The sequence below is a fragment of the Anabrus simplex genome, chromosome 1, assembly GCF_040414725.1.
Source record: "Anabrus simplex isolate iqAnaSimp1 chromosome 1, ASM4041472v1, whole genome shotgun sequence".
Lineage (NCBI taxonomy): Eukaryota > Metazoa > Arthropoda > Insecta > Orthoptera > Tettigoniidae > Anabrus > Anabrus simplex.
In genome coordinates this window covers 1,216,297,346-1,216,441,524 of record NC_090265.1, presented here as the reverse complement: position 1 = coordinate 1,216,441,524, position 144,179 = coordinate 1,216,297,346, and the positions used below count along the sequence as shown (strand labels likewise).

At 39.6% G+C, this 144,179-nt stretch overlaps 1 long non-coding RNA gene across 1 annotated transcript; it reads right to left on the bottom strand.

The window, feature by feature from the left end:
- Positions 1–22,683: 22,683 nt before the first annotated feature.
- On the bottom strand, positions 22,684–24,182 carry LOC137501549 (uncharacterized). Its single transcript, XR_011018610.1, has 3 exons — positions 23,846–24,182; positions 23,371–23,529; positions 22,684–23,083 (listed from the first exon to the last, which is right to left on the bottom strand). It is a non-coding gene; the product is annotated as an uncharacterized lncRNA (long non-coding RNA).
- Between the last annotated feature and the right edge of the window lie 119,997 nt (positions 24,183–144,179).

The window sequence follows — 144,179 nt, the reverse complement described above, 5'->3', positions numbered from 1 at the left end:
GGAAAACAATACAGCCTGCCTCACACAGCCTGTTCCTAAATACTTCCTCTACAAAAATACAGCTTGTCTCAACACTCTTTCTCCTCGCTTTCCAGCGGTATTACTTCCATCTATCTCGTCTCCACATACATATCAATTCATCGCTCTCAATTCCTTTTCCTTCAAGATCCTTTTTCATACATCGATCCCCTGGTGAAAACGACAACCATTATTAAACACATCTCTTACCTTACTATTATTAAGACTTTCGGACCTCAAGAATCCAAGAGCACACATCGACCTTTCGCAATTCAAGTATACACGATGTCTCAAAATTTCCTTCCCATTAATGACTGTGACTCTAACAAATTTTATTGACATTATCTAAATATGCTCACGATCCTTGTAAAAATAACTGGTTAAATGTAATTTAACAGAGAGGAATTTCCTTATCCCGCGGTAAACATTATTATTATTATTATTATTATTGACCAACATTTCTGAATGCAACTGACACCTGAAATTACGATATTCGCCACGACAAATTTACACTTATAACGTTCACAAATCCGCACTTTGAATGATATCTCATCTCAACACAAAATTTTAAGCGTCGCATGTACCGTTCTTGACATGAAATTTACACACTGAAATTTTCACACGCTGACCAAAATTTACAACGCCTTTCGCCTGATTTACGAATATCACCCGACAATCATCTGGAAATTTTGTTTAGGACAGACAGTAACTAACTAACTAACTACAACATAATATAAAATAGACAGACCTGCACATTGGTGACATTCTCAGCATTCTGATTACATCATCACCAGCAACTTCGTACTTAGCCACTCATTTTCACAGATAACATTTTCATTTTCAAAAACTCACTCATCCAAACACTACCCTTCACACACACGAGATTAAAATTACCATATAAATAATGCACTTTCTCTGTAACTTGCACCACGAACTTCCCTCGTTCTGCAGTCGACTATAACTGTCTGATGCGTTTCCCAGAGTGGTTTCTCTCCCCGTTGTTTCAATAAGAACAGGTGTTCGGCCGATAAGGGAGTAGAACTATTTTGAATCGCTTCCCCCAGACCTTCTTCACTTACAAGAGTACACGAAATGATAAAAATAAAATCTGCTGTGTATTTTTCAACCAGCCTACACCTTCCCAGTTCGTCTGCAAACGTTCAGGACTCCTCCAATCACTTTTTCTTCTTAACTAAATATATGGACCTTAGCCACGAACATGTATTGAATTATTGTCGGTCAATCTGGCGCGAATTTCTAATGACGACGGGCACAAGCTCCCGCGGCTTCAAGTTCCAGATCGACACTGGAAAATCTACGGTGGGGGGTTTCTTTTATAATTTCCGGCAGGACGCTATCCCCTCTATGAGGCTTGGTTGTGAAATCTGCCAAATTTGCTTCTAATAGACCAATTTTGATAAGACTTGTCCCAGAACTCCGGACAGACTTGCACTTATGTTCGATGTTAATTTTATAATTTTTCTACACTCACAACAGGAGAAATAAATTGTTTCTGCCCGTGCGTTTCGCGCGTTTTCTTCTGCCCATGACCTTGGCACGTGTAACTAGCTCGCTGATCTCACGCTACCATGTACTTGGGCTTAACTGCACTTAAAATTTTCCCTGGTGTCTCTACCTTCACAGAGGGTGTATGAATAATTTTGCTTATTTATTTCATTATTTACTATATTATCAAAATCCCTCATTGTGCATAATTCCATTAATTTAAAGAATTGTCGGGCACTCGAGCCCCGCCGAGGTGTCCCGGCAATTCACGAGCTCGCCGGGAAGGAAGAACCTCCCCACGCAACATCGGGCTCTTGGGAGCGCAAAATGGCTGCCCTCAAACATACAGTAGTTCCTGAATGCCAAATAAATATTTGAGAGAAAAAAACAATTTTTCTCACCGTAGAATTATGGGTTCAATACGTCATGGAATGGTCAAGTATTCGAGTAAAACGGACAGTGGACGGTCTACAGTATTGTTTTCAAAAAAAAAAGAAAAAACATTATTATTAAAAAATCTTCATCTTGAATTTTCACGACAACGAGAGCGGACGCAATCATCGTCAGCGGAATAATTCTTTAGCAGAAGCAAAGGAATCGCGCATAAGAAAAGAAATATTTCAACGATTGATAGGAATAAAGAATAAGCTATCGTCAAGATTCAAAAGCAGTTCAGACGAAAATAGACGTACTGAAGTCGTTACATACGAAATTGCAGATACGTCGAAGAGCTACGAAGAAAAATAAAAATAAATAAAATTAAGGATTAAAGACGTCAGAGAAGAATAGCATAAATGGCTGTATACTGCAATATAATCTTCAACTTTGAGACTGACAAGAAGATGATCAAGATGATGTGCTAAATTCACATGATGGACCGACCTGGGAACAATTCATCTTACCTTACGACCAGGCAATGACGAGGAAGGCGACGGGTAACCATCCGACCGATCCATGACGAAGCAAGGCAACGGGAATCTAGATAGTACTTCCAGAACGAAGGAGCGGATGACGTACCAGATGTCTAACCCGTGACCGAACTGAAGACCCAACTACATCCAATGGGAACGGAACAGCTGGACCAGGGACAACCATTAGCGAGCTAAGTCATTCATAATATTTTGTTGCATAATTTTGGTTTGCCTACACATGTACCTTAGGTATGTGCCGATGGGCTAATTGTAGACCGATAAATATGGAAACGCAAGTGAGGATTACCAACGATGTGTGAGATAATTAAGTTCGTAGTTACGATTTAGTAATATAGCAATAGTTTATGCTATATCGACCAGAATACTTGTAGGAAGCTTGAGGTTTGAAGAGAAATGTGAAACAGCTGATTGAAATGACATACTGGGAGATTATAGAGATTTCATTGAAGTAATACTTAAAGTTGACGTCACGAATGGTTGTGCGCGGTGTAGAAAGAAACAAATGGACTTACGCATAGTTTGGTTCATAGAAAGGGCAATGAACTCGTCCGTAGGTTATGAGAATCTGCGATTTGTAAATGTTATTAAGAAACAGTGTGGTATTTAGACGTAGTCGTGATGTTGGGAACGCGATATATTATTATGAAGGCTACGGTGTTAATATTAAATGGATGTTGTAATAAGAATATGATTATGGTAATTGGATGGAAGATTCGAGTTATGTATAGTGATTTGAGATGGTTTTACGCGATGCAGGACCATCGTGTACCTGCAAGTTAAGTCATGCCACACTACAAGTTTATTTTATGATTTATTTGCGTAAGAGTGCCCACACCGCTGGAGCTACACAAGCCAAGGTACGAACTGGATTTACTATTATAGATGTATGCTCGTGACGTAATCGTATGTCAGTGTAGATGATTATAATGAACATTAGAATACTACGATTCTTTGAATAGCTGTAGTTAACCAGATGCATTACGACACCGATATACATGAGATTATGTTTTCTAAACCTCGCGGCATAGCACTTCATAGTAACTGCATGAGAGAAAGGTAGCTTGCATTGTAGTTGAATGTTATTGAAATATAACTAAAGAAAGGGACATTGAACCTAAAAGGACATGTGTAAGACAGTCAAAGATTATGTTGAAAATTAGTTAGATAGCTAGATCGATTGATATTCTCCGTTTTGAACGTATATTTCTTTAACGAACTTCAGCTAGGGAAAGGCTAGAGTAGGAGCCGTATTTACCAGGCACTAGGAAAGAATGCCTTAGTTCGTAAGCAGTTTTCCATGCATAACGAGATCGATGCAACAAAATCATGACTTCGGATTTTCACTCGAACTTAATATACTCAGATCTATTTTTCGTTTTCCTTTAATTTATTCATAACTACTTAAATGTATTCCAAGTTATTCAGACTTAACTTATTAGTGTATTTGAGATGCATTTCGGTTGGATATGGTATCCAAGTGAGACTGGTTTAATCAGACTAAAGAAAGTGAACTATCGGAACTTGTAATTGTGTCGATGTTGTACTTACATTCCAATTGCGAGGTGGACCTCAAATGTGTCCAGTGATCTATTGAAGTGTGTAATATTTAATTTCTACTTCACAAAGGAACTGATATGTTCCGAGCTGTCAGCGGAGAGATGGCGTGGAATGACATTAGTAGACGAATAGGTTTGAATGGCGTCTATAAAAGTAGGAAAGATCACAATATGAAGATAAAGTTGGAATTCAAGAGGACAAACTGGGGCAAATATTCATTTATAGGAAGGGGAGTTAGGGATTGGAATAACTTACAAAGGGAGATGTTCAATAAATTTCCAATTTCTTTGAAATCATTTAGGAAAAGGCTAGGGTGCAACAGATAGGGAATCTGCCACCTGGGCGACTGCCCTAAATGCAGATCAGTATGATTGATTGATCTTAATAATTTTAAAATACTGAATATTATTTTTCATTTTATTTTGCGAGCCAGCGCTGACTCATTCTCCATACGTATTTTCAGTTAATTCTAAATAATGCGTTGCATAATATGGAAATTTAATAACTTAATATTTTATTAATAAATATCTTGTTATTTTTCTATAATTTCTGGTGTCATGAATTCTTTAATTACTGTCTAGTTTGTAAGTTAATTAATGGCTAAGAAAGGTACCGTGTAATTAAGTGTTCATTAAACCATGGTAAGTTCTCTCGAAGTCAATACTCTGATAAGGTTGTCGGCGATGGTTATTATTATGTCGTGAGTATCGATAGGTGTCACCCGTGAGTTGGGATTCTCTTGAACTCACGTAAAGCGAATTCTACAGTAAGATTACATGTCTTACTTGCCACAAGAAAACCCTGAGGTATCCGCTGAGCGACTCCATTACGTCAAACTAGGCTGCCCAACGACGGGTAAAAATGGAGGTATCGGGTAAAGAATGTTAATCCGTCTAGCGGTTACAATGTTATGAGATGAACAGTAGGCAATCGTGTGATGATAAATGGGATTAAAGGTCAGGTTGTGAGTTTCACGAATCGGAAAAGTCCTCTCAGTTTTAATTACTGCATTGATGGGGAGAAAGTTCCTTTTGGGGATCATTGTAAGTTCCTAGGTGTTAATATAAGGAAATATCATCATTGGGGTAATCACATAAATGGGATTGTAAGTAAAGGGTACAGATTTCTGCACAAGGTTATGAGGGCCTTTCGGGGTTGTAGTAAGGATGTAAGGGAGAGGGCTTATAAGTCACTGGTAAGACCCCATCTAGTGTATCGTTCCATCGTGTGAGACTCTCACTGGGATTACTTTACTCAAGAACCAAAAAAAAAAAAAAAATATAAAGCAGCTCGATTTGTTCTGGGTGATCTCCGACAAAAGAGTAGCGTTATAAAAAATGTTACAAAGTTTGGGTTGGGGACGACTTGGGAGAAAGGAGACGAGCTGTTATACTTAGTGCTATGTTCCGAGGTGTCAGTGGAGAGATGGCGTGGAGTGACATTAGTTGACGGATATATTTGAGTGGTGCCTTTGAAAGTAGGATCTGGTTTTCCGTGGTTTCCCATTTTCACACCAGGCAAATGCTGGGGCTGTACCTTAATTAAGGCCACGGCCGCTTCCTTCCAACTCCTAGGCCTTTCCTATCCCATCGTCGCCATAAGACCTATCTGTGTCGGCGCGACGTAAAGCCCCTAGCAAAAAAAAAAAAAGTAGGATCGATCACAATATAAAGATTAAGTTGGAATTCAAGAGGACAAATTGGGTCAAATATTCGATTATAGGAAGGGGAGCTAGGGACTGGAATAACTTACCAAGGGAGATGTTGAATAAATTTACAATTTCTGTGCAATCATTTAAGAAAAGGCTAGGGAAACAACAGATAGGGAACCTGCCACCTGGGTGCCCTAAATGCAGATCAGTAGTGATTGATTGATTGATTGATTGATTGATTGATTGATTGTTTGATTGTAATGCGTATTCCACTACGTCAGTGACATCAGGCAGGTTCCAAAATTATAACGGATAAATCGTGTACAAATAGCTCCACATTAATAACTACTGTTCGTTTAGATCTGGTATTGATCCTGTATTTTTTTCCGAATTTAAAACTTGGATCATGATGGGACCACTAGGGAAACTGGCGTATTTACTGCAAGCAAACGTAAGGCCAGTGAACTTCTCGCCAAATATGTCTGCGGATATAGCTTAAGTGATGGAAATAAATTTTGAGGGAATGGGTGAAATCAGTTTCAAAGAATGAAATAAATCTCACCGTGGAGGTGATGGCGAATATTGTTTTAAGAAGAAATACAACTAGGTAACCATCATCTACTGGCATTAATTAGAGTGAGAAAAATGGAAGGGGCCGGACGCTTCGAAAAATGAACGTATCGTCCAGAGAAAGACAATGGTCATCAAGGGCAAGGAAATGAAAAACTTCCTAGGCTTCCTCAGGTAAAACCGCCGGGGCCGGATAAGAACAAGACTTGACCAAGGGAGGTCATATAGGGCAGATGAAATCGAGGATCCTGGTAGAAGGAAATGGAAACAGTGCCAGTACTCAGCTAAGGGCCCTGTGGGCGCCACCTCACATCCTCAAGTTACGAGCCCTTGGGGCGCCGTTTAGTCGCCTATTACGACAGGCTGGGGATACTGTGAGTGTTATTCTCACATAGATAGATATATAGATGGATTCCTTAACTGACTGAGTGACACATGTCTCTATCGTACGCTTAAACACTGAATACTTGAGTAAAATAGGTAAAAAAACCTCTGAAATTTCTCTGCTACTGTGCTATCGTTCTGTATATAAAATATCTAATATACTACACGATATAAAATGGACGTTTTGGTTCCTAAATACAATAATACAATACCTACGAAGAAATTAAAATACAATGAATTACAAGAATAACAAGGTAGATAATTATACCATTATTTACAGCTTAATGTTGATTCGGAAATTTCTCACCTTAACGATTTTACAACTGTGGGCGAAAAATATTACAAAATAGTTTTCGGGAGAAGGATATATAACCTGGGACCCACAGCTGATTACTACTGCTGCTCTTTTGTTTACTTTTAGTAACAGGGTCGACGATTATACGATGATGATGATAATAATAATAATAATAATAATAATAATAATAATAATAGAGAAGTGGAGGAGGAGAAAAAGAAGAAGTAGAACTGCTGTCGCTCTACGAACTCATCCCATGGAGATATTTTGAGCACACTCTTTTAGAGCTTTCGTGGTTTGAAATCCCTCTGGCCTATATCTCTCGAATGTGGAGCATCAAGGCCAGCCAAAGGCAACTCCGCTTGGTATTTCTTATTATCCTTACAGTCCCGAAAGGAACTTCCAAGAATTGATGTAATTTATTGCCAAAATTTTTGGTGTGGTGTCGTAGTAAAGTGAAAAGAGCCTTGGTTCTAATTTAAACTCCACAAGTCATAATATTGTGAGTACGGCATATTTTATGGGTCACTTGCAACAACATATTCTTTCTAACGAATCCATATTAATTTAGCTGAGTAACAAAACATATTTTCGACATAAAATATGATCAGTGCACTCGATGGACTTTATTCAGGATCATGAATATTTGCAATTCAAATTCCTTAAAGGTTCAGTTACATTGGCTTTACGTCGAACCGACACATATTGCGATAGGAAAGGGCTAGGAGTGGGAAGGAAGTGACCGTTTTCTTAATTAAGGTACAGCCCCAGATTTGCCTGGTGTGAACAATGAAAACCACTGAAATCTATCTTCAGGGCTACCGACAGTGGGGTTCGAACCCACTAGATCCCGAGTGTAAGTTCGCAGCTGCACGCTCCTAACCGCACGGCCAACTCGCTTGGTCCGTAAAGGTTCAAATGTTTTTTTTATGCAGATGGGGATGTCCTGAAAGCTTACGGACAGGTGTCTCACAAGTAGTAGAAGTTTTTTCAGGGCCGGGGGTTGGTGTTCATTTTTATGTAATTTTTTGATAGGAGTAGCTTAGTTGACTCACGAAGTTGAACACTATTTAATCTTTAAATTACATTTCAGATGCGAGATTTTTCTTTACGATATCTTTCCATACATTGACTTGCCAATAAGGCCGCACCATCGTTGAAAAGAAAGTCGCGCAGTTTCAGTCACGTAACAATACTTCTTGTCTCATTTTAGGAGGACTCCAGATATGTTAGAGGCCTGTTGGCCACATCGTGGCCCTAACCTAGGGGATTATACCTCCTAGAATCCTTTGCTTGCCCCCAGACCAATGTTCTTGTCCAGGCCGTTTGCTAAGTTATCCAGACCTGGCTTCTCTCCTCTTCATTCTCCGACATAGGCGACGCTTGGTTTTTAACAGGGAGTGTAGAATACGGGGTGTTGCCTTGGAGCGCCCAGAGTGAAGTTCAGTGACAGTGAAGTACATAGGGGGCGTGGTAAAAATGAAATGGCGTATGGCTTTTAGTGCCGGGAAATCCCAGTACGGGTTCGGCTCGCCAGGTGAAGGTCTTTTGATTTTGACACCCGTAGGCGACCTGCGCGTCGTGATGAGGATGAAATTATAATGAACACAACACATACACCCAGCCTCCGTGCCAGGGAAATTAACCAATGATGGTTAAAATTCCCGACCCTGCCGGGAATCGAACCCGGGACTCCTGTGACTAGAGGCCAGCACGCTAACCATTTAGCCATGGAGCCGGACGGGGGCGTGGTGAAAGGAAGGCACAAGAAGGCGAGTTATTTTTAACTACATATCTTTATTTCTTTTGCTAGTGGCTTTACGTCGCACAGACACAGATAGATCTTATGACGGCGATGGGATAGGAAAGGCCTAGGAATGGCTAGGAAGCGGCCATGGCCTTAATTAAGGCACAGCCCCAGCATTTGCCTGGTGTGAAAATGGGAAACCACGGAAAACCATCTTCAGGGTTGCCGACAGTGGGATTCGAACCCAGTATCTCTCGGATGTAAGCTCATAGCTGCGCGCCCCTAACCGCACGGCCAACTCGCCCGGTAAACTACATATCATCCTTGTTCTTGACAGTCATATACATCATTGCTCATTGAAATGAATGTATCGAAGAAGGAGATGTGCGAAGGTGAGAGGGCTGGCAGCCGTGGCCTAAACTAAGAACTGTCCCAGTGTTCGCCTTAGTGCAGGAGAAGGGAAAACCACGGAAAACCTTTCTCAAGATAGCCGACGGTGGGGACTATTCCCTACCCGTATCCCGAATGTAGACGCGTAGAGACACGATGGTCGGAGTGCAGAGCTTTAGCTGGGTAGCTCAGGCGTTAGAGTGCTGGCTTTCTGAGCTCAAGTTGGCGGGTTCGATTCCGGCTCAACCCGGTTGTATTTGAAGTTGCCTCGTGTCGGTAGGTTTATTGGAACGTTAAAGAACTCATACGGGGCAAAATTCCGTCACCTCTGAGAAAACTATCAAAGTAGTTAGTGCGACTAAAAACCAATAACATTATTACAAATTATAAATAACGAAGAACGATGGAATGCAGGAAATTACTTTTCTTTTTCGTGGCCTTTGACTAATTTCTTAGAGTCAGTACTTTTTGTGGATTTGGCCCAGTTGAACATCCGGACGACTTCCCATTTCCCAAGCCTGAGGAATGGTTAAAACCCCGGCAATCGAACCTGGGGTTCTCTAAACTGAAGGTCACTACGCTGAACATTCATCTTAGGAGCCGGACAATCTTTCTTTAGTCTATCGCAGGCATTTCTGGGGTCGCTAGATCAACCCAAGCTTATTTTCGTTTTGGCCAGGAGTTGCACTTCCTGAAGCCACGTGATTTTTCAGATGAAAATATCAACTCGGGATCAGCTGAGATTCGAATTTGAGTCATCCGGTAGGAAAGCAAGTAGCTAATATGTAAGCTACTGTGATAATCACGCTCTAATACGAAATTCAAAAATACACATTTACAATTTGTTGAAACCGTACAAGAAGTTCAAATCAGATTTTCTTACTCTCTTTCCTGAAATAATTGATAACATGGAGTTAATACTGGCTTGCTACAAATGTTCTAGTTCCCATTAAAAAAAAATCTGTAGAGTAATTTTCCACCAATTCTCTCTTTAACTACAGGTGAATGCTTTCAATATTACCTAATACACAACACGCGGATTTTGATTTGCTCCTGACTCCAACTGATAACAGATACAGTCAACACACAGTCATACATATTATTATCAGACTGACAATACTCGCACTGAGCTCATGAGAGGATCGATTATGCTGACCTAAGCTTCTAAAATCGATCAACAGCAAGAAATGCATCATATGAGCCTCATGAAAACCGTGTTAACAAAATACTTCCCTGTTGACAGAGCAAAATACGTTAACATTTGCATTTACAGCCGCAGAATACGTGTTAGAAACACTGACCGACAATAACATAGCATACATGTCAACCAGCAAATTGGATTCATTTATAAGTTGTAAAACCATTGCACCCATCACTCCCATTCTTCATGAATCCACATGACGTTATTTAACTCGCTGGCAAATGAATGCGGATTTTTGGTCTGACATATAGCTTTGACGACAGGGTTAGTGCACTGTAAAGTGCCACATGTCTCTTTTACTGTGTGCTGATAGGTTACTACACAAAATAACTGAATCGAGTATTGTATTGTTGTGATATACTCCTTTATTCCAGCTTTTGCTATTATTTTTCACATGGAGCTGTGACCGTATGGATTGAGATATACGAGAAGTACATTCAGAGCACATTAAGTGCGTCTGAATATTTTTCTCATAGGATTATTCTTGTTAAATAGTACGCCCTGACCTAGTAAAGAAAGCAATGGCAAACCACCTCGTTGCTCATATTGTCTGGTACCCTTCATTATGACGTCATCATTGCTTTCTCCATAACTGCATAACATTTCGTGGTGCTAATTGAGGACCCGATCAGCCTCCGAGCTGGTGTAACAGACATCAGTAAGATTCGACTAAAAGGGGCTCTTAACTTGTGAGGGTGAGTCGGCGACTATGGGGTCCTTAGCCGAGCCCTGCCATTGCATCCACTTACTTGTGCCAGGCTTCTCACTTTCAACTATTCTATCCGACCTCCCTTGATCAACTCTTGTTCTTTTGTGACCCCGGCAGTATTAGAGCACTCGGGGCCTAGGAAGTTTTTAATTTTAATTTTAATTTTCACGCCGTTCGTGCCCCTTGCCTTTCTTTGGCCGACACCGTTATTTTTCGAAGTGTCGGATCCCTTCAATTTTGTGTGTGCTCTGATTAGTGTTAACAGAGGACGCTTACACAGCTGCATTTTCCCTTAAAACAATAGTCACCACCACCATAATATACATCATACTGATTAATACTCTTTGCAGAAGTCATAGCTCTACAAATTCGTGCAAATTTTAATTATTTGACTATTCATTAAATGATTTATTCCCTTACGCATCGACAGAAATTTAAACCTCGCCTGTGGAGATGAGAAACGAAGGTGGTACCATCTGTTTTCACTCCTGCTTTGTCTGGCTCCATGGCTAAATGGTTAGTATGCTGGCCTTTGGTTCAAGGGATCCAGGGCTCCATTCCCGGTAGGGTCGGAGATTTTAACTTTCAACTTCTTCTGGCTCCGGGGCTGGGTGTTTGTACCACCTTCATTAGAATTCATCCAAGGTAGGGGCCTCATCCTCACAGAGGAGCAGGTCGCCTGTACGGAATTCACTCAAAAACATGCAACAGCCTCTGTTATATTCATCTTCCTTGAGTTATCAAATGTCATGTTTCCCCTTCTTCGACGAATTAGATGATGAATTTCATTGTAGTGAAATTAGTTTGACATCTCTCAGTGCTGAAGAGCAGATTTTTCGGCTTGAGATCGCTAGAGAGAAAACCGGTGCGCTAATTCATTCGGAATATATTATTTCTCCTGTCACCCAAAATTCATTATTATCTTCATCAGCATCTTGATCTTTAATATGCGACTTCAACTGGTAATAAAGAGGAAGCTCGAAGAGCATTCTTAATGTACTGTATTGTACTTACGTACGATATGACACCTTCTATCGTTACAAACTTGGAACTTTTGATATTTCATTATTTTGAAAGTAATGTAACCAGTTATGATCTATTGCATGGCATTTTCATAATCAGATCATCCTGATAATTCGAATGCTAATTCATTGTTTCATTTGTAGTATCATTTAAAATAACTGTAATATGAGTAGTTATCTGCGTCTAAACGTTGCCTATATCAGCATATATGATCTAACAATGATTGCTATTGGGTACAGAAATTGTTCGGCCTTGAATAAATTCGATTGTGAATGAATGATTCCTATTGAAACAAAGAAAAACGGATATTAGCAACGGATAGAATTTGTTAAGGTCAAACTGATTGCAATCGTTCGAAACAACTTATTTATTTATGCAATGTGTAATATTACTAATCATCATGTCTGTAACTTAACCCTTTAAAATATATTTTATTTCACGAAGGTGAAAAATACTCTTTTATTAAACTTCTCCTGAAGGGAAAAAAAATCAGAACAATCCTCAAAGAAAGTATTTTCTTACGTTTTATTTAAGTTCAGTGGGTTGTCTCAAAATTCACAAGTCACAAAACTCACGAGGTAAAATTCGTAGAAAATAATATCAACATTTTCGACTACAAACTCGTAGATAAATCACATTTTAATAAATCTCAAAATGCACAATCTGGAGAGCAGATACCTGTGATGATCGCAGGAGCGATCAGTTCCGCGCTGACTCACTTTGCCCTAAAATTCGTGTTTGTCCACTCACATTTAGAATTGGATTTTTCATGTACTGTTAATACGAATTAGAGGCTGCCTGGCCGAGGCGGTTCGCCTGGAAGGACGTGGGTTCGAATCCCCGTCAGGAAGTCGTAACATTTAAGAAACGAGATTTCCACTTCCGGAGGTGCATATGGCCCTGAGGTTCACTCAGCCTACACCAAAAATGAGTACCAGGTTAATTCCTGGGGGCAAAGGCGTCCGGGCGCAGAGCTAACCACTGTACCCCATCACGTGCCGCTGTTAACAAGGGTGGAAGCCTTTACCTTCTACTCCTCCAAGGGCCTTCATGCCCTGTATGGAGGTGTCTTTGTCTTTTTTTATTAATACGGATTATCACCCTACCACACATGAAATTATCCAAATAAAGCACTGATCTTTACTCATTTATTTTACTTGTTGCCTCGAGCAGTGTACAACGTGGAATTTATTATTTCGCAAAAGGTAAACTAAATTTAGCGTACAACGGTTGCAGGTTTTATAAGCAGCCAGGGAACGAGGTATGCTATACAGACCCCAAAATAAAGCCCACGGAGTCCAAAACGAACCAACACATCGAAAAGATATTTAGACGAAGGCACTCTACTCTTCTTCGAAGCAACAACGATGGAGAAAGAGTATTAGATTTTTCAAGCGCAAAAGGAAGAGAATGTCTCAAAATGCATCGGACGTTTCTAACTTCTAAAAGTTCCAGCAGGCAATTTTAACTCCTATATACGATACGCGGTTACCTTGGAACCATCAATGAGGAAAAACGGAATGGCGTATGGCTTTTAGTGGCGGGATATCCCAGGGCGGGTTCGGCTCGCCAGGTGCAGGTCTTTCTATTTGACGCTCTTAGGCGTCGTGATGAGGATGAAATGATTATGAAGACAACACATACACCCAGCTTCCGTACCATTGGAATTAACCAATTAAGGTTAAAATCCCCGTCCCGGCCAGGAATCGAACCTGGGACCCTCTGAACCCAAGGCCAGTACGCTGACCGTTCAACCAACGAGTCGGACATCAATGAGGAAACAAATATAAATACAAATACATATAAATACAAGTAAATACAAATATGAATTTGCCCTTCTTCCTAATAAGGCAACAGAAATGTACACTAGTTTACAATATATTATAAATTTGAGATTTCATAATGGAACCTACATGAAATAAACGTAGACTTTGAGGCAGCTGCTATCAAACCAATAAAATAACTATTTCCTTGTCAAAATTCAAGGGTGCTACTTCCAGTTATGTCAAAGTCTCTGGTGAAAAGTTCAGTAAGGCGGGCCTCACTGAAACCTTCAAAACGAATCAGGTAATCCAACAAACAATGACAGTGTGTGATAGCACAATGCAGCCTAATGACGTAGACGACGGGTAGATTTATTGTACATTCACAGTAACGCGCCAAAAGACCGGGTGTTGATGGTGTTTCTGACCCTTTTGTAGAGCAATGGTTACAGAATGTCCCTGGAAATGTGGAACTTGCACAACATATGACACAGAATAAATAATTCTGTGGAAGGGTTGAATCACAATTCAACTATGTTCTGAACTTAACCGTAAGCTAACATCTTTAGTCGCACCAGCTCTTGATGCAATAGCCGTTACTCGTTTCTTACAGATTCCAGGGGACGAGGCTGCACGTATGTTGTGGGTTACGTGCTAGCGTTAGCCCGATTCACTTGTATTTCACACATCATAATGGATGTGGCAAGAGTCTTATGTCCAATTGGCCTTCCTACTGCCAATTATCTTCCTTTACCGGCTCAGGGACTGGCACTAGGACCTTCAGTGGAATGAATTCAAAACGATTTTGTACTGTAGCCATGAGAATATATGATGTGCAAAAATATGTGAGATTAAACAGTTCAGGCCACATCGTTAATTGTTTTCATGAAATGACCAAGAAATAGAAACAAAGTTATATTTCTCCAGATATTCATGTTGGTAAAACCATGCGGTGCATTAAGTTAAGCGTATTTCTAATTCTCTATGTCTCCTAGAAGGATATGTAAATGATTTAACTGAATTTAAGTCAATTTTTGAGCTCTTTTATACAGAAAGAATGACCTCTCTGAATAATTATTCCACTGAAATGAAATGTCGTATGGCTTTTAGCGCCGGTATATCCCAGGACGGGTTCGGCTCGCCAGGTGCAGGTCTTTTGATTTGACTCCCGTAGGCGACCTGCGCCTCTTGATGATGAAGACAACACATACACCCAGACCCCGAACCATTGGAATTAGGTAATTAAGGTAAAAATCCCCGACCCGGCCGGGAATCGAACCTGGGATGCTCTGAACCGAAGGCCAGTACGCTGACCGTTCAGCCAACGAGTCGGACAATTATTCCACTATTTGTGTAGTATAGCAAGGATTAAGCGTTTCCACCTTGGGAGTCGGAGATTTGATGATTGGAAACTTTGTTCTTTCGAAGAGGGTTTCTATCTATATTTTGCTTAAAATAAATACTTGTAAAATATCTTACGGTGGAATGAATAAACGCGGGAGAAGCCGCGGTACATGCAAGTACATAGATATTAGGTTGAGTAACACACCTATACTTACAATATTTCAGTGCTTGGTTTAAGAACTGAGCGGTATTGTCTCGATATTTGACCCTTAAAACATCATTACAACAGCCTCAGATCACCGAAGCGTGCATATGAAATAAAAGAAGGGAAGCACGCGCAGGATAGTAGAAGAATAAGCGTTATTACGGCGAAGTTTCAGAATAGAGGGAAGGGACGTACTGTAGTGGAAGACCTTCTTGGTTTAACCTGGAACTGGGAGACTTCGGTCACGTCGAATTCAAGAAACACTTCACAAACCTGCTCATGCAGTCTCTCAGAATTCGAGTACAATCAGTACTATAACATTACATTTGTATGAATGTTACATGTTTTCGATATAGCTAAAACACATTTCTCATGTTTATTATCATCATCATCATCATCTGTTTACCCTCCAGGTTCGGTTTTTCCCTCGGACTTAGCGAGGGATCCCACCTCTACCGCCTCAAGGGCAGTGTCCTGGAGCTTCAGACTCTTGGTCGGGGATACAACTGGGGAGTATGACCAGTACCTCGCCCAGGCGGCCTCACCTGCTGTGCTGAACAGGGGCCTTGTGGAGGGATGGGAAGATTGGAAGGGATAGGCAAGGAAGAGGGAAGGAAGCAGCCGTGGCCTTAAGTTAGGTACCATCCCGGCATTCGCCTGGAGGAGAAGTGGGAAACCACGGAAAACCACTTCCAGGATGGCTGAGGTGGGAATCGAACCCACCTCTACTCAGTTGACCTCCCGAGGCTGAGCTCATGTTTATTAATCATGAATTATTTTGGGACGAAGCGACATGGCAGTATGAAGTGAGACACTAATGGGGATGGAGTAAACTGGATCATTGAAACTGTGGCTTACCGGTCATGAGAATGATCACCTCAAAGCCAGATGCTCCGGACAATGCATTTTCGATTAACACTGGAGCGAATAATGGGGAATTATCGACACAACCTGTTGGAATCATAACACTACGATCGATCCCATTACCATCACTCACCAACTGTTTCACATTATTATAACACCTTCTAATAATGCATATAAACATGATATGGGCCGAAAAGGATTACAAATTTCGGATTGGGACCGTAATTTTCTGCTCACTTAGACTTACATGACTTATATGACGTTAAATGGATATAAGAAATCAGCTCAACATTTCTCCCATTTTGGTAGGGTATGGGTTTCATCCACGGTATATTCTGCCTGTCGTACAAGGCAACTGAAAGGGGTGATCATCCAGGTGTTTTCAACTGGCGAGCTTTGGCTGGTGGCTGCGACCCTCAAATAATCTAAGCATTTTGCTTGTCCAGATCTATGTAAAAAAAAAGTCAACAAATGGTCTAAAAAAGTAAAATTAGCGCATGTGCAAAGTGATTTTCCAGCCGAAGATGGAAAATAACTAACGTACAAAACAAAGGAAAGTTAAAAGAGTATGGCCGGGCTGAGTGGGTCAGATGGTTGAGGTGCTGGCCTTCTGATCCCAACGTGGCAGTTTCGATCCTGGCTCAATTCGGTGGTATTTGAAGGTGCTCAAATACGTCAGCCTCATGTCGGTAGATTTACTGGTACGTAAAGTAACTCCAGCGGGACAAAATTCCGGCACCTCGGTGTCTCGGAAAACCGTAAAAGTAGTTAGTTGGACGTAAAGTAAATACATTTATTATTATATTGAAAGAGCGGATCAGGTAGGCTATATGTTCCATTCGCACACACATAATTGTGCGTATACGCTGTCCATTGACAAGCTAAGGAAGGAGTTTTTGGTCAGAAGTTCACACGAACCGTTGCCTAACATGATGATATGTCATTCTATATGTTTAACATGATCAAGACGGACTGAGTAACTCAGACGGTAGAGCGCCGGCCTTCGGAAGCCAACTTGGCAGATTCAAACCTGGATCAGTCTGAAGGTATTTGAAGGTGCTCAAATACGTCAGCCTCGTGTAGGTAGATTTACCGGTACGTAAAAGAACTCCTGAGGGACAAAATTTCGGGATATCGGCGTCTCCGAAAGCGATAAAAATATAGTTAGTGGAACATAAAACAAATAACTTCTTTCCTGGCCGTGTATGTACCCATAAAACGGGCACTCCCGAGCTCACTCAGGGTTGGCTTGTCTGACTCGGAGGGAGTTTGCCACGTTCTTGCACCAGATCTAATGACACTTCACTTTTCCTTAAAGCATCTTCAGCAGTTTGTTTCCATGTTGCCATGTTGTTGGCAAGAGCTTTTCGTACTAAATGGTGTTCATTTCTTCTTCTGACGTGACGTATCAGCTGAGCTGTTTCTCCTCTATCTTGTCGCTGCAATGCCGTTCTTTTGCCTCCGACAGGACATACATTTCTTCATGCAGTTGTAAGGAAAACTTGCAAAGGAGCTTTACGATGCACAGTGGTTAAAGGACCATGCTTTTCTAACCGAGTTAATTAAAGCAAACAAACCCCATTGCGCTACAGCCTTGACGAAGCTTGGCCTACCAAACGACCACTGCTCATCCCGGACGTCTGAAGATTATGAGGTGACGCATGGTCAATGCGACGAATCATCTCAGCCGATCCGGTTTGAGCACGTCCTTGGTACCACCTATATGTGAAAAAGTGTTTTTTCCATAATGAAGCTGACGATTCCCGGCTTCAAGGGGGCTTCGCAGACAAAGCGCTCCCTTGATAAACTGCAACTCAATACACAAGATATCATCATCATCATCATCATCTGTTTACCCTCCAGGTTCGGTTTTTCCCTCGGACCTAGCGAGGGATCCCACCTCTACCGCCTCAAGGGCAGTGTCCTGGAGCTTCAGACTCTTGGTCGGGGGATACAACTGGGGAGTATGACCAGTACCTCGCCCAGGCGGCCTCACCTGCTATGCTGAACAGGGGCCTTGTGGAGGGATGGGAAGATTGGAAGGGATAGGCAAGGAAGAGGGAAGGAAGCGGCCGTGGCCTTATGTTAGGTACCATCCCGGCATTCGCCTGGAGGAGAAGTGGGAAACCACGGAAAACCACTTCCAGGATGGTTGAGGTGGGAATCGAACCCACCTCTACTCAGTTGACCTCCGGAGGCTGAGTGGACCCCGTTCCAGCCCTCATACCACTTTTCAAATTTCGTGGCAGAGCCGGGAATCGAACCCGGGCCTCCGGGGGTGGCAGCTAATCACGCTAACCACTACACCACAGAGGCGGACACACAAGATATCGACAAGTTATTTTTGAAAGATATGAACATCAGTCCCAACCCTAAACAAATAATAATTGCTCACTATTACTTGTGATGTGTCCGACTCGTTGGCTGAACGGTCAGCATACTGGCCTTCGGTTCAGAGGGTCCCGGGTTCGATTCCCGGCCGGGTGGGGGATTTTAACCTTAATTGGTTAATTACAATGGCACGGGGGCTAGGTGTATGTGTTGTCTTCATCATCATTTCATCCTCATCATGACGCGCAGGTCGACTACGTGCGTCAAATAGAAAGACCTGCACCTGGCGAGCCGAACCCGTCCTGGGATATCCCGGCACTAAAAGCCATACGACATTTCATTTTTTTTTACTTGTGATGTACTATTTATTGTCTTTATTGTTTTGATAGGTGAATATTAAGTTACTGTAATAGCTGAATGTTTCGGACTTACTTTTATTACATTTCAAAGTGCAGTAGTCAGTGCAAGCAATTTTTACAAATTAAAATCGCATACTTCTCACATAACCGGAAAATCAGATCACATAAATTGACATTGTAAAGGGTTGGTAGGTCTGCTTCTGTGGTCTAGTGTTTAGTATGATTAGCTGCCTTTCCCGGAGGCCCAGGTTCGATTGCCGGCTCTGCCACGAAATATGAAAAGTGTACGGCCGTGGCTATGATCGCGATATTAAGCCCGCTGTCACACAGGGCATCGAACGATCAAGAGCGACCAACTGGCATCGAGTACTAACGACTAAATTAATTTACCTTGTCACACTGCTCATCGATCGAGAGGGATCGACTGCACGGAAACAGCTGATATTCCCGCCCAGTACCGTACAGGCTACAGACGTATTCATATTCACGAGAGAAAAAGAATGTGTTGTGAAAGCGATAATTCGGGTGGAAATATGATTCTAACCTATGAATATATTAGGAGAAAGGAAAGAACCAGACGATCGCAGTAGACAAGGTAAAGAGCCATGGAGAATTCCACCAACGTGTGCCTTCGTTGTGGAATGACGAAGAAAAATTCAGGAACTAGTACCGAATGCTCATCAATAATTACGGTATAAGGAATTAGAGGAAAAAATGTAGTCACTAATAAATATCAGGCAAACAAATTACAGGAAAAGTATAAGTTCTGAGGAAAGGCTGACACTATCGTTAAATTCAATATTCACAACGATTTTTTTAGGTTTACAGTCAGAAGTGATGTTCACCTCCGAAACAACTACTGTATGTCCGTGGCAAAATATATCAAATAAAAGATTAGTGGCAGGTACATTTCTTTGCATTCTGTAGGATTCTAATAAAGTATTGATAAAAAAGGACTGAAAACTGTTATGTAGCCTACATCAATTTGAATTCATAATTTGAAGGTGCTACAATGACCAGTGGAAATATATTTATTTAGGCCTACAGGTTTCTGGACATTGGTGACTCATACAGATTTAGGATTGCTCACAATACATCAGTGGATTTGTTCCTATTATATGTGATGCCATTCATAGAGCACCTACAGCCAGAATTCTTGACAGGGTGAAAGTTCCAACAAATGCATCACAACAGTGGCTCATTGTACTTCAAATATAAGACTAATACCATTTATGCTTATTTGTTTTAATGATGCTGTATCTTGGAGCATAATTACTGTTTTTAAAATGATATTTTGAGGTGTTTATTAGATGGAGGTTAACAGCTTTTTTTTTCCATACCACTTGGTGAGATCCCACCTACCAAAACAATAGACATATCAAGAAATGCTTCCAGTCAAAATTTACATTACCTAATGTAGAAATAATGTGTCAAGTTTCATTACAATCCTGTAAATAATTTTGAAAGAAAGAAAAATGCACATATGCTCTGAATATTGTGAAAATGATAAAAGTATTGGAGTTCCTTACACTGTTTCTCTCCCTCATGATCCTCTTCAAATCTCTTGTTGCCTCTCCTCTTCTTTGTTATTGTGCCATGTTCAGAATAGTATCATATTGCTTTCATGACAAAGATGTTGCTGAATTTCTGTAAGGCCTACTGTGTTTTGTGCAAAGAATCCAGGTCCATATCCAAACTTTGCAAGAATGACAATCCTGTCTTAATTTATATCATTGAAGACTACAGCAGCTTCAAAAGCAGCTAATTTTACCAAATGGCTGTGAAGAAAGGTTGTCTATGGACATCTCTTCCAAAGTAAATTCTCTTTGGGGTTCTGTGTATTCACATATGTGTACATTTCTTGAGGAGTTCAGGTGAGGCTAGTGCTCTACACTAGCTTAATAACTATAGGAAAAGCTTCTGGAATATTGTTCTAATTAGTTGGCAGTGTAATAGACTGATACTTGTCACAACTACATGTAAATTACACACAAGGTCTTGTTCATTACCCTCATCACTAAGCATAAAGTACTGTCCCCCCAAACTTCGCACTGGCAAGCTGCTCTAATTGCTCACTTGACAATAATAAACCAATTAATATAAATCCTGCACTTCCATCCAAGTTACTGGTAAACTCCTTGGTACAGAGTAACAACTTTTTCTGCAAAGGTCTGGTAGGACTCTCTTTCTTACCTCAATGTTGATTTTGCCTTTCTGTGTATTGTTCATATGTAACTTCTTTACTGATATGAACACTACCAAGCCTATCTATCCATCCTGAAATACTTTCCTTATGAATCAGTTCAAGGAAAATGAAAACTTGGCCTTCAATTTAACCCAAAATGAGAACCAAACACTGCAAAAAATAATAGGTGCTAATAACAAGCACCTTGCCTTCTATTTTTAGAAGTGAAGAGTGTGCCTTTCTAACAACTAAATACTATTGCCATCTACAGTAAAATGTTATTTAGGCCTGTTGCTCAGGTGGTAAATGATTTAATTTTGCTATATCTTACATTGCCTGTCAAAACTGTTTGTAAATACCAATTATATAAATTAATGTTTGACAGAGTAGGGTGTATGGGTCTTTTAAGATCTTGGATTGACTTACAGGGTAATTAATCTACTCAACCTTTTATTACAAGCATGTAACTGTCATATGGATATATTTTTTATAAATATGTACATGTTCTGCCATCATATCCCCTTAATATCACATCCCACAAAATACAGTTGTTTTATGTTGTAGATTAAAATCTACAAAACTTTGGTAGAAACAACTGTCAAAATAGTTACAAATGAATTTTTCATCTTTGGTTTTCATTGTTTATATGGATCTACAGCACAAGAAATAAAATAATCGGTCTACCTTGATGCCCCCTGTAGGCCTATATGTTATTAATAAATTATAAGTGCGGTAACAGACATGAAAGTAGCGATTGCTGGTGCCGACAGGTACCAATGGCAGGAGAGTACTTGGAATGAGGAGATAAAGGCTACCTAAGTTACAAAGGTATAAGGTGGCAGGGAGGGATTCCGTCAGGTATAACTCTAGTAAGAATTTTGTCCTATGCAGACGACTTGGTCTATTGAAACTGTGCAATCTAATATCTTGCAACTTCAAAAAGGATGCAATGAATATGACATGAAAATTAGTCGTTTCAATTCTAAAGTGATGGCAGTAGGGAAGAGTAGTAGAACTGAATGTCAGGTTGAGAATACAAAATTGGAACAGGTAGATAATTTCAAATAGGTATTTAGGATGTGTATTCTTTCAGGATGGCAGTATAGTAAGCAACATTGAATATAGATGCAGTAAACCCAATGCAATGAGCTTGCAGTTGTGTTCAACAGTATTCTGTAAGAAGACAGTCAGCTCCTGGACAAAACTACTCATGTCTTTACACTGGTCTGGTTTCAGACCACCTGTGCTGTACATACCTAATGCAATGAGTTTGCAGTTGTGATCAACAGTATAGGTACCAAAAGAAGGAAGTCAGCTCTTGGACAGAACTATCAATACGCCGGTCTGGTTTCAGACCACCTGTGCTGTACAACTGCTTACTACATACACACAGAAGGGACCTACTACATGTATTTCAAAATACTCCTTTCCTTGTAAACCATACATGTTCTACCACATAAAATACACAAATTAAGATGTTGTAATAATGCTAATAATTTTAAAAAATTGGAGTTAAGGTTCTTTCCCATCAGGTGCTAATACACATAACTCACTGAGGATTCAAATAAATATTGATAGATAAGTATAACAAAAACTGATTTAATTAAAAAAGTAGAACATTTCTCAAGAACATAAATTTTATTCGATTTTTTCTTGATCTAACACTGTATACAACAGTTCCTGAATTTTAACTTTGAAAACCCTTCGACCTAGTACACTCATTCTTTCCATGTCATCACAAAGACACTAAAAATAACACTGATTACATTTTCTTTTCAGTTTTCAGTATCTTTTCTAAATATTCACTTAACACATCACTGTCACTGTCACTTTCACATTTCTGTTTCTTTTATTTTTAACTGCTGGCAGAGCTGTTTGTGGAAGCAGAAGCCACTGGACTGGAAGTTGAAGACCCTTCAGTAATTTCTGATCTGTAGGAGTAAGACCCCTCCAACACAAATTATTTCTGCTTCCTCCTCCTCTATTTCAGCTTGGTGAAAAGGCTCTCACACATCAGGTGCCACTTCCATAGATGTGTTTGTTACAGAACTGAAAAAAATGAACAACATATTAATGCAATTCTTCTAAATTGGAGCTATATTTTAGTCTGGACACAAGCCTTCTGCTTAAGAAATTGTTACTTTCAATAATTATTTTAGTAAGATGATTGTTAGGTTGGATTATATTATATTACTTTCAGTTATATCTGATAAATTAATGAACAGATGGGTGGAACTTATGGCCTACAGACTGAATCTTCCCCTCACTCTTTCACAACTAGAACACTGGTCTGTAGTGTAGGCCTACTTTTAAAAATAAATATTACAGAATTGTACCTTTTTCCAGCAATGAAGAGTTCCAGAAAGTTGAGAGCATTGAAGTAGACCCATTTTATGTTTTCTGTACAGCAGAACCTGGGAGGAGAGGGAGGATGTTATCTCTCCAAGTTCGATATCCAGCCTTCAGAATTTGCCTTGTTTTGGCACAACTTTTTCCTGAAACAATGAATCAGAATATTGTGACAAAGAAAATATACATGTAGTAGGCCTACTTATGGCATAGGCCTACACTTATTTGTCATTAAAGCGAACAATGGTAGGCCTATTCATTTCATTAGGTACGAGATGGAGGTTAGGAAAGCACTGCTTATGTTTTCCAAACATTTCTTCAATTAAGTTACAAGAATGATAATTACTAGTTCTCCTAGTGTAACTTTTTTTACCAATCTATTCCGTATAATATATTTTATCAATAAATAATCTAAGATAACACTATTCATAAGATAATCGTAAAAATATAATAATTACTTACCAGTTTTTGTCCCAGTTCTCGACGCTATAGAATGCCATACAAAATTCACGGTCTTCCTATTACTATATCCAGGGAGTCTAGGATTATACACCACTTTGTTTTCATACACTAAGCAAATTAATGTTTCGATTTCATCAACAGATGACTATGTTGCGTCCGCCATCATCGAACGACTGCGACTGAAAAACGGACACGTTTGTTTTCACAAACCAGTCGATCTTCATCGCTCGTAGTTGATCGCTGACGATCGATGCTGTGTGACTGGTGCCACTGCCCTCTGTAGGTTTGTTTTCTTAGTCGGTTGATCGCAGTCGTTCGATCGAGCCTGTGTGACAGCCCCCTAACAGTCACGTAAGACTATGAGCTTGCTTGCTTCTGAAGGAGTTTCCACAGAGTTGATTGAAGCATTCAACCAGTGTAGAAACTGACGACTCAAACATGAACATGAAATAGTAATAAGGAAAGCAAAAGATTGTTTGAGTCAATGAAGAAAATAGGGAATCTGCCACCTGGGCGACTGCCCTGAATGCACATCAGTGATGACTGATTGATCGATCGATTGATTGATTGATTGATTGATTGATTAATTGGAAAGAAGACTCATATTTTATGGATATTTGTCTTGAATAGACGAGAAGAGGCTGACAAAACCGATTTTAAAAACACTTGCCAGTAGACCTAAGGCTTCCTACAAATGGTTCAAGGAAGTAAGAAAGGATCTTGAAGAGTCTGGATTAAATCGGGAAGATATCCTAAACCGAACAATGTATAGATCTGTGATCAACAGCATCAGAGACGTTCATGATGAACAGAAACTTGATAGGGATGGACAGAGGAAAGGAGACAGACTGGGATAGAAAAAATGCAAAGATTTTGGGCTGCAAAGAAGGCTTCCAGTAAAGTGTGGCAGTTCCTTAACGTGGGCCCAGAAATTGCCGTAAACGAATATGATGATGATGATGATAATAATAACAATAATAATATTAACAATAATTCAATAATTTAATTTTCCTAGAAACCTTAATTCTTATTGAGAGGGGTCACTGTACCAAATAATTTCCCCAAGTTAATGGCCAAGTACCTTGGGAGTACTTAAATAGCAAAGCAAAGTCATCTCCATACAGGCAATGAAGGCCCTGGGAAGGGTGGAAAGTGAAGGCTTCCACTATCCGTAACCTCAGTACTTGTGGCAGAGTGTTTTAGGAAGTACTGCGGCTATCACTCACTGATTTAAATCAATAAAATTGAATTAAATGAAGAAATATTAACATATTCATGAAATAAAATAATCGCCGGACTATGAACTCACACTTAGTTCTTACCTGATTACTTACACATACAATATTTGATGGGCGCCAGCTACAACTCAATGCAGCAATAATAGAATGAGGTAATAAGCTTACTTAGACAGCATAACGTTTAGGTTCTAAGAAAAGGAGATTGTCGTTTTGTTTCCCCATTAAATTTGAGGTTATCTAATTATACCAGTGAAATAAAACTATAATTTATTTGATATTGAAAAATAATTCTTTACATTTTGTCTTAAAATAGTAATATTTGCTACGATAAAACAGATGAGAATATAAAATTATGAAATTACAAGTGAAATAAACTAGGCATTAAATTTGAATTCGTCTTGACCAGACATTTAAAAGTTGTACAAGAAATGTTATCCTTCACTGGTTCACATAACAGTACCTTGAACACTTTGAGTGTAGTTACGACGTATTCCTTTGAGTTGGTGTCATCTGTAGCTATCTCAAGCCTGACTTGGTGATGCGGCCTTTTTGTTTCACTGACGAGATATAGCATGGCTTGAAATTAGATTCACACTTCACAATCAACTTTACAAGTAATTCACTGATAACTGTTAGTCTGCATTCAATATTCGGCTTTCATAGCACTGACACAAAAACTAGACCGAACAGATACGAAACACACTCCGAAAATTTAATCCATATGGTGACTGGCGACTAAGTATCCATGTGACTGCTGCTTCACCATCTCACCGACTAACCAACTGTGGCCTTACTCTCCATACGACTGTCCATCGACCAAGGCTCCATCCAAATGACTCCTCACTACCATCTCACTACAACACTCCTTGGCAAGTCTCTCCATCCAAATGACTGACGCTATAATATATGGCAAGCTTATTTAGGCATTAGTTGACACCCATACGTAATCTCCCAAAATAACAATGATGTCACGACCACCCAACTCAAAGTGTTACAGGTTGTGAAAAGGCCAATGGCGACTAGGTGATTCCCTGAATATGAGCTCATCGCTAAATGCACACAGTGACAGAGCGATGACTCGACAGTTACGCTAGCAGTATTGCAACATGTGTAGCAATGTCACTAGTTATTTCACACAATACACACAATACATCCACATCTGATATTATGCAGCAAGTCTCACTTTTCATGTCTTTAATCTACACACACACACACACACACACACACACACACACACATATATATATATATATATATATATATATATATATTATCTAATAAAATAACTACAATCACAGGAGCTTATTTTACTTCTGCCACTATAATTATTGCTGTTCCTACAGGAATTAAAATTTTTAGTTGACTTGCCACACTACATGGGACTCAATTGACGTATAGTACAGCCTTACTTTCAATTACTATATAGCGAAATCGGATTACAGAATTGAATTTAATAATAATAATAATAATACAGATATAATCTTGTGATGGGATTTGAACCGTTACAGTACTTGGCTGCTCTAAACACAGAAAAAGACCATAAATAGAACAGCTACTACAGTAAAAAGAAACATGTGAGCCCTTACTTAAACGTTTCTTCTGAGGAGGGTTGCGATTAGGAATCATTTTCCGCGTTAAAATCAAATTGTGTGAGGAATTATGCAGATGTTCGTAATACATTACAGTACCTAACAAAAGTCTGAGACCACCAGCGAAAATCAGTTAATGAACTTCTGGTCATATATTTATGGTAAGGATTAGTCTGCAAGTATTTGTTTTGCTTATACAACTTATGAAAAAGAACTGTTTGAAAATAGAATGAAATTTATGAATCATATCTTTAAAAATATTTTGAGAACGTATAAAAGAACCTCACCATTGGGTGTAAAGGCCATCATGTTCACTAAACTACAGCAGATATTGTGGGTACTTAGCTTTTTAAAATTATCTATCCAGTAGAGTGTATATTTCCGTAAGAGCCTAAATATTAAAGTATCACAGAGTCGTTTTTATACTTTTTTCACTTCATTCACTTCTCAGTTCGGACGATGACTGTCAGCAATAATTCTCCATCATCATGTATCTACCCCTGCGATATATTGGGCGAAGCCTATACTACTTGAGGAGTGCAAGTTCGGTGACGGTAGTTCATTCCAAAGATTTTTCAAGCAACTCTAAATACGGTGTTAGTGTTCATTATTTAAGTTGGAAATTTTAAAAAGAACATCCCCAGAAAAGAAATCGTTCGACTTTTATTGCAATATACATTCTATTGGATAGTTATTTAGAAAAAATAAAATAGCCATATACCTTCTGTAGTTTAGTGAATGGTCTTTACACCCAAAAGTGGGGTATTTCTATAGGTTTGAACATGTTTGAAAAATTATAACTCTTAAACTTAATTCTATATTTTAACGATTGTGTTTTAAAATCTTTATATTGACATGAATAAGCTAAAAATATTTTTCAGGCCAATTCGTACAATACATATAGGACCAGGTGTTCATTAACTTATTTTTGCTGATGGTCTTTAACTATTGTCAGGCATTGTATTATTTCTTAATAAATATGGTAAACAACAATACAACAGAAACAACTTCAAAAATAAAAACCCATGTATTCAATATTTTTTGTAAGAATCAATGCTATTGTAAGTTCGAAACTGCATTTTTCTTTTGTGAGAAGAGATGCGGTTCTGAGTAATCTCTTCCAGCTCAAGTCAGTGCCTGAGGAGATATGCAGCTGCTCCTGATAAATAGAGGAAAGGCTCCACTCATATTGAGGTCAGACTATGTAGTGCAGCATGCTGTTGAATGGGAATGTGTTGGAATGGAGCACGACGACACAATTACTGGAGATTGTTCTAGTGCATAGAGGATATGAACACCGAAACGGGAACATGCAGGGCCACGAGGAAATTAAATAATAATTTTAATAGCAATTGAGTCACTTAGTCTAGTTTTCAGAGTTGAAGATTAAAACCATCCCTGCTTGCCTCTAGTCATCATCGCCTACTTATACAGTCATAGGGGAGCGAGCTCAAATTAGATTACTTAATTCTCAGAACAGTATTCGCTACATCTAATGGCTTATTTCCACTTAGTATTTTATATGAAATGTCGCGCGAGAAGCACTGAATGTCATTCATGTTAGTGAAGTACTTTCTGTTGTTTATTTGGTACCGGTAGTAGTTTAACTTTGCTATAATATGCAGAGGTTTTAGAAGAGAATGGGATGGGAAAAGGCTAACACTAAGAAGATTTAACCCTTGGTATTAATTCAGGCACAGTACCAACATTTACACAGTAGGAAAATGGGAAAGAATTTAGCTAGGCCTACACGGCCCGTACCCCGTAGTCGATTCTTTCAATCGATCACCTTCGCGGATCTGCATTCAGGGCTGTTACCCATCGTTTGTTTACATACTATTTTACTGAACGATTTCAAAGAAGTTGGAACTTAATCGAACGTCTCCCCCAGTACATTATGCCAATTACTTACTAAATTATTTTCCTAAAACGGATATTTGCCACAATTTCTTCTTTCGAATTCCAACCTACGATCCTTGCTAATTTCAAAAATTTCATTCAAGCTTATTCGTCTAATATTATTATCACACGCCAGTGTACTTCAGCTTAACAGCGGCCATATTTTTCTGGCGAGATGTAGTGTTTACAGTGCACTATGTCTTCTGGTATGGGTTAGAGGTAATTTTGTTAATTTAATTGATCTTGGATTCGACAAGAACTTTGACTATTTTCGGTCCTTTAGTTGGTCAGTATTGTCTAGGTTCATAAAATATACTACGGGTGAAGGTTGATCCGCCCTGTCAATATAATATCAATTTCTAATTTTGAACAATATTTCACTCGTAGATGTTTCGGGAGCCCCAACTCCCATCATCAGCGATTTCTACATCATAAATCAATATTCCCCATATCTTAAGATCTAACATTATTCAGCTTTACATAAGACATCGTCAATATATAACGTTATTTTTAACACATGCATACATAATTACCATTCCTTGATCATGTTTTCTGTAATGGAACACTTTAAAAAATATATACAATGTTCAACTAGTTATTCTTATGTTATATAACACTTTAAAACGCATATTAAAACGTCAGATGGTTTCCTTAGAAAAAACGGCCAAAGATAAAATGTTTCTTGCTACTGTTCGTTCTGCTGTAGCCCACTTAGGCGTAGGCCTATTAAAATCAACTATTATACTACAAGAGTTAAAATCTTCACCTTATTATTGTTAGAACCCTTTTTAGAATGAACTGGTTTACCATTGAATTATTTGTCCGCCTCCGTAGCGTAACGGTTAGTGTTATTAGCTACCGTCCTCGGGGGCTCGGGTTCGATTCCCGATACTGCCAGAAATTTAAAACTGGCAGGGGGGCTGGTACGTGGTTGAAATGGTACATGCAGCTCACCTTCAATGGGGGTGTACCTGTAAAGATCTGCACCACCTCAGGATGAGGACAAGAGTTTACTTACTTAATATCTAAATGTGTAATTGATTATATCAAGTCACATCGAATCGTGCCATGTTGGTGTTGGGCTGGAATTTCGACAGAGCGGATCAAACTTCCCGGCATGCCCTTGAATTTGTGCTAGTATTTGCTCTGAATAAGAAGAAACGGTATTAAACGGACAAAAACAAGTGCGAAAATACTAGGTTTGAAAGCAGCTGCACTTACGTAAATTGTCGAAGCGGAGGAAGCCTACCCGCTCACCAGTCAAACATTTTCTAGTACCTATAGTTGCGGTAACCTGAGGCTACAAGTGGATTAGGGAGGGCTTTAACACTTAACCTTGACCGCCTGAGAGGAGGGGGTGAAGGAGTGTGGACCAAGAAATTAGAGTAGATGTTATCTATTTATCCTCCTCTTTCGTTTTATATATTGGTTGGCTAACTTAAATACGGATTTTCTTCATTGAAATGTTCATTTAAATTAGTATCTATATTTTATTTCCGGGCTAAGTAAATTTCTAATTTCTCAACGATGCCCATATATTTTCCTTTATTTGCCGAATGTATTAATTTCATGTCATGTTCTGTGCTGGTAAATGAATGATTATTTTCGTGCATATGTTCACACATGGCCGAATATCTCGCGTACTTTTTGGCGTTTATATGTTCTTTACATCTAATTGATAATATATTTCTTTCTGATTGTCCAATGTAAATTTGGTTTCAGTTCTGACATTTCAGTGCGTAGACACCTGATTTACTGAATTGATTGTCTGTTAATGTTACTTGAATTAAAAAAAACTTGATTATTATTAGTTCGGTTTGATATTTCAATATTGAATTTCTTGAAAGTGTTAGACAGATCGTACGAATGCCTGTTCCTATATGTGAATACTTCGTGTTTTTCTTCCTTTCTGTTTTTTGAGAAGCGTTTTTGGTTTGTTACTGATTTTGTTCTTTATTTTATCGACGTAATTTCTTGTGTAACCATTACTTTTTGCTATATCGTAAATTCGTTTTCCTTTTTACGTCCTTCTTCTGAAAGTGGTATGTTTCTCGCCCTATTAAACTATAAAATGTGGCCTTCTTGTGCTGTCCTGGGTGATTATAATCGTTTCTAATTATTGTATTGGTTTGTGTTGGCATTCTATATATTTTGTGTTCAAAGTGGTTATTCTGCCTTGAGTTGTTATATCAAAGTAATTTAAGGATTTGTTCTTCTCAGACTCTATCGTGAATTTAGTATGTTTGTCCATGTTGTTTAAAATATCCAGTAGTTTTTTCGGTTTTAGTGTTTGTTCATTATAATCACAAAAACATCGTCCACATATCTCATCCACTGCTCCAACTCTTGTATTTTATCTACTACATTATCTCACTGAACTCCAGGTGATCCAAATAAATATTTACTAGTAAGTGTTTGGCTGGCGAGTGGGTAGGATTCCTCCGCTTCGACAATCTACGTAAGTTCAGTTACTTTCAAACATACATAGTATTTTCGCACTTGTTTTAGCCCGTTTAACATAGTTTCTTTTAGAATAAGAAGAGCAAATACTAGCCACAAATTCAAGGGCACGACGGGAGGTTTGATCCGCTCTGTCGAAATTCCAGCCCAACACCAACATAGCACGATTCCATGAGACTTGATATAATCAATTACACATTTAGATCTTAAGGAGTCAAATAATTCAAAGGTAAACCAGTTCATTCTAGAAAGGGTTCTAACAATAATAAGGTGAAGATTTTAATTCTTGTAGTATAAAAGTTGATTTTAATAGGCCTACGCTTAAGTGGGCTACAATATAACACACAGTAGCAAGACATATCTTATCTTTGGCCGATGTTTCTAAAGAAACCATCTGGCGTTTGAATACGTGTTTTAAAAATATTATATATCATAAGAATAACCAGTTACTTTTTAAAAGTGTTTTAAAGTGTTCCATTAAAACAAACATTATCAAGAAATGGTAATTATGTGTGTATGTGTTAAAAATAATGTTATATTGACGATGTCTTATGTAAAGCTGAATCATATTAGATATTAAGATATGGGAAATATTGATTTATGATGTAAAAATCGCTGATGAAGGGAGTTGGGGCTCGCGAAACATCTACGAGTGAAATATTGTAGAAAATTGGTAAATGATATTATACTGATAGGGCGGACCAAACCATCACCCGTATTATATTATTTAATTTATCTGTCTCAGTCTTATCCTTGGCTTCGACAATACGGAAGTGACTGAGGTTTGAGCCAAATTAGTAGTGACATTCCTTATGCAGCCAGTCCCTGCTATGAATGGTGTGCAAGAGTTGGTCATAGGTTCGATTGTGCCTGCATTTCAGTGGGCTTGGCAACTGATACATAGTAGCAACTTCTGGCTCAGAGAGAAAAAGCAACGGGGAAATTACTTCACTCCTCACTTCCCTAGTACGCCTCTTCAGTGATGCCTAGACCATCTATGACTGCTAATGGTGGAGCTGTTGAGGATCCACACATCCTTCGGGCTGTGGACTTAACATACATACATACATACATACATACATACATACATACATACATACATACATACATACATATACAGCTTTGGCTATCCTTGTAGGTGTACGTTCGGGAAGCGGAGGGGTTGGACCCCATTACCGGCTGTGCTGAGAACGGTTTTCCGTGGTTTTCCATTCCCCTGTACCAAGGCGAATGCCAGGACAGGTCCTATCTTAGGCCAAGGTCGTACTCACCTTAAATTCTTCGAAAATCCCACCACTAGGACAAATCTCCCTGGGATGAGAGACGGCGTTTAGTAATCCCACCGTACCCTGGCCAGGTACAGAATAAAATCTTTTACCCACCAGCCATCCCTTGACAGCTCGAACCCAGTATGATAATACTATGAATAATTAGCAAGTAACAGAGTATGTTTTGTGGGAAGCTAGTGCCGTATTAGCATAGCTCATAAACTGTTGTAGGAAGCGGTGAATGTTAATTTTGGTCTGACCAGATAGAAGACTTGACCCACGTTTTTCCTGACTCTTTGATATCTGTCCTTTCCATTAGTTGTAAGGGAAGAGGCGGTGTTGTATTTGGTCGGGTCGCTGGGACGAACGATATGTTGCCGGCAACAGTAAACTTCTTTGTTATAACATCAGGTGATGATCATCTGAGTGTTTTGTAGGACAGCCTTTTGTAAAGTAGTAAATTGATTCTTTGCAACGACTCGAAACGTTCGTGTGAAAAGTTGTTAGTGGTTGTGGTGGCGTATATGTAAACCTCTGCTAGTGCGTAATTTTAGTATAAGTCGATAAAGAAAACCCAGAGGGAAACTGTGGCAGTGAGCTGTATTTTGGAAACCCCGGTAATTATTACCATGTAGTAAGCTAACGAGGCTGGCTTTGAGATGTGGTTGCGGATAATTTCACGGCAACAAACAAATTCTGTAAGATGACTTCTATTATATGTAATTAGCATGTGTCTGTGGTGTAGTTGTTAGTGTGATTAGCTGCCATCCCTAGAGGACCGGGTTCGATTCCAGGCCATGCCACGAAATTTGAAAAGTATTACGAGAACTGGAACTGGGTCCACTCAACCTTGGGAGGTCAATGGTACCAAACTTAAGGCCCTCTTCCTCGTCTATCCCTTCCAATATTCCCATACCTCTACAGGGCCGCTGTTCACCAGAGCAGATGGGGCCGCCTGGGTGAGGTACTAGTCCTCCACCCCAGTTTCATCCTTGACCCAAAGTCTCACGCTCGAGGACACTGAGTCCGAGGGAAAAACCAAGTCTGGATATCATGAAAGAAGTAATTAGCATGTACAAAGTTGTCTCGTTAATGTTTAAAGGCCAGTGCCGGCATCAGTCTGTTAGGAAGTGTCATAGTGAATTATAATCTAACGTGGCTGTGAGCTTGCATCCGGGAGATTGCGGGTTCGAATCCCACTGTCGGCAGCCCTAAAGATGGTTTTCCGCGGTTTTCCATGTTCACACCAGGCAAATGCTGTGGCTGTACCTTAAATAAGGCCACGGCCGCTTCCTTCCAACTCCCAGACCTTTCCCATCCCATCGTCGCCTTAAGACCTATTTGTGTCGGTGCGACGGAAAGCAACTAGCAAAAAAAAAAAAAAAAAAAAAAAAAAAAAAAGCTGCAAATTCTTCAACAATAGCTTGAACGTTCCCAGTATTCATTTCACGTTGCTCTCAAGATGTCAGTGTTTTCGCTTAGCAAATCCATCATGGCAGTGCAGAATATAACTCGTGCTTTCTTGTCTCTGGGGATAAGTATCTGAACAATTTCCAATTGTCGACTCACGCCTAAAATCGAGACACACCTATCGTCAAGAATTGCGTTGAAAAACATCCCTCACTTTCTGCATGTTCTCGACCGTGCGTCCTGTTCTTAAAGCTGCATGTTTCACATCGTCTTCAAACTTCTTCACCCTACCTGGCAAGTTGGCCGTACGGTTAGGGGCGGGCAGCTGTGAGCTTGCATCCGGGAGATGGAGGTTTCGAACCCCAATGTTGGCAGTTTTCAAGGTTGTTTTCCGTGGTTTCCCCATTTTCATACCATGCAAATGCTGGGGGTGTACCTTAATTAAGGCCACAGCCGCTTCCTTCCCACTCATAGGCCTTTCCTATCCCATCACCGCCATAAAACCTATCTGTGTCGGGGCGACGTAATGCGAATTATAAAAATAAACCATGATAAAAAAAAGAAAGTTATCTAACTCTCCGGCTACTTGCCGCCACTGTTCAAGCAGGCTGTTCTACTGGACACGCAACAGTAATACCATATATCGGAGTCCAGTGGCAGCAGAAGAAACAAAGCCCATTACAACAAACGATAGTTAATGTCATGTTTTTGTCGATCAGTTTTACGGACTTTCGATATTGTAGGCCTTCACACATAGTTTTCTTCTGTGATATAAGGTATATAATGTAAAGGTAGTTTTGTTCCTGTGTTCATGACATTCCTTCACTCTTTCTCATGTCGATGTCAGCGATGCTCGGCGTTGACGTGGACTAGGCAAAATTATGAACATTTCTGTTATCTTGCTGGTATGATAAAAATGCATAAGATATAAGAAATGATCGAAAATTATATTCTATTCAACTTTTGTTATCTAGTATCGGCTAGTATCTAGGGGCTGCCTGGCCGAGGCGGTAAAGGTGTGCTCGGTTCGCCTGGAAGGACGTGGGTTGGAATCCCCGTCAGGAAGTCGTAAAATTTAAGAAACGAGATTTCCAATTCCGGAGGTACACATGGCCCTGAGGTTCACTCAGCCTACACCAAAAATGAGTACCAGGTTAATTCCTGGAGTCAAAGGCGGCGGGGCGTAGAGCTAACCCCTCTAGCCCATAACGTGCCGAGGTTACGGATGGTGGAAGCCTTTACCTTCCACAACTCCAAGGGTCTTCATGGCCTGTACGGAGATGACTTTGATTTGCTTTTGCTAGTATCTGGTACTGGCATTCTTTGTGATTCTAATGTCGTGACCGGGCGAGTTGGCGTGCGGTTAGAGGCGCGTAGCTGTGAGCTTGCATCCGGGAGATAGTGGGTTCGAATCCTACTGTCGGCAGTGCTGAAGATTATTTTCCGTGTTTTCCCAATTTCACATCAGGCAAATCCTAGGGCTGTACTTTAATTAAGTTCACGGCCGATTCCTTCCCGTCCCTGGCCCTTTCCTATCCTATCGTCGCTATAAGTCCTGTCTATGTCGGTGCGACGTAAAACAAATTCTTAAAGAAAACACTTCTTCACCCAAAGAACGTTGCACTTCTGTCAGAAACTTAGTTTCATAATAACTACGAACTTAGGTAACACGACGTTTCATGCTCCAAAATATCGGTGTGTCTGTAATGGTGCACCGGTACGCGTCACCTATTCCAGGAATGAAGCAGTGACAACCTGCTCCAAAAGCTTGTTCGTTACCAACACACTGGCAAAGCGGCTTGCAGTTTGCTGTGCCGGAAGGTATTGTTACTGCTACCCGCAAACGGTCCAGCGACATCGGACCTGTTGGTGCTCGTGTTGTACCGTTAAGGCCGGGCTCAGTGGCTCAGACGGTTAAGGCGCTGGCCTTCTAACCCCAACTTGGCAGGTTCGATCCTGGCTCAGTCCGGTGGTATTTGAAGGTGCTCAAATACGACAGCCCCGTGTCGGTAGATTTACTGGCACGTAAAAGAACTCCTGCGGGACTAAATTCCGGCACCTCGGCGTCTCCGAAGACCTTAAAAGTAGTTAGTGGGACGTAAAGCAAATAACATTATTATTATTATTATGTACCGTTAGGGATTGTGCTACAAGAATAGGGCGGAGACATATCGGTACGGTGCTTATTATTTCATGTGAACTAATGAAAGTCACAGTAACCTAGATCATTTCTGAAAATTCTTATTATTATTAATATTTTTTTATAGTTAAATGCAGTCAGACTTAAACGTCGCTTTTAATATGTTAACTGTACATTTTGTCTGACGAATATGATCATTAAACTTTTTAAATTTTCAAATACTGAGATATTTTAAAAAACTTAGATGTTTCAAAATGTTGAGAGTTGGTCTGTAAACAATTTAATCGGACATTTACATGTCAGAATATTATGGAAGATTTGCACGTAAAAGTCGTTCATATTCATATGATTGCTACAAGACAATAAAACTAGAGACCCAGAACACGCGTAATGGACACAAATAAATCAAATTGTTACAAAAGTATACCAATGTTATAAACGCAATCTCAATTATATATGGGCACGGTACATAAACCAGCAGATTCGATCCTGGCTCAGTCCGATGGTATTTGAAGGTGTTCAGATATGACAGCCTCGTGTCGGCAGATTTACTGAAGCGTTAAATAAATCTTGTGGGACGAAATTCTACCACATCGCCGTCACTGGAAACCGTAGAAATTTATAGTGGAACGTAAAACAAATTACATTATTTATTTATTTATTTATTTATTTATTTATTTATTTATTTATTTATTTATTTATTTATTTATTTATTTATTTATTTAATTTATTTATTTTTGTAGACAGTAAAAACTTCGATTCTTTCGATTCTTTCAATCTGCCGTTCATCAGCCATTACCAGGTTAGATAAGACCAGCGTGGTCATGCCATCATCGAAGATCAGAGCAAATCGTGCTTCGCCAGGGGGCGTGTTATGCCATGTCCTTCTGCTCCATCAGTGGTTGTACCGGTTCGTCACTTGACCGGCAACCTGTTACAGTTCAAGACGTGTCACTGCAGCAGTTGGAGCAGTGACGCATTACTTCTGGACAGTCGCACCTCTAGCTTCAACGCTCTATTGCGACTGACCATATGATAAGGAGTTTTTCCCCTTTCCGTTCTCTCCGCGCCGACGGGTACCAGCCAACGCGCCTGCTCAATATTCACGTTTGAAATGTGTCAACCGGCTTGGCATCGCCCTATATCTCACCTGAAGCGTATCTGGGCTTTATCTGATATAGCAAAGGCAAAATTTTATATTGCTCTATGTACAAGATTAGTGAGACTTCTCCGTACCAAAACACTGCTGATTAATCCAGTTCGTTTGAAGTCTACACAGCTCGCCATGTCTTCCCCCGGCGGCTGACGACAAAGCAATTATTGTACGAATAGTCTCTCTGACATGCGACAGACGAGTCACTTTAAAACCTTATCAGCAATAAGTAATCATTGCGCCGATTTAAAGTTCTATGCTCTTTTATGAGCTTCAGGCTGCAGCAATGTAACAGTCACGCAATTCTGTACACTTTGTGGAAAAATCTGCTACAAAGATTGATTTAGTACGGCTTTCACTGCGAGGCAAATTTCTGCAGCAATGTACAGGGCGGTAGATAAAATTTGTAACTGGGAAATTACTATTTGAAAAACATTCCCCATGTTCTAATATTATCATCAGATTTGAGACTAAGAGAGGTATCTGTCCTGAGAGTTGGTTTATATACCATAAAAAGTCCTGGATGTCAACAACATGATCAATGAACCAGCAAAGCAGAGACCTCACTTAACAGACATTTTAAGCCTGAGCTAACATGATTTTGTAGTGGTGTCCCAACGGCGCACTAGTCACCAGCGTCTTGGAAAGGCGTGGAAATCCAACTGACGAACCTACTGACACACGGGGCGAAACACCGGTAATTCGCGAATGAAAATGCTTGAATACATGAATAGTGGTTGTCGAATTATCTCCTCTCTTGCATCAGTTAGCCGTACGAAGTCAGTACCGTATTGACCATGACTAAAATTAATCAATACGAATCGGAAAGCAAGAAATGGAACAATTTTACATCTTTAGTTTAAAAAATAATTCAGTAAAACCTAGTTGAGTTGGAATAGGCCCTAATATTTGAAAAAAAAATCTTTAAAACTACTTCCTTTCTTCGTATGCTTGTGCTTAAACTGCACTTCCGAAACAATCCGGCATACAAGACTGCAGATATCACTTATTTGTGCCTAAATTAACGTTTGTTACTTTGGTAGTAATATAGTAATAACATACCAAGTACATACACCGATGTTAAATATTATAGTATCTTTCTTCAAACATCTGTATTAACATGACAATATATACAATATACACCGACACAGATAGATTTTATGGCAACAATGAGGTAGGAAAAGGCTAAGAGCGGGAGGTAAACACCCATGGCCATAATTAAAGTAGAGTCGCAGCATTTACCTGGCGTGAAAATGGGGAAACAATGGAAAACCATCCTCAGTGCTGCTGACCGTTGGGTTCGAACCCACTATTTTCCGAAAAAAAACGTTAAAGGGATCAACAAATTCAACTCCTGGAATGCTGTCATTGTTTTCTAAATTGACATTAAATTAATGCAGTGAATTTAATTAGTCGGAATATTTAGTCTGGAGACGGACTATTCAGACTTCTGGCCATATGAACTGATACACCATTGTTTTAGGTATTCAGCGTTCAAATCTCTGCTCTGGTAGCAGGCATGTATGTAATAAATATGTACCGTAGTTAAATTATTCCCATAGTAGAGCGAGAAGTTATTTCATATTTTCCAGTGCTGTTACTATCCAAAAGCAGAAGTGGAAGAATTCCAAGTTCCTTGAAAACGTTTAAGAAAAATCTAGTTAAATAATTGGTATGGAATCTACCACCAGGGCAATAGACCTAAATGCGAATCATTGATGATGGGTTTGGACGTCCTCTTCCAGGCCAGTGAGATTTGTGGCGGTGATTGCGGTGCGGAGAAGGTTAACAGGGTGTTAGCTATGGCCGGTAAATATATCAGTGGATGAGGAAGGTAAAAAGTAAGGGTTATACTGCCCGAAGGCAGGTCCGAACTTCCGCAGCGGTGTGCCTGAGCCGGAGTTTAAGTGCGGTAGGGTGGCCAGTTCCTTTCTGCTCCTCCATTTACTTACCCCCCACCAACAGCGCGTAGCAACCCATCCAAATCTTGACCACGCGCAATGTTGATTAACTTCGGAGATCTCATGGGATCCGGTGTTTCAACACGACTACGGCCGTTGGCAATGAGGAAGGAAAACTACGGAAACCCATTCTCAGGACAGTCAGCGGTGGGGACACGCCCCTCCACCTCCCGAATACAGAGTTATCAGGCTAGTAAACCTAGCTGCTCTTAAGTCGGAGCCTACGTTGCTTGATGTCAAATAACTCGTTACCCGTTGAAGATATTGACATTTTGTTTAGACTTTCATTAATGGTATTAAGGACACTTGCAGTACTTTTTCCAGGGTGTCAGTATCTGTTGAGATAATGGCAATAGCTTCAATTTCTAAAATATAATTTCTCTATTTTGTATACCTAGCCTTAAAATAACGGTCATTACAAATTCATCACTGAGAATATATCGAAAATCAGACCCGTACTTCTCGAGAGAATACAATGTATTGAAACATGCTTCATTTGCCAGCCATAGGCTGCCCTGTTCGAATAAATCACGAACTACTGTAGCTGGCCAATTGATGCGCTACGAAATATACATGCGCTGTTGACGTACAGTGTTCCTTTACCTTTTCTTGACAGCAAGACTTTCGCTTCATTGTTCCCCTAAATACGCTATAATAGACTGTATGACTTATTACCCTTTATGCTGTGGTGCTGTAAAAGCAAGAATGAATATGTAACAGTACTTGAGGGACAAAATTAATACTCAGACGTGACATTAATCCACACAGGACTAAGAGAGGCGCGGTATGGGCCGCCTAACTGTTATCCTCTCTTCCGGAGGTAGTGCGTTTGAACTCCGCCATCAGCAGCTCTACAGTTTCTTTTCCGTGGTTTCCCATTTTCAAACCCGGAAACTACTGGGGATGTATCTTAGTTAAGGCCACGGACTCTTCCTTCCCAGCTGTAGACATTTGCTAGCCCATCGTCGCCGAACAACTGAGTTTATTTGAAGGTGAAAGTACCAAAAAGGAAAACCCAGAGGAAGAACATCCTGCTGTAAAAATGGATCTAACCCTCATGTATGCCACAGTCTGTGCCCTCATCCCCGTCAGGTTATGAGGAAGGCGGAGAAGAAAGGAGAAGTAGTATTGGAGTTGGGGGAGAGTGGTTAATTTTACACTAAATATTTGAAAGTAATGATGGAGGTGGAAGTGATTATTGTTTTAAGGGGAAGTACTACTAGACAACCAGCCCCTGCCAACACTAACAAGAAGAAAAAAAGGAGTAGCTTTGACCCTTTGAATAATGAGTAAATAAAAAGAACGGCCATGCAGGGTGTGAAAGTTGATAACTCCCTAGGCCACACAAACCTCATTCTGCCTAGGTCAGAAAAGCATAAGAGTTGATCAAGGGAAGTCGGAAAGAAAACTAATATAGTATGACCCCAGGCGAGTCCGCAGTATGTCTTTCTAGTTGACATCTATGGACGACCTGCTCGTTTGGGTTCGTGGAGATGATTATGATAATGAGGTGTGGAAAGGTTGAAACTTGGTGTCGGCATATAGACTAAAACACCAAAGGCCTCAGCTCAAGGCATAACGTCCCCATCCGACAGATCAAGCACCATCAGCAGCGTCACATACTTTACTCTATATTATGAACACTGCGGAGATATTTGGAATTGAACTCAGGCTTTTGGTATGATATTTAGTTATGAGAAATTCTATGACCGGGCTAGTTAGCCGTGCGGTTAGGGCAGCGCAGCTAAGAGCTTTCATCCGGCAGATAGTGGGTTCGGATCCCACTGTCGGCAGCCTTGAAGATGGTTTTTCGTGGTTTCTCATTTTCACACCAGTCAAATGCTGGGGCAATACCTTAATTAAGGCCACGGCCGCTTCCTTCCCATTCCTAGGCCTTTCCTGTCCCATCGTTGACATAAGACCTATCTGTGTCGGTGCGACGTAAAACAAATAGCAAAAAGAAAAAAAAAAGATATTTACGCCGTCACCTCTCATACCCTATCGGCCAACATTTTAATGATGGCATTTTCTTCCATCAGGGAGTCTTGAGTGGTGTCAGAACATTGCTATTTATTCGGGGCGTCGACGTAAGAAGATCTTTTGCACCCACTTTGCACAATATGTTATGAACCTGTGTTTATTTGGAAATGGCGGAAGTGTAAAGAGTTGAATGTGAGGAAAGGAACATTAAGGACGACACAAACACCCTGCCCCCAGGCCAGGGATATTAAACATTTACAATTAAAAACCACTGACCCGGCTGGGCTTCGAACCCGTGGCCGCCGGGTGACACGCGGACACGTTGCCACCTACACCGCGGGGCCGGACGGTGTCAGAGCATAAAGACGTGACGTCTTAAACATCATAGCCAGCAGGTGGGCTAATGGTATGATTGTAAACGGGGTGACAAGTAAGTCTGCATGTTTTAACAAGATGAAAATTCCTCTCACTTTTAATTTCTGTCTTGATAGGGTGAAAGTAACTACAATAGGTGTTAACATAAGGCAATGATCATTGCGAGATGGCGGTGGCTGTGAATGTTAGTGAAATATATCGCTCCGTGGAAAATGAATTTGATTTAATATACAATAATTTGAAATCAGGCAAGGGAATGAATAGAAACTGGTGTATGCAGTGCTTTCGTCCATTAATGTTATAAAGCTGACGTTGGATACCTTTAAAGAAGAGTTTACTAGAATGGTGAGTACTACACAACATAGTACGCAACAAGCTACTTATGCTAATGCGGTACGGTCTAGAAGTGAAGTAACGTCAACTAAGCATGTCGTTCTATTTATCTTCTATCTTAATCTGTTTACCTTCCAGGGTTGGCTTTTCCCTCGGACTCAGCGAGGGATCCCACCTCTACCACCTCAAGGGCAGTGTTCTGCAGCTTCAGACTTTGGGTCGGGGATTCAACTGGGGCCCAGGCGGCCTCACCTGCTATGCTGAACAGGGGCCTTGTGGGGGGATAGGAAGATAGGATGGGACAGGCAAGGAAGAGGGAAAGAAGCGGCCGTGGCCTTAAGTGAGGTACCATCCGGACATTTGCCTGGAGGAGAAGTGGGAAACCACGGAAAATCACTTCCAGGATGGCTGAGGTGGGAATCGAACCCACCTCTACTCAGCTGACCTCCCGAGGCTGAGTGGACCCCGTTCCAGCCCTCGTACCACTTTTCAAATTTCGTGGCAGAGCCGGGAATCGAACCCGGACTTCCGGGGGTGGCAGCTAATCACGGTAACCACTACACCACATGATTAATCTATTAATATATCAAAATTATTTGCATAAATCATTTCTGCGTAAGCAGGAGCTTCTCCTTAACATCAAATGTAATGAGCAGTTTTATACCTACAAGAACGGAATGTGAGGAAAGATAAAGTGATTTGATTTGATCAAGAGTTTCAGATTCATGTATCCAGAAATAAGACGCCTGAAGAACGGATTCGTGCAGCTATTTTAACAAAATCGGAAAGTGTTTTAATGTTATTATAATACTGCTCTGCCGACGTAGTTCTTATTTGAACAACCTTCAATCAGCGCGAACTTTATATATGTAATGTTATTTTGTATCCACAAGGGACATCAACACCGATATAAATGACCTTCACCGGATATGTGATGATTTGAAAGGAAAATCAATTCTTTTCACTGGAGACATACACGCCAAACACGAATTATGGGGCAGCCCCGTGAATGATTCTCGAGAAAAACTCTTTTACGACTTTTGTAGCTCCAAGAACCTAACTATCCTCAATAACGGCGACAAACCAACGTACTTCCGAAGTAATTCACAGAGCTTTTTAGATGTATGTGTGTGTAATTCTTAAATTTTCCCTTTCATTTTAGACTGGAAAGTCAGACCATGCTCTAATCACTGTGACCATGCAACCTACGCCAAGCAGGCCTACTATTATTGCTTCGAATTATCTGACAAGATTATATAGAACAAAAAATATAAAATTGGACCAATTTCATTTGGCAGCGATAAGAAATTTTGGGAAATTGTCAACTAAGATACAGACCTGAAAATTTGCTAATGAGTTTGATGACATAGTCAACTTCTTAAATGAAATCATAATAAAGCTTTCAGAGTTTAACTTGCCTAAGATCTCTCAAAAGTCATGCAAACAATTCTGGTGGAATTAAGAATTTTCTATACTTCGAAAGCGAGTACTGGCTTGTCACAGACAACGTAAGAGAAGTCGCTGCCCTCTTTTATGTAAGAGGTATGAGGAAGAATACTTGAAAACTAAGAAAGACTACAGAAAATTAATACTAAAACGGAAATCAGTATGTTGGAAGGAATTTTGCTTAGCTCTAACGAAAAAACAGAAATTTTAAATACCTACCTCACCTCAATCGAAACTGAAAACGGCTACACAAACATTTCTCTCTTACAGCAATCTTTCTGATAAATATATTATTCTCAGATGAAAACGATGACTCCGAACAACAAGCATCAATTAAATTTTGTTCAGAAATTCCTCCTGATACTGAGGATGATGAACCATTTTTTCAACAGGAAGTTGAACGTATTATCCTTTTTCAGAATGACAAGAAAACTCCGGGCAGGGACGGATTGTCTGCTAATACAATCGAAAACATTCACTACTGCATTCCTTTCTTATCTGTCACTCTGTTCAACAAATGTCCGGCTCTAAACCGTTTTCTAACTTCTTGTAAATTGGCAATTGTTAAAATAATCCCGAAGAGAATTTATCTACTTAATTTTACTCCCAAATAATTTAGACCAATTTGTCTTCTACCTGTGCTGGAAAGATCTTAGAGAAACCATTCATTGATCGAGTTATGTATCACATGTATTTCTGTGGTTTTCTAAGTTGCAGTCAGTATGGCTCTACCCCTCAGAAAGCAACAGAAGGTGCTGTTCTTGGCGTGGTAGAATGGACCCAAAGCATATTTTCAATTAAGAAAGTTGCTGTGTTAATTTCTCTGGATATAAGTAGTGCTTTTGACAATGCTTGGTGGCCCAAACTTTTGTCCCAGTTAAAGGAGACACGATGCCCAAAAAATCTCTATAAACTAATTCAGTTTTACTCTTATAAACGAAGAGTGAAGTTCTAGACTGGAACAGCAGTCTCCACAACATACGTTTCCGCAAGGATCAACATATAGCCCTGGTTTCTTGAATATCATTTATGACGACCTCTTACAGCTAATTCTTCCAACGGGATGTCGAGTCTTTGCCTACACCGATGATGCTCTTCTTATAATTGAAGCTGAAGATGTGAGATATCTCACTGTTCGAACAAATTCTGCCTTATGTAATGTTTTTAATTGGGGTGAAATTAATAAACTGCAATTTAATACAATGAAGATCGAAGCGATGGTTCTCACGAGGAGAAGAAAACAGTAGAAACCAAGAATAATTATGAATGGGCATCAGATAAATATTGAGGATCAATGATCAAGTTTGGGCATTACCCTCTCTCAACTCACATTCATAACTCACTTCAACAACTTAAAAATTAAAGCCAGTAAATTTTTACATGGACTAACTGTTGCGTGCAGACCGTTGTGAGGACTGAGTTCAGAAGTACTTAAAATAATTTATTATATGGAATTTGTGCCTCTGATTCAATACTGTGCCTCTTCTTTCCGAAACACACTGGGAAATAAATGGGCCCGGAATAAATTATTGCAAATTCAAAGAGACTTTGCGCTCCGGATCTCCCGAGCTTACCGGACAACTTCTACCGATGCATCGCTTATTCTTTCTGGAATTGAGTCGCTCTTTTTGACTGGAATTTGACTAGCTGAACTGAAATTACTTAAGAAAAACAGACCATCATCTCAGCCTATCATCAATACTGCTATAGTGCAACAATGCCACTTTTTACAGTCTGGTCATCCAATATTGTTCAAGAAGACTCTCCGTAACAAATGCATAGACATTCATGACTGCATCATTTATACCGATGGCTCTCATACATCAAACAACGACGGTAAGGACCTTGTTGGGTGTGCTTTTGTAGTCTATGCAAACGAAAGTGAAGTTTCTTTACAGCCCAGTATAAACTATCCTGCTGTTCGGTCTTTCAGGTAGAACTACTGCACCCTTGCAGAGCTCCTTCGGTGTAGATTAGATGTCAATGTTGCCTCGGCTGCCCTAAAAAAAAATATACTTACCGAAGGTGGTGAGGTCCTCTTCTCAGGCGCGATCAGTCCCTGTCGTCGAATCAGGATGCATAGGGGTAGTGCATTCGGTAAACTATTGACTACAATAATTTATGACTCAGACTGATTTGAGTTTAAATATGTGTATAAAATTTTATTGATAAATCAAAAGAGAAAAGTAAATAAATTTTATAAAATGTAAAATAGACTTGTTAATGTTACATTATTTCCATATGAGACTGTACAGCTAGAACTCTCATTAATGACACACATGACCACCTCGTTAATCCCTAAAGAATAATATTTATAATTTTCCATAAAATTTTGTTTAAATGATGTTTCCCATATTAATTCATCCAATTATATAATGTCTGTGTAACTGTACATATATACTAGGATAATGTTGTTTATAAACCAGGTGGATCAATTGAATAACAATATACTCATGAGAACATTTAGTGATGATAATGATAATAATAATAATAATAATAATAATAATAATAATATTGATGTGAATAAAATTTTTGTATAGCCAATTCAAGTTATTCATCAAAAAACTACGTGCCATCAGTCAAAATAATTATAATAGATAAAATTGTTTTTTAGATATTAAAAAAAATATATCGATATTAATTAATTAATAAAATTATTTTGATATCACTGAATTACATTGTAAACTAATTAAAAGAATACAGGAAAGTCTCCACAGTATATCCCAAATGCATATCTGAAGTTTAGAAAACCAACCTAAAATGTAATACAATAGTAATAATAATAATAATAATAATTGAAATTATACGACGATTTTGCGCAGATCAAAATCTAGGAATGTCACTACTAACCTCTCAGATATGTGAAATAAGTTTGCAAACAAACATACCAGAAGTTACCATAATATAATAATTAATTAAATTACTAATTTTATTGCACTCAAATTTATTAATCATATAATTAACTGCTTAACTAACCACTGGAAATCATTGTCTTGTGACTCAAATCCTCCAATCTAGTGATATTAATGAATTTACAATGCATCGAGATGATAATAATAATAATATTGTAATAATAATAATAATAATAATAATAATAATAATAATAATAATAATAATAATAATAATTGAAACGATAATAATAATATCATTTAATGAATGTTATTTCTATGTTGGATATCATAAAAAAAATCCTAAAGAAGTAATATTCGCCCACCAAAATCCAATACTGTTGTTAACCAAATCGTAGACAAATTGAATAAAATAAAAAATATAAAATGTTAATATTTAATTAATTAATAAATCCATAATTGACTGACACAAGTGATTAACATGGTACTCATCAAGACTCCCTAATTGCTTGTGAAATTCATTGGTAAAATGTTAAATAATAATATCCAATATTAATAATAATAATAATAATAATAATAATAATAATAATAATAAATAATAATATCTTAACATGACCAGTAATTACAGTATTCTTGATCCACCATCCTGATAAGTTATAATGTGTTTATGTCATTTATCTTAGAACATTCATTTGCCATGAATAACACCATTGGAAAATAATCTTACTTAACAGTGCTTATTGTTTTTCTTTTTCTATAAAACCATATTTGCCATAATTCAATGAAATACCTAATCCACTGTGTAAAGGCATAACCATGAAATTCTCATAATAGAGTTCACCAATATTAATAATAATAATAATAATAATATTTCTCTTATCAAAACTGTTACTGAGTTCCCATAACTTCAATATCTTCCTTCCAGGTGCAATAAACAATAATAGCTTTAACCTGAGAATTCAGTAACTTTAACTCACATAATGGACCTTGGTTGTTGTTGCACACAAATCTAAAGCTTTACTTTCGATATATGCGAGTGACCCTTACTTAGATATCGTAAAATTAATCTAGAAAAGACAGACTCTCCTAATATAAATAAACATACCCTAATTTATGCTAATATGTACACCAAGCGAGATAACGCAGCCAGAAATCCTAACCTAATACCTAAAGTTCCACTAATATATACATATATGAACCTTGTCATCAGCACATACCACACTTTTGGCTTATTTCAGCGTCTCAACATATTATAATTCGCTGAAATATAGCCATGACCCATTGCAAATGTTACTGTGGTTTCTTCAGAATAAAATGCATAGACAATGCACAGACAATAAAGAAAATACCTAAATAATGGCTGATATGAGGCAAATAAAAATAATAAATATATCTAATATTAGTAATAATAATAATCATCTGTTAAAACCAATAAAATAGTTCCTACTGGCAAGCATCCACACCAGCCCAGTTGCGTGATCTATGTTACCAACCTAACTTTAAAATATCATTTAAATGCGTACTATAACTTTCTCTGAATAGAACGATATTGTCTCACGGCTAAACCATTTACATGTATCTTCTGGTCCTTCTAACTCGTATACCTTCTTTAACTGGCTTATTTATTTCCTCACATTTATTCATTTACGACGTCATCATCATTTCTTATTTTGCACGAATTTTATTACCTCTCAGCTATCACGCTGATACTTATATTTCCATTTTTATTTAGAATATGTTCGCCATACTCTTTGTTCTCCATAATTATCTTCAGGTAAATAACCTCATGTGTTACCATATCCTCTCAACTACGGACCTTCAAACATCTCAAATAAATTACCGTTGCTCAATATCGTTCTTATTATTTGACAACACCTTGATTTACCTGAGCCAAAAATAAATCCTTTTATTTAACATTGTTCACTCAACCGTCTAACCGCGTTACTTGCCATAGCAACCAATATGTTGATGTATCAGTGTTACTGTCGTCCCAACAGAATTTTCGACAGTAACTATTGATTATATATATATATATATGTTTTATTATCATTAATTGACTTCATCACTCCTCCATTACGGTAACTGTGCTTGCGTGAAACAAATAAAATTCCGCCTAAATGAAATACTGAGAATGCTACTAATAATAATAATAAAAGTGCAGGTATAGGCGAATCACTCATTATAATTGCCTCGAAAATATAACTTGGTCAATACAGATCAAAATAGTACACGCACGACTAATAATAATAATAATAATAATATTTACACTACTCATAAACAGAATTATCCTAATTTTCTGGCTGTGTACTCGGGTTTATAATTACATCATCGTCACTCGCATACCTATCTAAATAAAGATACCACTATCAAAGGAAAGCTTTAGATTTTAAATCAAACATGAGATTGTGTACTCACATTGAGGGCACTTCGGGATCGCCAGGACTAAAGGCAGCCATGTTGTCTTACAGATTCATGACCAACATGTTTACATCATTGACCATTCTTGCTGTATCCGGCATTGGCTTATATTACTACTTTCCACTTTTGCTTGACACACTTAACAATGCTTATTCCCTACTCATAATATTAAACACGATAACTTGTTTTAAAACTAGACATTACACTGTAACACTGGGACCTTTCCCACCGTCCCCCATGACTCATGGGACCATGTGATAACAAACCAACCCTTTCGGGTCACGAACACACGGGACCATGCTCCACGGAAGTCGATAGTCAAGGGATCTTTTCGGTCTGTGCCGATTTCTCCTCATTGGGATTGTATACTTAATCCACTCACATGAAGAGTTATCGACCATTTGACTCTGCTAGATCACAGCCACTCTCCCGTTCCTGAGGTCTGAACACGGACTCCTCAGGGCCGAAGAACGTTCGCGGCATAAAGAGGCTATCAAACATAAGCTATCTTAAAGGCCTACAATGAACGGAAGAGGATTCTGGATGCATGTTTTTCGGTATAGATAGGCATAAAATCGTTTGGAACAATTTACTACTCACTCGGTGAAATATACAAATTTACATACACTCTTGATACTTCTGACACAATTAACATGAGCAAATCACTTATTTTAGCAGCGGAAAAGTCCGGGCTGCCATTGAGATCGGCTGTTACCTCCACATTCCACAGACAAAAATCTATGTGAAAGGCAACGTTAGCTGTTATTTTCTCTACTCCAATAAATTTTCCTTTTTGACACAGACGTAGATATCCATATCCCTCTCTACCAAAACAGAGAATAACCGAGAGGTTGTTAATATGATTTCACTTTTTCACATACTATCCCTTTGAATTGCCTGTGTCATATATTGCTTACATAATTACTACATTAGTTTGGATGTATGCTACACAAATTGTTTGTGTATTATCGCAATTGTTTTGTGCGCGTCATCACCCGGTTTAGCATAAACCACTGAGTACCCTATCATATTCACAAAAACAAACAAAACAAGCCATGTTCCCCCAATGCGAGTATTCCATGGGACTGAATCCCGTATTACACATTAGACTCTATTTACACAAAAGAAAAATGTCCGCCTTTGAATGGTCGGCTAACGCTAGGAATCAATGAAGTAAGATAAAAAAAAACATAATTAATCCGAACATTCCGACCATATCAGAAATCCGTCACTAAAACACGGAGAAGGAAAGAAAAAGGACTCAAGTCTTCCATATAAAATAAACACAGACTTGAACAAAGAACTATCATTTGCAATCACTACCAGTGGACTTTCACGAAGTCTAGATTCAAATCGACATCGATTAAAAGTAACCAACAAAAACACATCCTGAAAAAGAAAATATATCAAACACATGTATCAATAAAGACGATGGCTGTAATTTAACCGTTGTAACCCGCTGTCTTAGCGAGCTGTTGATCGCTGCTGTGCCCACATGAGGTTCGAACCTGAGACTCTGGTCGTCTCCATCCAGGGTACTGTAATCAAGCCCTAATTAATCTACTCGTGTATCGAACTGTCATAACAAAAATAAACATCTACATTGCTTTGTAGGTCATGGTCTACGGGGTGGCAATTAAAGCACTTGCTGTCTTTATTCTCAAAGAAACCAGAATGTTGGTTCGGCCAACCTTTCTGCTTGTATATCTTCCTCCCTGTTCCAGATTCTCCCCTCTCAGCCATAAATTCAGCTGACACTTGTCCCACGGTCCGGAGACAAAAAAAACACCATTCAGCCTGCTTCCCGCTAGGCCTTTTTCTCTCTCTGTGTCCATCAAATTAATTCATTAGAAAACTGGCACATTTTATTCAATGCTCGGACCAGCCCACATACATTCAGTACACGAGAATCATTTCTCAAATTCGACCGTTAATTCACATTTCATTCTCTCATATCTCTGGAGGTCTGGAGTTCGACTCGTATCTTCTCTCCTTCCAAAGTGCACCATCCGTTAGCCCCTGACCATAGCAATACTCCTATTTCTCCGCCTCTGAGGCGAGTGTGTGTACCTATCAGATACTACCCTATCTATCGGTATAAATCATCAATCAAAGCACCTTAGGTAAAATAATAACAATACTAATAATAATAATAATAATAATAATAATAATAATAATAATAATAATAATAATAAGAATCTTCTAACCTTTTGCTTGTAATGTATAGTATAAACACACTGCTCAAGTTACATTAAGAAAATAATAATAATAATAATAATAATAATAATAATAATAAAATTCAAATTAATTTAAATTATTAAATCCTTCCAAACCACTAACAGACCTTCTACATCTAACTTCAATAGTGTAGTGGAGGACAGGGGTTCAAACCTCGGCACGTCATTCCTTGAACATCACCAGTTACAGCCAAAACTTATATTACCATGCAACTACATGCTATTTCTGACTTTACGAACATAGTGCTGATTCTAGCCCAAGTTTTTCCTTTCATACGGGCACCTGTCGATGACTCTGTCACCTCGCTAATCCCTACGTAACTTAGGCACTTGCTCAGATGAGATCTACATTATTAATCTACATATCATTCTACTCCTTTTCCCCCCTCAATTCCTTCTCAGCACTAAATAAACAAATTATAATAACATGCAAATATATCCACTAAAAGGGGTCCCCTATTCCATACACTAACACAGGATCACTCCCTTCCCATATCTAATTAATTAATTGAAACAAAACTGAATAAAAGGATTCCCGACCATTCTTGGGCGGATTAAACCTATTTATATGTTATTTTAACCCTATACTTCATGACTATTATTTACAAAGGGAAATACTAGCATTGGAAAGAAACATAACTTGGTACTCAACAGTTGACGTCTTCGGCCCTGCCCGGAGGATCCGGAGGCCTGCCCATGTTGGATTACTCCATGGCGCTGGATCCTGTAGTCCTGGAGTTCAGAAGTTCCATATCTTGTCTTGCGTAATCCATTTTAGTAACACACGGATCACTGAAACTAGATTGTAATTCACACAATTTATCAATTTCTTGCACACGTGTTACCGTTCACTCCTATTACTTCTTTGTCTACCCACTGCCAGTTACAAGGAGATGAATATATCGGCTACTTTCAGCTAGTCTATTACACTGTTAAACCGGGCGTTCCCTGCATTCGTATGATGCAGAATTTTCTATCCCTATCTTCTGTATGGTCTAATAGTTAAGGAACACTCCTCACTAGATTGTTAATCAGTTAATAATCTGACCTACGCTCTGTTCAGAAACAGCGTGATTTTATACAGTTCTTTGTTCTGCTCGAGAAATTCTAAGTACTATCAAGTAGTTGTTATGCAAAATCCTACTTCATCTTTCACGAAGTCTTAGTCTACTTTGCAACCGATATCTTAAGTATATCTCATTACCGTACTCGTCTGTTGCCTATCACAAATTATAATCACAAAAAGAAAAAAAAAACTGAAAGATTTTCCCTGCCGCTTTGTTCACAGAGTATACCAAGGAGCGGTAATCCGATAGCGAAGCGACCGTCGTTTCCCGTCGAAAGCTCCTCAACGACTACTCCAGTTCCCTGGAACTGCAAAAAACTTATACTAGCCCCGGTGGTAGGGGCGGTTTAGTGACTTCATCCCCACTCTTATTTTGACTGCTCCTGGATAAACCAGCCTGTCGAAATTAGCAATACGCTAGACTGTGTGACTCGGATATGCACAAGTACGCTATGCCATGCGGAATTTGATATGTTCGGCGGATCTGCCGTAATTAATTTATCATCTTGGAGGGGAAATAGGGAATCCCCAAAAGCATCTGGTTTCAGCCATGGCGTCCGTACGCTACGGGTCTTATATAACTTGTTTACCAACGCCTTTCGCTTGGAGAGTATTTTCTATCAGAACTCTTGACTTTATAATTCCACCAAAATTCAGCACACTCCTCTAACAGGTGCAGTTTTGTTAATCAAGCCTTATTTACGCCAAAAATGCATTAAATTTAGCCCGATCGCTCTGGCATCGCTGTACGCTTGCAGATGTTTTCCAATATGGAGTCGCTAAATAGTGTTCTTCTCCTGCTTCTTCTATGACGTGTGCCTAGCTCGGGGATTCCTTAAGCCACCCAGTGGGCGAGTGAAGGCGCCTCTCTGGCGGGCTTCGTATTGCACAACCTGACGATACCCCCAGCATCCACACAAAGAAAGCTTGCTGCCAGCCTCCTTACCAAGCATATCACTTGAAATAAATACTAATTGTGCCGGTACGGTCACAACACATATATACACACATACGCAGTACTCAGATATTTGGGAACTTAGGCCGGATTTTACATACTCTGCTTTAACACACTGCTGCTTCTCACGAAGCGAAGTCTTTCACGGGCTTAACGGTTTCCTTTGTAAAGCCCCAGCTGGGGGAGAAAGTGTCCACCCCCACACGACCTAAATACTTATAGAGAGGGAGAGTATTTCCTCCGCTCAAATGTTTCAAACATACTAACAGCTCCGCGGTAGCAGGCTAATTGTTCTCCACCATTTACGGCTTACACATATATTTTAAACTGTTTGGGTTGCTCTGCGGGCTACACACTCTAACTGCGTCACCTAAGATGCACTACTGCATAATTCAAAGTTTCGTCTTCGCCCTGCATAGACTGAACACTCGTAAAATCTGTCAATTTAATACTCCACTCACTTGGGTGGTTTTAAGTACCTTAACAACCCAACTACTGTTTATAAAGCGTATTTCCACCTCCACTGTAGTAATAAATACACACAATTCTGTACCTTTGTACTTGAATACGGAGCAAAGTTAAGACACGTCTGACCCCCACAAGACTCTTGATGATGACTGACTCGTGAGAAGCCACTACTCGGGGGATGTTGGCGCACTAATCGGCGTAGGAACACTAATTCTTGCCACTAAAAATCCCAACCAAAGGAATGCTGGGTAGCTCCAAAATAAAGTTGCTAAAAACATAAAATGCCTTGTACACACAAATTGCATCAATTCTTGTTACTGCCATGATGCATCGTGACTCTAAAATTGTTCGTAATTTCTTTTACAATACAGTAGGCGTTAGTTGGACTATATCTTCTGCCGCGTTGATAAACCACTCTCCACGCTGGCAAGGGGTTCCCACTGCCGGTGATAACAAACATCTGGATACACAATATTCCAATCCATTTGCCACAAACCAATAAGTTAGTTCAGAATTACTACAATAATTACTGACATCTCCTCTTAATATAATCTTCCTTAAATACTGACAGGGATTAATTACAAGCCACATCTCATTTGGTCGCGGTAATTTTGAAATTATTTAAATGCAGCAATCTGATTGGAGCGCATACTCCGATGTTCATCTATATGGACGAGTTCATTCCAAAATAAGGGGATTCGGGTATTTAGAACCATGATTCTCCATCCCAGTCACTCCTGCCAGTACTTTTCCACTCCTATTACGCAGTTCCCAAAAGATGATGTAATAACAGGTGTCCCAATAATTTATTTTTAGCAGAGAGAGAAGCGTGGGTTCCTATCAAGGCTTCATTCTCACGAGCTAGCTACCAGAAATTTCCAATGCTGTCCCTTTGTTTAAGAACGCTGGCCATTACTATTTATTAACAAATACAATTATTAAAATGTTGCCAATCAGACTCATCCGATGGGTGCACTACTAGCCATTATATGTGCAGTGCAGTGGTGTCATGACATAAATAAAAGGGTCAAAATACTTAGTGGATCTCGAGCAGCGTTGAAGTCTATAGATAAAAATATAATATGAACTCGTTAGCAGTTGCTCACCAAAACCGTCGTATCTGCATTTCCTGGATTCGCGGACATACTGGATCCATCGGAAATGAGAGAGCTGATCACCTAGCAAAATCTGCTGCTCAATCAGATCTGGAAGTCATGTCTGACAGTTCTCCCTTATGCTATACGAGAAGACAAATCAAAGAAGATATCTTGAATCAATGGAACTTCCTTTGGACCTCTGCTTCAAATGGATCCGTTACTAGAAGGATATATTTTCCCACAGTTTACAACCGAATTCAGCGCAAACCTTTGGTGTCAAATTTTGAATTAGCACAATTTATGTCAAGCATAGAAATTTCCAGTCATATTTTGAACGTTTTAAATTTTTTTTGACACCTGTCTTGATTTTTGTGGGTCTACTTAAACAGTTGAACATTTAATATTTGATTGTCCTGTGTTTGCAAGAGCAAGATTTGATTTGGACTCTCATTTGAACTGCTGTAATATTCAGCTTTCACAACCACTATTCCATATCATCATACAGAAATGCCGTTAGAAATATTTCCTGATTTTTCTTCATCGCATCGTTCGTAAACTGGTTCTGTAAATCACCATCATTATGTTTAACTTATAACTGTATGTTTCATCTATAACCCTAAGATACTTTGTAAAATACGGTTCATTTGTATTGGATATTCATAATAGTATAAGACAATATCTTCAGAGGGATGATCATATTAATGAGGATGTAAATAAAGCTTACTGATCTCTTCGTACATTTATGAGGGCATTTAGGGAACGTGTTAAGAACTCGAAGGAGAGGTCTTATAAGTCACTGGTAAGACTCCAAACATAGTATGATTCCACTGTATGGAACCCTCGCAAAGATTGCTTGGTTCGAGAGCTGGACCAAAGGAAAGCAGCATGATTTATTCTGAGTGATTTCTGACAAGAGCTGGATGTTTGTGTTGCCCTTAACGTTCCTTTCCTCACATTTAACACTCTACACTTCCGCAATTACACTTACACTCAGGTTCCTCTCATATGGTGAAAGTAGTGGCAAAAGATGTGCAGAGGTCGACGCCGCGAACAAATATCATTTTAAAAAGAGCTTAAATGGAGTTAATTTGGAGATATTGTTGGAATTCAATTGTGAAGATGGGTTAGTGACTGGAACAACTGGATAATTTACCAGTGGATATGTACGATACATTTCGAACTTCTTTGACATCATTTATAATTTTATTTCATCACTGATATTTTAAAAATAATCAAAATAATAGCAATCAAGTCAACTTGAATATATAACATAAATATTGTAGGATCCATCTAGCACGAAATAAAGGCCACAAATGGTAAAGGAATAAGACCTATTTGAAATTTTCAATATTAAATTCATTAAGTAGAGAACAGATGCTTCTCTCTTTGTCGAGAACAAGCAGAAAACTCTTCTAGGATGTTAATCATTGTGAAGTAACTTTTGCGTCAGGGTATACAAATCACTGGCAATTAAGTGAGAAGATATGGAGGAATGTATAAGTTCATGACGAGGACTACCCAAGCTCTACATGAGCACGGTGCATTCAGTCGTTCGCAGCTATGGACGTGGTGTCCGTACGAAGATGTGCTTGAAGTAACAGTCAGGTAATATACGCCATTTTTCTAACTTATAACCACATTTACAATACGGAGGAGGAACGAAACATTGCAATTTAGGTCGATAACCTTCGATGTTAGACCCCTTTAAACAACAAGCATCATCATCAAGAAACATTGAAATTAGAATTCCACAGAAAATAGTCTGACATAGCTCACGATACCCATAACCGGGGATGAATCTAGATAAGTATTAACGGTTCTACCATGTACAAAATATTGATTCGTTCGAATCATTAACTCGACCGCGGAAATAACTCAGAATGTTCTTACTTCGATCGTGCATGTCACTAAAATTAATTCGAAAACTTAACGAATTACTAAGTTAACTTCATTCGTAATTATATGTTATGCTGTCATTTGGTAGATCTATGTGATATTGAACCACAACTAAATGAAGAGAAAGTTCTTAATACAAACATACGCTTGGTGATATATTGTCCACTTAATTATATAATGTCATTATGGTTTAATTGGTAACATTCTTGAGTGACGTCTGTTTCTCCCTAGTTCTAGCTAATTGCTTTGCGTCGCACCGACACAGATAAGTTATATGGCGACGACGGTATAGGAAAGGCCTAGGAGTTGGAAGGAAGCGGCCGTGGCCTTAATTAAGGTACAGCCCCAGAATTTGCCTGATGTGAAAATGGGAAACCATGGAAAACCATCTTCATGGCTGCCGACAGTGGGAATCGAACCCACTATCTCCCTGATGCAAGCACACAGCCGCGCGCCTCTAACCGCACGGTCTCCCTAGTTCTTACAGGTCAAGGTTAATGTCGTTTGCAAGGAACCGGAACCCTCTATCTTCGTTCATTGATGGGCCACATGATATTAATTTAAACTCCATTACTGTTCACTTTAAGTTCATTTAAATTAAAAGGGTAATAAAATTCTTGCGATTCGAAGTCTCAAAAATAATTCTTTCATACTACAAACTACACCAGAATCCGTAATTGATATAATTTAGCGTGAACTCAAATGAAAAAAAAGAAATGTAACGATTTCGAAGAACATGGACCGGCGAGCATTTTGTAGTTACAATTCATCGTACTCAATATATTTGAAGGCGGAATATAATTTATAAAAGATTGTCATTGTAGTATATTGATTAAATACGATTACTTAAAGAAAATAAAATGGGTACCATGAAGGAGCTATTGTAGGGGTACGTAAGTGTGTAGAAGCACAGAACATGATAGTATAAATGAAACATTAAAATATTGTACCACACTAAGAATTTATCGCAGGGTAACAAACGCATTCGCGTGATGCACGTAGTACGGTCTTTGGACCACGCACAGTACTGAGACACATCGAGCTCTATAGCTGCGGTCGCTTAAGTGCGGCCAGTATCCAGTATTCGGGAGGGAGTGGGTTTGAACCCCACTGTGCGCAGTCCTGAAGATGGTTTCCGTGTTTTCCCATTTTTACACCAGACAAATCCTGGTACTGTACCTCAATTAAGGCCACGGTCGCTTCCTTCCCCACTCTTAACACTTTCCTATCCCATCGTCGTCATGAGTCCTATCTGTGTCAGTGTGACATAAAGTCAATTGTAACAAAACGTACTGAGACAGGCGACGATATGTTTGATCAAACAGGCATACAGACCACGGATGTTCTCCTGAGGAAGATCCTACCATATCCGGTGCAAATGATCCTCGAAATCTGCCGTAGTTGTCACTGGCCAAGTCTAGTCCCAGTTTTTCTTGATGGACGAGAGGTCTGCAGACGCTGCGGGCAACGGAAGCATGTTGACGTCATGAAAGCAGGCCTGGTTTGTTAAGCCACGCATTACCCTGACGGAAAATAGGGCTGTCGACCCACTCTAAGGGCAGAGAGTCATGTGTGGAAGTTTGTTTGCGCCTAGGGTCAGCACTCAGTCCATATTATTGTTGTATCTGATTATGGATTTGCTGGTCAAGTCCAGGCTACCACTGAGTATTATGGTTGCGATTTATGTTGGTGGTTTGAAAAGTATGAACGTGGTATGAAAGCACAGGGCGAGTCAAGCAAGGGTTACCGTACAACGTACCCATAGGCCCGTAGAAAACCCATCCATTATGAATCGGTAATCAGATTGGAAAAACAGACAGAAAAGGATATAACTTTTCCCAGTACAGTTAGTGATGAAACAGCTCTTCCTTAGCGTGTGGACAAGCTTCATACGATGTGATGATATCTCTGCTATTCAGCCTCATGAATATTCAGAATTTATATGCGAATTGCATTTTCAATTCTTCCATATCTCCGTCTGAAGATCAGTGTAAGAGTTTCAGCGTCCGAGTGCCAATATAACGGGTTTGGATTATTAGAGCTTGTTAAATAGGTACAGGAAGTTACATAAGAGGACATTTTCAACGTGCCCAGGCGTATCTATATTTACTAAAAATGAATCAAACGGGAGAAGATAAAAAGCTATAGAACGAATGGAGAACTTATTCATGAAATTCAGTACAATACAATGTATTTCAAAGTTCAAAATTTGTAACAAAATAAACTCAGTAATGTCGATTGAGATAATAATTATCGTTAGACGTGTAACGTAATAATTTTGTACCTCTCTAAACGCTGACTGAAACGAATGTGTAGTTCAGTTCCAGTCCCGTCGTCAAGGAGTAGTGAAGCTGCTTCATACCCAAAGTTTGCGGGTTCAGTTTCCGGTCAGGTAAAGGAATTTAACCCGGGTTTGCGGGCCACTCAGTTGTCCACTTGGCCTACGTGAGAAAAATATTGAAAATATATGTAACGGTGAAATAGCAGTCCATGTCTGGAAAACCAAATATAACGGTCGAGGAGATTCGTTATGGTAACCACTGCCTCATCTCGTAATTTGCAGTTATTCAGAATGAGCAGTGGTCGCTTGATAGGCCACGGCCCGTTAAGGCTGTAGTTCTATGGGGTTTGGTATTGTTTAGGCATGTAATAAAATTGAATTGGGGTTTATGTACAGTGAAACACTTAAACTAACACTGCTGATATATTTTACGGGTTTTAAGCAAAATGCATGCTTGTTACAAAACAACAGATCGCGTTTACTACTTCTCGTAAACATGCAATAATGTTTCGTCACTTTCTACATCGACTATCAACTTAAAATTCTCTATTTGGTACATGATCACAATCTTGAACATCCTCCCTACCCTGATCGGTTGACTTCTAAGGGAACGAATAGGTGTACTGGCCTTATGACCATGGAGCGATCCGGGAGCTGAAGAATGACTGGAATCGACTTTAATTGCTTTGTGGAATAGTAACGAATAGCGAACATGGGCTGCTTATCACATTTGTGATAGAAAGCCCGTGCACATAACGTGTGTGTCCGGTTGTTGGGTGAAGTATTCTTCCTTAGGATGTGGTCCAGAAACAGCAGAGGACTATAACTGCACGGAATGATTTTCATACGTAGACTTACATAGCTCATGTGAACAAGTTATTCTTTCCATCAGTGGTATCGGTCATAGCTATTAAGAGCCTTGTCATAATCGTAATTGAACTTGTAGAAGTGTCCAGCATAGTGATTGATCAGTGAATCATCAGGTGTTATAGTAAGGTCATGTATGATGGCCATCTGTGCATCCTCTTGTCCCTAAATGGGTAGGGCATTGACCAAAGGCCCTTGGCGCAGCAAGCGTTATTTTATGGACAGTCGGCTTCTGAGCAAGGGCAGTCATGTACAGCTGTTTAGCACGACCCAAGTAATCATCTGATGCAGCGCTACCCACCGTATGGCGTGGCATAAAGTTAGAGCTCCGGAAGTCTTTGCGACTTTGGTAGTGTTGTCGAGATGTCAGACTGCCAACTGCAGGACCTCTGAGCGTTTGCTTTTCGATAGATAGCGCTGGCGAGACCGCGGTACATTTTCGCTAAGTGCACTATGGTGGCAGCTCATTGAGGTCTTCTCTAGTAGCTGTAACTCTTCGACATATGGCTTGGCAGTTATATTCTTGTAGACCATACAAATACAGCCGAATACGTTTCCAAGATTCAAGTTCCACTGCCGGTATTCAGGGTCCACCTCGACAGCTTTCTTCACAACCTCTAGCTCCATAGCATTGCTCTCATTGCGGTACTCACAGAAAACAGCTCCATGCAGAGCCAGAACTGCAGCTTGGCTAATCGACTTGAGTTCGTCGTGCGTGAGAATACAGCTTTGTGCTAATTTCAAGGTACGATTTACATTCCCAGAAAGCATCGTGACTTGTGCCAAACTACTGACGACGGGATACCATTAGCCCGTCAACCTTTCGTGTTCAGCCGAATCCGTAACTTCCACTTCTGCGTTCTCTGGATATTCCTCTTCCTCTTTCTGGCCGTCCTGTCGTATGTTACACTCTTTAAAACGGTGTTCTTTCTTAGAAGATTTATTCCGCTGATTCAGATGATTCTGATTCTCCTCACTTCCAATACTGTCACAAATTAATTTGGGCTCTTCAGTCTGATGTCAACTGTTTACTTTTGCGAATCGTTCAGTGTATTCCTTCAGCAACTGGTGGCACTGCTCCAGCTCTTTATGGCTCCCTGGTAGGGACATGCTTTCGCCTTCTCGTAGCACAACACCAATCGAATCACGATCCGACGGAAGATGTTAGGCTTACCACTTCTGAACTCTCGTTCTTTATTTCTCACATAGACTCGAATTTCTGTCTCGTATTCCAACGATTTGAATCACGCCGTATCCAGCCGAGGGCCACCATAGAGTCAGTCCATATTGTAGCTCACTTGCTGTCAAATCCTGTCGACTGGTAGAAATATTTCATGGTATGGGAACCTATCAAAGCGGCCAGAAGTTCAAGTCGTGGAAGAGTAATCCCTTTGTCTGGAGACAATCTGCTTTTACTGCAGGCCAAATGTATTGAGAAATTATAGTCGGTTACCGTTCTTGAGTACAATTCGGCCCCATGTGCTCTCTCAGAGGTGTCACAGAACAAGTGGATATGCGTGACGTTTGAAATCTGTTTGCATATTCCAATCCCTCTCAGGATGTTTATAAGTGATTGATGGTTGATGACTGGTTGATGCTTGAGATCCAAAGTCACCATTTTAAGGCTACATTCTGGAGAAGAATCCTACCCAACTCCATGCCTCGACACCAAGTATCCTGGAAGATCACCTTTACAACAATTGAGTTGAATGAGAATGAACTCAGAGGATCGTAAAATCTTGCTGTTCCTTGAAAGAGCTGACGTTTCGTAGTAGGAACGCGAGCTAGTTGTTCAGTAATTTTCCTCTGATCGAAAATAAGACAGTCCAATTCTCTATTCCACCTGATACCTAATACACCAGTTCCTTGTTTGATATCTCACCTCTTAAATTGCCATACATTCTTTAGTGTTTCTGATTTCGTTGCTCATTTATTCGTTGGTAGTCGTATCTGTCTGAACCTAGAGCTTACTTCGTAATATAAGCTTATGACTCCACTGTCGTCGTCAGCACCAGAAACGAAGTCGTCCATAAATGTACTCTGATCTAAGAGTTCTGTTACTGTGTGGAATGTGTTACTTCACATTGAAGCCAGTTCACGTCGAGTGGTAGATGGAAGAAAAGGACCACACGTGAGACCAAACGGTAGGGGCGTGAACCTGTACGTGACATTTTCATCTGCTGTTTGTCTGCTACCATCTTCCCACTTCTGGACGTGATACGAGAAACATTACGTTAAGTCTCTGTATTTCTCATCTAAGTACAGTTTGCAAAAAGGCTTGAGTTCCGCCCCCGAGTCTGTCTCGTGTGACGAAGCACCGAAAACAATCCTCCATTTGATTGCTCCATTTCACTCTTTCTTGACAGCATGGTGTGGCAGGCAGAAAACATCTGTTAGATTACCTTCTGTAGTATTTCATTGTATCCCTTTTAATCATTGTCAGTCATTTCTAGAAACTCAGTATTATCATGAAATTTCCTGTCAAGTGATCTAAAGCGATTCTTAGCGTTGATGCGGTTCGAAGGCAAGATGACTTCCTCTTTTCTCGGTAGAGAATCTACTCTCCGCCCTTATTCCATACGAAACGAATCGTGAAACTGTTGAAGAATGGTAGTGTCCTTCCTAGAAAGTTTACTACCTTGCCACTCTCTTTTTCCCATGGTCTCTAAATCCCATAATTGTCGCATGCTGTCGTCTTTAGGCTCAAATTCTTGACTTGTGTAAACATGATTTATAGCGACATGATGGACTGTGATTCCTGTCTTGTTTCCGCTAAGAACCCAACCCAAGTGAGACGGGAGAAGTACTATGGACTCAGAAAGGCGTATTGGTTGGAGATCTCGGACCACCTTCTAGTAATAATCACCACCTGTGAAAAGTTCGATAGGGAGGTCACTTTCATTGTCCTTGGGGTCTTCTTATTGGAACGCTCGGGCGCGTGATACGGAATATACATCGTGTGAAACGGCAGGAAGCGGGGAATACTTGTTTTCTCTCTCAAAAGCCGTTGTCATTATAGTAGTTTACGTCCACACCCCCCTGATATTAAACTGGACAACCCTGCGTGTTGGAGCCGTGTGTTGAACACGATCAAATGCCTTAACAGGAAATTTCCTCTTTTCGACAACTATAAGCTTGAGATGATCCACGAGGCTTGTTATAATGAAACTGGATAGACTTCCACCATATAAAATACATCGCGTAAGCTAGGTCAGTCCAGCGGGCCAGTTATCCAAACCCGAGCAGTTTGAAGATACGTGAAGTTGGGCGTGTTTACGTCGGCCTTGACCACCGCTACAGCTTCTCGCTGATCTCGTTCACAGCTAGACACGTAGTGTGATTTCCTGCACTTGGAGCAGAATACTTTATTCTACTTCGCACAGATTTTAGAGTGATGGCGTCTTCTAAGACAAAGGAAGCATCTCGTCGCATTCTCCAGCTTTTCAGTTCTCGCCTGGTAGTTATTTATTCTTTGACAATCTTGACCCCAGTGACCTTGATTATCACAGGAAAATGAAATACGGTTCTGTGACTTGTGATTTTGTCTTCGGCTTGTTAGGTCTGGTATTAACATGGAAAGTTGCTGACGTCGGAGTGTAAGTAGTCGATAGTGGCCAGTCACTTCGTATCTTCTGCGTAGTCAAGGCACACTCCACCTCTTCGTTCAAAAACTGCATTAGAGGCGAGATAATGCTTTCTGGTATTTCCAACCTCTTGGCGTTAAGAAGCCATCGGAGACTAAGGTCGTCAGGGGATGCGCGAATAATTTTAGGGGCTAACAGTTTTCCATAGACGTCTACATCTTCACCGAGTGCTTTCAGCGCTTTAAACCGTCGGTGGCACTCGCTATACGTTATATTGAGAATCTCGGGACTGTGGAAATGTGCAGGTTGCAGATGATCCAAGAAATCCAGGTGGAATTATCCTATTTTTATCCCCATAACGGGACTTCAGAATATTCTTCACCTGTTCGTAAGTATCGGCCATTACTGATATTCCACCCACCAGAAGTGTGGGCTCACCGTCGAGGTATCCTCGAAGGAATACATGCTTATTTATCACCGATACCGCAGTGTTCTTGTCCACTGAAGCTTCCAACCGTTGTCATGATTCTACGTCTCCTAAGAAAGTCTCTATTCTAATAGTCGGAAGCTTAACTTCGGGAGTAGGTACGGGTGATATTATATGGCTGAACAAGCATGTGCGTCCTGGAAATTCTTTGTAGTTATAAGTTTATTAGCCTTCCTGAATGCACGTTTAGTACTGTCTATGTAATATTCACAGAGTTGTTCATCCTCGTCATAGTCGTCGTTCTCAATTAGTTCGTGCGTAGCATTATCTTGAACAATTAAGCTCTGAAAACTGACTTGAAGGCGTTCCATGCAGTGTTTTATATTGTCAGAGCCGCAACAGTATCGCTGAAATCATTTATCTGTGTGGTGAAACATGTAATGTTTGAATGCTGAGTAATGCGTTTCCTTTCTAGCTTGTCAAGCGAGGGCTTAGACGTTCTTTCTTGTTAGTTTAATAATGAAATACGGTTCTGTGACTTGTGATTTTCTCTTCGGCTTGTTAGGTCTGGTATTAACATGGAAAGTTGCTGACGTCGGAGTATAAGTAGTCTGTTTCCAGTCATTCTACCGGGTCAGGAATGGAATGGATGAAGCCCCATCTAGCGGCGAGGATAGGAGCTGCGCCGGCTGCCGAAGCCTGTCGCACTACTCTGGGGCAATATTTAATATTCCGTGAATTTCCTCGTAACGACTCTAGCTGTCTGAAAGTTTCCTCCTCATGTACTCGTTGTTACACCAATGCTCAAGAGATAGCGCTAGTTGTCACCCTGCCGTTGTTGGAGACTCCTAGAGATTGTATCATAATTGTAGGTTATATGACAACATGGCGGTTAAAATACATCGCACTTAAATATGGTCGCTGCCGGGACAAAACCTCCTAGCCTCTGTGAAATATTTTAGCTTGGAACTTTGGTCGGAAAGTTTCTATCATCTAAGGTGCAATGTTGTGTGAATATTGTGAAGGCATTGTCGCTGTCTATAATGTTTGTGCTGCGGGTCTGTATATCTCGAAAAATATTGTAAAATATTAGGTTTTCTTCCGGCAACGACGATAGACTGTGGTAACATGAGATGATTAAAGTCAAGGAGCACTTAAGCGTTAATAAAAAGCACACTATTAGTGCTCTAACAACATTAAGAATAGTATTAGTGCCGTGTAGGCACTTAACTGTTGCTCGTCCTGGTGAAACATAGGTTGACGGACGGCCGATAAGTTCAGTTTCACAAGTTTTTCAATCAAAACCTGTCATATTACATCTTCTCCAAGACAAAAATTCTTGTATTTTGCCCTATAATGTTTTTAGATTCCGGTCAGGCTAATGCCGAATTCGAACCAAGAACATCATAGTGACCCATACATCCAAGAAAAGATGTATGTACGGCACATGTCTTACCTTACCGGCGTATCCACAATCCGCAGCTCAGTAGAACATGAATCAGGGGATCAGGGTAAAATGTGGGCATAAAAGATAGGTGGATACGACATGATGCAGGGTAAGAGAAAATCCTACCAAAAATATCTAATAGAAAACATCGCTGCATTCAAAGTTTTACAATCAGGGATTTATTACATAAAAATATACTATTTACAAATATAAGAGCTTTCAAATGTGACTGGGGTAAAGATAAGGTTGAGCTGATGACTACCAGTTCACTGCCTTCACGAAACAGCTTTGCTGTAACAAGCATGATACAAATGTGTAAGTAATGAAATAAAGAGAAAATGGATATCTGCTGAAATACACATCTAACAGTAATTTCCATAAAATGTTTCTATGCCTCGTACCATCGAACCCCGGTGCAAACAAATATAAACACATAATGTACAGTGCCCTGACCCGGTCTCGATCCCTGGTCCAATGAAGAGCAAGGCGTTGAATAACCATATACAAGAAAAACAATATCAAAGGAACACCACCACCTTGTCCAAGGGGTCCGTATCAAACGGGCAAGTGTTAAAATAAAGCAGAACAAACAGAACTAAAATCTCTCCCTGCGTCAAAACATCAAGGTCGTCCTCTCCCTCACTACACACTCGACAAGCTGCAGACAGCAATATAACCGAGTTTCAAGACTGTGACGTCAGGCACAACCAACCCTCACCAGCCGTGCACTCGACAGGCAGCAGTCCACACAATTTATGAGCTCAGCTGACTTACTTTTAGCTGAGTGCTAAGAAACTTCGCCTTTCAAAGTACCTCACATAATCTGGCTGCTAAAAGCGCTCTCTTAAATACACATGGGCTACACGCCTCATCTCAATATCACCAGCAATACAACAAATCTTATTTCCGCCTCCCATGGGCTCAACCTTGATAATACAAAGGCACAATTCAGTACGCTATAGTCACATAGCCATAATACGGCATCTCAAATGCATCCAATACACTCTCAAACTGTGCTGGGACTCTCTCATATCAATTCATACAGTCAGCTACATGCATAATGCCCACATCTCAAACATACGGACTTGCTCACCCTGTCAGTAAAGCTAGGTGAGTTACGGGGTAAATCCTGATCTCAAATACACAACCTACGTCTGCAGAGACATATGCCTAAACGCTACACAATAAACAGTGCCTGCCTGTCAGACTTACCTAACATGACCAAGGGAGTTCGACCTGACCCATGAAGATTACACGTACACTAATATAATACTATCGAAATGAAATAAAATCACACCAACAAGGAATACACAACCTATCATCTACCCTAATGTACGGGGTTCGAGCTTGAGGCCTAGCTCTTTATTACCAAGAATTTTCCTACCATAAACTAACCTGTTGGCTGACGGCCCCCCTGTTCCTATCTAAATTTAAATGACATGCTTGAAACAGAATTGGAAAGCTCTGACCTTATATGATTGATGACATGACGGAGCGGCCCTTCCTGTGGACCACTGAATTTACCACATCATGACAAACTGCGACGCTTGCAGCAGATACTGGTGAACGACTGGAGCAATTCTATCTTGCGTGAATCCTTCTTGCAGCTCCTTAGATGGTTGGAAGATGTTCCCTTCGATGTCGCGCTGATCAGGTACGCCCACGTTCCTGGATCGATTCCCGATGTCGTGCCGGCTTCAGCTCCCGTTGTGGCTTCCTCGCAATAATGATGAAGAAGCTAGTACTGGCTTGATGCAGGGGTAATTCCTTGCAGATTCAGTAGTACTAGTTGTATGTGCAGCTCGAAGATAAAACGTTGTTCTAGGTGCCGACTTGCAGCATGACGACTTCGTTCAAGCAGCCTTACGGTCAGAGAATGAGGCTGATGTGCCAGGCGGCCTTGCATTTATAATCAGGTTGGCGTAGCCACGCCGCTTGATCGCGTGTAGGATACGCGCGCCCGCGACTCGAAGTTTTCCCGCACAGAGCACGTCAAGTACCCTACTTAACGAATGCATTTATGATTGCAGCTATATTGCATATCAAAATTAAGCACAAATTATGCAGGTTGCAATTCTTGTATCAGATCCAATGCATCTCTTTCGTAACCAACGATATTAATTTAATTCCTTCTCCCCTCCGAAAGTTAGTTTGCCGGGATCCGGGGAGCGTCCCCAATCTTCATTAAGTGGCTTGGCTTGGAACATCAATCCCTAGAATGAGGCTTCTGGAAATTTTCATCATGATGCTCTAGCTCTCTTCCCACGAGAACGCTTCTTCTGGAATCTTTTATGAAATAAACTATAAAACAATGGCTTCCTGGGTGATCTCAGGTAATCCCAATATCTAATACTAAAATCTATACTATTGGTCCATGAACTGAATGGTTCAGTATGTTATCTTCTCTTGTATTCGCAGGTTCCAGCACCATGACAGGTTTTACGGGTGTTAAGTGAAACGCGTGCTTGTTACAAAACTGACAGATCGTGTATATTACTTCTCTTAAACTTACAATAATCTAGAGTCTGTTTCGTCACTGTCTACATCAACTATCGACATACAAAACTAACATTCTCTATTTGGTACATGATCATAATCTTAAACAACTGCCTTCACTGTAAGAGTTGATCAGCGCCTCCGCTAACGTTTACAGTCTTACCATCCAGGGAAAATGAATGCAAAAGTGTCACGCATTTATGATCCACGACCACTACATCCTGTGAAGTAATTATTTATTTATCTATTTCATAACTGTTTACGCACGTGTTATTTGTTTTATTTATTCAATTACAGACAAATGTGTGTGATTTTATATTTATAAACAAGTGCAAGCAAATAATTTGCTGTTATCGCTGGTAGAATACGTGCTCGTGTCTATGTAGATCATGCGTGATCTGTTTTAACGAATGGGAAAATTATGAAGTTTTATTTGATCTGTTTAATATCTGATGAATATTCATCAGGTAACACGACCATCGACGTAAGACAAATATGGGCAAGAGACTAGTATATATAAAATGTTTGTGCCTTGGAAAGGATATTGAGAGAATTCTCTTCGGTTATGCAGTGATAAACTCCCTGCATGGTGGAGTCCGAGCCTCTGGATCCGAAGAACGCGGATTCAAATTCCTCAGAGCTTGTCAGACTTTTGGAGGCTGAAGAAAACTCATTTGTCACTCTACGTCGTACGATGTCGGCTTGTACGAGATCTCTTGTGAAATATTAGTTGTTTAAGATGATCGAATTAAGAAGGACAAGCCCATATAATTGCCATTCGTAGATCTATTTTTTAAAGGAAGGCATGCCATAATGTTGATTGGACCAAACTATTTGAGATTCTGAAGTGAAGATCTGGAGAAATTGCTGAATGGTATGGACACATTCTCGGAGAAGGAGTACAGTTTATGAAAATACATCCAAACCACAAGTAATGGAGTGCAATAGAACAATGTCAGGCGATGCAGCAAATATTAGATTAGGAAGTATGTGGAAATTGTTACCCGGGTAGTAGAGGAACTAATAATTGCAGAAGTAAGGAGGACATAAAATGTAGACTAGCACAAGTTACGCAGGACTTTCTTGAGATAATAAATTTGTTCCTTCGAACAATGGTATGGGGATTAGAAGAAAGACATTCCTGTGGAGAGTAGCATTGTATGGAAGTGAAACGTGGACAGTAACGAAAGGAAGTGAATAGAAGATTTTGAAATGTGGTGTCAGAGAAGAATGCTGAAGTTGTGATTGGCAGGTCGAATCACAAATGAAGATATACTGAATCGAATTGGTGAAATGAGAACGTATGACGAAATTTGACCAGAAGAAGAGATAGAAATATAGGACTCACCATAAAACACACAAGACTTGTTCAGTTAGATTTAGAGGGAAGTGTAGGTTGTAATTACGGCAGGGGAAGACCGAGGCATAGATATGACATCAGATTAGAGTAGATGTACGAAGTTGTGTTTAGGTAGAAATAAAAAGGTTAGCGCAGGATAGGGTGGCATGGAGGGCTGCATCAAACCAGTACATGGAATGATGACCCAAACAACAAAAACAACAAGGTTACAAAATTACAACAAACTCGGACATAGATCGCTCAATGGAGATAATGTTCATTCTGCCATCTGGTAGTGCAAAACATAACGTTGAAATTGATGCACTGGGAGCCTTCATGGCTTCAAATTAAAATACCTGCACATTGTAGATGATGCCATACGATTATGATGATGATGATGATCTAGATGGAGATGACGGTGATGATAATAATAATTTATGATTATTATTACCGCCCTTGCTGGCGAGTTGTAGTGTTTACAGTGCACTATGTCTCCTGGTATGGGCTATATCAAATTTGTTACTTTCATTGACCTGTCTCAGTCTCATCCTTGGCTTTGACAATATGAAAGTGGCTGAGGTATGAGTGATGCTAGTAATACCATTCCTTATGCAGCCAGTCCCTGTTATGAATGGTGTGAAAATGTCGCTCATAGGGTCGGTTGGTGCATGCATTTCAGTGGGCTTGGCAGACTGATATGTAATAGCAACGGCTGGCTCGGTGAGGAAAGCAACGGGAAACTACTTCACTCCTCGTTTCCCTAGTACGCCTCTTCAGTGACGCCTAGGCTATTTCTGATAGCTGTTGGCGAAGCTGCAGAGGATCAAACCAGCCTTCGGGCTGAATACCCAACATACAACATACATGATTATTATTATTTTTATAATAATATTGACTCAATGTGTGTGTAATATGTGAACTTTAGGCTCATAAATTGTTAGAATGAGAGATCTGGTAATTGTTTGAGTAAGTGCAGGTCATGTTCGAAAGTCAGTGAGTGAATCAATATACAGGAGCTACGCACATATGGTTAATGTCTATGAATGAAAGAGCAATGTTCCCCACATTACTCTCCTTCAACTCATCTGGATTTTGTTCCCACTGTGATAAATAGGATTCGATAGCTGAGCCATTTAAAAACCTCTTGGTAATTGCAAACTAAAATGGGGAAACTTAATTTCTGGATGGCCTACATACATCCCTACGTTACGGTACGGAAATGCTAATTTTTTTTACTTAACGATAGGGAAATGAACGGAACAAAAATTGTTTTGATAGACTGTATATTCATGTGTGGCTGGGACGCGTGACCTGTCTTAAGGATCATAATGGATTGAAAGAGCATTGTCAGATACGTGGTATTGTTTCTTAAGTAACGCTATTCTAATTATTCATCATAGGTTAGGCATCTTGTGCTACCACGATGCGAAAATGGAATACCTACTACTACTTGTTTAACGTCGCACTAATACATAAAAGGTTTTCGTTGACAGAAAGACGGGAAAGGGCTAGGATGGAAATGTAATGGAGGTGACCTTAATTAAGGTACATCCCTATCATTTGTCTGGTGTTAAAATGGGAAACAACGGAAAACCATCTTCAGGGCTGCCGACCGTGGGATTCGAACCCACTTTCTCCCGAATGCAAGCTCGAAGAAATTATCTACTATTGCATGGGTTTCCAGGTAATTTATTCAACGTCACGTAAATAGATTGACTTTGATGGGGTTTGCTTGACAATTGATTAAGGGACAACAATTTTTTTTTCCGAGTTCCGACAAACATTGCTGAAGTGAAAACGTTTTGATAAATTGCATAATTATCAGAATAACCATGTCAGTGAAGAGAGTTTGATGGCACTTTGACGATCATTGAGCTTAGAATTGTTACGATAATTGCCTATGCGCCTTTCAACATGCTATACTGTTTGCATGTAAGGTTCATTAGGAGAGACCTACTATTCAATTAATATTCTGTATTTCATCTTCAAGCTTGATCACTTAATCAGAGGATGGAAATGGAGCCAAATAACTATGACATTAGTAAAGGTCACTGTGCGATATTTACGTGCTATTGTGAGAGGAGATACTTTTTATCAACCTACATACATACCTGCATTGATTTGTCCAAATTATCTGTGACCGGCGTTATGTATGTCCATGCCTTTTCTGATTCCAACCCTACGTGGAGGGATTCATTCGCTATTGCGTGTCCCTGTGTTGACTGCGAGTAAATGAAGAAGTGTATATTTAATAGTTTCCTTCTTCCCCTTCCACGTCTCTTCCCGTAGTACCAGAAGGAAGATCATATTCCATATTACCTACTCGCGCCTTTCTCTTACCCAGAGGTCCATCTCTATACGTATTCCAGCCTTGTATAGGGTCATCGAGAAAATATATCCATGTTTAAAAACTGCTGCTTCAAACTGGACATGGTGATGTGATTTTGGTCTCAAACTGACGAGGAAAGAAGGGGGATTTTCACTGGAACCTAATATAGTAGTCTTCTGATCTTGACCTTGGCCGGGTAATGTAACCCTCGCTATGAACCGTGCACCTGCAAATGTGCTGTGTATCCAGACCAGTACAATGTCGATCGTCCAGCAGAAAGCTCAGTGCGGGCTTTGTTTTCTTTCGGATACAACCAATCGAACGAGTAAGCAGTTTCCGCGTTATTTCTCGTAAGAAGGGCCGCCACCGCATTTCGAAGCATTCCACCGAACGCTCAGTTTCCGAATGATTGAGTTGTAGCAGGTGGCCCTATTCTCTGGCCGCCTAGAAGTCCAGTTTCCATTCCATTGGATTTCTTATTCTTCTGGGGATATATTAAGAACATTGTTTATGGTGAGAATATACGTGACTTATTGCATCTCAGAGAAAGGACCACTGCTGCCGTCACAACTGTCACTTCATTTTATTTTTACAGCTTGCTTTACGTGGCACCAACACAGAGAAGTTTATGGTGACGATGGGATAGAAAAGGGATAGGAGTGGAAGGAAAGCGGCCATGGCCTTAATTAGGGTACATCCCCATGGTCCGGAAATGGAAAACCACGGAAAACTCTCTTCAGGGCTACCGAAACTGGGGTTCAAACTCAATACTTCCCGAATGTAAGCTCACAGATGCGCGACTCCAACCGCACGGCCAACTAGCTCGGTACTGTCACACCAGACATTCTTCACCATACGAGGCAACAAACTGATTATGGATTCGATCTCTGCCGTGGCGCATATGGGGCACGTATAGGAATGTATAAATTTTTGTGAAAAAACTCCCAACTTTTCTCTTCAGTTTAAACCCCTAAGCGCCTCAAATTGCTTTTCTTACTTGAAGCAACAGTTTTTAAAAATATGGGCTTTCTTCTTCGATGACCCTGTATAATGCCTTATTTTTCAAGAGAAACCGAGATATCTTCCTGCAGTATCATTCCATCTGACATGATGTTACTTAGTTTTATTTTTTCCTTCCTTTTCTTCCCTGGTTTTCTATTTCCGTTTATTGTGTAGTGTTCACGTGAATTTTCCTTTCCTTGTGTCATTGTTTATATGAATATATCAAACGAAGTATTTTAAATCCACTAGGCTTGTACATTTATTATATATATGGTCTCTGTGTTGTATATTTATCATTTTCGATTATTTATTGTAACTATTGTACGTAAGTGATTTGTTAGGATTCTTTGTCTCAGCGCTGTTTCAGATTCTAAATCAATAAAATAATATAAAATAAATATAATAATACTTACATACATCTTCATTACACACTGTTATGACTTTCAGCATTCAGTTGCAAGCCTCTGTGATTTCTTAACTCCGTCACAGATAAATAAAGTAAGGTAATCACAAATAGCCAAGTCTGAGGTAGAGGAATTAACCATGTACAGTTAGCATTCACTGTCCATACGAGAATCGTGCCTGGGACCTTCTGCATCAATCAATCAATCAATCAATCAATCAATCAATCAATCAATCAATCAATCAATCAATCAATCAATCAATCAATCAATCAATCAATCAATCAATCAATCAATCAATCAATCAATCAATCAATCAATCAATCAATCAATCAATCAATCAATCAATCAATCAATCAATCAATCAATCTATCTATCTATCTATCTATCTATCTATCTATCTATCCACTCATTCATGTGCTCTGAGCCTACCACTCTATCACTCATATAGGCTTTCTCTCACACACCCACAGATGCATGGAACAGTTGCTTTAAATTATGTTTTCTTTAGGAAAGATTTATATTTTAGGAAGTAAATTTGTAAGTAGGAGGAACGTTTGCATTCGAAACCATCTTTACGCCACTCGTTTCCATTCAAATTTTACTGCATGGAAGTGCACGTTCCTTGATATTTTACTTTCATAAGTTTGAGGTAATAGACGTAGTGACCTGTGACACTGGTATAAATTTGGATTAAACCCTGGATGTGGTATGACTTGCGAGGGGTTGTTATTGCACTGACACAGGGAAGCTTCATGTATAAACGTATTCTAATAAATAAATAAATAAATAAATAAATAAATAAATAAATAAATAAATAAATAAATAAATAAATAAATAAATAAATAAATAAACATTGAAGTCTTTGCAGTCAGAATATCGGGAATCACGATGATAGTTGTTCTTAAGAGTTTCGGAGGTATTTTTACCGAAAGACTATATAATGGAATGGTGACCAGTCAGCTGCGCTTGAAATGTGGTCGTGGAAGCATCCTGGCGTTACCCAAGTAATAATCAATGATGTTACTTAAAAGCATGAGTAAATCAACAAAACGGAATACATGCAGGCAGGGAAAAGCACAGCTTCCAAGGTCTATACAGTGGTGCAAAACGATTAGAAAAAAACCAACATTCCATTAGAATATGATACTCCTATAAAGATTTTCAATTATAGGATAAGGAAGAGAGGGGATTGGGTCAAGGACACCTTTCCCATGCCAATAATATTCTTGAATATAATGGAGGTATCTACAATAAGCACAATTAACAAGATTTCAATGCCATATAACGATGCAGTGGCGGCTGGTGCAGAAAATCAGTTATATGCTGTAACCATACCCCCTCCAAAATATGAAAATATTTAGAAACATGTGCGGTTTTCAAGAGGCTCTCCACTGAGTTTTCTATACTGAACAAATGCGCAAAACAACCCCAACACAAACACACATTCCTCATACAAAACTAATTACACAGTAACACCAGAAATGACAAAACATTCACGAACTTAGAAATACTTGGTGTGAGCGCGAAGAAATAGAACTTCTCGATGTTACCAAAATCATTGAAATAAAACCAGCAACGTCGTAATGAAAAAAAAATGTTATATTGTTATTGTGAAATTTATAAACTACAAATTTTGTAATTAAATGAAATCAAAATATCATGTCCTATTCTGACAACGTAGAAAGTACAATTTGTATAGCTCATCGATTTACAAATGTGGCTATGGAGTAGGCAAGTTGGGAGTATTGAAGGACCTGGTTTCCTCTACAGCATTTTGTTTTTCCGTTTGCTTTGAGCGATCCCCTCTTAAAAACTACCGCCCAAGCGAGAGGGTGCCACTTGCCACGTTCTCATTCGGTCGAAATGCAAGTGTGACCAGTGCTACCTCACTCTGGTCGAACGAATCGCTGTGATGTGATGTCTTAGTTGTTGTTTCCACAGCACATCCGAAAAGTTGGGCCCGCATGCGCAAAAGGGAGAGTTCTGTGATGTGCAAAGCTAGCACCCGGCGTGGAACACTCGACTTGTTACCTGGTTTTGACGGGAGTTGCATAATTTCCTATTCTTTGGCTGGCATCTTTTTCAGTGCATTATATTTGATTGTAAATAATATTATTAACATATTTTTTTCTCAAATAGATAATGTGCTGCAGCACATCGGTACATAAGGTACGGCCGTCTCTGAAACGGTGTGTGAAACATTATCCCCCCCCAAAAGTGGGATAATTCTTAATATAACATTACCATAGAAATGAGTGCACATTTTAAAAGCTATAATATTAAAAAAACATGGCACATACATATTATTAAAATTGATTGCAAACTTTAAAAAGTAGAAAAACGGAACAGGAAAAAACCGGTATTTCACAATTTTTGGATCTGCGTAATTTACAGAATTACACATATAGAAATTTGGAGGTGAAATTCGAATTTGTTTGAAGGGCGAAGAATAGTAAAATCTTAGCACACGTTTAACAGGGCGTATATTAAACCTGAGAGCACCATAGTAATTATGATGGGAGAGATTCATACACGTAGTTAGCATTTGTCCTATCTCAACCTTCAAATTGTTGAAAAACAAGATCCAAAAGTTTTCTTTTCAGCAGAAATGTTCCAAGCTTAAACCGTAGGGCTTGGTGATACCACTCTAACAAGGTCAAACCATAAAAGGTCACTACAGTCACGAATTCCGTAGACTCTTAAAAGTTTTCACAACGCTTAGAAGTGGATACCCAATAGCATGAAGCTGAAAACCTAATGCTGGATTGGATTCACTGGATAGATCTCATTCACAGTATACTACTTAGCAAAGGAGTAACTCCGTGGTAGACTGAAAGTTCATTCTCATAACAGGTGGCATGTGCTGTCTTCACAGCCTCATCCAAAGATTATAGTCCTGGTGTTAGCGTTGATACAGAATAAACTCAGCCTCATGAGATCAACGCAGACACCATCTGATTTGAGAGGCAATGAAGCAGAAACCAGAACAATGCGACTCGGGAGCCTTTACGCTCTCCCCGTGACACGCTAGAATCTCCAGGCTGACCGAGCAGCAGTGTCGTGAACTAGACAGTACCGCCAGTTTTATTTATCATCATGTTATTCTTAGCGGAATTGTTTGCTAAATACGATTTTCTAGTAAGTTCCTTCAATGTATTTTTACCTGCACATCCTCCTTTATTTCTCTGTTATAAACTAGTGCGTCTTTACCATACCTTTTCCCACACCCCAATAGTTGATTTAAATCCATCCCATAGACTGTTTACATATTTATTTACAATTTTTTTTACTGATCATAATTACGTTTTGAGAATTCCTCCATGGCTCTCTCTACATCCTCATGGTGTCGCCTAATATTCCTACTTTTACAACCTTCCCTTCTATCGCATTTACTTACACAGGGACAGCTCCGTGATCACTTATACCAGCTGTCACTTCTGTTTTTATACAGAGCTCATCTGGTTCTATCAGCACCACGTCTAGTACATGTTTCCCTCTAGTTGGTTGCATCACTTTCTGATTCAGCTGTCTTCACAGATTAACTTAGTTATCATTTGTTGGTTATGCTTTCTGTCGTTTGCATTACCTTCCCAAATAACCGTAAACTGAGATCACCCGATACAATAACGTTAGCTTCTGTATCGTTCCACGCGTAGCTGATTAACTTATCAAAATAATTCCGCATAAGCGTTAGCGCCCCCCTTTCCAAGTCTGTACACTCCAGAAACTTCAAATTGCTTATCATCTTTAGTGATGAGCTTAAACCTATAATTTCATTTCTTGTCCTTGATTTTCTCGTAGCTTATATATTTTCCTTCTCCGGTACGAATACTCTCCCTCCTATTGTTCCTATTCTGTCTCTACGATAAACTCTTCAATTCCCTGAGAAAACTTACGCATCCAAGACGATTTCATATGTAATAAAATATGTATTACGTATAGGTACTCGTTCGTGACGTGGACACGGTAGTTTACACTTAAAATAATTTTCAGGGACCGTTTAGTTTGTATACTGAATTTGTATGGGCATAAATTCATAAAATAATGATAGACGCATACAGCCGAGAATTAATGAACTGACAGGTGAAATTGACTGCAATATGCACATACAGTACGAATATTCGTGAAAGACTGAATTAACTCTTTCATTTCTGCTATTGATTTCAATTGTGGTCAGCATATCAAAGTCGGGCCTTTGTAACAAAATCTAGATACGAAATCACTGAAAAAGCGTGATTTAATAAAATCAAAATCAATATTTCAGTTCATGTTAGCGACAAACGGAATGAAGAAATCTTTCAGATGAGGAGGTGTTCATTAAAAAGGGATGCGGGGTTGAGACGGTGGTCGTGGCGCAAGCCAATCACCAGCTCAATGGGGGTAATTAGCGGGCGAGCAATCGTTTTAAGTCGCAGCCAGCAATCGATAAGCAGCTGTTGGGAGGAGTGAGTGATTGATGGCGTCCTTGGTGACCTCAGTGGTGAAGTGCCTCGCACCTCATTTCTACAACATTCACTTCTCACTCTAAAACCTGTTTAAACTTGGCATCAAATTCAATAAAGTGATTGGTTGTCAAACCCTCTTGTGGTTTCGATAATGCCTAACAAGACGAAGCAAGGGAGGAGTTACATCTCGCTCAAGATTCCTAATATACATTTAATTTGTTGCTACTGCTTAGTTAAGGATATCATCGTTATTCATTCAATGTAAAGTCTTCCATAGATTTTGTTGTAAGGAAAAGAACAGTATAGCATTATGAGTGACTACAAAATCTTTGTCATACGAGGTTTAAATTAGTCTCGTATGACTATGGATCCACTGCTGACAGTGTTCCGGAAGGTATCGAAAGCAACTTGAAAGAACCGCTTTTGCAATAACAATCCATCCATCCATCCATCCATCCATCCATCCATCCATCCATCCATCCATCCATCCATCCATCCATCCATCCATCCATCCATCCATCCATCCATCCATCCATCCATCCATCCATCCATCCATCCATCCATCCATCCATCCATCCATCCATCCATCCATCCATCCATCCATCCATCCATCCATCCATCCATCCATCCATCCATCCATCATGATTTGCATTTAGGGCAGTGGCCCAGGTGACGGATTCCCTATCGGTTGTTTTCCTAGCCTTTTCTTAAATTATTGCAAAGAAATTTGAAATTTATTCAACATCTCCTTCGGTAAGTTATTCCAATCCCTAATCACTCTTCCTATAAACGAATATTTGGCCCAATTTGTCCTCTTGAATTCCAGCTTCATCTTCATATTGTGATCTTGATATTGAATACTTTTAAAGTCACCACTCAAACTTATTCGTCTACTGATGTAATTCCACGCCATCTCTCCACTGACAGCCCGGAACATACCACAGTCGAGCAGCTCGTCTCAGTTCTCCCAAGTCTTCCCAACCCAAAATTTTGCAACATTTTTGTAAAGCTACTCTTTTGTCGAAAATCACTCAGAACAAATCGAGCTGCTTTTCATGTTTTTTTTCAGTTCTTTAATCATGTAATCCTGGTGAAGGTACCATGCACTGGAACCATACTCTAGCTGGGGTCTTGCTAGAGACTTATATGCCCTCTCCTTTACATCCTTACTACAACCCTTAAGTACCTTCATAAACATGTGCAAAGATGTGTACCATTTATTTACGTACAATCATAATTATGTGATCACCTCAATGATAACCGTTCCTGACATTAACACATAGGTACTTACTATGATCCTCAAAAGGAACTTTCACCCCATCAACTCAGTAATTAAAACTAAGAGGACTTTTCCTATTTGTGAAACTCACAGCCTGACTTTTAACCTCGTTTATCATCATACCATTGGTAACTCCCAAACGACTCACTAGTTCCTTTCAGGTTGGAATAAATACAGAGGGCCGGCATGTAACAATACTCTCTCCAACGCTGTTGCATTTCGTACCGGAGAAGACTATGCTGAAAATATTCAATGACATTTTTGATAACATCCGGATTTGAGGTGATAACATTTAGGCACATAGCCGATGCCGATTGATCAGACTTTACGGGGCACTGGTGAGGAACTGATTACTCAGGTCTTGGAGACTGCCACGAGATGGGGATTCCTGCGAACGAAATGGCAAGTTTGGCGGAAGCTGATTCAAATAAGCGATTCCAGCCACTGTCATCCGGTTATAATTCGTACAAATACAAATATCGGAATGAGATTTATAAAGGAATGCTTCACGTGAAGCGGAAATGATGAAGGTGAAGTCCAAAGCCTGGAATCGCAGATACAACAGCGTCTCCAACCAGTAAAGTAAATTATTTTGCTGATACTACGGCTGTAGCAGACGCTGTGCTGTACGAATGCGAGAAATGCAGTATCCGGAAATAAGACTGCAATTTACTCGATTTCGAAAGGAATGTCCTGCGGAAAAATTTCAGCGCTATCTAGGGCGGGTCCACTGGAAACTGGCGGATACAGTATACTCGTGAGCTGGAACGATTATGTCTGGATCTAAAATATCGTGAAATACAAGCGCTTCGTATGGGCATTCAGATGAACTTCCATTTTCTCTTGAATACACAGTAAAACGTGCTCAAAGCGGAACTTGAATAAAGCGGAAACTTGTCCACTACGGAATATTTTATCGGTCCAAGCGAAGCTTACGGCGTTATAATGTTCTTTCTTTTGTATAATGCGGAATATCTTCAACGCGGAACGCAAACGAAAAATGAAAGCATTATTTAAAATCTATTTGTACAGTGCGGAAAATATGAGGAACTGGTAAAATCCTACGTAAAATATTTGTGCAATTCTGGTGCTGGTGTGATTAATATCATTGTTTGGACAAACTGAAGCACGTGTTTGGAGCCAGTCAACTTCATCCGAAGTGATGAACAACTTACGACACACCAGATTTTCGAATCAGCTACAGCCCATCTAGCAGTGGGGAACGCCGAGAAAGAAGAGGTGACGAAAGAAGGAGATGAGGAAGAAGATGGAGATCAAAGCAAGATCCAAGCTAACGAACAGTCCCACAGTGCTTTCGTTGACGTAAAACAATTTGCCATTTTATCTAACTCTTCCAATCTTCTTGAAGCAATGTACTGAGCTCAGGACTGCATTCAGAAAGATATGGTTAGAAAGAAGAGAAAACATATTTCTTAGTTTGATCTGAGGAAGAACGCTTAGTGTTGTGGAGTACTGTATAGAGTTTTGTGATGGAAATACGTTTAAGAAGCGCATCTCCAGTGTTCTGAAACAGTACAATGTAGCTTTGTGTGAGTGCAAGTCTGCAAGTAATAATAAAGCGCAGTAATAATAATTAAAAAATCATTGTACGACAGTGCTACGTATATCAATCTGAATAATCGAGCTTAAGCAGTAGGGAGACACAGGTAAGTTCTAAGTAATATTTAAAATTACTGTTTAATGTTTTAAGCCAAAAATCCTGATGGCTTGTGTAATGTGGAAAACTGTCTAATTCGGAAAAATATTTCGGTACCTTGCGATTCCGCTTTGAGCAAGTTTTACTGTACTAGATTTTTTCTCTTTTGGAATAAAATCTTTCTGTAGGCCGAGAAAAATTTTGAGTGATTGCTTTCGCAAAGACTGTTGTAGTTCGCTATAGATGTTGACTGGCACCATACGCTAAGATTTAGGATGCAGTGGTGGAGAAACGAATCATTAGAAAATATATGGTTGATGTTTTGTTAATGGCGTGTTTCATAAATTCATACACGGGGTCCTCTGGGCCTGATCACGTGAAGTAAAATTCGTTTGGTGTCTTATAGTTACGACAGTCTTACTTGTTTATCTAAGTATATAGTTCTTAAGATGACGATTGCTTATATAAGGTAGATTAGTCAGAATCGTTCTATTGTTGTTTTCATTGTGAAATAATAGCGTTACGTTCTTTTCAATATTTTTATCTAATAGATCGACTCTGGTCAGCAACAAACAAACTGCTTTGTTAATCTTTTCTGAGCGCGGATGTTAATCTCCAATATTTTAAATTATATGGTGTAATAAATACATTAAGATCTAGTCACAAACTGGTATTATCCAAATAACTGAAACTGCAAACTATAAAGTACGGCTGTAAATGTTTTGTATTACATTAATAGAAATTAAATTGAGCTTGTAGTGATTAAAAAATTAATGGTGTGTTTCATAAATTCCTTTGTAAATATATTTCAGTTTAATGAAAATAATTAAAATGACAAAATCACACTAAACATCAACCATATTACATTGTCCAATTATTCATTTAATCGATACAGCATGTTCAGTTTAATAATAATAATCACAATGTGAGTATTTGAAAATCCTCGCGAACAATGTCTGAGTTTAGACATAAATTGTTACCCAATTCATAAAAAAAAAAGTCTCATGTTACTGTACAAGGAAGTGTAGCACGTGATTTGACGTCTCGTAACAATATTCTGATATTTATTTTTTCTGAAATGTATGTTATTATTTAATTACATTTCCAAAATAGGTAGGTAGAACCATATGGGTGTGAAACGCAATGTTACATTAAGAGGGTAGTAAAATGAAATACATTGATCTGTAGATGAATACAAATAAACTATACGCAAGAAAATGAGCATGAGTTTATTCAAAATTTCTAAAACACATATCATTATAAACAAAAGACCACCGAGCTCGATAGCTGAAGTCGTTTAAGTGCGGCCAGTATCCAGTAATCGGGAGATAGTGGGTTCGAGCCCCACTGTCGGCAGCCCTGAAGATGGTTTTCCGTGGTTTCCCATTTTCACACCAGGCAAATGCCGGGGTTGTACCTTAATTAAGGCCACGGCTGCTTCCTTCCACTTCCTAGACCTTTCCTATCCCATGGTCGCCATAAGACATATCTGTGTCGATGCGACGTAAAACAAATAGCAAAAAAAAAAAAAAAAAAAAAAAAGAAAAGACCAATTAAAATTCATGTAATGGATGGGTGATTTATATTTAAAATGTTATCATTGCATGCATTCATATTAATCATTCAAGAAATTGAAGACTGAAGTTAGTGTTGTACGCTACCATAGACGAGATTATAAATAAAGTTTACACATCTCTGCACATGGTTATAAGGGTATTTAGGAGTTGTTGTAAGAATACAAAAGGAGTGGGTTTATGAGTTACTGGTATACCATCATTAGAGCACAACTTCAGTGTATGACACTTATACAAGCATTAGTTGATTCGAAAACTGGAAAATATCAAAAGAAAAGTAGGATGAATTTTTCTGGTTAATTTCTGACAAAATGATAATATTATAAAATCATTGAAAACTTTGAGCTGGAAAGACTTCAGAGTTAGGAGACGAGCCGCTCTTTTAAGGGGAATGTTCTATGTTGTCAGTAGACACATGACATGGAATGATATTAATAAATGAATAAGCTTTAGTTCAGTTTTTAAATGTAGGAAAGTTCATAATATTTGAACTCCAGTAAAATGCAATGAAATGGCGTGTGTCTTTTAGTGCCGGGAGTGTCCGACGACATGTTCGGCTCGCCAGGTGCAGCTCTTTTGATCTGACACCCGTAGGCGACCTGCGCGTCGTGATGAGGATGAAATGATGAAGACAACACATACACAAGCCCCCGTGCCAGTGAAATTAACCAATGATGGTTAAAATTTCCGACCCTACCGGGAAACGAACCCTGGACCCCCGCGACCAAAGACCAGTAGGCTAACCATATAGCCATGGAGCCGGACGGAACTCAAGTGGAAAAAGTGGATCGAATTCATTCATAGGAATAGGAATTAGAGATTGGGATAATTTCCCAAGGGGGACTTTCAATCATTTTCCAACTTCTTTGAAATTTTTGGAAGTCTGGGTAACAACTGATAGGGAATCAGCCACATCAGCTACAGCCCTAAAGGATTCGTTTACTGACTGATTGAGTGAAATAGTTGACAATCTTCGAAGCTGTTCCTAAAGATCTTGCAAGTATAAACCTTGCTTGGACACCACATTGCATAGAACGACTACATTCAAGGAGGTTCGCACCGGACAAGGAATCTGGATGGAGCTTCTTCAAATGGGTTAAAGTTTCCTCAGTTCAGTACCACTGCGGCGCCGAGATTCAGATGATACAGATACTTATTAAAGGAAGCAAAATGTGAACGTAATGGAGAAATCGTAGAGACCTTTACGCTGCAGCACAAACATCACTTTCAGGGATAGTTCGGTTACACATTTAAATCCGCTGTTTAATTAAATTTGTTGCTTTTAATATATACGCACACCTACATAAATAAAATCGTAACGTTCGCGTGTTCGTACATTTATTTTTCAGCTATAATTCATTATTTCTTTCCATTCATAATTCTGCTAATCTAAAGTTGTTTCTTTTACCTGAAGTGTCTGTCTGTTAGTGTTCCTGAAACTGAAAAAATGCTGTACATATTTCAAATTAACTTCGTATTTGGAATCTACCCATTGAGAATTGTGTTAAGGGGGTATAATATAAAGGTAGTCACCTGGAGAACAGGTTTTTTTTAACAAGATAAACGTTGTTATCCTTAAATATCTCTGTTAATACTGGTTGTATTGAAACATCGAATATCGTGCAAGCTGTGATAAATGAAATGTTTGATTGTTTAAGTTACATACATATTTAAAGTACGGCGAAAAATGCGATTTTTTGGCTGAGTCGCGTGAGACACTCGGTACGTATCACTACAAGGTCACTTCAAGTTAGGGTTTCATGAAGATCAAAACAGCCAGTTTACTTTTCTCGATATAGAAGGTAAGAAAATACCATCAACAACGGGTTTTGTGCGTCGTCAGTTGCAGCGCCACGTCAATGGGCAGAGAAAGTACAGTATTTAACTGAGAAGCACGGACAATGTCGCACATCTTTGGAAAATGAACTGTATCGTACTAAACACTCAGAAACCGCCCTCATTCTCTGTCGAGTTTGTTCAGCTTTATCGTACACCACATTACTGACACATGCTTCCGAAGAAAATAACAGTTTAACATGCCATTTTTAAGATGAGAATAGAGACATGTAATTTCGGTTAAATTCATGTACACCACCATTTCCGTACAAACATACATACATACATTATTATAAACTGTTATGCCTTTAAGCATTCAGTCTGCAAGCCTCTGTGAATTTACTACCCACCTACACAATCCTCTATTTATAACTAGTTATGTGGCCTCATTTAGTTCTATAACTGTTATCTTGAACTCGTTACAAATTGAGTCTAACCATCGTCGTCTTGGTCTCCCTCTACTTCTCTTACCCTCTATAAAAGAGCCCATTATTTTCGTAGGAAATCTATTATCCTTCATTAGCCTTACATGACCCCATCGAGTTCATTCCTAAATTCATTAATTCCGAGTAATCTCCTGTCATTATCCCCACTTGTTTGTGCTAACAATCATTCTCGCTACTTTCTTGTCTGTTGCTTCTAACGCATGAATAAGATATCATGAATCTACTCAGCTTTCACTCCCGTGAAGCTATGTTGGTCTAGGAACAAATCGATGTAAAGATAGCTTCGAGCGAGTGCTGAATTTCTTCTGACAGAATACTGTTGATCCCAACTGTGAGCTCACTGCGTTAGCTTTACTATACCTTGATTCAGTCTCACTATAATACCATCCTGGAAGAACACACAACATCCTAAATATTTGAAATTATCTACCTGTTCGAGCTTTGTATCCCCAATCTGACATTCAATTATCTTGGATTTCTTACCTGCTGACATCACTTTAGTCTTAGAAAGGCTAATTTTCATATCGTAGTCATAGCACCGATTTTCAAGTTCTAAGATATTAGACTGCAGCCTTTCCGAACAATCTACCATTAAGTCAAGTCGTCAACTTAGGTCATACGGCTTACTAAATTCTTACCTAACTGAATCCTTCCCTGTCACTTAATACCTTTGGGAAGATGATCCATGTAAATTAAGAACAACAAAGGTAAAATATTATAGCCTAATCTAACCCCAGTAAGTACCTTGAAATATGAAATTCTACCCTCAGTTGTCACTTCAGCCCAATTGTCAATATAAATGCCTTTGATTGCTTTTAATATTCTGCCCTTAATGACATAGTCCCCCAGTACGGCGAACATCTTTCCCCTCGGTACTATGACATATGCCTTCTCCAGATGTACGAAACATAAACATAACTGTCTATTACTCTTATAGTATTTTGCAATAACCTGGCGCATATGAAAATGTTATCCAGACAGAACCTTTGTGGTCTGAAATCACACTGATTTTCATCCGGCTTACTCTCAACTACTGATCGTACCCTTCCTTGCAAGATGGCAATGAAGAACTTGTCTGGTATACAGATCAATGAGATACCTCGACTGTTATTGCAAATCTTCCTGTACCCTTGCAATAACTGCTTTTGTACAATCAACGTCCTGTGCTATTATTACTCTATGAGCCCATTTACCTTCCTTCCCACTATATTTAAACTTTTCAGGTTTAATTTAATTTATTTCCGCAGCTTTATTACAACGGAGTTTATTGACAATTCCTTCCCCTTCATCAAGCGTAATTCCACCAACAACATTGGCCTTCAACCCATGAGCTCGGTTGTTCGCGACGTCACCTGGAAGATTTCCTTTAACGTTGATTAGTTTTTCAAAATATTCCTTCCACCGGTACAGTGATTCCCTGGGATCTATTATGAGTTCATCAGGATTACCTAAAATACTATTTATTTTCCTTTTTCCTCCCTTCCTAAGATTATTTGTTATTGTCCAGAAATGTTTCCCTGCAGCTTGACCTAGCTTTTCCACGTTATTAACAAAATATTCTCATGACTGTTTCCTGGATTCAAAAATTATTTGTTTCGCTCTGTTTTTTCATCTAAGCATTTTTACGTTTAACGGTTGCTCTTACGACACTATTCCACCAAGATGTTCGCTTTTTCCAATGTTTACACACAGTTTTTCCTAGGCATTTCCTTGCTGTTTCTACTATAGCTTCCCTATATGCTTCCCATTCTACACTTTATAAACTCCCATCTCTTGCTCGTTATCTTCTCTTACCCGAAAATCATTAACTCCTGATAAATCCAGATGCAACCTCCTTGCTGACCCAGCTAGTTCTACTTTCTTTCATAAGCCCCATTAATATTGATAACTTCTCATCGAAAGCCATTTCTTTAACCTGTCGAATGGGAGTGGGACACCGTTATTCCCATAGATCCGAGGATTTCTTAAAAGTTTTGATCGTGCTCGGTCAAAATTCTGTGACGTAGGATGCTACCCTTACTTGCACATAGTCCCAGTGATGATCTCTCCTATAACGGTTTAGTGACCACCGTTGGACTGTATAGTCCTAGCTGCCTGATCAAAAAGAGGTCCCTGACTCAGAATATGTACGAGATGCCCGCTCCCATTCCATAGCAACTGGTATCCCGAATCTCAGGACCACTTACTACGTCACTCAGCTGCTGTCCATGGTTCGCGAGCGAGGACGTGACTACAGTAACCCTAACCATTCCGTACAAATAGTAAATATAAAAATGAAATGACCTCTGTCTGTCTGTCTGTCTGTCTGTCTGTCTATCTGTGGAAACGACATAGCGTCTGAACCGCGGGGTGAAATTTCATAAAATGTTTCACAGATATTTTCAGAAAAAACTGACACATGCCAATGTTTTATTTGAAATTATTGAACTGGAAATATATTATTTGCGAAATTAGTTGCAAAAAATTGCGTACTAGCTAAAATGTGATGTGCTGTTCTTCTTTCTCCGCCAATGAAGCAATATTACAGGTCCAGTGGAGCTGAACTTCGGTATGAATATAAGTCAGGGTTATATGGATTCTTTAAAAGTAACTGTTTCAATATGGCAGTCATTAATATGTAGGTATTTATCCTTCTGTCAGTCGCACTCTGATTCCCACACGGTAAGCTGTGTGGCATCCACGTGTCGCCATTGCGCTTTTAATAAATAAACCACTATTTTCTGTGCACATGTTGGATATTATTAAGTTAAATAATATTAAACTATACCATTTTATTCTGATTTTCATAGTTTGGAGTTCCGGATATGACGTAAAATTGCGTCCACCGAATGACTCCCAGTATAAGAATTGACCCTGTTTATAGTCAAAGGCCTCCTCGGAGGTCATATTAGCAAGTAGAGGATCAGGACACCCTCTTTTCCGCAAAAGTGAATGAACATAACTGTCAATGGCGTTAGGATATAAAAAGCAACGTGGAACCATTACATTATGATTCACGGACATCCCTTGAATAGCAGCCATGTTCAGTAATAAACAATTTCCAACACTCACCCTTATAATTTACATGACGTGTGGCACCAATAACCCCTGGCAGTCTGGTGAGCAAATTATGTGGGGATACATTCCCCGTACGATTAGATTGAGGGTACTTACCCCATTTTGTGTTTCCATTCTTCCCTGCATAAAATAGGGTAACCTTGAGAATTGTTTTATCTTGCGTTCCACATTAATCATTATCAGAATTGTCTTCTCTACACTCAGCCGGAAGATCTTCAGCATCTGTATCACTAATCTCTTTATTCTGTTGCTCTTCGTCAGTTATTATTATTATTATTATTATTATTATTATTATTATTATTGCTACTGGTTTTACGTCGCACCGACACAGATAGGTCTTATGGCGACGATGGGATAGGAAAGGCCTAGGAGTTGGAAGGGAGCGCCCGTGGCCTTAATTAAGGTACAGCTCCAGCGTTTGCCTGGTGTGAAAATGGGAAACCACGGAAAATCATCTTCAGGGCTGCCGACAGTGGGATCCGAACCCACTATCTCCCGGATGCAGGCTCACAGCCGCGCGCCTCTAACCGCATGACTAACTCGCCCGGTATTATTATTATTATTATTATTATTATTATTATTATTATTATTATTATTATTATTATTTTGTTATTCTTTCAACGTTACACTAACACATCGAAGGACTTTTGGGGACGCAAGTATGGAAAAGGGCTAGGATCGGAAGGATAGCGGCCGTGGTCTTAATTAAGGTACAACCCCAGCATTTTCCTGGTATGGAAATGGGAAACCGCGGAATATCTTCTACAGGACTGTAGACGGTGGGATTCGAAAACACCATCTCCCGAACGTAAGCTCACAGCTATGCGACCCTAACCGCACGGCTAATATGCTCGGTCGTCAAAACTATCGTCCGTAAAAGAAGTGATCTATTTGTTCATGCTCCAGGTTGACTGACGGATAGTGAGTGTAGAAGGAGCATTTGGAGTTGTTACTGTAAAAAGGAACTTATTCACTAAAAAATATCAGCTCACACGTCATCGATGGATACAAAATGGAATCAGTGACATCGATAACTATAGACCTGTCAACGAAGGGACGTTCTGCTAGTGCGTAAATCAGTGTATCGTCATATTATTATTTACTCAGCCATACGATAAATAAAAAACTCCATGGATCAAGACTTTCCTTGAAGAACTGGTATATGTATCTTCCAAGCTATCAGGGAAAATATACCCGTTTTAAATGTTCAATAACATTTTCAGTGTATAAAATTTCGTAAACTCTCAGCAATAGGAGATGAACAAGATATGATAAAAGGTCAGACACGATGAAAGAACGGGTTCAAGAAGAAGAAGTCGAAGAGACTTATGATTCTGCCTGTGGTCGATATTTTGGATATCACAACAAGTATGCTCATTAATAATAGATGTGAAATTATTTTTATTTCAATGTGACAACGTCAAGTACCACAGTCATTGATTCTCTAACGAGTTAAGTGTTGACTTGGCGCCACGTGGTTAATCAGGGATTCTACCTTGGAATTCACTGGAATTAGAACCTAGGACGCCTGGGTGTAAAACCAAGACGTAAGTCACTATGCTAGTCACGCTCACCTATGAGAAGAAATACACCAGATTATAAAAGAATGTATTCAGGATCCCAGTTACCGTATCGAGGCTCGCGTATGGAGAAGTCAGCACTTCCTGAGACGGGGCGTCGGCGAGGTTGTCCGCCGTCATCACAGGGAGCCACGAGAGGGTAACTCCCCTCTCCACAACTTTTTAAATCAGGTTTACAAAGGAACCTGCAATATATTGGTGTCCATGAAATGTAGGGCCTCTTCCTCAACGGAGAATATACAGAGCAACAGAGCTATCCGTGAAAATGCTCAAGTGTTCGGATGGGAATTCCAAGTCCATCAGGGCCCACAAAGGATCTAGCAGAGATGCAGTTGCTTCGGCAGCGTTCCATAAGCTTGAGCCCATCCGTAGCACAATGTGGGTAGCGACGGCTGCTGCTGAAGCTGGCTTTGCGTCCGTGAATAAGTCAAGTGTTGGTTGGCGGTAGACCTTCCGTCGTGGAGTGGTGACGAAAGGTTCCATCAGCAGCCGCTTCATCCAAAAAGTCTCCGAAGCCAGGGCGTGCCTGGCGGGAAATTGTGGCTAACCCATCACCCAAGATAACTACGAGAAGTATCCTGAGATCCGCTCTCGTCCCTTGTTGTCCGTTGTCGTGATGAGGGGGATCATGTGAAGAATCCGCTGCTCTTTGGCATGGTGTAGTGTCAGATTCTACTCCTGAATAACAATGGTGACCCCATAATATGTTGCGAGATCGTGGCGGTCGTTTGGGATTTCCGTCTCTTGGTGGTGATGCCCGTCATGGTGGAAAGGTAAAGGACTATTTGATCGGATATGGCTTGGACCAGGGTTGCCCCATGGGTCAGCCAGTCGTCTAAGTAGGCGACGTACGGATGCCCGGTGTGTGGAGAGATAGGAACAGGAATTTGGTCTCCCCTTCTCGTGGCTCCCTCTGGCTTCGGCGGCCAATATCGCTAACGCCCCCTTTCGGGTAGTGCTCACTTTTGTACACACGAGCCGCGATACGGTATAAATAGAGGCCAGCTGCGTTCATTTCTTATAAGATAGACTGCTATCTCTATGATGTTTCAAATATCCAATATTTACCTGTATTTCTCTCTACATCTAATGGGACTGTAACTTTTTACATCTGATAGCACATTTAGCACATTTTTGTGTGTTGCATCCCGTCACATGTACTGAAATACTCTTATATATTTACAATTTGTTGTACTGGGTTATTCACACACAGATGAGTATCTGGGAAGGTTAAGAAGAAAGGAGCTAACTGTGTGATATTAAAACAAGAGATCTTTTTTTCTATGTTTCATTACACGTGCTGCAATGTAATAGGTTTTCACGCATGAACGAATAGACTGAAATGTACGTAACATTTGTATTTCAATTAAATACAGAACATAATATTAAAATAGTTACAGTAATATTTTCCTTGTATAAACTATTTGGAATACGTTCTGTCGCTTCCAGGTCCATAGATTGCATTTCACAATCATCCATTTTGTTACAATAATATCTCAGCGGTAGAAATATTTCACGTAATTTGTTTACACATTATTTTTAACTAGATATGGGGCTTAAAACAAAACAATACTGGAAATATATAGTTATCCGATCAGGATACATATTCTGTCGAATAGCATGGTACCCTATTTAGTGCAGTCAGTTCATTACTTCAAAGGATTGTTATACTTTTCTACATAATGACCTTATATAAGCATTCTAACAACTCATGATAACATTAATCACCGCAGATGACACACATTCGATAGTGTTAAGTAAACATTGTACAGTATTGTCTAACAACACGCAGTTTAGAGAAAAGTGCTTTTTTTGCATCAGTTTATCGAAGTCAAATGCCAAGGAATAAAACGCAGCAGTAACCTTTTATGCTTAACAAGTTTCATAGTTTCAGGTACAGTCACCGCCGCTTACATTCTTATCCTGGTTTGTTTCTCAGTACATCCAAGCACTTAAATCCTTGTCTTCGCATTTACTCTGTCTCACTAGGTAAACAAAGGCATTTTTTCACTTGGAAAGTAGCAAAATTGGTCCTAAAGCCAGTATGTTTGAGGAGTTGTCACGCCAATCACGAGTGCAATTCATCTGACTAGTTTGAAATCATTTCGTCGTATTGAGATAGAGTCAAAATTCTGTAACACTATTACATAAAAATACTTTTTGATATCTCGAAGAAAATTTCGTATGTGTGATATAGTATTTTCTGTAACTCGAAGTTCTATGACTCGAATTTTTCGATGTCGTGAAAGATAATTTAAGCCCAAAGTGGAATCACTTACTATAACTCTAAGCTATGCAACACCCTACGCTTATATCAACTGGATTATCCTTACGTAAAACTACCTTGTGTAGTAAGAACAAGTGGGGCAGAAGCAGAGAGAAGGAGAAAGGAATGGAAGAATGTGGCAAGGCCGTGAAATGTTCCCCTCTCACAGCCCTATCTATCAAAACGCTTCTTTTGATATTATGGGTTAAGTCACCTGCCATGGCATCTACACGGCATTGCACTTCGTAATCGTGACTGTCGCATTCCAAAGCAGGTACCAGCCATCATCGTGTCGGTAGATTTCTTGGCACGTGAAACAACTCCAGTATTGGCTAGGAAAACAACAGATAGGGAATCTGCCACCTGGGCAACTGCCCTATATGCAGATCAGTATTGATTGATTGATTCACGGGTTCAGCCGCCACCGCCAACACACGCCACTGGGAGAGGCCTCCGCCTTACGGAATGTGATGACTAAGAGCGCATGCTTAACCTCACATGACCTAACTTGAAAAGTAGGGCGATGGGCACTTAAACTCATATGATGTTACGCTGGCTACTTGTTCAGGCTTAACCTTACAGACCCCGGGATTGACCCTAGGCTTAAACTTACAAGGACGTTAACCTTACTGACCCAAGTTTCATGCCAAAAAGTGCAAGCTGAGCCTAACTGCCAACGGAATATGGCCAAGCGTGCAAAGCTAACCGAACAGGCATGGATTCTACTATAAGCGAACCTCACAAGCCCTGGATTCGACCCTAGGCTTAACCTTACGAGGTCGCTAGCTTTACAGACCAAAGTTTGATGCCCAAGAGTGTTAGTTTAACCTAAATGCCAACGTGATTAAGGACAAGAGTGCTAGTTTAACCTAAGAGGCACGAATTTGATATCTGGCTTAACCTTACAAGGGCGTTACAGACTCATGTTTGAGATTCGATCCCGGGCTTAACCTAATTAGACAAGACGAGTCATGGAACAGGAGCTTTTGGAGCTTAGTTTGGAACAAGATGGTAGCTACACACGATGTTTTAATAGGACTAGGGAGATGGTATAAGTCTTAATACACGTGCTTTATTCATAGGGTCATAGAGCTGAGTGACCGCATAATGGGCAAAAGAGCAAAAGGGCTGAAGGTCAATAGGGCAAAATTGCTGAAGGGAAAAAGGGAAAAACGGAAAAAGTTCTTAGGGTGAAAAGGCTAAAGGGAGTAGGGCTAAAGAGCTAAATGACAAAAGGCCTAAACAGCAAGAGAGCCAAAGTGATAAAAAGCTACAGGGCAAAAAGGCAAAACGGCTGAATGGAAAAATGGCAAAATTGCTGAAGGGAAAAAGGGAAAACAAGCTAAATGGCAAATGGCTAAAGGGCAAATAAGCAAACGTACGCAGGAAATAATACCCGTAACACGATGTATTTTTTCTGGATAGCTGTACATATGATCGTCGATTGAGGTAATAGGAGTGGTGATTAAAGGGATTGGCTTATTCGAACAAAGAAAAAGTAATTAACGTTTTATAATTTATCATATAAATTAACACAACTAAAGGTACGGTTTAGAACAGCGTCTGCTACAGTGTACGCAAAAAGTTCAAAATTAACTTTAAACAAATTATGATCAAACAACGTTTTGTTAGGCAGCTGTTGCACATCTGGTTTAAGGCAATTAAAGAAGTTTTCAGTGCTTTGAAACTTCTCACTAGCAGGAGACCTGCAACTAAAAATCTTATTTCTGAATGCACTGTCAATTACTTCGATGTTTGTACTAGCTGCATTTCTACAAGCATTGCTTTCATATGCATTTCCTCTTAAGTGACCCTGAAAATGTGAAGATTGTATATTAGTGTTACAGTGTTCGCAGTGTATAGTATGCAGTTCTTCGCTATTTTCTTCTTTGTTTTCTCTCGGTTTTCTTCTTACTACAGTTTTATTCATCTACATCAGTATATAGATTGTATCTTCGCATAGCCTGAGGGCTATAAACACAAGTAGATGCCTGAGCCTGCTGATGTTAAGTTACTACGTGAGGCTGGTACTGTTCTGCATTAACAAAGTATTGGCCGCAAATTTCACATAAGGCGGATGTTATACTTGGATGTTTTATTTAAATATGACGTGCAAGGCTATGCCGTCTTGTGAACGTAGCCTCACACTATCCGCAGGGGAAAAAAGCATGACTGTGTTCAGCACCTTTTTTGGCTGTGAATATCGTCAAGCATACCAAAAAACTTAAATGATGATGCTTGTATAGCTGGCAATGATTTGTTTTAAAATTTTCTGAAGCGTAATCATGAGTTACCATTGAAGAAGCTTCCGAGAACGAAGACGAATAGGAATAACGTATTAAGTAGAAGAGGGACGCCGGTTCTCACCCACTTTGGGGTGGGAGGTGGTAGGGATAGTTGTGGGGGGGGGGTGCGGGATGCGTGGTCTATGCTCTGATTGGTGGGGGTGGTGGTGGGCGTCGTCTGTGCTCTGATTGGTGTGCTGAGAGGTGTGCAGGGGGCGTGGTCTGTGCCTTCGCAGAGCCCTCGTGGCGGGTGACACGTATGCGATCGGTGTACGACCTTGCACGTGCGCTCGGCGTGAGACCTTGCAGGTGCGCTCTCCCGCTGCGCATCCACCTACTTGAGTGCACGTACGCTCTCCCGCTGCAATGAGTTTTGTGTATGTTGTCATTAATGCTTTAACGGCCCGTACTTATAGACAAGATACTGTGTAGGCTTTTGGGCTTATGCCGTGTCAAGAAAATAAGGTGAAGTTCTTAACGTTTCGCAGAAAACTGTGCTCTGTGTCCTCAGAAGAAATCTCGACTGACCACGAGAAAGGCTTCTTAAACAATGGCACTTTGAATTTGGACGTTATAACAGAAGTGGAAATGGTACGTTCATTCGCCACCAGATGGCCCCCAGGACGTAGCACAACGCTAGCGTTCGAAGCGGAAGCTGACCGAACCATCACAATCAGACTAAGCGGTTCATATAACGTGTTTGCGTAACATGTGAGATAGACAGTTGTATGATATTGACACAAGCCTGTAATGAAACACCTGGCGACGAGGAACGTACGAATTTGGAAAAGACCGAGACGAAATAACAATAGTGAAGGGACAGGGAAGGGAACTACCTACGTAAATTCTTAACGGCTTGACCTCGAGCTCTTACCCAAACTAGACATTACAGGTCCAGGATTATACGGGAAGCTGTGGAAATACGTAGAAATCCTAACAATTTCAACAGAGACACAGGCTATCAATTAAGTATTACCTGGTTGCTAGCTATTAAGATTTACGTAGGTAGTTCCCTTCCCTGTCACTTCACTATTGTTATTTCGTCTCGGTGTTTTCCAAAATCGTACGTTGCTCGTAACCAGATGTTTCATTACAGGCTTTTGTCTATATCATACAACTGTCTATCTCACATGTTACGCAAACACGTTATGTGGACCGCTTAGTTTGATTGTGATGGTTCGGTCAGCTTCCGCTTCGAAGGCTAGCGTTGTGCCACGTCCTGGGGGTCATCTGGTGGCGAATGAACGTACCATTTCCACTTCTACAGTATTATAAAGTCCAAATTCAAAGTGTCATTACATAAGAAGCCTTTCTCCTGGTCTTGACAAAGCATAAGCCCAAAATCCTATGCAATATCATGTCTTCGAGTTTTGTATATATTTAGCCAGCATTCGTTTATGGAGTGTATTCCCTTGTCCTGCAACTTTGGTTGTGTGTATCAGTAACCTATTAGACGTTTAATTCATTGCTGCTCTTGCTGCTTGGGATCGACAATAGATTTGATTCACATCCGGTATATTGATAAGTTTTCTTCTGTGTGTTTCTTTGTAAAACAATGTGATGGGTTATAACTTGATTGAATAAAGAGCAAAACATTATGAATTATTTTGTTTTCAGAGTGTGATTTAACTGTTTGCTTTCTTGTTGAAGAAACATCCTGCTTTGTACCAAGGAGAAGCGATTATAAACCGCTAGATAAATTAGCGGTAAATTAAGTTTTAAAAGTACTCTCGTACTGGGCCGGAAGAACTCGGCCCGGGAGGCGAGTTTCAGCAGACTCTGTAGAAAAATCTGGTGATGAAGAGTTGGCGACATCAACACTTTTATCAGCGTAGTAACAGGAACTAACCAATGAAGACAGAGGAATTAAATGAAAACTGATTTATGTTAACACTTAAAAGCAAGGTAAATTCACGTAACGAAATAGAATTTGTAAAATAGAAGGGTTGAAAAGTATGTTTTCATTTTTAACATTGTTGATATGTGTATATTAAATGGTAGCCTGCTGAGGAGGAGGAGGCGCCTGAACTCTCCCTATGTTTATTTACCACAGTTTTAGGTTTGTTTATGTGTGTGTGTGCCAAAATATGAAATATAAGCATGTAAGTGTAAGAGAAAGAGAAGGAATCAAACAGTTAGTTATAGTTTCTTAATGCCTTGAGGGTTATTAAGAGGAAGAAGAAGACTGTTGGTTAAACAGTATTACACCCTTAACGTTCAATCAGATTCTTCGAGATAATTCTATCAAGAGCATAGAAAAAATTATGATGAGTGTGTTATATTACAGACTCCAGAGTTGGATAAGGACGCTCATTTTTAATAATTTTTTATTAAAACTACAAAACCATGAGGTTTGAATTGAATGTGGTAGTGTTTATTGATATGTACTGTAAGAGATATCAACAGCATTTGTTATGCAGTCTCCAGAACGAGTGTGATTCGGAACTAATTCATTGTTCTAGTGACGTTATACATTCCCCGTATTGGTGGATTCAAAAACAGTTATTGAACCTCAATATGGATATGCTTACAGTGTGGAGTCTAGAAATGAGAAAATCTCATGCACAAAAATATCTTCCTAAACGTATGACAATATTACATAATAAACATAGGTATGAATTGCATTATCGAAACCTCAAACAATATTTAATGTATGGTTTGAAATGTTAAAAAAATATAGAATACGGTACTATAATTTAATCAGGCTCTTTGGATGAAACCTTATATTATAATAATTTTAATTTCATGTGGCTATTTCTAGCAGAGTGCAGCCCTTGTAAGGCAGACCTCCGATGAGGGTGGTAGGAATGTGCCATGTGTAGGTAACTGTGAGTTATTGTGGTGGACGATAGCGTTATATGTGGTGAGTGAGTCGCGGGTATGTTGGGGACAGTACAAACACCCAGTCCACGGGCCACTGGAATTAAGCAATGAATGTAAAAATCCCCGACCCGGACGGGAATAGAACCTCTGACCTGAAGGCCATTACGCTGCCATTCAGCCAACGAGTCGGGAAAAACCTTACATTGAATTGATTACAAAGAAACGTCGCCCAATGTTTCTAGGAATGGTGTTATTAGACTTATCTAAATCAAAGATGGTTGATTTTCACTATGTGTACATGAAGCAAAAGTATCCAAAAGAGGGAGATCTTGCATTGGTGTATACTGATACAGATATTTTTTAGAAGAAAGAGATAGCAGGGAAGAGTGGGAAATGGTTCTACAGGAGTTCCTGCCTGTTCGTACGTTAGACGCATTACCAGGCAAGGTTTGCGGTGTTAAGGCGTGGTACTGAAGGGTCAGGAGAAAACCACATGGACAGAAAAGAGAAAGAGCCTACATGTAAAACCTGACAAATTTTGATAGCACATGCAATGATGTGGTCTGGAAAAGTCCAGAGGTTTTGTTAGTTGAGAATAGGTATCATGCACCAGCCATGAACCGTAGTCTCGGCACTCCAGTCGTTAGGGGATTAGTCCGTCTGGGCACTGCCGTGACCAGTGTGGGCCTTGCCGGTTGTGGATCCATGCGTCAAGTACCACTAGAGTCCGCCACACTGCGCCGCCTTCTTGGGATCCCTCGTACACAGTCTCTGATCTCGGAGATTGAGGCCAAGCCCGCCTAGATGAGGGTCCTCCTGGTTGGGGGTGGGTATTGACGCCGGGCCTCCTTCCTCTCTGCCCGCGCCATGGTCCGGTGGACAGGGCAACTGCGATGGGAGGCCGGGTGGCTCCCCGCGCAGTTGGCACACACTGGTGCCACTTTACGTGCTGCGCAGGCCGTGTAGTGGTGATCACTCCCATAACGGTTGCACCACACTAAGAGCCCACACCTCTCCTGCCGGTGGCCCCATCTCAGACAGCGGAGGGGGACGTTTCTTTCTCATCTGGTTGCCGCTTCTCGCTGTGGTCCACTCCTGATTGGCTCCTCGGTCGGCTGCTGTCCTGGGAGCAGACCTGGGCTGCGGCTGGTCAGCCCTCTCCTGGTGGGCTGGCGTCGTCTTCTTCCTCCTTGTTTGGGGGTGTCGTCTTCTTCCTGCGGGTGGGCTTTTTTTCTCTGCAGGGGAAGAGGCCTCGTACTGGTGGCCCTCCTCCCGACCTGGTGACCCAGGTTGCTGGTGATCCCGCCGTGGAGACGGTGTCTTGCTCTCTTGGCTGGCGGCGGTGGCGTCGGTTGGTGCTGACACCCGACTGCGTTCCCTGTTCTGTTGGCCGCACATCGATGTCTGCAGCTCGACAGACTCACTGGCGTGACGGGCCTGGGTAGCAGCCTCCGAAAGCCTGGGGGCGTCCTTCACCAATGCTGCGCTGCCGTCTGCCGTCCGGGACGCCTTCCTGGATTGCGCCTGGGTAATTTGCCCTTCCTGGTAGGCCTTGGTCTGTGTCCACTTCGACCACATCAGCGCTGGAGGGCTCGGGACCTCAGCATGCGTCCACCTGACAGAGCCGAACTGCTCTGCCTGGGACGCACAGTCGTGGCTCCACGGAGTGGCGCGTGCCACCTCGGCGTCTGGGTGATGGCCTCCCTGGTCTACGTTTCGGCCCTCCTCCTGAGGGCGCCTTCGTTCACCCCTTGCACGCCGTCCCTCCCTGGTAGACGGATCACCTGGAACAGAGTAGAATGCTCCTTCTCTGGTCGTGAAGCCTGATCATGAGGCCTCCTTTTAGGAAGCTCTCGAAGGACATGACCGTCCAGATGATCCTGCCTCCGTGGCGAGGCCACCGCATTCTGTCCAGGACTAGGCTCCGTTCAGAAGGTACAGGGTGACCCGCCTGTAGTATTCGAGCAGCGCCTCGTACTCCGGGTCCGTGTAGCCCTCGGAGAAGAAAAAGCCGTTAGTGGGGTCGCACCCGTCCCCGTACGGCTCCGTTTCCACCTCGATCTCCGGCGGCTCCGGCTCAATGTTGCACTGATACAAATAGTTACATTTACCATATAAAAACTGAGGATGTTTGCGCAGATATAAAGGAAGATATTGCTGAATGCTTCTATTCGGAGGACAATCCTTTTAGAATTCGTAAAATGAATACGCGTGAAATAGGCTACATGAAAGACGAATTGTGAGGTGTGTTGTTCGTAAATTTATACGACTTAGACCAAAAATGTAAGCTATATAAACTGAAAATAAATTTGTAACAAAAGCCAAAGTTATAAAATCAACTGCGAATTTGACTATAGAGGATTATGAAGAGTGTTTCAGAGAAAATAAGCATATTACGGAAAATCATTATTCTATACAATCAAATCTTCATAATGTGTTTACTGTGCCTCAAAACAAATTATTTTTAATACCAGATAATGATAAACAATACATTCAATCAGGTGGTATTTCAACTTTAGCGTGGGATCATAACCGCTTTGATGGTGAGAGTGAAAAGGTATAAGACGTATACCTATTTCATTTTTCCTACACTAATGAAAATGTATGTACAAGAACCAATATATCATTTGTGTACTACTTGATTGTTATTAAAGTAAAAAAGAAGTGATTATGTATGTATTTAATATGTAGAAGAGCTAGTTCGTAAAACTAAAAAAAACTTATATACATTGGTTGTTTTTATTTTAACAATAAGGAAGAGGGTGAAATAAAGAGCACACAAATAGGTTATATGATACTGTTTATTTATCAAACACGTACAAAAATGTATATGTAAACATAATTACACCATCGTTTTTATTTATTTCTTTGAGCAGCAAGGACTAACGTAAGACATCTCCTCCATCTTTTTTGTACACTTTCGACAGTCTTCCTTAATACTGGGAGGACCACCTATAGTGTATGAGTAGTAGCGTTTGGATCGTTGTTGATTTAACGTTCATAACAATATTCATATTCAGGATGTTTTTACTTGAATTATTTTGTAAATATGCTCCAGAGATAAAGTTGATAACCAGCAAGTGAAATCGGAGTATCAGCAGGCATATAAGACCAGTCCAGACTGTTCAAAGATTTAAGAAAGATTTAAGTCCACTATGACGGTATTTGTTTATAGAAGCACTCACCATACGCATAACATTACTCTCCTTAGTGATCCAATCGTGCATGTGCTTATTATGCCATATAGCATATTTTTGTTTTTCTTCTTGATGCAGTTCACACGGAAAGTGTTCATCATCACAGGTTTCTTCTGCTGTCAAGGCTGCTTTCGAACATCTATACATTGATAAATCAGCGATAGGCTTTGAAAACACAGTTTTAACTCTTCCTCCAATCCGTTCACCACAACAAAACATTCGTTTCGTAGGTCGTTTAAAAAACTTCTTAACTTGACCCGTTTGTCGAATTTAATTAAAGCTGCACAGCTGAAATAAATATCCTTGGTGTATTCACAGAAAGCACATTCAACACGTTGATAATCCAAAGGTTGAGATCGATATGAGCTGGTATAGAATGTTCCATGGAGAAAGAGACGCACACACACACACACACACACGGAGTGAGGTATTCTTCTCATCCCACATATGTTTTATAGTAACCCCACCACCAAGCAATTCTAGATGGCGACACAAGCGTGAAGAAAGAAGCGTTGATTTACGTTGAAACCACGTTAATATACAATCACACGTATTTTCAAGTTCCAGTATAGAACGTTCCATAATAAGAGAGAAGTATGCACACATGGTAAGGGTTTCTTCTCAAGTCTACATCTGTTTCATGGTAACTTCACCGCTAAACGGTTTATAAGTAACAATTCAGTCATGAAGAAGAAGTGCGTAAACAGATGTATTTGTAGAAATGTCGGCGACGGTTTTAAATTCTACACGAATGTCGACTGGAGATGAGCCACTAGAATCATTTTGGTGAGAACAATCGATAATAATCAAAGATGCTAGCGCTTTAAAAGTAAGTCTATCAAGCATATGATCAACTGTTTCATTTTCCTCTAATGAGTAATAAACAGTTCGAAATTTTGGATACATATCATACAGTTGGGAATAAACTCCAGCACTTATCTTAACATGCATGTCTTCATTTGGATAATATTCCTCATTGAGAAAGACTTTTAGTTTAGAAATATTACTATACAAGTGTGTCCAGAAGTAGTGACGGCACGTGCATGCGGGAGGTTGTGGGTTCTGATCCCACTGGTATCCCATTGGCCATTTTTTTCTGTACTGAGCATCTCTTCAACACGTACTATGTACGTATAATACGAATTAATACTTTGAAAGTCGATTTCGATAAAATGAGGTCGTGAAAATTCAATATATATATCAAAAGAGTTTACTAAAACCAGCTCTGACAAATCCGTCCGTCCGTTCTATTGGACCAATTTGCTTCATTTTTGTTTCATTATCTCCAGATTTAACTGCCGGTGAATTATGAGACACGGATAGGTCTCTAACTAGAGCCACCTTTGCTTAATCAGAAAATCAAGTCGTTAAGTGTTCACTCCAATAATTGCAGGCGAAGACTTTCCCTAACCCGCATACATTCTGTACTTAGCAGGTTGCTAAGCAGCTAACACTTCCATTAATATTCTGATATATGAGTTTCATCCTTAGTGATGTCATTGCATGCAGCCAAGTTTGATTACTACCTGTCAAGCCAGAGAGTATAAACTTCACTGATCACGGAAGAATACTATTCCCTGCTAGATACTCTTTGATTCTCTAACCTTTCCCGGTTTCCAAATATATTCAAACAGATGGCATAGCTCTGCTGAGAGAAAAATGTCAACGTAAAGACCCATCATGACATACGCCTGAGACATTACATGGGGACACCTGTCGAAAGATGACCTAGCTACTGTATAAAGACCTTGGCAAAACCGCTCTTTCGAGACTAACCTGCGAACTCACAACACAACCGTTCTTTTAGAAGAACTTCGAGTAAAAATGCCATGGCCTTCTATGAAACAATACCAAGCTCTAAGTATGAAAAATTATAAAATAACGATTATGTGGATAGATATTCGCCAAAAAGACGACGTGATGACATCAGAATGGATGACTTCTGACTACGAACTGCAGCGTACCATAACGCGTTTCTTATTAAATGTTCATAAAACCATTGAAAAAGGCAGGCAAAACGATATGACTTCGACAGGCTTATCAAGACGAATAATCTGACCCATTTATAATGAATTCTGCGGGGCAGCACGGATCTTCTGTGTATGTATTTATGTTCAGTCCGTCAACGATGCCGCTGGTGGGATCCTCAACAGCTCTGCCATCAGCTGTCATAGATGGGCTAGGCATCATTGAGGAGGCGTACTATGGAATGAGGAGTGAGGTAGTTTCCCGTTGCTTTCCTCACCGAGCCAGTTGCTATTACATACCAGTCTGCAAACCCCACTGAAATGCATACACCAACCGACTCCATGGGCAACATTTTCACACCATTCATAGCAGGGACTGGTTGCATAAGGATTGGCATTACTTGCATCGCTCATGCCTCAGTCACTTTCATATTGTCTAAGCCAAGGATAAGACAGAGACAGATCTATGAAAGTAACAAAATTGCTCTAGCCTATACCAGAACACTAGGTCCTGCCAGCAAAGGCGGGCGGGTCTTCTAGCATGCCTTAATTCTCGGTCTTGATGATAAATGTGTTGCGGGTCAGTATTTATTCCACAATAAAATCACAGAGCGGGTTTCCCAGGCGCAACGACAATATACAGTACATACAGCTTTTTCTACGTATTTATATATCATATAGCAAACAGTACCGGTAGCATAAATGTGTTTCTATTCTGACATTTTCATAATTGAAGAACGATATAGAACGCTGAACTAGGTGGTTAGGCATCCCAGGCATGTCAGATAAGACAGGTGAAGGTGAGAAATCTAACAAGGGTACAGTTAGACTGGATCCAACTCTAAACGCTGTGTTCACCAATCCTATCTGCTTGAATTGTGAGTCTCTGTAGAGCACTATGAAAAAGTTCAAATAATTATTATATTAACTGCAATTAACTCCGTTCATTATATTTACTTTGTTACTTGCTATACATGCTAATGCTCGTGCGATTACTTGTGCTGTACCTCTGCCAAGTCGTGAGAACTTTTGCCAGGAATGTAGTGAACCCAAGGGAGAGTTTCAACTCAACTCAACATGCAAACTAAACACAAACTTAGCGATTTGATAAATATTAATTCGACTGCTGCGAGGAAAACTTGATGTAATCGTGCGCGTACATCTGCTAAATCGTTAACCAATTAAAAGCAATTAAAACCAAATTGTATCTTGATTAAAGGCAACTTTATCCTATAGATCTATCATTTAATTAGACTCGTAGCCTTAGACTTACAGTACAGTCCCGGATAAAATCATCACCGCATTAGTTACTATCAATCACTTGAAATCTTCTTCTTTTCCTGACGCTTTTCCCACACGTGTGGGGTCGCGGGTGCGAACTTCGTTACACATGTGGATTTGGCCCCTGTTTTACGACCGGATGCCCTTCCTGCCACCAACTCTACATGGAGGGATGTAATCACTGTCGCGTGTTTCTGTGGTGGTTGGTAGTGTAGTGTGTTGTGTGAATATGAAGAGGAGAGTGTTTGGACGGACACAAACACCCAGTCCCCGAGCCAGAAGAATTAATCTGAACCGAAGGCCAGTACGTTGACCATTCAGCCAATGAGTCGGACTATCAATCACTTGAAATAATTATGTAGAATAGCTCCAACGAAACAGGAAGAAGGAAAGGAAGTTATTTGAGTGTAACGCAATTCAGTACAGTATTCTACAATCCTAGTGAAGAAAAATTTCTTTAAACATCTTCAGGTCAACAAATTATTTGAAGCTTCTTTCAGTGCTTTCAAAGTTTCACCATGAAAATCTCACATTATTATTTGCTTCAGTGGGGGATTTCTCATGTCTTTCTCACGGCCGTTTTACTTTCATGAATCCAGCTGAGAAAGCTGTCCTGAAGTGTGAGTTGTGCATCGTTTGACATCAGCATGTAAGGTGTTGCTTCCATGTTGTTTTGTTTATGTGAAATCGACCTACTTTTACTTGTTTAATATTGTCAAGAACACAGGAGTATAATTTTTCTTTTCCATGTTTTAATGATCATTTTACTATAGAATTACATCGCAAGTGCCTGAATACTGTAACGGCCTTGTGATTATTAAAAGTATGGATTATATTATAAAGTGGGCACTGATGGGATAAAGAGTTCTCATAAAGGTGTGTAACAGGTAATATAGCTGGGCTAACGTTTGAAAAGAAGAAAATGCACCTACCGAACTTGTCACGCTTTAAGACAGGATCGAAATTGTTATAATATAACAAATATTATTTAGCTAAGCTGTTCAAAGTGATATTCAAATTTTGAAACAGCAAAACCTGAACTCAAGGTACATGATAAGGTGGAGAAAACCGCCTGAAATTAGACCATGAAACATCAACTACGAAGGTTGTATTGTATTTGCAACGCGCAAGAGACTTTCAAGGACGATACCATTCTCTATACAATATTACACACCAAGCATATATTTGCAGGATAGGGATATAAGACCAAATATTCATCTATCAGCAGAGTAACATGAAAGCAAATGTTAGTGAACCAGAGTAAACCGTGGTAGGTACAGATTTGAGAAAAGGAAAAAGACTAGGGGAAACTAAGAACAGACACACCTTTCTCAGCCAAAAAACTACAATATATTGAAAGATTTTCTGTAAAATTACCAAACATAGCCTATTTTCATCCTTTCATAAATTTTCCACTATAGTAAACATCTTTCAAGCGAAAGATTTAATTAACATAACAGACAAATATTTTTTTTTTTTTTTTTTTTTTTTGCTATTTGCTTTACGTCGCACCGACACACCGTCTTATGGCGACGATGGGATAGGAAAGGCCTAGGAAGTGGAAGGAATTGGCCGTGGCCTTAATTAAGGTACAGCCCCGGCATTTGCCTGGTGTGAAAATGGGAAACCACGGAAAACCATCTTCAGGGCTGCCGACAGTGGGACTCGAACCCACTATCTCCCGATTACTGGATACTGGTCGCCCTTAAGCGACTGCAGCTATCGAGCTCGGTGACAAATATTTTATAAACAAATTTATAAATTTTTACGCTGTCAGTATTTGCATTGGAGTAAACATCAATCAAGCAAAAGAGGGTTTTAGTTGAATAGGACACAAATTTGGTAATCACTGTTACTTACTTTAACACAAGTATAATAATTTTTATAAAATATAACAGACCGCTTCAGGATGATGATTAGAGTTGTCACAAATGAATATAACAACAAAGTGTTATATAACGCTATCAAAAGAATTGTGGCACTAAGCACAATATAATAAAAACCATAGCAAAGGTTGCTTTCTTAGCTTAGATACCGAACAAGCCACCGTGGTAAAATACAAAAAATACCAGGGTTACATATAGAGTCTTTCTGTAGACATGAAACATACTACGAAACATTACAATAAGAATCTGTACTTAATATCTCTTCAACACGTACTACATGTACGTAACACGACCTAATACGTTGAAAGTCTGTTTCGATTACAATGCGGTCGCGAAAATTCAATATTCATTACAATAAGAATATTAGTAGTGAAGAAAGGCAAGGAAGTGGGGGAGGAAAAGGGAAGGAGACTACGGCTGCTATTTTCTTTTTTAAATATACACGTGGTGCACCAAATTAAGGTGCACAGAGTTCCCTAAAGCACTGCCATTTGATTTTTCCCAGTTCTTAGTCCATACGTAACGAAATATGTAGGACAAGATCAAGAATGGCTTTAGTCTATTATGCCAAGAAGTCTTTCAGAAAACGGCATAGAATAATGCATTTTGGTGACGGCGTGAAGTTAGAATTGCCGTGGCTGGCTGAAGGCCAAAGTAAAAGTTCCAATATAACCTTGAGAGATAGAAAAAATATTGTTCACCCAGCAGGACGTTGGCTAGCACAGATGTACGAGTCGACAAGCCGCATCGAAGTGGATTGCTCCCTCCATACACAAGGATCCTTGCTCGATGCCTGACTGGCAAGCTGGGCAACCACACTCACTTATATAGTGGAATAGCAAGACCGCAGAGAAAGGTCGAGAAGGAACGGTGACGTGGCAAGATGACGTAGGGCGGAGCAGGTATGGGAGGGAGCAACGTACATTACACAATCAACATGGCGAGGAGACAGAGTAGGCTTATAAAAACGGTGTTAAAACTAGAAATAAACCGAGCAAAAACCAGTGGACGACGACAGCCGATGAAGTCGGAGAACAGGTAGACAGATATGCCATGATGTACGGCGAGGGTAAGTTATAAGACGATTATTTTCATTTTAATTCCGTGAAGTACAAATGTATACTATTTCGGAGAATAACATGATTAATATTTTGAAATCGAAGGGTAAATGTTTAATTTAGTAGCATATAATGAAGAAATCTTATGTATAAGAAATGCTTTAGCTTGACCACTATGGTCTTTAACCTCTCAGGTTAGTCCAATAACCCCAGTGATATTTTGATCTAGGTAAGTTAAAGAATTCTGTGTAAAATATTTGAATCGTCGATCATTATGTTAAGATTCTCAGGAGACAGGCAACTGTTCCTTGAGATGTTCACTGTACTGTAAAATTTTATTTGAGAACATAGCCTACAAAAGACATACCTTTATGAAGTACGACATGATCATTAGAACCTTTTAATAAGATAAGTTAAGAGAATAAATCCAGTAGAACGTAGTTAATTCGAACGTTTTAAATTCTAATTCGTGAGTAATTCGTACCCTTGACATTCCTATACAACACAATGTTAAGAAATCAGGTTGAATTCAGATATTACATTTTTTCACTTGGAGTAAAAATTGATTTTTTAGGACGATGAAATGCTGCTCGAATGGAAGAAAAAAGTAGTGTATAATCGTGCTGGTGCTGGAAACAGAATTGTTCAAAGGCTAAGAAAAGGTTCAATATTTTATCCGTTACGGTATGAGGGTTATATTTTTAGTATCAAGATTGATGTGCATTCCTTCGTTTCTGAAATGTTTGCTATGATACTATACCATGTACAGTCTTTGCCATATTTTACCGCCATTGCAACTCGTAGAACCACTAAACTAGTAGAGGGAGTGGGACATCGTTTAATTCGAATTCGTGGTTAATTAATATGTATATGGATCTTCCAGGTATGAATTAACCAAGTTCTACTATAGTACAATTAATTACTTGGGCGGTTTAATAAGTAACCCACATATTTATTTTGTTGTGAGATAAGATGTTGGAGAAGGACCAAATTTTTATGTACAGCAACCAAACCTTCCCTGTCAAAGTCACTAAGTTGCATTGTTGCCGTTTTCAAGGTAACATAGTAGCTTCGTTTGTTTGTTTGTCATGTCAGAAGCACTAAAATCTGATACATTTAGGATACTAATTTTACATATACTAATTTTACATATTTACAACGAAAAACGTAAGTAAATAGAAAGAAAGACAAAAAGAAAATAACGAATAAATAAATAAATAAAGAAAGAAAGAAAGAAAGAAAGAAAGAAAGAAAGAAAGCAATCTCAATGCGGTGGATTCTGGCAGTGTGAGTGACTCCATATCCAGCACAGCGCTTAGAGGAGAAGATGCTGCATTGACTCTTGAAAGGTAGCCTACCTTTATAGGTATTCCAGACACTTAACAATATCTACGAATATCAGGCAGGGAACAAGGGTACAGTTTGACGTTGGATTGACTGATTATCAGCATCACAATAAGGTAAAGCGAGACTGAAGGAGCGTTCGAGACGGCTGCATGGAGCTGTGATACTGGTGACTGTTCAATGCGCAGAGGGCTTATTCGGGGTGACAAGTGAATAACAGCCAAATAAGTGGATATTCAATTTGATTTCTGTGTGGGTAGAATCAACACTATTATTAAATGCTTAGGCTTTTCAAGGGTTTGTTCCAAGACGGTTCCTATCTGCCTAATTCACGACAATATGGAACAAAGGAAGACAATTTGTCCTGAGTTGTTTGAACATTACGAGGTTGGAGAAGATTTTAAAAATTCTAGAAACATCACAGGGGATGCAACATGTATTTACTATTTTGAGCCTGAGGCCAGGCGACAGTCGATGGCGTGGCAGCACACGAGTTCTCCTCGGAATAAATATTTCAAGTCGGCACCCTCAACAAGCAAACGACTGATTCTGATTGACATATTACCTGCTGGTCACACAATAATCTCAAAAGTTTACATCGAGAATCTGAAAAACTGAAGAGACGAGTTTTGTTTGTTCATATTCATAAATAAGTCAACAATCGCCTTCAGCATGATAAAGCAAGGCCACACACAAGCCTGCGCACTCGTGAAGCAATCGCAAAACATGGGTGGACTATTCTTTCTAATCCAGCCTAAAGGCCGGATCTCGCACCATCTGACTTTCATTTGTTTCATCCCTTGAAGGATGCACTCCGTGGGAGGTGATACGGCTCTAATGGGAAGGTCATAGGGGAAGTCCGGACGTGGCTGGGAAGGAAACCACCTGAATGGTTCCACATCGGTACACAAACTTTTATATCTCAGTGCAGGAGACTATATCGCATGAAATGCATTTGTAGTCAATAAATCGGGGAATGATGTGGTATGTTCCCCGGTGCAATAATTAACAAACCTCCAATGAGGGGAAAAATTACGTGCATTATGAATTGATCCTTGTAGTACATAAATTATTCACTGCTGTCCTGTTGGAGATTATTCAGTCCGAATGCAGGGTAGATCTCAAAAATTTCCACCATCATCTACACTAGAAAACCCAGGTATCACTGAAGGGAAGTACTATGGAAATAGAAAATGAAGTACGTTCCCGTTGCTTTCCTTACTGTGGGAGAATATCCTGCTTCATATCGTTCTACCAATCCAAGTAGAAAGAATAAACCAGCTGACTATTTATAAACTGTTTTTCACACCATTCACCGCAGGACTGACTGTATACGGAATGGTGTCAATTCCATATTGTCAAAGTACAAGCTGAGGCGGATGGTTCGATGAGTATTTAAAAAATAGAGCTCCTTCCAGACGACAAAGTGTGAAGTGGATACTATTACTCAGCAGAGAAGAATATAAATTGGCCAAAAAAGACATCTAAATGAAGCAATTCCAATCCTTTTGAAGTTGCTGGGAAGGATCACCTGTATGTGGTTTAAGGAGACCTGGGTACTTCTGAACATGTGAATAATGTATATTAGCAAGCATCATTATGCTAAGCATTTTCTCAGTTTATGGTAAGGCTATAATAACATGTTAAAAGCAGTTTATACTGAGGTGGATGATGGCCATATTGTGGTATTTGGGGTTATGAAATCTGGAAAAGAAATAAAAATTTTAAAAAATACAAAAATCAGAGAAAAAGTAACCTTGGTTCATTTAGGAACCACTGTCTCAGTTGTTTCTCAACCAAATGTTCTCTAAATTTGTCCACATTCTGATAATGGATAATGTCGGCTTCTTAACCTTTTGGTTTCGATAAAATTAGAATAGAATCTAGAAAAAATATTATTCCTTCTCAACTTCTTCCTTTTACAAAATTTGTGAAAGGATTCTTTTTTTTTCTCAGCCTGTTACTAAATTTTGGAAATTATTTTAAGTTAATATTCAAGAACTATATTAAATAAGTTCATGTAGAGAACATTACCCTTCTATCTCAAATGGTTTCAGAGTTATAGGTACATAAATGTTCAAAATGTATGTGTATTGGAAACAGCTGGCAAAGATATCAGTATACCTTTTGCGTAGCTACCTTAACATCACAACATCCGAACTGCATAATCTGCATCGTAATGTGATTATGCTTCTTCCCTTACCCTCTTCTACCGAGCTCGATAGCTTCAGTCGCTTAAATGCGGCCAGTATCCAGTATTCGGGAGATAGTAGGTTCGAACCCCACTGTCGGCAGTCCTGAAGGATGTTTTCCGTGGTTTCCCATTTTTACACCAGGCAAATGCTGGGGCTGCACCTTAATTAAGGCCACGGCCGCTTCCTTCCCAGTTCCAGCCCTTTCCTGTCCCATCGTCGCCATAAGACCTATCTGTGTCGGTGCGACGTAAAGCCAATAGCAAAAAAAATTATCCTCTTCAGGTTCTTTTTTCTGCTCCTGGCCTCCTTGGTCATCAGTTCAGTGAATTTTTCTGCTTCCCGTACACGCACCTTGTCAATAGTAAAGAGAGAATTCTCCACGTTAGGTCCACATTTTATTCCCAATTTCTTCAAGATATTGATCCTAGATGTTGCATCAGTATTGAAGCAGATTAATGCGTCTAAACCACCCATATTGAGAGTATCTAGTCCTACAAGAACATGTTTTGGTATGCTCTCCCAAATACAGTGATTAAAACTCTCATTGGAATTCAGGGTGCCCCCATGTAAGCATTTGGCTAGATATTTTACATCACTCAGATCCCTTAAAATTTGTTTAATGACAAGCATTACTGCCTCAAGAAGTGAATGTTTTTGATGTCAGTGCTTTTTGGTAACCACAACACGAGTCACTACCCTTCGGGCAGAGTTCATGAACTGGCTGATTTTCTGTGGAGACATTTCACATGGGCGAGGCACTTGATACCATTTTTAATAGCTGATGAAAGGTATTACAGGTGTCAAAACGCGAAAAAGCTTTATATATTTGAATTCAGGAAACACTGGATAATTTGTGCTACCAAAATAAGAAAAACGACTTTTTCTATCATATAAGAGTAGGCTTACTAATTAACCAGTATTTAAGTCAGTATTGTTCTTGTAACCACGTACTGAATGTCAACACTCACGAATTTAAGAATTTAAAACTGACTGATCACATTATGTTTTTCATTTTGAATCCAGGGGCAATTGTATTTAAATAGGTGGGCATTTATTTTGATGGTAACCAGTTTTATTGTATAGCCAGTACCAGTGAATGCTTGTGGCCTGAAAGGATAACTTGGAATTGAAAGTAAGACAGTATCTCAAATTTCGATAGAAATTAGTCTGTACTGAAGGGTTACAGTGGGCAATTGCCACTTGGTATCTCAATTAACTGTATTCACTTCATAGTCTTTTATTGATATTTTACCTTAATTTAGTTACAAGTGTTAGTTTTGAAAAGGTTAGTGAAAGCGTTAACAAACAACAGAAAATGTATTAGTGCAGGTTAACTTAAATAGAATTGGGCGGAATGAAGATGAGTGTGACGGTGCTGAAGGTAAGAATTCAATCGTAAGCCTGTTGACGTTTTCGACACGTCCTTTAAGATAACGATAAACAGATTTGAAGGCGTATTTTTCCTTGGAAATACAATGAAGAATACGAAGAAGAGTCATAAAGGAAGAACACCAAAAGCTGCTAAGGAATGACGAGGTGATTAATTTTAAGAGGGAGTACAACTGGGCAACCACCCACTGTTAACACTAACCTGAGGGGAAAATGGAAGAGGTGCGATACTTCAAAAAATGAAGATATCCGCCAAAGTAAGACAAGGGCCACAAAGGGCGTAACAATGAGACTCCCTAGGCCTCGCAAACATAATATCGTCGGGATAGGAAAAGAAAAAGAGTTGACCAAGGGATGTCGGAACTAATAGATGAAAGTGAGGGGACTGGCACGAGTAGGTGGAATAAATGCATGGGCTAAGTTAAAGGCCACGTGGTCCCCAACCAACGCTCCCAAATTAAGAGCCCCTGGAGCCCCTTTAAGTCACCTCTTCCCAAGATAGTGAGTTCGATCTCGGAGAAATTTTATACACTCAGAGGAACTGGTCGTTCTCCCAGGCAGTAAGACCCACTAAACCGAACGGAAGGCTTTTCCAAGCATGCGAATGATTTTCCTTTTTTTTTTCATATGTGATACTTAGAACATTTTGTTAACATACACCTGTGTTTAGCCTTTAGTTCGACTGAAGCCTGTATGATATCCTCCGAGGATGCAGTGTCTGTACCGATGTATCGGTGGTGATGGAGTGGTGAAGGAAGTCGTCGTGACCTATGTTACTGACGCCAACCCGGTGTTCGTCTGGAGTAAGGAACTAGGAAATATAACACTGAAATGGGTGAAAGTGGAATATTAACCAAATGTTCCCAATTGTGTCATGTGAACATGCGCGTACCTCTTTCAAGTTCCTCAAGATGGTGGTGGCAGTGGTTGTTGTACAAGGAAGTACAACTTGGCGACCACGCTGTCCAGTTCCCCAAGCAATTCTTCAATTCGTGGCAAAACTAGGACTCTATCCGGAGCCATCTGGGCAATGTGATAGAAATTCTTATGTCTCTTCTCAGTTGCCCACAAGAATGCCTGATTTCATTCCTTTTCAAATCTCACATGAAGATTTAAATTCTCCTCGGTACAGCTGTAAATGGAATCCGAACCAGTCATTTGAGGCGTCACTGTGCTACCTCCAGACCACAGAAGTGAGTGTTAATTAATTGATTTATACAGTAAACCGCGCTTAACCGAACTAAACGGGACAGAGCAATTTCGGATAAACCATTGGAACTAATATTAGATTGAAAGGGACATATGTTTTACTCCTATGTTAAAATAAAAAATATACATTATTTAAATGTAAAGTACAGTATTAAATCAATCAATCAATCAATCAATCAATCAATCAATCAATCAATCAATCAATCAATCAATCAATCAATCAATCAATCAATCAATCAATCAATCAATCAATCAATCAATCAATCAATCAATCAATCAATCAATCAATCAATCAATCAATCAATCAATCAATCAATCAATCAATCAATCAATCAATCAATCAATCAATCAATCAATCAATCAATCAATCAATCAATCAATCAATCAATCAATCAATCAATCAATCAATCAATCAATCAATCAATCAATCAATCAATCAATCAATCAATCGTAATTGGTTTACATTGTCCATATCATATGTGACAAGTTCAAAGACATTGAAGTAGGTAATGAATCCCCTAAAATGCACGTGTGATAACATATTTAACTTTCGAAAATTATTTCTTTCAATTATGCCTTTGTAATTACCAAGTGTGAATGGATGTATTGGACCATCATATTTTTCTGTGGTGGTAGGCAATGTCAGGAGTTGTGTTTAAATAAAGAAGTATGCATTAGGGCTAACACGAAACTTGTACTCAGTCCTCAGATTAGTGGAGTCAACAAAATGTGGCTTGAATCCTTGGCCCTGGTGCAAACAGTACCCGGGATTCTCCGTTCAGAAGGCAACTGAGGCAAGGTAAGACTTTTTCTTACATTATAATTAATACACTGAAGTACATAATTCTCCCCGCGCCGAGTAGCTCAAACAGTAGGGTACTGGCCTTCTCAGTCCAAGTTCACTGGTTCGGTCGCGGCTCACTCCCATGGTATTTGAAGGTGCTTAAATACAACAGTCATGTCGATATATTTTCCGGCGTGTGTAAGATGCCCTACGTGACAAAATTCTGATGCCCAGACTTCTCCAAAATTCATACAAATAGTTAGTTGGACGTACGTCTAATATCATTATTATTCTAGGCTATTTTTTGCTAGTGGTTTTACGTCGCACCGACACAGATTGGTCTTATGGCGACGATAGGAGAGGAAAGGCCTAGGAGTTGGAAGGAAGCGGCCATGGCCTTAATTACCTAATGTACAGCCCCAGCATTTTCTGGTGTGAAAACGGAAACCACGGAAAACCATCTTCAGGGTTGCGGACAGTGGGATTCGAACCCACTATCTCCCGGATGCCTAGGCTATTTAGAAGTAAAACTACATTCCATGGGAGTCTAGGATCTTACTCGATGACCATCTAAATTTGAAGATATGAAGAAAGCACAAATGTCATCCCCCTATTTATGGCTTTCATAAGTCTATTTTTTGCATTCAGCAACGAAGATTTTACATGAAGGAATATCTTTTTACTTTATATCGATTTTGTTGAATCTGAAACTCTTTAAGAACGACTATATCTGTTAATAAAAGGAATATCCATAAATGGTAATGAAAGACTCCTTAGTCCTCTAAGATGCAATAGCGTCGTGTTCGGAAGAGGACAAAACTAAGAAACCGTACCGTCGGCAGGAATAACATGACAGAAGCAAGTGAAAACAAATATCACATTCCTCTAGAGTCCGTTATAGCCGCACAATATACGTCTCACAATACGTGAGACTAGACAGGGCTATGTTTTATTCAACATAAATTACATGTACAACCAACCATGCACCAACTAAATGTTATCGACTTGGGAACAGGTTGTCAAGAATTATGTCTTGGCTTTGAGAAAGAAAGGACCTCAGTGCCGTAAAACGTTCAGTATGATATTTTAGACAATAATATCAAGAACTACCAATACTTAGATTTTGTTCCACTTGTGTCCCGAGCTTATTAACTCTGAAAAGTCTGCTTTTACTCGCTGAGCTCTACTAGTCAGTGAATAAAATTCAAAATTAATACTATAAGTCCTTTTACTGAAGAATTAATGACACAACTTTTCTGGTGTGAAGCCCATGTTGATAGCCTTGTATTTCGAATTGTACTTGACATATTATATCACTGTGGAAGTAGTATTAGTGATCCTAGAAGCATTTAGTAGCAATGCCAACAGATGGACACTCGACGCTTCGGTACGGCCGTTTCCATGCCAACTGCGAAGGGGACAGAAGGGTGTGTAAAAATGAGCGGATTGCAATACAAGAGGACGCTAATACCCAGTGTAATAATTAATTGCGCGTTGGATTTAATCACTTGCGTCTGCATAAATCAGGGGCACTGATCATTAACCCTGGCAGCCTAGGACCGACCACCCTACGTCACACACTAGGAGAAGCACAGGTGCGCGTTACTAAACGTTTAGAAGGGCAAGAGTCGCGAATAAATGTGTAGCTAAGAAGAATTTAGTACTTCGTGAAAATTGCATTAGTAAATAAATTTTACTCATTAAAAGGCAATATTTGTTTGACTAATTTGAATAGAGCAGTTAAAGCTCTGCTGAACTCATTATGTGACAACTGTCAATTCATTTTGCGTGCCTAACAAATCCCGTGGTTGTAATAAAGAAATAAATTAACCTTAACCAAACCCCACAAATATCAAACATACGTATATTTTCATAAAATATTATTACATTTTTTCACTCCAAGCATCTTTAAATTAATTAAATTCCCTAAAATTTTAAGTTCATTGCGTATAATTTAAGAGTTATGATATAGTGGCGTGTCTGACCTTCATGCCTTGCAGCTTAATCTGGTTTCCTTATAATCTACTATCGAATCCAACAGACTCCTAACTATCTTACATGCAAATTGAATTATTTGTCTTTCTTCTCTTCCTCCTCTTCTATGTGCCACGTCAAATTCCCTAACGTTAGTGATCACTATGAGGAACACTGAACGATTCCTTGTCAGATGATAAATGTGGCCAGTGTTGGTAATGTCTGACTGATCGCTGATGTTATCTAGCCACGTTGTTCTCCTTGCAACATCTCTTCAGCCTGTCTTTTCATTGCAATATTTAGTGACGGTCATTCATCACGATACGGCAAATGTAACAGATTCTGCAGGGTCGGATGAGTTCCCGGTCAAGTATTTCATGATATGATAGACAAGAATCACAATAAATAGTCGGCGAATTCACATCTGGAAAACTTCATAGCGTTTTAGTTAGGCACTCAAGAAGGTCCACATTTTTGCATATTACGATATTATTGACCAGATGTGGCATCTAACCACCTTCTGAAGATTATTTTAAATTTAATAAATCATTGCAGAAGCAGGTATTACATTTTTAAACTGATAAATTGGATAATAATAACTGTACCAGGAGTAAACCTTCCCCGGCTATTAACTGCGCGCCTTCTCGAGGGCCGTCTATGTTAACGGACATGAACGTTTAAATTTCTAAAAACTTTCTTGTTCGATGGTTAAATGGCTCTATTGTCGATTTGTTACGCACTCTTATCACTAGACACATACTACGTAACCGAGAAATGTTTATTTTGGGAGTTAGTAACGTTTTAAGGACTGTTTTTCTAATATACCGAAATTGTCAACATATCCTCCTCTATTTTAATATACCTATCATGTGCTTGTAAATATGTTCTCTAGCCAATCAAACACGGGTGTGTGTAAGGAAATTCAGCCTATCAGCACACTATATTTTAATTTAATCTTGAAATTTCCTCTACGGAACTATATAAGGAGGGCACTTTCAGGCCGTCTTATCTGAATTGCTCCAGTGTTTGATAGTGCGACTTGACGGAGGCCATAGAGGGCTAGGGAGGCAGAGGCACAGCCTGTCTGAAGAAGATCCAGCGATAAAAGGTAATGGCAGAATTTACCTAAACATGTGATCGTGCCTGCTGATAGTTCGAGTAGAAGGTTACAGCCGTTTCTTAGTGTAATTTTGTATTTTGGGTGGTTTAAATGTAGGACCTTCTGCGAAGTTTTCGAACTTAAGTTGTATTCCCTACTGGGCAATATGTAATACAAGGGAACGCGAGTGGTGACCCTCAGTCGTCTCCATTTCAACTTTTGAATTGGGTGACTAAAGATTTCAACCTCTAAATTTTGAAAATCTTGTATCGACTTTAAATGTTCCTCCTTTAATCACCCATTTTAGTATGGGATTAGCCTCTGTGTCATTGGGCCGTAAGCCCACATAGGTTCTTGTTCTTCCAGACATTTCTATAAGGAGTGCTGGTGTTTCACCTCCTTGATGGCCTATTTTGTGCAACCTTTTCGTTCATTTGTTAAGGCCTTGTAGTATGGGTAATTATGCCCCTGTTTATTCTTTAGAGTAACTGTGTCCTAATGTTGGTTAACTTTCGGAACAGTAATTAAACTTATTGTGGAGCATTGGAATTGATAGCCCACTGTGGGGCAACCTTATATGAACACTTGAAGTAGGATCCCCCTATGAGTTTCGTAGTGTAATTTAGCGTGTCAAACGCAACTGATTGCCTGTTTGAGGCTAGGCTCTTGTAATTTAGAGCTGAGACTCCTATGAAGTGTACCGGCTCTTTCACAATATTTTATCTGTCAGGATCAATTATGCTCTTTTGTATGTAATTTAACGACTGACAGTTTACAACATGTTATTATGTACCTGATTTAGGAGGCATTGTTAGAACTGACGAGCTCCTGGTTAACTTTTTACTTGTTCTTTGTTGTTCGATTAAAATTTCTATCACCAGGCGAGTTGGACGTGCCGTTAGGGAGATAGGGGGTTAGAACCCCACTATAGGCAGCCCTGAATATATTTTTCCGTGGTTTCGCATTTTCACACCAGGCAAATGCTGGGGCTGTACTTTAATTAAGGCCACGGCTGCTTCCTTCCCGCTCCTAGGTTTTTCCTATCCCATCGTCGCCATAAGACCTATCTGTGTCGGTGCGACGTAAAACAAATAGCAAAAAAAATCTACATCTCATTTTAAGAAATGAAATATAAAGTTTCAAAATTTTTTACAATAAAATTTGCTCCAAGTAATCCCCTTTACAGCCATTCAACCCAGACATTTCCTATTTCTCTGTTATTCACGGATACCCCGGAACAATAATAATAATAATAATAATAATAATAATAATAATAATAATAATAATAATAGTAATAATCATTTTCATAATAATCAAAATGATAATGTGGTAACATGTTCACGAGAAACACAAGGAGCTAATCATCCTCTTTGAGCTCTAATCGTAAAAGAGAGGAATAGCTTAGGAACGAGAATCTGAAAGCGAAGACTCTCTAAGTATTACATACCTGATGTCATCGTGAATGCAAAACAATACTAGTTTATTAAAGGAGATGGGTTAGATTGTATAAACGTGCCTTTCACAAGTAAGGATAATGCCACACTCAACTAGAAACCCCGTTATTCTCATACTCGTTACCAAGTTGTAATTTTTTAGGGGAGGAATTATAATCTTTTGTTAGTGGTTTAACGTCGCACTAACATTTCGAAGGTTTTCGGCGACGTAAGGATGGGAATGGGTTGGATAGGATTGGAAAGGTAGCGGCCGTGGCTTTAATTATAGTACAGCTACAGTATTTGCCTGGTGTAAAAATGGTAAACCACAGAATACCATCTTCTGACCTTCCGACGATGGGATTCGAATCTACCATCAACATCACAGCTAGGCGACCCTAACCGCACGGTCAACTCACTTGGCATTGATTATAATAAATGAGAAATCCGAGACATGTGGCGTAGAGAAAACTAGCCTAAGACGAGCATCAGGCTTTCTTGAAGGCTCACAATCCTGGTAGCAACTAGGTCAGTATGAAACGTCACTGGCCCCAGTTTACACGTTTCAACTGCTGAAAGAATGGAAGAAAATTCAACTCGAGGTGCTACTCCAGGTAGTAATAGATCCACCGTCACCTTGAGGGATGCATGCGGGCATTCGAGTTCTCTGGAGCCTTCACGGACATGCTTAGAACTGTTGGAGAATTCTATAAATATGATCAGACACGAACAGCGAAACTTTCTTTTGTCATCTTTAACTTGAACTGCCTTCCTAAGATTAGTAAACTGAAGGATCTCACCAATACCCTATCCCGGCATCAAATCCTAATCACTGCAATTCAAGAAACGAAATTTACTGATGAATATGCTTTTGAGTCAGAGTGTTACAGGATCGTTAAGGTTAAAGTGGGCAAACTTGTACTGAAATCCATGAAGCAACCTGGCAAGTGCTTCATTGTCAGGAAGAAGAACTTAGATTCGGCCAAGGACTTAATTTTCTCAAGCAGTTGGTCTCAACACTTTCTTTTCGATGTAAAAATATAAGCATCACTATTGTGAATGTGCATTGTCAACGAGGCAAAGGAAAAGGTTCATAAAGGACAGATAAATTGTGAAAGTGCTCGGAGACATTCTTCAAATAATTTTCAAAGTATACCCAATCATTCTGACTGATGACTTCATCCTCCAGCTTGGCAAAATATTCGAAACTACTCAGGCCATCGAAGAACTAAACGGAAGGGAGAAACCCTCATGGAGCTCTATTAGGCCTTCAGTCTGGTTCTCAATTATATGCCAAGAAAACAAAAAACACGGGCGTCCTCCAACCCCAATCTAGGTGAGTTCAATATTGATCATCTTGCTATCGCACCGAATGCGCAACAGAAAATCCAGAATATTAAAAGGCTGAGAATAGTTAACCTTGACTCGGATCATTATTTTCCGAACACAAAAGTTAAATTCCTCCAAATAAATACAAGGAAGGGATAAACGGAGATGTTTAATATGATAAAATTAATAATCAGTCTGCAGATACAAATAACTGAAAAGAACTGAAAGAGGTCGTGGTTGAAACGGTAAAGAAGACAGTCCTCTTAAGAAAACTGAGAAATAATGCCTGGTGTACTTACGGATGAGATGTAGTGAAGCCAGGAGAGTTTGCCTGGCAGAGGTCGAATACCCAGAAGAACAAAGAACCATATACTTCCTAGAGGTGAGAACACATGCAGCTAAAATCATCTATGGAGTGCAACGCGCCTTCATCAAGGACTAGCTAGTGCAAATTAGCCATTTGAAGAAAAACAAAACACCCGAGGTCTCTGCAAATCTTTTAAATGTAACCTTAGAAAATGCATCCCACCCCAGCCTGCTCTCATAGGCCTTGATGATAAAGTTGCTTGCAATAACAGGGACATCTGTCAGGTCCCAGGAAGTTACTTTGACCCCCTTCTGAACCGCGAGGCTTCAAAATCAAGATTCATTTTCGGAGAAAATACATCCATCAACCTTGAATCATCTCCACCGACCAGAGAAGAAATCCGACAGATCATCCAGTCACTTGAGAATAGTAAATTTTTTGATACGGTCTCTATGCTCGCCTAAATATCGATATATACAGGTGACAAACAATCGATAAACTAAGTAGGATAATTTGCAAGATTTGGGAAACAGAACAACTTCCAAATTGCTGGATATCAGCCCTAATACAATGTTTGGTACAAAAATGATAAAACGAGACGTGAATAACTACCTAGAATTGTCGCTTTTCTCAACTATACGCACTATCCCCTCTAACTTCCTCCAGATCAGTGCAGAGGAACAACTGGACCTGCAACTGCCAACTATCAAGGAGTGTTTATGAAAGGACGTTCGTGTCTTGCACAAATCATGAATCTTAGATCGATTCTTTCGTATCCGAAACTTAGTAACAAGAAATTAGTGGAGAACTTCATCGATTCGAAGATGGCCTACGATTCTACTAATCGAACCACCTTAAACAAAAAAAAAAATCTGAAAAGAAAGTGATCTTGGACAATAAAAGAAGAGCAATCATTCAACAGATCCCGATTGATACCACACCCAAGACGACATTTAGAGGAAAAATTTCAGACAACTTCGAAATAAGGACTGGTGTTTTATAGAGAGATGGGATCTCTCCTGCTATCTTCAGCTGTGTGCATGAGAAAGGTATATCGAAATGGCGCAATGAGCTCAGTAAGAAAGGTATTGAAAACAAAGACTGTGTTGTAAGCGTAAGAACGTGGCAATCGACGGTCTAGCATTTGCAAATAAACTAGCGTTTACCTTCCCGTTCCATTAAGACGCATGAAAAACAAATTATAAGTCCGGTGTACAGATCTCCGTGGAGAAAACGGAGTTCATACGAAGTTCAAGCCAGCATCCAGAGAGCTAGCGGTCGAACACAAAAGGATAAAACAAGCAAATAATTTCAAATACCTAGGCTAGTGGACAGAGCCTAACATATCTGAAAGGGAAGTATTCGTACCCAGGATCATAAAGCTGGAAATCATGTATGAAGTAACCAGTGACATCTACAATAAACGATCAGTGCCCTTCAATGCCAAGCTCAGACACTACTGTACAGTCATTCGACCGGGCACCTTGTACGCAACAAAACACCTTGTGGTGAATAATAGCGGTTCTGTAGGAAATTAGAAACCAAAAGAAGAAAGATTCTGAGGAAAGTCTTCGGTCTAGTCAAAGAAAATTGTATGTACAGAAAGAAGCGCAACCGTTAGCAAATTTCACAAGTGGAAAAGGTAACAGACACCATTTCGGCAAAGAAAGATCGCTTTCTATGGAGACCAGATGCGAACGAGCCCAGGGAAACTGTCGAAACAGATCTCAGGCTTTCTGGATAAGAAGACGAAAGGAGCCTAGTCCACCGAGGTGGAAAATGATTTACAGGTGAAGACATCTGAAACGTGATCATTTTCGGAAGAAACAAAGGGACAACGACTACCGATGTGTAATTGACATCACCAATAGAATAATAATAATAATAATAATAATAATAATAATAATAATAATAATAATAATAATAATAATAAAAAAATATTGAAGATTGTCCATTTTAAGTTATGTGACTTAACATTTGTTCGTTCAGATAGAAGTAACTAGATATAAATAATAACTTCCTTCCTCTTTTTATTTATAAAGTCGGAGAGAGTGGCCACATGCATTTGAAATGACCCATAAAAATCTCACAGTCCGTAAAGAGAAATATCACGTTCCCGTTTATATAATTATATACCCGAATTCGTTCATTTGGTCCTCACAAAGCCACAGTTCGCTTTAATGTAATCTCTTGTGATATTTATTCCAATAGCTTCCTGTAGCCATCACCTGCAGTCCAGAGGAACGCTTCTGCTCAATACGTCTACGCAAGGGTTCCATATTTAATCACGTGATTTTATTTAACTTTATTAAATCGTGGTCCAATGTTTCTAGCTCTGTGTCCTCGGTAATTGAATGCGGCAGCAAATTGTGTTTCGCTTTGCGTGTACTCGTAATCCCTACATTGATACATGGAATTTGAGTAGCTCAAACAGGATTAGCTTCCCTTCAATACAAAGTTACATTCACGTTCTAATCCGCCAGGCGCGCTGCATTCACATCGAGTGTGCGCCAATCAACATGGCCGTCACCCCATGAATAATTGGCTGTTCTTCTAACTGCCTCCATTTTAGACCAAGGTTTAAAATCCTGGGGGGTTAATTATCAGGTTTCCGAGAAGAGACACTTTCGTCACCTCACAGACTTCGCTGTAAATTAGCAACTAATGGTGAAAATTGCGTACTGATCATTATTAACGGTTTATTGCTTAACAGCGACTTGAGCCAACGTTTAATGGAGTGTTAAAATGCAGTTCTGTGCTGCCTCATGATTATAAACGCCATAATATCTGTAGACCATCTCAATGGCTGACTGTCGTATTAGCTGTGCACAATTAATAATGGGCAGTAGATGCAAGAAAAGAAAAAAAATAATTTCCTGAAGTCAAGAATGATCAATACTTTCTCAGTGGATCCTATTAACATGGAACAAATAGCTGGATAACGTGCGTTTAAATGCACGGTATCTCTGCACGATTGACACAATAGCCATGATGCTGATCAATCGCTACTTAACCACTCCCGTGGAAGCAGATAGGTCAGATTTCTCCATTCAGAAGGGCAGAGGATCAATCCTCAAGTCCCTTGTGTGTCATTGCAAAGAGAACTCAGATGTCCATCTCAGGCTTTCAATATCTACGAACAGGTAAGAGAAAAAAATATAAAATATCAAACTGCAATAGAACACCCAAACTGAAATATAAAATGTGTATGTACGTGCCAAAAGTCCTTTATCATTTGACGAGGCAATACTTCACAGAATATTGGAAAATACAGTGCGCAAAATGACCAACAAATGGCACTGGACAACAGAAGCACGTCAGATACAAATTTCCACACATGCTTGACATGACATGGGGTTTTATTGACACCAACAACGAGTGCATAAAGAGGCAAACAGATGGCGCTGGACAGCAACACGTTAGTGATGCCGCATGAGACCAGTGTACGGTATAAAAGAGCTGTCGTTAGAGAGGGCATTAGATACGCCTGCAATCCTGGCATGTTGATGTTACCAGAAAAAACACTGTTCGTTAAGCTTTATTTATTTTATTTTGAAGTCAATAAAACCCCATGTCATACCAATCATGTGTGTGTGTGTGTCAATTATTACATCTCTAGTCCGGCTCCATGGCCAAATGGTTAGCGTGCTGGCCTTTGGTCACAGAGGTCCCGGGTTCGATTCCAGGCAGAGTCGGGAATTTTAACCGTCATTGGTTAATTTCGCTGGCACTGGAAATGGGTGTATGTGTCGTCTTTATCACCATTTCATCCTCATCACGCCGCGCAGTTCGCCTACGGGAGTCAAATCAAAAGACCTGCACCTGGCGAGCTGAACATGTCCTCGGACACTCCCGGCATTAAAAGCCATACGACATTTCATTTAATTACCTTTCTACCTCCAATATTCCGTGAAGTATTGCCTCGTCAAATGTTAACGGACTTTTGGGTCACCCTGTATTACTTGCATTCTTGTAAACCTGAGACTGGACATCACTTACAGTAAATTGTATCGGTTTTTAACCCGCGAGTGGTCGCTAGCCGAAATGTAACGTGAGTGGTCGCGCATGAGACTTTCTCTCACATTAAAATAAATATGTCATTTTTCGCAGTTTTGTGGGGCGTAAGCATGAAATTTACTACTGAAATGAAATGCAAGGTCTACCTTATATATCAATCTATATAAATATAGTTGTAGGGGGTCCGCTGTCTGAAATTTCTTTCGTTTTGGCAATTTTTCAGATGTTTATCCGTTTTTGGTCAACTCAAGAACGAATTGGTGGTTTTTACTTTTGTGTCTGTTTGTTTGTCTGTTCCACCATCACGTCGAAACGGTTCGATAGATCTCAACCAAACTTCATATTTAGAGTATACTCCTCCCGGGGAAGGTATCGATATGCATATAATTTTAAAAACTTTGAATAGACCGGGGGGGGGGGGTTGTAGGAAAACCAGAACGGTTTTCTTCCTTTTTCTCTTATACTATTGATTTTCTGTAAACTCCGTGGAACATACGTGAAACGTATCTTCATTATAAACAAATTTCGTTATATTCAGAGTTTACCTTACTCTTCACATGACGGAGAAATTTACTATTTTCTGCGGGTATCAGGTTCTGCATCAGTGGCGTATCGTGGATTCCTCACGGAAGCATGCAACTAGTAACCATGCAGTAGTACACTGTATTTACTAAATTACAATTCCACTCACCCTAATTACATATAGGTGAATTGGACGCTGCGATTCTTTTTCCAGAATTCCTTGGTGACGTCACTGTGGAAGTCCTCAAATGCTTTCAACTCAACAAGATGATCCTTCTGTATTATTATTATTATTATTATTATTATTATTATTATTATTATTATTATTATTATTATTATTATTATTTTCCACAAATTGTAGATACAATTCAGGAATGGTGAATGGAGAAAGGGCATAGCCCCACATGCACGAATATGTCTCCATCCCCATTCCCACTATAGAAATCATTCCTAATGCAGAGAGACGACTTTGACTCTAGAAACTGCGGGCGGAAGGGCCAATGCACACAATTTATAAAGCTCATGAAGACCACTATGGAGACCACTGGTCAATAGGAACTTCTGGATTTGTGCCACAGTCTTACCTTTGAAGTGTTCAGAAGTGAACATTGCCCTCATTTCGGATTTAAGTCGTATCAAAATATTTTCCATTGACTTCGATCAATTTACTGAATTGGTTTTTAAGCAAAATCACCAAAAAGAATGAACATTTCTTGAATTCATTGTACGGTGCCCAGAAAAATCGAGTGAAATATTTCAGCTTAGAACTCTGGCCTGTAAGGTTGAATTATCTAAGGTTCAATATTGTGCGAATTTCTATCAAAGAATTATCGCTCATAATTATATATGTGCCGCATGTCAGTACTTCGACAACAGTCACACAGAAATATTTTCAGGCTCAACGGCTATACAGCCTGGTACTTGCATATATTTTCAAATTTATTTTATTTTTATTTGGCTTGATTTAAGGAATATGATAAAATGCCCTTTTTTATCTGACAAAATGACATCCAGCGCTATATGTTTTTTATTTTTTTATTATTTTACAACTTGCTCTACATCGCACCAACAGAGATAGGTCTTATGGCGACGATGTGATAGGAAAGGGCTGGGAGTTGGAAGGAATTGGCTGCAGCCTTAATTAAGGTACAGCCCCAGCATTCGCTTGGTGTGTACATGGGAAACCACAGAAAACTATCTTCAGGGCTGCCGACAGTGGGGCTCGAACCCACTATCTCCCTGATGCAAGCTCACAGCTGCGCGCCCCTAACCGCACGGCCAACTCGCTCGGTTTAAATATTTTTATTCCACTTTATATGGCCTAACTTTTCTATTAGATTGGCCTATAAATTGTGTTCAGTTGAATGGAATGATTTTTTCTCCACATCAACACTCTTAAGAATAGGGTGATGTTAATATTTGTGTTATTTTCTTATTTGTTTTTGCAAGAAAGTCAGTACTACTGTAAAATGAATAGATCTGTTTGCTCAGTTTAAGTATGTGTTGGGTAGTCCTTACTCAACTTGGGGAGCTGCTAGATTCAGTGTTGCCGATTATCATGAAGTCACTAATTGGGTGAAAGTATCACTACATGAAATTTTGTGAACTAGGTCTGCATGAGGGGAATATTGAAACAGAAAATGGATGAATAACTAACAAATGAGAAGACTCAGGTTCCTCTTCTGGTGTGGTTGCAATTGGAATATGAATATGCAGCTGAGGCTCCTGTCTTACGCAAGACACTTTCCGAGAATTCATAATTATGTGTAACAGGTCTTTGGCGTGAAGCGTGAAGCAGTTCTGGCGTGGAGTCTGGTATGCAATTTCATTTTCACCAAGTTCAGTTGACTGAAAGGACCCTCTGCATCTGCATTAGAACAAGGCAGAGAAATACTGGCAAATATTTGAATGGATTAACAGCAACAGAGTATAAATGTAAAAAAAAACCCACAAAACTTTCAGCTGGTTATCGTCCTAAGGCCAGTCTTGAAAATGGAGCACCGAAAAGAGCTCATCTCGCCAGGGGGTAATCCATGCTTGCCGCTCGACCGTTACCTTCATACCCTGGACATTCCGACTTTCTACGGAGCTGCTGACAGACGGCAGCGGAGGTAGCAATGGTGACAAAGAGTCAAGCGCAGTGACATTTTGCGGAGGGCCCACCCAGTAGCCATATGTGAGTCCAATGCTATGTATGAAGCTGCCACATAATTATACGAAAAGTAATGCAATGTGAGATAATGTTACAAAAACTTTACCCTGTTCAACGTTTCTAACTCAGTCTGACCCAACAATAGATGAGATATCATAGGACCAGCCATTTAGGCCACTAAATCCGGCGTCTTATGGTATAATGCTTTGGTCGATATGACGTACGTTTAGCAGCAGTTAATCTGTAAATGAAGGTCTGCAATATTGTAAATACGCATATACTTTCGCATGTCGATCAATACATATTCACTGATGTCGATTTGTAGCGATCGAGAAAGGGTGTGTCTGCTATTGTAATCAGTACTCCCCACACCGAATTTGACTGGCAGTAGGAATGGGGTCCTTCTCCAACTCCTTTGTAACTGGCATTAGTAAGGAAGGCCTGCCATTGTAATGAATAGTTCCCTTCTCGATTTGACTTGCAGAAGGCAAGGGAGCATGTATTTTTGTTTAAAACTCCCCTACCCGATAGTGTTTGTCAGTAGGCAAGTGTGCCCGCCATTATAAACAAATGTCCTCATCTAAAATGTGACTGGCATTAGGCATAGAGGCCTGCTATTTTGATGGAAACTCACCAACTTGGTGTGACTGGCAGTAAGTTGGCAGGCTGTAGGAAAAGGGGCTTGACATTATAATGATAATTGCACAACTCAATTTCGACTGATAGTAGGGTAGTTGCCAGCCATTATAATAAAAACTCCTCAACTGTTAACTGTCTGGAAGTAGGTTTTTTTGCTATTTGCTTTACGTCGCACCGACACAGATATGTATAGGATTTGGAAAGAATCGGCCGTAGCCTTAATTAAGGTACAGCCCCGGCATTTGCCTGCTGTGAAAATGGGAAACCACGGAAAACCATCTTCAGGGCTGCCGACAGTGGGACTCGAACCCATTATCTCCCGATTACTGCATACTGGCCGCACTTAAGCGACTGCAGCTATCGAGCTCGGTCTGGAAGTAGGATAGGGGGGCTGCCATTGTAACGAAAACTCCCCAAATCGATTGCGACCGCGCAGTAGGCAATGGAGCCTGCAATTATAATGTGAACTTCCCAGCTCGATTGTGAATGGCAGTAGGCAAGTGAGCCTGCCGTTATAGCACAAATCCGTAACAAACACTTTACATTGGAAACAGCGTATGGGGACCTCCCCATGCTGTTTCTCGGATAACGCTAAGAGACATGCAATTTTGAAACAATCTTATTTACTGCATGTACAGTATTTACTTCGATATTCCAATACAATGTAGAATACCGTAGCGAAGCACGGGTACATTTGCTAGTTTTAGATAAATGAAATTAAATGGCGTATGGCTTTTAGTGCCGGGAGTGTCCGAGGACAAGTTCGGCTCGCCAGATGCAGGTCTTTTGATTTGACACCCGCAGGCGACCTGCGCGTCGTGATGAGAATTAAATGATGATGAAGACGACACATACACTCAGCCCCTGCGCCAGCGAAATTAACCAATTAAGGTTAAAATTCCAGACCCTGCCGGGAATCGAACCCGGGACCCGTGTGACCAAAGGCCAGCACGCTAAACATTTAGCCATAGAGCCGGACATATTTGAGATAAAAATGAAATGATTAGCTGTTTGTTAAAGACACAAATTACTACTAAAAGTAACATATTCAATGTACATAAAATTTAACTTCCGTCCTGAGGTTGTAAAAAGTAAAATCTCACACATGCATTATATCCAGTAATATTTACGTAAAAAGCAAGATTTGTGAACACAATAACATTTTCAAAAACAAGAAGTGCTCATAATACAAATACTAACGCGTACAACCGGGGTAAGTTTCCCGCTCCACTTCAACATAACACCAACATCATTAGGCGCGCGATGAGAGAAACTTTCACGCAGCGCGCACGGACACATAGGAACCTTCCTTCTGACTAGGGGAGGGGGTACTTACCCTTAAAATGTGAATCGCTCTACTCACGACAGTTACAAACTCAGCTAGAAGAGGGTACAGTCACCTCCCTTTCATCACTGTGAAGTAATATCACAATAAAAAATAATGTGAGAGAAAATCTCATATAGCGATCACTCGCGGGTTAAATTTCCACTGCAATCTAATTTTCAGAGTCATTCCATGTATCGTTGTTCCGTCCCATAGCAAGGTGTTGACTCGTGGTAGCATAGATCACTCAATGAAAGAAAGATGGCATGGTTTTGTGTTCTTCCCACTTAATATATTGTCAGGCATAATTTGAATTTTAATACGAATATAACTCACCTCTCATGTACTGTATACACAAACCCTGTGGATACCCACAGCAAACGTTCCGTCTATGGGTTAAAATGTCTCTAAGAAAATCGTAGCTTCAAGGAACTTATACAGCACCGTGGAATCATATATTTGTTGTTGTTGTTGCTGCGCGTTCTGTACTGATTACATGATTTGGCTAAATTCTTTAAAAAATAGAATCCAGGTAATACCTGCACATACTTTTGTTATAATTAACTTTCTTCAAGCAAATTATTTATTGCACTACTAGCAAATGTACCCGTGCTTCGCTACGGTATTCTACACTGTATTCGAATATCGAAGTAAATACTGTACATGCAGTAAATAAGATTGTTTTAAAATTGCGTATCCTTTAGCGTTATCCGAGAAACAGCATGGGGAGGTCCCCATACGCTGTTTCCAATGTAAAGTGTTTGTTACGGATTTGTGCTATAACGGCAGGCTCACTTGCCTACTGCCATTCACAATCGAATTGGGAAGTTTACATTATCATTGCAGGCCCCATTGCCTACTGCGCGGTCACAATCGATTTGGGGAGTTTTCGTTACAATGGAAGCTCCCTTTCCTACATCCAGACAGATAACAGTTGAGGAGTTTTTATTATAATGGCAGGCAACCACCCTACTATCAGTCGAAATTGAGTTGTGCAGTTATCATTATAATGTCAGGCCCCTTTTCCTACTGCCAGCCAGCTTACTGCCAGTCACACCAAGATGGTAAGTTTCCATCAAAATAGCAGGCCACTATGCCTAATGCCAGTCACATTTTTGATGAGGACATTTGTTTATAATTGCGAGCACCATTGCCTACTGCCAAACACAATCGGGTAGGGGAGTTTTAAACAAAACTGCATGCTCCCTTGCCTTCTGCAAGTCAAATTGAGAAGTGAACTATTCATTACAATGGTAGGCCTTCCTCATTAATGCCCGTTACACAGGAGTTGGAGAAGGACCCCATTCCTACTGCCAGTCAAAGTCGGTATGGGGAGTACTGATTACAATACCAGACACACACTTTCTCGGTCGGTACAAATCGACATCAGTGAATATATATATATAGATCGACATACGAAAGTATATACTTGTTCATCAATCACTACTGATCTGCATTTAGGGCAGTCTCCCAGATGGCAGATTTCCTACTGTTGTTTCCTAGCATTTTCTTAAATGATTTCAAAGAAATTTATTGAACATCTCCCTTGGTAAGTTATTCCAATCCCTAACCCCCCTTCCTATAAACGAATATTTGCCCCAATTTGTCCTCTTAAATTCCAACTTTATCTTCATATTGTGATCTTTCCTACTTTTAAAGACACCATCCAAACTTATTCGTCTACTGATCTCCTCCCACGCCATCTCTCCACTGACAGCTCGGAACATACCACTTAGTCGAGCAGCTCGTCTATTTCCTCCCAAGTCTTCCCAGCCCAAACATTGCAACGTTTTTATAACGCTACTCTTTTGTCGGAAATAGACCCCATTGCAGACCTTCATTTACAGATTAACTGCTGCTAAGCGTAAGTCATATCGACAAAGGATTATACCATAAGACGCCGGATTTAGTGGCCTAAATGGCTGGTCCTAGGATATCTCATCTATTCTTGGGTCAGACTGAGTTAGAAACGTTGAACAGGGTAAAGTTCTTGTAAGATTATCTCACATTGCATTACTTTTCGGATAATTATGTGACAGCTACATACATAGCATTTGGCTCACATATGGCTACTGGGTGGGCCAAGTTTCGTGAAGAGTTTGATGATTCTATATTTCCTATAAGTGATTGACAGTATGAATTACGCATGTGAAAAGTCCAAATTTACTTAACATCGATTAACAGAGAAAAATCAAACGTAAAAAGGATACGATACGACAAAAAGGTCATAAGACATGGGTTGTAGATCATTCCAAATTGAACGGAGATTGTGCAATCCGTTATGTGATAGGAATTCCCGAAGGTCTGCACCATCATTAAAATTGCCTCCATATTTCGGTATTCTTCGGGGATAAAAAGGGAAAAATTTAAAGATCTTGGAAATTTTCCGTTCGTTACAGGCTAAAACCTATAAGTTTGTCAAATTTCCATTTTCTTTTTCGTCTGGCAGATTATGCCGCAATCTGGATTTTGGGCGAGGAGGGTAAAAATTAGGACTTTCAGGAAACTAAACAAAAAATATGCAATTGGCCATTATTACCCTTTAAACGGGTAGCTGTGCGAAAATTTCGCCAAAATAGTCAATGTACAGGCACACAGTCGTTACGATTTTATTTGTATAGATAGATAAGGAATCTGCTCCACGTACAATACCTTTTGGGCTATGTCCGCTGGCCTTAACCTGCAAAACTGACCATTCATGATATCTCCCTTATTAATCCTCCTGACGAAAAAATGCACACGAAGAAAAAGTTTCAGAGATGGAATTCCATCACGTTTGGTCGATTCCAGTCAGGTTGGTCTTGTACTGTATATATTGTGGAAGAATCACCATTTCGGTTCCTTATAAACCACCAGTCCATTCCGGAAATATGAAATGTTATAGACCTTTAAAACCTACCTTTAGACAGGTGGATGCTAAATATAAATTTTGGTTCGAATATCTTCAGTAGTTTTCAAGTTGTAAGAAATACGCTTTACACGCACCCGCTCTTGAGTTAAGTCCGATGGGATTTTTACCGAAAAATGGTCCGTTAATGATATCTCCCTTATTAATCCTCGTATCGAAATGATGCACATGAGAAAAAAGGTTTAGAAATTAATTTCCATTAGAGCAGGTAGTTTTCCATTAAGTTTGGTTGTGTATATTTTGTGGGAGTGCAAAAGCACGGTTTCGGTTTCGTATAAACCCCCAGTTAGTTCAGGGATTTAGAAACAATATTTACCCTAAGACCTACCAAAGGACAGGTGGATTCTAAATATGAAGTTTAGTGGGAATATATCCAGTAGATGTATCCACGTACGTACGGAGTAATTAAGGAAAAAATAATACAGTTAAGAACGTTGAAATTAATAGAAAAGGGATTATAATTGAGGATAGCCGAATGACGACAAATATGTAAATACTAAGTGAATGTATTGGAAAATCAAATGCCCCTCAATAAATTATGCTGGTGTGAGTTATGGATATAAGAAAGGCGTAACAGAAGAGCAATTTAGGCGCAGGGATTCTTAGGTGAACAGATAAGAAGATGACTAATGGTGTTATTACTTAAGCTATTCGAGGACGGTTATAACCTCCAACGATATTCCGCCAATATCCCACAGAATGGCCGATTGACACCTCTCTTGCCTTCTACCCAAGGGACAACCACGAATTTAAAGGCATTTAATGGCAATACGTTACTTCCCTGCTGGCAAGCAGTCAGAGACGTTGCCATGGTAACCTGCAGGTTCGTTGTCGGTCTGTCCGTCACTCAATGCAGAGCATGATACCAGCAGAAAATTGTAAATTTCTCCGTCATGTGAAGAGTAAGGTAAATTATGAACATAACGAAAGTTGTTTATAATGAAGAGACGTTTCACGTACGGTAAACGGAGTTTACAGAAAATCAGTAGTATAAGAGAAAATGGAGGAAAACCATTCTGGTTTTCCTATAAACCCCCCGTCTATTCAAAGATTTTAAAATGATATTCATATCGAACCCTTCCCCGGGATGAGTATACTCTAAATATGAAGCTTGGTTGAGATCTATCCAGCCGTTTTGACGTGATGGTGGAATAGACAAACAGACAGACAAACAGAGAGACACGAAAAGTAAAAACCACCGATTCGGTCTTGAGTTGACCTAAAACGGATAAATATCTGAAAAATTGACAAAAAAGAAATTACAGACAGCGGACCCCCTACAATTTTATTTATATAGATTAAATATCCGTAGAGGCGATTGGAAACTAGAAGTGTGGGGATGGGAGGCAAAAGAAATTACAAACAAAAAAGTATCCTTGATTATTAATAATTAAATAATACAAAGGAAAGAGTTAGCTGATAAGACAGCACGGCTTGTAGAAATTGCTTTGTTTTAAATAATTCCTATAATTCCTAGTTTTAGGCGGCTAAAATGAATAAAGATGTAATGATTTCTTCACAAAATGGGGCGGCGACTGCCCCATCTGCCCCCACCTGCCCCCGCCAATCGCCACCACTGCGATAAGAAATTTAATCGTACGTCTATATAGAATGTCGATTCTACATGAAGTACGCCTACGGACTATCGACTATCGTAATGTAACCTGTTGGTAGAACAGAACTATTAAACTACGCCCAACTTAGGTGAAATAAAATGTATATATCTTACCAAGATCATCAACTATTGTGGTTCTTATATGTGAAATAAGGTCATTATAATTCAAAATGCGCTCAAGACGTTTATCAAAGAATGTATTGAGTTGTAGAGAAGTTCTAAAATTTAGTAATAACTAGCGAATGTACCCGTGCTTCGCTACGGTATTCTACATTGTATTCGAATATCGAAGTAAATAGTGTACATGCAGTAAATAAGATTATTTTAAAATTGCATGTCTCTTAGCGTTATCCGAGAAAGAGCATGGGGAGGTCCCCGTACGTTGTTTCCAATGTAAAGTGTTTGTTATGGATTTGTGATATAATGGCAGGCTCACTTGCCTTCTGCCATTCACAATCGAGTTGGGGAGTTTACATTATAATTACAGGCCCCATTGCCTACTACGCGGACAGAATCGATTTGGGGAGTTTTCGTTAAAATGGCAGCCCCCATTTCCTACTTCCAGACAGATTATTGTTGAGAAGTTTTTATTATAATGACAGGCAATTGCCGTACTATCACTCGAAATTGAGTTGTGCAGTTATTATAATCCCAGGCCCATTTTCCTACTGCAAGCCAGCTTACAGCCAGTCACACCAAGTTGGAGAGTTTCCATCAAAATAGCAGGCCACTATGCCTAATGCCAGTCACATTTTAGATGAGGACATTTCTTTATAATGGCGGGCACCCTTGCCTACTGACAAACACAATCGGGTAGGGGAATTTTAAACAAAACTGCATGCTCACTTGCCTGCTGCAAGTCAAATCGAGAAGTGAACTGTTCATTACAATTTTAGGCCTTCCTTCCTAATGACAGTTACACAGGAGTTGGAGAAGGAACCCTTTCCTACTGCCAGTCAACGTCGGTGTGGGGAGTACTGATTACAATAGCAGACCCACCCTTTCTCGATCGCTACAAATCGACATCAGTGAACATATATAGATCGACATACGAAAGTATATGCGTGTTTACAATATTGAAGACCTTCATTTACAGATTAACTGCTACTAAACGTACGTCATATCGACAAAGGGTAATACCATAAGACACGCCAGATTTAATGGCCTAAACGGCTGGTCTTATGATATGTCATCTATTCTTGGGTCAGATTGAGTTAGAAACGTGGAACAGGGTAAAGTTTTTGTAAGATTATCTCACATTACATTACTTTTCGAATAATTATGTGACAGCTACGTTCATAGCATTTGGCTCACATATGGCTACTGGGTGGGCCAATTTTCGTGAAGAGTTTGATGATTCTGTATTTCATATAAGTAATTCAAAGTATGAATTATGCATGTGAAAATTCCAAATTGACTTAACATCCATTAATAGAGAAAAATCAAACGTAAAAGGGATACAGATACGGCAAAAAGTCATAAGACCAAGGTTGTAGATCATTCGAAATTGAACGGAGATTGTGCAATCCGTTATGTGATAGGAATTTTCGAAGGTGTGCACCATCATTAAAATTGCCTGCATATTTCGATATTCTTCGGGGATAAAAAGTGAAAAATTTAATGATATTGGTAGTTTTCCGTTCATTACAGGCTAAAAGGTATAACTTTGTCAAATTTCAATTATCTTCTTTCTTCTTCTGGCAGATTATGCCGCAATCTGGATTTTGGGCGAGGCGAGTAAAAATTAGAACTTTCAGGAAACTAAACCAAAAATTTATGCAGATGGTCATTATTACCCCTTAAACGGAAAGGTGTACGAAAATTTCGCCAAAATGGTCAGTGTAGAGGCACACAGTCGTTAGGATTTGATTTATATAGATAAGGAATCTGCTCCATGTGAAACGCCTTTTGGGCTATGTCCGCTGGACTTAACCTGCAAAACTGACCATTCATGATATCTCCCTTATTAATCCTCCTGACGAAAAAATGCACATGAAAAAAAGGTTTAGAGGTGGAATTCCATCACGCTTGTTCGATTTCCAGTCAGGTTGGTCTTGTTCTGTATATATTGTGGAAGAGTAAAATCACCATTTCGGTTCCCTATAAACCGCCAGTCCATTTCGGAACATGAAATGTTATTTACGTTTAAAACCTACCTTTGGACAGGTGGATGCTAAATATAAATTTTGGTTCGAATGTCTTCAGTAGTTTTCAAGTTGTAAGGAATACGCTTTAGACGCACCCGCTCGTGAGTTAAATCCGATGGGACTTGTACAGAAAAACGGTCCGTTAATGATATCTCCCTTATTAATCCTCGTATCGAAATGATGCACATGAGAAAAGTTTGGTTGTGTATATTTTGTGGAAGTGCAAAATCACTGTTTCGCTTTCGTATAAACCTCCAGTCAGTTCCGGGATTTAGTAACAATATTTGTCCTAAAACCTATCAAGGACAGGTGTATTCTAAATACGAATCTTGGTGGAAAGACATCCAGTAGTTTCTAGCACTCGCGTACATAAGGCGTAATTAAGGAAGAAAATAATACAGTTAAGAAAGTTGAAACTAATAGAAAATGGATTATAACTGAGGACAGCCGGATAACGACAAATATGTAAATGCCAAGTGAATGTATTGGAAAATCAAATGCCCCTCAATAAATTATGCTAGTGTGAGTTATGGATATAATAAAGCGGTAATAGAGGAGAAATTTAGGTCCAGTGATTCTTAGGTATACAAATAATAAGAAGATGACTAATGGTGTTATTACTTAATCTATTCGAGGGCGGTTATAACCTCCAACGATATTCCGCCAATATCCCGCAGATGGGCCGATTGACGCCTCTCTTGCCATCTACCCAAGGAACAACCACGAATTTAAAAGCATGATGAGGAAAATGGCAAGACGTTACTTCCCTACTGGCATGCAGTCAGAGACGTTGCCATGGTAACCTGTAGGTTCGTTGTCGGTCTGTCGGTCACTAAATGCAGAGCATGATACCAGCAGAAAATTGTAAATTTCTCCGTCATGTGAAGAGTAAGGTAAATTATGAACATAACGAAAGTTTTTTATAATGAAGAGGCGTTTCACGTACGGTAGACGAAGTTTACAGAAAATCAATAGTATAAGAGAAAATGGAGGAAAACCAATCTGGTTTTCCTATAAACCCCCATCTATTCAAAGATTTTAAAATGATATTCATATCGAAACCTTCCCCGGGATGAGTATACTCTAAATATGAAGTTTGGCTGAGATGTATCCAGCCGTTTCGACGTGATAGTGGAAAAACCATTCTTGTTTTCCTATAAACCCCCCGTCTATTCAAATATTTTAAAATGATATGCATATCGAAACCTTCCTCGGGATGAGTATACTCTAAATTGGAAGTTTGGTTAAGATCTATCCAGCCGTTTCGACATGATGGTGGAAAAACCATTCTGGTTTTCCTATAAACCTCCCGTCTATTCAAATATTTTAAAACGGTATGCATATCAAAACCTTCCCCGGGATGAGAATACTTTAAATATGAAGTTTGGTTGAGATCTATCCAGCCGTTTCGACGTGATGGTGGAAAAACCATTCTGGTTTTCCTATGAACCCCACGTGTATTCAAGGATTTTAAAATGATATGCATATCGAAACCTTCCCCGGGATGAGTATACCCTAAATATGAAGTTTGGTTGAGATCTATCCAGCCGTTTCGACGTGATGGTGGAACAGACAAACAGACACGAAACGTAAAAACCACCGATTCGGTCTTGAGTTGACCTGAAACGGATAAATATCTGAAAAATTGGCAAAACAAAAGAAATTACAGACAGCGGACCCCCTACAATTTTATTTATATAGATGTTACAGTTTTTACGTCCAACTAACTACTTCTTGACAGTTTTGGAGACGCCGAGGTGTCGGATTTTGTTCCGCAAGTGTTGAGCACCTTCAAATACTACCGAACGGAGCAAGGATGGAACCTGAACTTGGGGTCAGAAGGCCAGCGCCTCACCAGTCTGAGACACTCAGCAAGGTACGGGGAGGTCTGAACATATTAAACAGGTATATGTTTGAACGTTGTGTACGCATAATTACTATTTTAGGATCATGCTTCAAACTAGTAGAGGAGCGCGCAGCTGTGAGCTTGCATCCATGAGATAGTAGGTTCGAATCCCTCTGTCGGCAGCCCTGAAGATAGTTTTCAGTGGTTTCCCATTTTTACACAAGGCAAGTGCTGGGGATGTACTATAATTAAGACCACTGCCACTTTCCTCCCACTCCTAGGCCTTTCCTCTCCCATCATCGCCGTAAGACCTATCTGCGTCGGTGCGACGTAAAGCAAATTGTAAAAAAATAAATAAAAACAATAGTAGAAAGACATTTAACTGCGACTTTAAATAACATTTGGTTTTGGATAGTATAATTATGCTCTCTAACAGAATCTATATAAATAAAATTGTATCTGTTTGTCTGTTTGTCTGTTTGTCTGTTCCACCATCACGTCGAAACGGCTGGATAGATCTCAACCAAACTTCATATTTAGAGTATACTCATCCCGGGGAAGGTTTAGATACGCATATCATTTTAAAATCTTTGAATACACGGGGGGTTTATAAGAAAACCAGAATGGTTTTTCCACCATCACGTCGAAACGGCTGGATAGATCTCAACCAAACTTCATATTTAGAGTATACTCCTCCCGGGGAAGGTTTCGATATGCATATCATTTTAAAATATTTGAATACACGGGGGCTTTATAGGAAAACCAGAATGGTTTTTCCACCATCACGTCGAAACGGCTGGATAGATCTCAACCAAACTTCATATTTAGAGTATACTCCTCCCGGGGAAGGTTTAGATATGCATATCATTTTAAAATCTTTGAATACACGGGGGGTTTCTAGGAAAACCAGAATGGTTTTTCCACCATCACGTCTAAACGGCTGGATAGATCTCAACCAATTTTCATATTTAGAGTATACTCACCCCGGGGAAGGTTTCGATATGCATATCATTTTAAAATCTTTGAATACACGGGCGGTTTGTAGGAAAACCAGAATGGTTTTTTCCACCATCACGTCGAAACGGCTGGATAGATCTCAACCAAACTATATATTTAGAGTATACTCCTCCCGAGGAAGCTTTCGATATGCATATCATTTTAAAATCTTTGAACACACGGGGCGTTTATAGGAAAACCAGAATGGTTTTTCCACCATCACGTCGAAACGGCTGGATAGATCTCAACCAAACTTCGTATTTAGAGTATACTCCTCCCGGGGAAGGTTTTGATATGCATATCATTTTAAAATCTTTGAATACACGGGGGGTTATAGGGAAACCAGAATGGTTTTTCCACCATCACGTCGAAACGGCTGGATAGATCTCAACCAAACTTCATATTTAGAGTATACTCCTCCCGGGGAAGGTTTCGATATGCATATCATTTTAAAATCTTTCAATACACGGGGGGTTTATAGGAAAACCGGAATGGTTTTTCCACCATCACGTCGAAACGGCTGGATAGATCTCAACCAGATTTCATATTTAGAATATACTCATTTCGGGGAAGGTTTCGATATGCATATCATTTTAAAATCTTCGAATAGACGGGGGTTTATAGGAAAACCCGAATGTTTTTTCCACCATCACGTCGAAACGGCTCGATAGATCTCAACTAAACTTCATATTTAGAGTATACTCCTCCCGAGGAAGGTTTCGATATGCACATCATTTTATAATCTTTGAATACACGGGAGGTTTATAGGAAAACCAGAATGATTTTTTCCACCATCACGTCGAAACGGCTGGATAGATCACAACCAAACTTCATATTTAGAGTATACTCCTCCCGGGGAAGGTTTCGATATGCATATCATTTTAGAAACTTTGAATACACGGGGGGTTTATAGGAAAACCAGAATGGTTTTTCCACCATCACGTCGAAACGGCTGGATACATCTCAACCAAATTTCATATTTAGAGTATACTCATCCCGGGGACGGTTTCGATATGCATATCATTTTAAAATCTTTCAATAGACGGGGGTTTATACGAAAAGCAGAATGGTTTTTCCACCATCACGTGGAAACGGCTCGATAGATCTCAACTAAACTTCATATTTAGAGTATACTCATCCCGGGGAAGGTTTCAATATGCATATCATTTTAAAATCTTTGAATAGACGGGGGTTTATAAGAAAACCAGAATGGTTTTCCTCCATTTTCTCTTATACTATTGATTTTCTGTCAACTTCGTTTACCGTACGTGAAACGTCTCTTAATTATAAACAACTTTCGTTATGTTCGTAATTTACCTTACTCTTTACATGACGGAGAAATTTACAATTTTCTGCTGGTACCATGCTCTGCATTGAGTGACCGACAGACCGACAACGAACCTACAGGTTACCATGGCAACGTCTCTGACTGCATGTCAGCAGGGAAGTAACGTATTGCCATTTTCCTCATCATGCTTTTAAATTCGTGGTTGTTCCTTAGGTAGAAGGCAAGAGAGGCGTCAATCGGCCTATCTGCGGGATATTGGCGGAATATCGTTGGATGTTATAACCGCCTTCGAATAGATTATGTAATAACACCATTAGTCATCTTCTTATTATTTGTTTACCTAGGAATCAATGGACCTAAATTTCTCCTCTGTTACCGCTTTATTATATCCATAACTCACACTAGCATAATTTTTGAGGGGCATTTGAATTTCCAATACATTAACTTGGCATTTACATATTTGTCGTTTTCCGGCTGCCCTCAATTATAATCCATTTTCTATTACTTTCAACTTTCTTAACTGTATTATTTCTTCCTTAATTACGCCGTATGTACGCGAGTGCTACAAACTACTGGATGTATTTCCACCAATACTCATATTTAGAATACACCTGTCCTTGATAGGTTTTAGGGCAAATATTGTTTCTAAATCCCTGAACTAACTGGGGGTTTATACGAAACCGAAAGTGTGATTTTGCACTTCCACAAAATATACGCAACCAACGTTAATTTAAATCTACCTGCCTCGGTAGAAATTAATTTCTAAACCTTTTTTCTCATGTGCATCATTTCGATACGAGGATTAATAAGGGAGATATCATTAACGGACCGTTTTTTTGTACAAGTCCCATCGGACTTAACACACGAGCGGGTGCGTGTAAAGCTTATTCCTTACAACTTGAAAACTACTGAAGATATTCGAACCAAAATTCATATTTAGCATCCACCTATCCAAAGGTAGGTTTTAAAAGTAAATAACATTTCATGTTCCGGAATGGACTGGCGGTTTATAGGGAACCGAAATGGTGATTTTACTCTTCCACAATATATAGAGAACAAGACCAACCTGACTGGAAATCGACCAAACGTGATGGAATTCCACCTCTAAACCTTTTTTTCATGTGCATTTTTTCGTCAGGAGGATTAATAAGGGAGATATCATGAATGGTCAGTTTTGCAGGTTAAGTCCAGCGGACATACCCAAAAAGGTGTTTTACATGGAGCAGATTCCTTATCTACATAAATCAAATCGTAACGACTGTGTGCCTCTACAATGACTATTTTGGCGAAATTTTCGTACACCTTTCCGTTTAAGGGGTAATAATGACCATCTGCATAATTTTTGGTTTACTTTCCTGAAAGTCCTAATTTTTACCCGCCTCGCCCAAAATCCAGATTGCGGCATAATCTGCCAGAAGAAAAAGAAGATAATTGAAATTTGACAAAATTATACGTTTTAGACTGTAACGAACGGAAAACATCCAAGATCATTAAATTTTTCACTTTTTATCCCCGAAGAATATCGAAATATGCAGGCAATTTTTATGATGGTGCAGACCTTCGGAAATTCCTATCACATAACAGATTGCACAATCTCCGTTCAATTTGGAATGATCTACAACCTTGGTCTTATGACTTTTTGCCGTATCTGTATCACTTTTACGTTTGATTTTTCTCTATTAATGGATGTTAAGTCAATTTGGAATTTTCACATGCATAATTCATACCTTCGGTTACTTCTATGAAATACAGAATCATCAAACTCTTCACGAAAATTGGCCCACCCAGTAGCCATATATGAGCCAAATGCTATGTATGTAGCCGTCACATAATTATTCGAAAATTAATGTAATGTGAGATAATCTTACAAGAACGCTATTCTGTTCCACGTTTCTAACTCAATCTGACCCAAGAATAGATTACATATCATAGGACCAGCCATTTAGGCCACTAAATCCGGCGTGTCTTATAGTATAATCCTTTGTCGATATGACGTACGTTTAGTAGCAGTTAATCTGTAAATGAAGGTCTTCAATATTGTAAACACGCATATACTTTCGTACGTCGATCTATATATATTCACTGATGTCGATTTTTAGCGATCGAGAAAGGGTGGGTCTGCTATTGTAATCAGTACTCCCCACACCGACTTTGACTGGCAGTATGAAAGGGTTCCTTCTCCAACTCCTGTGTAACTGTCATTAGTAAGGAAGGTCTACAATTGTAATGAATAGTTCACTTCCCGATTTGACTTGCAGAAGGCAAGTGAGCATGCAGTTTTGTTTAAAATTCCCCTACCCGATTGTGTTTGGCAGTAGGCAAGGGTGCCCGCCATTATAAAGAAATGTCCTCATCTAAAATGTGACTGGCATTAGGCATAGTGGCCTGCTATTTTGATGGAAACTCACCAACTTGGTGTGACTGGCAGTAAGCTGGCTGGAAGTAGGAAAATGGGCCTGGCATTATAATGATAACTGCACAACTCAATTTCGAGTGATAGTAGGATAATTGCCTGCCATTATAATAAAAACTGTAATCTGTCTGGAAGTAGGAAAGGGGGGGCTGCCATTTTAACGAAAACTCTCCAAATCGATTCTGTCCGCATAGTAGGCAATGGGGCCTGAAATTATAATGTAAACTTCCCAACTCGATTGTGAATGGCAGTAGGCCAGTGAGCCTGCCGTTATATCACAAATCCATAACAAACACTTTACATTGGAAACAACGTACTGGGACCTCCCCATGCTCTTCCTCGGATAACGCTAAGAGACATGCAATTTTAAAACAATCTTATTGACTGCATGCACACTATTTACTTCGATATTCGAATACAATGTAGAATACCGTAGCGAAGCACGGGTACATTCGCTAGTTTCAAATATAGTTGTACTTGTACAAAATTTTTATATTATTGAAATTATTCAAACTCATTCATAAATGTCGATGAATCCTGTATAAGTACACATTTCTAAACTACACAGAAATGTAGAGATTAGATGGTGTACAATCGAAGATGTCGGAAAATAAAGCCTGGGTTACACTGAGATCGGAAATGATCTCACGAACGGATATGAAGGCCAGTCCAAAATTCATTCATTCATTCATTATCAGAGATTCTGAAGATTTAAAATAAATGTTCATAAGTGTCCAGTACATCCTTGATGCATTCCTCGCTGCAATATTTCTTTTCCAATGAATTTTCCAAAGAAAGAAACCTGAACGGGTATTTAATTTACAATAAGTTCCTAAACCACTAGGAAATTGAACCGTTCGTCAAACGACTACTAATTAGAGATGAGCAGTGGATTATGTACGACAAGAAAAAACCAATGAGAGCAAATATTACTCCGTACCTGGTGATATTTATATAGGTTTGTTAGATACAGCAACCTTGACACAGGGAGGGCTATGTGGTCTTCATTACTGTCGTCAATCTTCTGGAGAAGAAGAAGAAGAAGAAGAAGAGAAAGGAGGAGAAGAAGAAGAAGAGAATATGTTTATTTGAAAAGTTGGTAACATTTTTGAGTTCTTTGTTCCATCCTGCTACAATAACATGCCATAGTGAAACAGTACTCATGGCGTATGAATCACTCAAGCTCAATTCGGCTCGTTACAGCCTAAATTTTGTCACTTTCAAATATGTGTACAACACATCTGAAACCGTACTATTATCATATTTATAATAATAAATACTATATTATTATTCATCCAATAAGTTTCCTTAGGGAACGTCCTCGTGGACTTTTTATCTTTCTTTGCAACACGAACTGGAAAATCACGTATTTATTGTTCCAAATCAGGTGACCGAAGTATTGGAATTTGCGTTTTATCATATTTGTTTTCTCTATTAGTGTGTCCACAATTTCGTAATTCCGAATAAGAGATTCAGAATATTCTTACACAGGGACTGAGTGATGAATTTCTACCATCCATTACACTTAAGCAATATCGAAAATTATTATTTTACCATTGAGAGCCTCAGCTTGAGATTTACTTAATGTTTACAAAGTAGGACTTTCATATTCGTTAAATTGTTTCGTGCAAATTAAATTATACATTTTATATCTTGGTGATATTCCCAATCTTCATTTCAAAATATGTCGAAGGTATCTATCGTTAATAACGCGTTCAATCTCGATCGATAACTGCCTGTGCTTGGCTCGTGTGTCGATTATCATGACTATCATCAACATCACAACGATTATCACCACCCCGAACATGACCGGTATAACCAAAATCATCAGCACCACCAACACTGCCACCATCATCGGTATCACCATAAATTTGCATAATTTCGGAGTGAAAGATTGATTAGATACATTTTAGGTTTCTAAAGGCTATTGTAACTTAACACAGTGAAGGACCATTAATTCCAAAGTGATAATCAGCTTCATTCCCCTCAGTTGATCTGCGATGTTCTGAGTTGTAATTTCGTATTATTCCTAATCCACGACCAGTTCGATACCCAACTTTGTGATGTTGGAACTGCGAGTAATCACGCTCCATGATTTAAATTTCATGCATAAAACGGTGTATAACCACTGTTATAAAGGATATTGTTATTGAGTTCTGCGTTAATTGTGTAAAACTGAAATGGGGATATGGCAATTATAATTTTATCTACTAATTTAGTATGATTATCTCCTCTTCTGAGCTGGGCACGCACACAATTTCGGTTAAGCTTTATACAGATCTATACTTCTGTAATGTAACAACACAGAACAATTAGGAAAATTATAATTAACTCCCTTGGATGACGGGAGAGAAATACGAGAAAGGGGAGGAAATCACATCCCCCATAACACAGTACTTGTTACAGAGATCGTTATATTTATGTCCACACTTGATAATAGGATGATATTTTATTGTTGGTGTGTTTTGCATTTATTTATATTAGTTTAGCAATTTAGAATGCCATTTAGGAACACGTATCTCACCTTATACATGCCATCTTATAGCAGGATATACAATATCCCAAACCCAGAGTGTACTGTTCATTTGATATATATTTATATTCTTCTTCCACCACTTTTCCTACACATGTAGGGCCGCGGGTGCGAACTGTAACGCACATGTGGATTTGGCCCTGTTTAACAGCCGGATGCACTTCTTGACGCCAACCCTATGTGTAAGGATTTAATTACTATTGCGTATTACTGTGGTGATTGGAGTGTGGTGTGCTATGTGAAAGTGAAGAGGGGGTGATGGGACAGACGCAAACACCCAGTCCCCGAGCCAGAAGAATTTTTCAGACGTGATTAAAATCCCCGACCCGGCCGAGAATCGAATCCGCGACTCTCTGAACCAAAGGCTTCAACGCCGACAATTCAGCCAAGGAGTCGGATATTTGATACATATTTATAATGATTGAAAATCAAACTTCAACTTTTATTAGTTACACCTCGAGTCCCCAAGGGAAATTTATTCCAATTTCAATGTTATTTATTGGACGCATATCTTTATCGGTAGCAAATTATATTTCTGGATTAACCTCTACCTCTTAATCACTGATTTTCAAGCCTTGGTCACCATCGCCATAATTTTTTAAAGGCTATACCTCTTCTCTCTCCACGGTAACCCTCTTCATTCATTCATAACTATTGCAATCTAAGGTCCGTACCTCGTCAGCTAACTTCTTTATTGCATTCCTTTAACATTTTTCCTAAGATCTTTCATTGATTTATCGTTATAGCGTAGAATATGTCCAAAGAGCGACATTTGTTTTTGGAAGTTTCTCCTATTCTTTCTATTTCCTTACTACCTCGTTTGCCTTCCAATCCGTTCAGAAGATTTTAATCACCGTTTTTTATATCACATTTCCATTGCCTGTAGTTGTTTTAAGTAATTACATTTGAATCACACGACGAGAAACTTTGTTAGAGTACCACGTTCAGACGTTGATTAATAATAATATGCTTATCGTTGTTATTGTTACAGGGGTTATCGTGGATCAGAAGTAAAGCAGAGGTGGGATTCAACAGCTGGACGAAGCATACAGAAAACTTTTAATTTAGATTTTATTTCTTAAGAAAGTGTGCTTTTGTTTGTTGATCACTAATATGAACAGCAATTAGGTTTTACAAGACATAAGTATTTGAGAAGGTACAATAACAACTAACAAGCAAGCTCTAGAGAGTATTCAACCAAGGCAGAAGAAGCTCCTATTTTACCATGATTTACGAAAGTCCTAGTTTTATGAAACTAATGAGGTTTAAGCATGTATTGACCTAGTTTTGAAGCAAAAATACAGTTTTTATGTAAGATAAAGATGTTTAGAACTACCCATACCCAAACAACATTACATAAGAGTAGGGTCTTTAACCCTGGACTTCTCACACAGTATTTCACATATCTGGCTGTGATCCACCTGAGTAAATGCACTCATCAACTTATACACATGGAAAGAATGGCACAATTCTACCAGCAATAAAACGTATTTATAACTACACCAATAATACAGTTCAGAATACTGTTTTACCATTTCGAACAAACTTATAACTTTGATATTCCTGAATCTCACTGTCGTTACTCATTAGGGGAGCACAATACCACACATGGCTCAGAAGGATCCAAAAGCAGGAGCCGAAGCACATATTGAACGACCAATAAATGGAGAACAAAAGTTAAATGAAAGGGCCGAGAACAAAAGAATAGGGAAGCCTAACACACTTCGAAGACATGACACGAATTGAAAGCTAAAGGGGCAGAATGCCCGGTGACGCATTGGAAAAGTCATCCTACGGGTGACTAAGGAAAAGGAAAACAA